Genomic DNA, 144,179 nt, shown 5'->3' on the forward strand with positions numbered 1-144,179 from the left:
ATCAATAACCTGTCCAGTTATAAACATGTTTTGAAAAGCACTACATAAATATTAACATCAACAAAAAATAAGAAAAAGACATGCTGCTAAGACAACGAAAAGCTGTTAAGACAATGAAACCTCCCTAAACACATGTGAATAGTATGAAGAGACTTATGTGAACAAAACTATAAAACACCACTAAAAGAGGACTTAAATAAATGGAGAGATAAACCATGATCTTAAATAGTGTACTAGACCATTATATTTTCAACTTGGTTAAGCTAGAGCTATGTTCCCAGATGCCTCATCTCTGTACGGTCGGTCCTGAGTTAGAATTGGCCAAAAGAAATATTTGAATGGGAATTGGGAGGTAGAAGTGAAGCAGCAGCTATTGCTAATAATGGTTATTTGCAGTGACAGATACAGAGGTTTAATGAGTTCCAGCTTGTCCTCCCTCTCTTTTGTTCCATGTCCAGCACTTCTTCCTGACTGCTGTCCATGCTAACCAACATGGGTTCCAGCTCATTACCAGACACCATCAAATTCTCCCCTCCCTGGATGTACATGTTGCCCTTTCCACCAAGAGGTGGAATTTGTTTCTCCTCCCCTTGAAACTAGGCTAGACTTGTGACTTGACTTGACTAATAGAATGCAGTGGAAGTGAAACTGTGCAGCCCTGAGCGCAGGTTTTAAGACACCTGTGGCTTCCACCTTTGCACTCTTAGAAGCATGCTGCCATGCTGGAAGGAAGTCCAAGCTATCTACCTGGAGAGAAAGGCGATGTGGAGAAGACCTGAGGCATCCAAGCAACAGTGAGCACTAAGTTTCCAAACATGTGAGAGACCTTCTCAGACTTTCTAGCCCAGTTGCAGCAGATCTCCTAGTTGAATAGGACAACATAAGCAACCTCAACCTATACTACATGGAGCAGAAGAACTGCCCAACTCAACCTAATCGACCTACCAAATTGTGAGAAATAATTAATTGTTCCTGTTTCAAAGCACTAAGTTTTATGGCGGCTTGTTGCACAGCAATAGGTAACTGAGACAGAGGGGGAAACTTACACTGCAAAGATGACAGTGTTATTCTTTTCTCTTCACCTCCTTCGGCCCTTAATAAAAGCATCTTAAGGTCATCTTTATGAATAGTCAGTGATAATAGCCAATAATTTTTTTAAAACTAAAATAATGAGGGAATACTTGCCCTACCAAACATTGAAGCATCCCTAAACTTTAGTAATCAGAAAAGAATAGCAGCTATCATTTACTGAAGGCTTACACTGTCTTAGGCATTGTTCGAAGTATTGTCATGACAAATAAATAATGCTATTATACTTCATGCTTCCAGATGAAAATCTGAAAGTAATTTTCTAAGCTTTTATAGTAATATTTATAGGCCATTAATGCTAAACCAGAATAATAGGAAAGATACACAATAAAGCTACACATGTATTAAGTTAGGCCAGGTCAGACTGTCTGAGGTCACTAAGTTGAATTACGTATATAAAAACATTGGGCCTGTCCATGAATTGTATTGAATAAATAATCATTGGAATTGAAAAGCCTTCAGCCTTCTGAAAATTCTCCTAAGGCATCTGAGACAACCATGACTCTCACCTAAGGGAAAACGGTCAGGAGAAAAGAATGTATACTCCATGATTTCAGGCACTCTGTCGTCTTGCTCTGTACAACTGGGTGTAACAGAGAAAGAATCATCAGGGGAGGGTCAAGTAAGGTCTCTGTTTAGCACATAAACTTTGCTTTGGGAGGAAAACCCATTACTTGGGGCAAAGAGCAGATCTCCTTCATTTACAAATTAAAGCTGAAAAAAGAAAAAAACAACCTTTGCGATCAAAGAGTAAATACCTTCATTTCACAGATGAAGGAACTGACACCCAGTGGCTAATATGATTTACTCAGGGTCATGTATTGGTGCCAAAGCTGTCTCCCAGACCCTAAGTCCTACTCTACTCCAGAGTAATTCTTTCCCTGTATCCTTTCCACACCAAACCCACTTGAGAAGCACCCTCTTCAGCTCCAATCCCTTCACTTTTATGAACTGACAGCAACTCAAAGAAGGAAGAGAGCCAAGGCAGTGTCTGTCTCGTTCCCCTGTGTCTCAGCATCTGGCACCATCCCTCTCCACAGAGCACACTCAAGGAGCACTGATCAAGGGAAGAAAGGGAAATGCATATTAGCCAACAGTTATCTCCACCTCTCCTTGGCAAAGGCAAGCTACAGTATTTATAAAAGTAATTCTGATGAATATATCAATCATCTATTAGCACACAAGTAGTGATTTCTACCTACTTTAATGAGCTCTAAGACAAAATAATTTTATCCTTTGAAACCAAAGATTTATTTTTCCAGCATAATTGTGTTTTGCTTTCATAATGAATATAGTCATTAAATAGGAAGAGTTGATTCTTTTCATTTATCACCAAGAGGGCAAGATGTTTACTTATAATTAATGACCAGGATGCTCTGAGGCGGGCAGCCTGCACTTTGCCTGAAGTGCCGTTTCATCCGCAGGAATGCGACTCTCAGTTCATGAAGCCACAATAAAACCATATGTTTCTTTATTTAAAGACAATTGTTCACCAAGGCCATGCCAGGATAAAACTGAAATTCAGAAGAGATCAGAATGTATGACTAATGAAAGAGTGCTTCAGGATCATGGGTTTTTACAACATCCTAAACAAAGAAAATTCTCCCTGAAGCCTTCAGACTGGTTGAAATACATACAATGTCATAATATTTTCTTCAAATAACTCTTGAGCTAAAGAGTTAATTGTATGCTGTTTGTGTTTTTAGAAATTGTTCTATCCTCACCATCCCAGTGTCCTTCCAGTAGAGAATCATGGATATTCCCTCACCTCCTCAGCATTCTTGGCAGAGATCATCCACCAGTATTTCTCCTCAGGGGCACTTGTACAAATTGGCTGGGAAGGTTCTTTGTTATTCAGGAACTTCCCATCAACTGCTGTCCACTAGATATCTACAGCCTCTCCAGTCATAGAAACAACTAAAAACATACTCATTTTTCTCAATTTAGTCCACCAGGTTACACCTGGGTTTCCCCTGCCAGCACACCACGGTCTGGGGGCTCTCTCAGTGCAGTCAGTTGGGGCCAACATAGGGCTCACCTCATTTATTCCTGTTTCTCAGGAATTAGTGTCCTTCATCATCTGATGTCTTGAAAACCATTGTTTCATATATTTTGTCCAGTTTTTTATTTGCTTCAGGCAAAGCAAAAGTCAGCACTCAGTTTTTTTAAGCTTAATGTGGAGGTGAATATGATTCCGACTTTTTTTTTTTTAACAAGATCCAAACTTTGATGGGGATAAGAAAGAAAGGCGACCTGAGGGAGTGTCTGAGGGGAAGACAGCATTGGTGGAAACCAAGAACAGGGAGGCATCAGACATTAATCTACTCTACCTTCCAATGTTTCCTAGGGATGGCCTGGGGAAAAGATTTCAAGAAACTCTAGACTCTAGGGCTATGTCTAGGCTTATATTTATGATTCAGCATTTATAACAATAAAAAAGCAACTCCTCACTCTGGCCTATGATAACACAACCTGGCCTATGATACACAAATAAGAAGCTTACATAAAGTCACTTTCCTTATGACTGGTGTTCTGTAAACTGTCCTTAGGTCTACACTTGCTGATGGGCAGCTCTTTGCAAGGCATCTGTACTCCAACACGGAGATAAGGCCATCAGCTCCCACAATATACAGAATCTATAGGCACCGCTGTGTTCTACATCCTGATCCCTACCATCCCCTCCACCAATCCTCCTCAGTCTCATTCAGGTCACAGAGCACATAATAGCTATCTGACTGACCAAAATCAATCCCTGAAGGGTGTCTGTCATTCTAACCTACACAGTCTTTTACATCTCTTGAAGAATGAAGCAGCTACGTGGATGAGTTTGGGCAAACCTAACAATTTTCAAAAAGATATTCTTCCTTTGCAGTGAGCAGAGAAGACACTTACTTAAGTTTTTAATTCTTGAGAGCAATTTCCCAGTAATAAGAAACATAGTATTATTTGCATGTCCAGTGATGTTTTCTTTATAAAGGTACCAGGACCCTGGCCTAAACACATGGTACGTTAGATGGAAAACCTGTGGTAAAATGATAGTCACCAATTCATTCCAATGAGATGTGAGTCTTCTCTAGTGCCTCCCCATGGTTAAAATGAACCAATCCTTATCTCTTTATTTGAATAAGAACTAGATTTCTGTCATCTGAATGTTAATCCATGCAAACCTCACAGATGTTATTTGAATGAATGGAAACCGTCAGGGTGGCTCCATTTAAACAGCATGTTGCTTGTACTTTTATGCATGACAGAGCAGGGCTGAAATGTGGCAGGTGTGGATATGCCAGATGACACACTGAGTCAGACTGTGCTCAGAGGGATGAGTCTGATGATGCACAACATTTGGAGGGAGGAAAGAATACCAAATAAGAGATATGTTCTCCTAAAAGCACAGCCTCAATTACTGACTTAGAAGAGAAAAAATAAAGTAATGGTTAAGAACTGGGTTGATACAGAAAGTCCACTAGGAAACAACATAATATAATGAGATCTAATCTGCTGTTCACCCAAGGACAATGTCAGTGCTTAAGATATCATTTCTATACGAAGGGGCTTTATGTGTGGTCTTGCATATAAAGGGTTAATGCTACTGCCATACCGTCTACATACTTCAGTCCAAGTTCATGCCCAGAATAAAATGTACAGGCATAGTTAACTCTTCACATTCTTAGCCATACCCAACTACAGTCTCTGATAGTGTTTACCCACAAGTTTGAGTTCAGAAATTCCTAAAACAATTATAACCAGGGCACGAAGTACAAAAAGAACCTCCTTGATGCTTGTAAATTTAGTTTGATGCTAAAGGTATGGTGTTTGGCAAACCAGTGGACCCTCCAAGTAGCATATACTCTCCAAATCCCTACTGGGTTAGCTAGTCCAAGCTACAAGATGTGCCTCAATTTCTCACTCAGTACTCTACTCTGTAAGGGCTGTTTTGTTTAATAAGGATTGTGATCCTGGTTAATTATTTGAAACTGCTCATTTATGGAGACATTGAGCCCTGTCCCCTGTAGTCTCAGCTGCAATCTGGAGTCTGATTTGGAATAATGTGATGATCTGGAGAATTTGATATGATGCCTCCCTAGCTTTGCATGTCAGCCTTGCCTAAATTCTCTTACTTCTATCTACCATCTTCCAGACTGGGCCACCATCCGGCCAAAGTTGACTCCGGGCATTATTGCTGATTATCCAACTTGAAGGCAAACTAAGAGAAAAGATTCCTATCACTATGTCCACAGAACTCTGGATAACACATGGATGGGTTTCTGACAATCTATGAACCCTCAACATTAATTTTATTACAGATAGTTTTGGATATATGCAAATGAATTTTCTTCCAAGTTTCAAAGGATCCATAGCCCAGAAGAAGCTTAAGATCCACCATCCAGAAGAGAGATCCATTCTTCCTGTTCTGGTCCCTCATAGTTTTAGTTTCTTGCTTCTCCCTACCGATAAGCACCACTGAAATCCTGAAAAGTACAATGAATGAGCCAGACAGAATTATAACTACATCAGAGCAGGTTTTACAGGCCAACTACGGCATTCCAAAATGTCCTCTTTACTCCAATTTTTTCTTCACATTTCCCAGTTGTGATTAAGAAAAATTAGCAACTTCTATTACTTAATGATACAATATTCTAAGACAGCTCCTTAATGGATATTTAACTGATTTTCATCCAATTAAAACATTCATTCAAATTGCACAGGATGCCAGTGGAGGGTATCAGTTTCCAAGAATATTCTCTGCCACAAGTTTTAAGTTTCTTTTCCTTCGCTTTACTGTTGCTACTGTTTTGATTAAGCTATCATAGTTTAAAGGGGTAAAATCCAAACTTAATCACAGCTGACATTGAAGAACTTAAACGCATGCTAATTAGCTTCTTTATTTGAATAGCCATTCTCATACTGAGTTTGTGATCTTCTGAAATAAAAGCTCTCCTATCAAATCACAATTCATGGCTTGTCTCATTTTTCACTGACTTCTTTTTTTTTTCCTGCCACGTTTTTTATTACAGTAAAATACACATAACTAAAATTTACTATCTTGACCATTTTTCAGTTCTTACTTGTTTCTATAGGGTATCATTCACAGGTACAAAAAAACACATTATTTTCCATTAGATTTCATTTTCACCTCAAATAATAAAGCTGTTGATTTATTTTTATCTGACATTTTTCTTCAGTCTGTGTCCAGCTCTCCCCCACTCCTCCCTGGAGATGAAGTTAACACAGCTCCTTGTTTGGTTGATTCTGCAGGGAAATTACCAAGAAAGAAGAAAAATTCTTCTTTTTAACTCCTTCTAAGTTTTTTTTTTCTTTCAGTTTTTGATTCTTTATAGCCAGAGAGTCAAACTATCCACAGAATTTACCAGTAAAATCCAGCAGCAAAAAGAAAATAGACTGCATTGCTAGTAATGAGGTTGAGGTTTGAAATTCCTTACAATAACACTTTTCTGTCTCATCAAAAATTATAGGCAATGCATTAAGGTAAGACATACGTATTTGAAATCCTAATTAATAAATATTGCCTTTTCATTTAAATTAAATTTAAAACTACAACTTTCAACAAATGAATTTCTTCTCAATTGAGCTATTTTTGCTGGAGAAAAAAAAATACAAAGGTCAGGGGTATGTGGTTGCGTGTATCAGAATTTTGCTCTATTTTGTTATTATTGGTTTTTCAAAAGAATAATAAATATATACACATACATTTATACTCCTGTAGGGAACTGTTCAGCATTTCAGCATGAACACTGTCAGTACAGAGCAAAACAGAGGCTTCTGTGTGAAACAAGGTAAACAGTGGCGGGGAATGCAAGTCTATGGGGCTAGCTTTAGAAATGAAGCTTTAAAAAAATTAAAAAGAAAACAAATAAAACACAGAGCTTCAGAGCAACCCATTCCCCTTCTCCCCAAGATCTGGCCATAAAAGGCCTCACCCTACATAAGTCCTGGGAAGAAGTAAGAACATACCTCCCCATACTCCATTTCCAGCTATGGAATTGTAATCAGGATCGTAAATGTCTTCAAGATTGGGCAACTACGTAAATAACTGAAGCTGTTGTGTATTTAGTAACAGGGAGGGGTGGAAACAGTGGCACACTAAAGACTCCACACCTGAAAGCCTTCAAATTTGAAGAAAAAAAGTGAAACACCATTTTGGCCAATGAAAATACATCAACAGAGTAAACTCAGCTGTGGTTCCATCAGTTGGCTCCCTAAGGTTCCTCTTCACACTCCCAAATCCCAGTTTCTGATGCAGTTATCATGGCCTGGGGAGGGGCTCCAACAGAATATAGTCTGATGGGGACTTGGGGAACTGGAGTCAGGGGTTCCTGGGAGTGAGGATAAATAAGGCCACCATCTTGACCAATGCCCAGTGAACAAAGAGTATCACCTGCCATATCAGTAAACAAAGGATATTGCGGCCATCAAGCCATTAGTCATTGCAGCCACCCTGACTATGTATGCACCCTGAGGGGATTCAGGATGGAGAAAAGCAGGATACTGGCCCTAGATATCAAAGGGTACATATCAAAGGAATGAATTCAATGAGCCCAGACTCTTGCATCTTCCCATATATAGATAGAAAAGCACTAAATTCATTAACTTGAGCGGTCTCTTTTCCTTTAATTAACAGAAATCTTTTGATGTTCCGACTAACTGGGTTTTTTTGCAAAAACTCCTATATATGGCTCCTCCCTTACCTCTTCAGAGCAGTCCCTCAGAGCTATCTGAGAGGCTGCCTCCAGGGCTTAAGTCCTCAGTAAGTCTGACAAATGACACATAAATCTCAACTTTTAGGTTGTGCTTTTTTTTTTTCAGTCAACAGCCCTGTCACCACCGTCCTTACCTCCTAAAAGCCTCAAGAATCAGCCAAGCTACTTCTATTTTAGTACCACATCTTTTGTGTCTGTCTAGGGCTCTTCTCTGGACAAATGAGAAACATAGTGATCTTACAGCATTTACCCTATTCTCTTGGCCTTAAGCAAGTATGGACCTATTTTTGTGGTTTTTCTCACAGTTCTACTTTTAAAGTTAAAGACAAAATGTTATTGAAAGATAAAATGTGACTTTCACAATGTATATGTATATCAAATCACCCTGAGGTACACTTTAAATGTCTTACAATTTTATCATTTATACATCAATAAAACTGAAAAAAAATGAATGAATAAAAATGTGACTTAAAAGATTGATTACTATGTATCTAGTTTTTTAATTCATCCTTCTGCTTCAATTCTGGTAGCAAAGATAGGTACCACCTCACACGGGTCAGAATGGCCATCATTAAAAAGTCTACAAATAACAAATCCTGGAGAGGGTGTGGCGAAAAGGGAACCCTCCTACACTGTTGGTGGGAATGTAAATTGGTGCAGCCACTACAGAAAACAGTATGGAGGTTCCTCAAAAAAATAAAAATAGAGTTGCCACATGATCCAGCAATCCCACTCCTGGGCATATATCCAGACGAAACTCTAATATGAAAAGATACATGCACCCCGATGCTCACTGCAGCACTATTTACAATAGCCAAGACATGGAAGCAACCTAGATGTCCATCGACAGATGAATGGATAAAGAAGATGTGCCATATATATATATGTGTGTGTGTATATATTATATATATAATATATATATAATATATATATTATATATATTATATATATATTATATATATATGAAATGGAATATTACTCAGCCATAAAAAAAGAATGAAATAGTGCCATTTGCAGCAACATGGATGGACCTAGAGATTATCATGCTAAGTGAAGTAAGTCAGAAAGAGAAAGAAAATACCATATGATGTCACTTATATGTGGAATCGAAAATATGACACAAATGAACTTATCTACAAAACAGAAACAGATTCACAGACATAGAGAACAGACTTGTGGTTACCAAGGGGTGGGAGGCAGGGGATGGACTGGGAGTTTAGGACTAGCAGATGCAAACTATTATATATAAAATGGATAAACAAGGTCCTACTGTATAGCACAGGGAACTATATTCAATATCCTGTGATAAACCACAATGGAGAAGAATATGAAAAAGAATGTGTGTGTGTGTGTGTGTGTGTGTATATATATATCTGAATCACTTTGCTGTACAGTAAAAATTAACACAACACTGTAAAGCAACTATACTTCAATAAAATACATTTTAAAAAGAAAAGATAAAGATGACATAAGTGATAGGGCAGGTTTATGTAGTAAAATTGGCCTTGTGTTCAGAAGAATCCTGAAGCATTTCATAAGAGTACATGGGGCACAGTCTCTTAGTAGGAAGCTGAACAGGGAAAGGGGTATGTTTGGGGAAATGGTGGAAAATATTCAAACAATCTGAGATTAGCCCTGAGGCTGAGAGAGGACAAGGGTAGAAAAGAGAACAGCAGCTGCCTCTGTGGCTTATAGCCTTATTCTCCCCACCTCTCTTCAACCTTTACCCTCCTGTTTCTGTAGAATCTATATTAAAAGATAGTGGGAGAATGAGCAGTGGATGAGACAGTTTTGAGGTAGCAAGAGGAAAGGAAACACACAAGGGTGAGAAGATCCTAGGCTGAAGTAGATAGAAGGAAGGGTGCAGCCTGAGGCCGGGGGACTATGTCTGCGTGGCCATTCTGATGAATGGGAGATCCATCATCTGTTTGGGCCAAATGTCAGCCAAGCAAGCCTTTCACCTGTATTCATGGTGCGTGCTCTGTAAACATCATAGCAGTGATGTGAACTAAGCATTTCCAAAGAAATATCCATGGTTAGCCACTATTTTACCGACAGTTTCATCCTACTTCCTGCCTTAATAGCATAATTTCAGTGTCATATAATACTAAACTCAAACAACTGAGAAAAATATTTTAAATATTCACTTGGTTTCAAATAAAAGGCTGTGTGTGTGTGTGTGTATGTGTGTGTGTGTGTGTGTGTGATTTCTGGCTGGTTTATGTTACTGAAGTCAAGAAGAAAACTTTTCTGTATTCTTTAAAAAAAAAACCAATTAAATAATGAAATTAACTGAAAGGCAAAAACTCTGTTAACCAATGAACAAATGAATCCAGAAAAAAAGAAGAGAAAGGGAGGGCAGAAGTTGGTCCTAGTATCCATTTTTGTAAAACTAACCAAAACATATTAACTGGAACCTGTGACCTTCACTATTTCAATAGGGGAAAAAGAAGTCAACATCTCAAATTGACAATTTTGTTTGGAAACCTCTCAGCAATTTTTAACTTGGTTGGTACAAATGTTTTCTGCCGATTAAAATTGTGCAATATTCTCACAGATTAAAATATTCTCAGCAATTACATCTTCTTGGAAAAAAATAAAGAGTTGGGTTTTTTTAAGTTCTTAATTTAATAATGTTTTAAGTAGGCCTAATCACTAAATATTCACTTTTTAAATATCATAAACATTTTCTAAATTACTATTTGGGGACATTGAGAATGAAGAAATTTCTCCATTATCAAAGAGTAAAACATATTAAAGAGTTCCTAATATTTTGCTACATAATACTTTTATAAGCCTGAGAATTTCTAAAAATCATTAGAGCTATTCCTGTTGATCTACTACAAGTTGGTCTTTCGATCTGCTACAAGTCCGAGGCAGTGGAAACAATCAAGAAGTATCAATCGGATTTAGGTAATAAAATTGCATCAAGTCGCTGTGTAAATAAAACAAAGTAAAAGGTATGTGTAGATTACTCACATAAGAAGAAATGCAGATGGACAATAAACATACGGAAAAAAGATAGCATAACTCATAGCCCTTATGAGCATGGGGCTCTAGACTCAGGTTATCTACATTCAAGTCTAGGCTGTTATTCCAAGCTGTGACCTTGGACAAGTCACTGATCTATGCCTTAGTTTCACCTGTAAATATAATCAGATATCATGCCTTATAGGGATACTGTCAGGAGTGAAGGAGACAATCCACTTAAGGGATTTAGCAAATAATCACTGTGGTATATGCACTTAATAAGTGTTGGCTATTATTACTATTATAAGGAAATAGACTCAACCTCATTAGTAATCAGGAAACCACAAATTAAAATAAGATTTCATTGTACCATACTAGAGTGGCAAAATTTTGTAAAGGGATTGGTAGTACACAGTGTTGGCAAGAGAGTCAAGAAAGTGGTACACATATACCCAGTTAGTGGGAATACATACTGGTTCTTCCTCTCTGGAAAGCAACTGAAGGTGAAGGCAGAAGTGGGCTGTAGGAGAAAAGAGAGGCAAAATATGTATATGCAGTGTTCCAAAACCACCTTACTAGGGGATATTTTAAATCATCCTCTTCACTTGTTACACTCTACTCTTTGCAAGGCGTTTTCTGGAAGTTGTTCATTTAGGTATTGTATTTGACAAACCAAGATAAAATCAAAATAAACTGAATACAGGGACTTCCCTGGTGGTGCAGTGGTTACGAATCCGCCTGCCAATGCAGGGGATACGGGTTTGAGCCCTGGTCTGGGAAGATCCCACATGCAGCGGAGCAACTAAGCCCGTGCGCCACAACTACTGAGCCTGCGCTCTAGAGCCCACGAGCCACAACTACTGAAGCCCGTGAGCCTAGAGCCCGTGCACTGCAACAAGAGAAGCCACAGCAATGAGAGGCCCGAGCACCACAACGAAGAGTAACCCCCGCTCGCTGCAACTAGAGAAAGCCCACGCGCAGCAACAAAGACCCAATGCAGCCAAAAATAAATAAATAAATAAATTTATTTATTTTAATAAATAAACTGAATACAAAAAGCCACTGCATATTTGTGGAACTGTTCTTTTCTAATCCAATGACGGACAACACTTTTCTTTCAGTAAATCCCTGTAGATCTTTAAATTGAACCTATATTTAATAAAACAACCATGTGGTATCTATTGACTATTGTAAATAGTCTTTCATATATAATACTTAATCTGCATTTTTTTTCTTCCTCTCAATTTTCTTTTTCTGTTGGGAAATGTTCCCAAGATTTCTTTCTTTTAACCTGAATCAGACTAACTTCATAAATTATGGTGGGGAAATTCCCTTAGCCACAACCTTTTAAGAGAATAAATAAAGCATAAAATAATAAACTGTTAAGTAGTCACCATGGCGTAGTGGAAAGAGAACTAGTCCAGTCAGGAAGGCTGAGCTCTGCCATTTTGAGACCTCAGGCAAGTCTCTTAACCTGGCTGAGCCTCAATTTTCTCATATGTAACATAAGACTACTATGATTTGCTGAAATCATAATATGGGGAAAATATATCACCCCCAAATTGCTGTTTCAATTTTTGAAACAACTTTCTCCTCTCATTTTCTATGGCAATAGAGATATGGCCTTGCCGAGGCCTCCCTTGATGTCTTCTAAGTCTAAGAAGGGGAAGGACCTTCTCTGGATCAGTGCTCAAACCAGATCCTCCAGTATTCAATATTGTCATCATCATGGGGAAGGGCTGGGAGGGAAGAGAGGGTTGAGAGAGGGAAAAGGGTATGATTTTTAAAGGGGATCAAAGTTCTTTCTCTCCATTTGATCTTTACAAGGAGAAACAAAGGGATTACAAATCAAGCCAGAGGAATCAGGTCTCTCTTTACTCCTCCTGGAAGAACAAAATCAAGAGAGACAATGGGAAGCTTGGGAGTGGGAGATGGAGGAAAGCTCAGGCCTAAATCCATCCTTCACCTTAATCTAGCATAAAAATAAGCCCTCAGATCTTGGATATGGGGAAACAGGAATGAAGTATGAGGAGGTGCAGGGGTTGAAGACGTGCCATGACTTGTTCTTGATGTTCTAAGCATGGTCCCAAGTGACTCAAAGGGCATTTGAGATTTTTAGGTTGAAGATTTGGCTCTAATTTGCTCAGTAAAAAGGTTCAAGCTTTGAAGTCACGCAAGATCTGGAATTGGCTCCCTTCTTTCTTCCTTCCTCACTTCTTCTTCCAAAACATACACACACATAATACTATATTTCCACATACACTTCCTGTGATAATCTTGAACTCCTTCAGTCTTAATGTAAGTTAGGACTTCGGGGGCAATGCCCAGGAGCCTGGTCTTTCATTCCTTGGGGCCTCTAGCTGTGGGACAACCTGATCTAACAAGAGTTTGGGGCTTTAAGAACAGAGCTCTAAGGATTATTTTTACCTCCATGATCAATACCACCTCTTTGGTGCACTTTGAGTCCCCAAAAGGATACTCCCTTCTAGAATTGTTGCTTCAGTTGGGGCACTAAAAGTGTTTATAAAAATTATTAAGTTTCTAAAGGCTTATTTCTCAAACCAAGGAGTCCTATGAGCAACTTAAAGTAAGGGTTCCATAGAATCTCTGCATTCCCAAGTACTGATTCTGAATAACTCTGGGAATGGTATGGGAGGGACAGGGAGTGCTCATCTGGATCATTAAAAGTGATAAATGCCCACCATTACTTGCTGTAATGGGTTGATGCAATCTGAGAAAGTAATCCCAAAATAATAAATGGTGTTATTTAAAAATTAATTAGCTAATACATAACATTTTGAAAGTTTTCTTTGGCACCCTCCAAATATCATTTACTCTGCACTCTCTCTTTACGAAGCCCCCTCAGCACTCAAATTCCCCTTAGTGTCTCCCAGTGGGCTGGGTACTCCCATGTAGTATCCTCTGACTGGCCCATCCCAAGCAGGGCCTCATTAACTAGGCCCTTACTTCATACTAGCTTCTAATCAAAACTTAACTTGTCATATAGTCTATTCTTACTATACTCTTCTTTTTTTAGCTTTAAAAACTGTTTATTACCAAGAAGTTAAAGTCCATTAAGCATTATTAGTCATTGGTTCTAATTACATTATTAAATATTAATATATTAAGAATAAATTCATAAGATCCACAGTAATTTTTCCACAAAACCTTTTGCCAGAATGAGTGACAAAGCAATCTTCAGCAGTATCCCCACTTCGAATGCCTCAAAGCTTCTGGCTTCATGGCACAATGCCTTGGTAACGGCACACAGTAAGGCCACCATGGAATGATGCCTTGAATTCACCCTTTTTTCCCAGTATAAGCAGATGTAACATTTTATGGATGGAATTAAAGGATCACAGAAATATAATATTACATTCTGCCTTTTTTTCTTCTCTTTTTGAAAACTTCTGGTGATCTAGACTTTTGTTTCAGGATACCTCTGACTATAGTTATCTAAGGGGACCAGGGTTCTACCCTAAAGACAGAGAAGACTAATCTGGATGCCCAGACTTGGGTCTTGTAGTAATTTTAAAGGATTCTCATAAAAGAGATATCTATATCTAATTCATCTAGGGAGAAAAGTGGGAAAAGATTCAGGATGGAAGCCCTGTCTAAGAATAAAGAGTGAATTCAACCGGAATTGTTTTCATTATTGTATCTCTTGAGAATCTAATTACAGCAATAGTGACTAGAAGGTATGTGGATTTGATGGAAGCAAAAAGGTTTTTGAGTGAATTACCCAGTCTTTTTTTTCCCCTAACTATAAATTACAGTGTTCTGTAACTGTTTCTTTCTCCTTTCTTATTTTGTTGCTTCCACACACAATACCTAAGCAAGAAATCAGTCTCTCTTTTTACCCCAGTTCACAAATTGAATTTCTCCTTGTTTTAGTTTTAGATAAGCTAAAAAATCCTTTCTACTTCTCTTCTTTTTGCAACCAGAATTCTGCCCCCCAAACCTGTTTGACCACGGGAAATAAGATCACTGGAAATCCAGAGGTTTCAGTACCAAATAATCTTCACAAAATAAATTTATAACTGTTGAAACATCCAGACCTTGTCAGTGGAGACCTTTCAGCTTGTGCCATTTCACATAATGGTAAAAGACTAGACCCTTCCCCCTAAGATCAGGAATTAGACAAAAATGGCCTCTTTCAGTACATTTGAGATTGTAGTAGAGGTTCAAGCCTGGACAATTAGGCAAGAAAAAGAAATAAAAGACATCCAGATTGAAAAGGAAGAAGTAAAACTATCTCTATTCACAGATGACATGATACTGTATACAGGAAATCCTAAGGAATCCACTAAAAAACTATTAGAACTGAAGAATAAATTCAGCAAGATTGCAGGATACAAGGTCAATACATTAAAATCAATTGTATTTCTATACACTAGCAATAAACAGTCTGAAAATTAAAAATACTACTCCACTCACAATAGCATTAAAAAGAATAAAATACTTAGGAATAAATTTAATAAAAGAAGTGCAAAACTTACATTTTTGGAACCTACAAAACATTATTGAAAGAAATTAAAGAAGATCTAAATAAATGGAAAAAAATCCATGATCATGGATTGGAAGACTTAATATTGTTAAGAGGCAATACTCCCCAAACTGATCTACAGATTCAACACAATGCCTATAAGAATCTCAACTGACTTTATTGGGGAAATTGACAGACTGAGTCTAATATTTATATGGAATTGCATGGGGCCCAGAATAGACAAAACAATCTTGAAAAAAAAAGCAAAGTAAGAGGACTTATACTTCCCTATTTTGAAACTTACTACAAAGCAGAAGTAATGAAGATTGTGTGGTACTGGCAAAAAGATAGATATAAAGGTGAAGGGAATAGTCTTGAGAGTCAAGAAATAAAATCACATGTTTATGGCTAACTGCTTTTGCATAAGGGTGCCAAGACCATTTAATGGGGAGTCTTTCAACAGATGGTGTTGAAATTACTGGATAGACAAATGCAAAAGATTGAGGCTGAACTCTTTCTCCACACCATATTAAAAAATTAACTCAAAATAAATCAAAGACATAATTATAGGAGCTAAAACTATAAAACTCTTAGAAGAAACGAAAGGGTAAGTCTCATGACCTTGGATTTGACAAAAAATTCTCAGATATGATAATAAAAGCACAAGCAGCAAAAGGAAAAATAGATAAATTGAAATTCAACAGAATCAGAAACATTTGTGCTTCAAAGGATACCACTGAGAAAATAAAAAGACAAGCCACAAAATGGGGAAAAATATTTGCAAATCATATATCTGATAAGGGACTTGTATCCCAAATACAAAAAGAACTTTTACAACTCAATAATAAAAAGGAAAGTACCCAATTTTTTTTAAATAGGCAAAAGATTTGAATAGATATTTCTCCAAGGAAGATATACAAATGTCCAATAAACACATAAAAAGATGCTCAACACCATTAGTCATCAGAGAAATGTAAATTAAAACCACAGTGAGATACCACTTCATACCTACTAAGAGTTTAAAATCAAAAGTCAGATAATAACAAGTATTGACAAGGATGTGGAGAAATTAGAACCCTCATACACTTCTGGTAAGGATGCAAAATAGTGCAGCCACTTTGGAAAAGAGTCTAGCAGTTCCTCAAACATTTAAACATAGAGTTACCATATGACCCAGCAATTCCACTTCTTCTATATACCCAAAAGAATTGAAAATAGGTATTCAAATAAATAGTTATACACAAATATTTAAGCAACAATGTTCACAATAGGCAAAAGGCAGAAATAATCCACACGTCCATCAACAGATGAATATAGAAAGACAGAATTTGATATATCCATACAGTTGATATATTATTCAACCACAACAAATGATGAACTACAGATACATGCTACAATATGGATGACCTTGAATACATTATGCTGAGTAACATCTAGCACTCCAACTTTTAAAACTCCCAGCTGAGGGACGAGCCCCTAAAACACCTAGCTCTGAAAGCCAATAAGGCTTGCATCCATGAGACCCACAAGACTATAGCAAACAAAGAAGCAGTTCGTACCTGGCTATTCCCCAGGGATCAGCACAGAGGGAGCAGGCAAAAAATGCCCATCTCCCATTCTTTCCCTGGAAGGGGTTTACCTGCATACTTTAAAAAGCTGTTGCCTGACAGCCAGCCTTCTAATTTATCATGAATCTAGGGGCTGGCTGTGATCATCTCCAGAGACTGGGAAAGCTGGCAGACAGCTCTCCCACCTTCTCTCTCCAGTCTGCTCCAAGTCACCAGTATCTCCCTGGAAGAAGCTTGTACATATGTCTGCATTCCAGCTTTTACAGATGCCACTTGAGGGATGGGTTCCCAGATCACCTGGCACTCAAAGCCAATGGGGCTTCCATTCACAAGTTCCACAGAACTGTAGCAAACAAAGAAGAGTTTTTAACCAGCTATCCCCCTAGAGCTCATCTCATCTCCCAGTCTTTCCCTGAAAGAGATTTACACACCTTATTTAAAAGCAGATGCCTGAGGGTCAGGCTTCTAACTTTAGTATAGATCTTAGGCCTGGCTGATCTTAGGTCTTCCCTCAGAGACTGGGGAAGCTGGCAGACATCTCCTGCCTTCTCCCTACATCCTGCTCCAACAATAAAACCAAGTAGCTAGTATCTCCCTGGAAAGAGCTTATACACACATATGGCACCCAAGCTTTTTCGTCTGCTGCCAGGGAGATGGGCCTCCAGATTGCTTGGCTCTGATAGCCAATGGGGTTTGCATTCACAAGTCCCACAGTAGCAAACAAAGAAACAGTTCTTAATGGGCACAGGACCACCCCGTCTCCTTGACTATACAACCAGGCCCAGCACAGACAGAGCAGACAAAAACACCTATTTCCCAGTTTCTCCCTGGAAGGGACATAAGTACATACTTTCCCAGCTGCTGCCTGAGGGTCCAGGTTCTAATCAGCCTACATCTAGGTGCCAACTGTGATCCTCCCCTTTGAGACACTGATGGGTCCTGGCACATTTTCAACTATGGGGAGGCAACAAGAATAAAGAAGGCAGCTTGGATAATCAAAATGGTGTGAGAGAAAAACAAGAGCTTGGCTGGACTGATTAATAAGGTTGATCTCCAAGGCCACTACATCAAGACTGGAAGAAAAAGCTATTTTATCTAGTGTACAGAAACCAACACAGAGAGTCAAGGAAAATGAAGAAACAGAGGAATATGTTCCAAACAAAAGAACATGATAAAACTCCAGAAACAGATCTTAATAAAATGGAGATAAATGATTAACCAGATAAAGAGTTCAAAACACTGGTCATAAAGCTGCTCCCTAAGGTCAGAAGAACAATTCAGTGAGAATTCAGTAAGTAGATTAAAAATATAATAGAGTACCAATAAGAAATCACAGAGCTGAAGAATATAATAATTGAATTGAAAATTTCAATAGAGAAGCTCAATGGCAGACTAGATGAAGCAGAAGAAAGGATCAGCAAAGTCAAAGACAGGGCAGTGGAATTCATCCAATTAGAGGAGCAAACAGATAAAAGAATGTAAAAAAGTGACAATAGCTTAAGGGACTTATGTGACACCATCAAGTGGACCAATATTCACATTATAGTGGTCACAGAAGGAGAAGAGGGAGAGATAAAGGGGCAGAAAGCTTATTCAAAGAAATAATGGCCAAAAACTTCCCTAATCTGGGAAAAGAAACAGACATTCAGATCTAGGAAGCTCAGAGAGTTCAAAATAAGAAGAATCCAAAGAGATCCACACTGAGACACATTAGAATTAAAATGTCAAAAGTTAAACAGAAGGAGAGAATCTTAAAAGCAGCAAGAGAAAAGTAAATTGTTATGTACAGGGGACTCCCCCCACCCCGACCATAAGACAATCGGCAGATTTTTCAGCAGAAACTTTGCAGGTCAGAACAGAGTGAGATGATATATTCAAAGTACTGGAAAAGAAAAAGAAACTGCCAACCAAGAATACTCTACCTGGCAAAGTTGTCCTGTAGAATTGAAGGAGAGATAATGAGTTCCCCAGACTAACAAAAGATGACAGAGTTTATCATCACTAGACCAGCCTTACAAGAAATGCTAAAGTGACTTCCTCAAGCTGAAACAAACAGATGCTAATTAGTTACACGAAAACATGAAAGATTAAACTCAATGGTAAGGATACTATTTAGTTATTACAATATTCTAATATTGTAATAGGTAGGTAACTCATTTATAAATCTAGTATGAAGGTTACAGGACAAAAGTATTTAAAAATAACTGCAACTACAATAATTTGTTCATGGATACAGAATATAAAAAGATCAAAAACATAAAATGGGTGGGTGTAAAAATGTAGAGCTTTCATATGCATTCGAAGCTAAGCTGTTATCAGCTTAAAATAGACTGCTACAAATATAATATTTTAATGTAAGCCTGATGGTAACCACAAAGCAAAAGTCATAGTAAATACACAAAAGAGAAAGAGAAAGAAATCAAAGCATACCATTAGAGAAAATCATCAAGCCACAAAGGAAGAGAGTAAGAGAGGAAGAAAAAAACAAAGGATTTACAAAACAACCAGAAAACAACAACATGGCAATAGTAAGCCCATACCTGTCAACAATTACTTTAAATAAAAATGGACTAACATTCTCCAAGAAAAATATATAGAGTGGCTGAATGAATGGAAAAAAAAAAATAAGATCCAACTATACGCTGTCTACAAGAGATTCACTTCAGGTTTATGGACATTCAGAGCCTGAAACTGAAAGGATGGAAAAAGATATTTCAAAAGAAAGCAGGGGTAGCTATTCTCATATCAGACAAACTAGACTTTAAGCCAAAGACTGCAACAAGAGACAAAGAAGGTCATCATATACAGATAAAGGGGTCAATTCATTAGTAAGTATTTATGCACCCAACATAGAAGCATCTAAATATATTAAGCATATATTAACAGATATTAAGGGAGAAATAGACAGTAATACAATAATAGCAAGGGACTTCAATACTCTACTTTCTAAAATGAATAGATCATCCAAACAAAAAATCAACAAGTAAACATTAGAGTTAAACTACACATTAGATCAGATGAACCTAACACACATACACAGAACATTCCAACCACTAACAGTACAATACACCTTCTCTCAAGCACATTTGGAATATTACCCAGGATGGATCATAGGTTAGGCCTATCTAAAAGGTAGACTTACCAAGAAAAAAAGAAAGAGTATTCAAATACATACAATTAGAAATGAAAGAGGACAAATCACAACCAATAACCACAGAAATACAAAGTATCAGAGGAGTATCAGAAGAGACTACTATGAAAAATTATACACCAACAAATTAGACAACACATTGGAAATGGATTAACTCCAGTATTTACAACCTACCAAGACTGAATCATGAAGAAATAGAAAATCTGACTAAACTGATTACCAGGAAGAAGACTGGATCAGTAATCAAAAACCTCCCAACAAAGACAAATCCAGCACCAGGTGGCTTCACTGGGTGAACTCTACCACATATTTAAAGAACAGCAACGAAGACCCAACACAGCCAAAAATGAATAAATAAATATATATATATATATATATAAAAGAAACAAAAGAGACATGACAACTGAAAGCAATGTGTGATCTAGGATTTCCTTTTGCCACTGAGGACTCATAAATTGGCAAAATTTGCCTAAGATCTGTAGTTTAGGTCATAGTATTCCGTCAGTGTTAATTTCCTGATTTTAACTGTGTTGTGGTTATGTAAGAGAATGTCTTTGCTTTTAGAAAATAAATGCTAAAGTATTTAAAGGTAAGGAGACATTTTTACAGCTTCCTTACAATCTCGTATGTGTGTATATGTGTGTATATATATATATATACACACACACACACTCATGTATGAGAGTGGATATGTGGGGGGGGGAATTGAGGGGGAGGAAGAGAGAGACAGAGAAAGCGAGAGAAAGAGAATGATAAAGCAGATGTGGTAAAATGTCAAATTCAGGAAATCTTGCTTAAGGATATAAGAATTCATTGTGTATTCTTATAATTTTCCTGTAAGCCTGAAAGTGTATTTACTTAAAATTAAAGTAAAATAAAATAAAATTTCAGAATCCATAAATAGCAATAATGAAGATGTTTCTATTAAAATATTCAATTTGCTTAAAATGCATATGTCATTTTTTAGCTACTGCTTCAAGGTTTAATTATTATTTTTGGAATGCATGATTTGATATCTTATAAATATGTGCATGTAAGAAGAATATCAACTATTTAAAATACAAATGCTCTTTTTTTTTCTCAGGAAGCCAGAAAAACAGATACATAGACACAGTCCTAGAGTGTGAAAAGTGAAAATTTTGTGCTCAATTCATGAAATCTGAGGTTTTTAAAGATCCCACGCATACTTCCAGAAAATCAACTGAAAGCTTTTTAGAGATAATGTTGACAATTTTAAGAAACCAATCCATTAAAAAAAAAATGCAAATTTGCTAGGACCTAGGGCCCTGCAAATGTGCAAGAGTTTCACCCAGAGCATATTTCCTGGAGGAAATAGAAAGTACAGGGGGGAAAAAAAAAACCCAAAAAACTTGAGACATCGTTTCACATTCAGGAGAGAAGAATCTCTTTTGTTGAAGAGAAAAAAGGAACATTTGTTTAGTAATTTTCCTTATACAGTGTCCTAATTTTGTAACTAGTTGGCCATTTTTAGTTAGCACTGGAGTGGAATGGTGCCAGCTACTGTTTTAGGTGGTTGTAGTGAACACTGTTGATAACTTGACCATATCCCCTAGTCTCTGCAGAGGTTACCTGCAGTTTGATGGACACTTCCCCTAATGGCTCTCTAGCATAAGGATTCTTTGCCTGAAAACTTTCTCTGGCTGCAGGAGCAAGCTTGGCTGGAACGCCAGGCTGGCCAGAAGTCAACTCCCCCAGGAGCAGCTCCCAGTCAACGAAGGACCACTGTCCTGTTAGGGGCAATTCCTAGGTATGCTCTCCATGCTGTCCAATATGGCTACTAGCAAATGTAACTATTGAGCACCTGAAAGTAGCTGGTCCAAACAGATACGCACCTTAAGTGAAAAATACACATTGCACTTCAAAAACATAGTATGAAAAAAAGGATAAACTATCTCATTAATATTTTTATTGATTATGTATTGAAATTATAATATTTTAGACATATTTTGTTAAGTAAAATATAACATCAAAATTAATTTTACTTAATTTTTAAAATTTTACTTATTAGAAAGTTTAAAATTACATATGTGGCTTGCATTACATTTCTGTGGGACAACATTGTATATAGTTTATTAAAGGATCTCCAGCAGAAATGAGCTGCAATTGCCCACACGAACAGCCTGATCATTTTGATTCAGTATTTTCCTTACTTTCCTCCATCCTAAAAACATTAATTTAGGAACTGTGAGAGAGATTCTAAAGAGGTTTTTTTGGATGGAATTTGGTGAAGGTAAAATCAGATTGAAATTTGTGCCTGTTGTTCTAGGGGTGGCAGAAAATTTATATTTGGGAAAAGGCAGCCCTTTGGTAAAATACGTTTTTATGGACCTTTGGGTTGTACAAAGCAAAGGAGAAAGTGGAAACGGAGATACTTGAGACAACGAGAAAGGAAGTGCTCTGTTTTCTTTGTGGGCATATTGTTCTCTCTGCAGAGATTATGATGTGTTGGCTGGTTTTTGCTTTCTCTTGAGAAAGCTAGAGATAGAGTGGGCATAGGCCCTGGACCCTGAGAAGAAGGGCAGGATTAAGGGGATATCCACCTGGAGAAAATGAGTCAAGCCCCAGATCATGGTAGCAAGGCAGAGTAAAGGACAGAGTCAGCTTGCCAAGGAGCCCCTTTGGAAGGGCATGACTAACAGATTCCAGGAGAAATGGCACTCAATGCTTTGTCTTAGGTTTTCCTTTTCTAATTGTATTATCTACCCATATATGCGTCAGTGAAGTTTTACAAAATGCCACAGCTGTGCTTTGAACAATTAAGGATTAGGAGCCATGTCTGTCTTTGGGGCATAACTAGAATGGGAAGAAAATAGCAACTAGATGAAGTGCTTATAAAATGGCAATAGCCAGTGAGTAGAAAAGCCTGAAGCAGTCATTTCATGGAGAAAAGTGAACAACAACCACCTAGTAAGAATATGCTCATGTTTATTGAGCCAGACACACTTGGACTAACATGTTCTAAGTATTTTCGCAGATTATCTCATTTTGTTCTCACGATAACCATATGACATGAGTCACATTATTACTGCTTTATAGGTAGGAAAACTGAGGTACAGAGATGCTTAAGTAACTTGATTGAGATCACACAGCTACCAAGTGGCAGAGCCAAGGTACAAATTCTGGCAGTCACCTTTGCTTCAGGGCCAGTCACCTTAACCACTATGATATCCTGTCTCTTGTGACAGGTTTATGGAACAAGGACCTATTCTCTGGGGATTTCCGAAAGTCAGATGGGAAACCTGATAAAAGACACTGTATGTCAGGCCTTTTGCAGAGGCTCTCAACTAGATTTTAAAAAATCAGCTTTGACGAAAGCTCTCAACTAGATAGAAAATTTGAAAGTAGAGAAAATATTTCACAAACTTCATATTTCTCACAGTACCTCTTACTGTAACCTGTGCTTGGTAATAATTCCTATTTATTGATCAAACATACCAATATGAGAAATGTCCTTTATTTCTTTTTATCCCTAAACGTCTCAATATATTGAACACTGACTTTTAAGCCATCCAGACAGTCAGCATTTTTCTTAGCACAAGTTTGATTGTATGATAGAATATTTATAGTATTCAAAAATAGTGTTAACTAATTTGCTGACTACAGATATGCAACTTTTAAAATACTGCCAAGTGGTATTAAATACTAACTCAGTCTAAACCTAAACTCCAGGCAGTGAAATCCCCCTTATTGCTTTTTCAGGGTACTGTCATTTTATTTAATCCAAAGATTACAGAACACTTGCTGCAGGATTCAATAAGATTGTAGAGACCTTCCCTCTGCATAATATAGGCTGGTCATTTTCCTTCACTGAATTGCTTATTCAAATGTCCATAATTTTCATCAGATTGCTTATTCAAAGAATTAGAAAACAAAGACCTTTCTATCGATAACATGTGATGCCTGATTGAAGAAAGAGAAAGCTCAGCACTCGCTCCACTCTTCCTTCCCGGGACCTGCTCTTTCCCTAATGATTTTCCCAGCTATTTGGTCTCCATCCCAAACCTTCTGTTTCCACAAGGTTCTAGGCTTTTGGAAACCAAATTGGGAAGACCAGCAGGCCTCAGCTTCCCATGTGGCCGTATCTCCCTCTGGAGGAATGAGCAATTACTTGCACGGGAGAAAGGAAAAGGAAATCCCTAGGAGGAAAAATGGTCACTATTTCAAAAGTAAGTGTGTAAGGCACCACATTTGGCATCTTACATACATTATCTTTGTCCATTCTCAAACAACGTAGGCCAAAAAAATGTTCTTTATTGTGTTGTTTAATGTTGTAAACGTTATCATTCATCCTCATTTTAGAGTAAAGGAAACTGAAGGTAGGTTGGGTTACTTAGCGGTATGATAAACCAGCCTCTCAGATGACCTCCTGGTCTTCATGTCCTTGGGTCATCCCCTCCCCCTGAGTGTGGAATGATCCTAGTGACTTGATTCTAACAAAAGGAATAGACAAAATGATGAGATGTCACTTTCAAGATTAGACTGTGCCCTCTCTGATGCCTTCTCACTTGTTCGCTCTGATGGAAGCCAGGTGCCATATTGTGAGCTGCCCTATGGAGAGGTCCACATCAGTGGCAAGGAACTGATGTCTCCGGCCAATGGACAGCAAGGACCTGAGGCCACCAACAGCCATGTGAGTGAGCATGGAAGTGGATCCTCTCCCAGTTGGCCTCTGAGATGACTGAAGCCCTGACCAGCACCTTGACTGAAACCTTGTGAGGGACCCTGAACCCCAGGACTAGGCTAAGCTGCCCTTGATTCCTAACTCCCAGAAAATGTGAGATAATAAGTGTACTTTTTAAGCACTAAGCTTTAGAGTAATTTGTTATGTGACAATAAATAATACATCTGGTAAATTTAAACTTGGACGATCTGGCTCTGGTCATCATGTTTTAGCCAGTATGCTCTACTGCTCCCTGGTACTTGGGATTGGTTCTCTCAGCTTCCCTCTCAGAGGCCAGCATTTGCAGCCAGGCTCAGTGTGCTCCTTCCTGCTTCCCAATGGCCCCCAGGTAGTGCTGAGATTCCAGCACAGAGCACAGGCCATGATCAACTCCTTCTCTTATACTAAAGAAGAGTCTGTGTCCTCTCGCTTGCACCACAAGGTCATTATCGATCAGTCCTGTTGGATTATGACTCAAAAATACCCACTCTTATTGCCATTTCATGTATTTCTCTGCGTTTCTCTACTTTCTCTTTTTTCACTGCTTCTATGCTTCTTTTTGTTCTTCTTTACTCTTAGAACCAATTTTCCTCTGTATCTCCACTTTCTCCTGTAAACAGTTTTCTCCTGCCTCTGCTTTCACTTACAGAAAAAGGCACTATTTGCCTTCTGGAAACTTTAACATTTGTCTAAAGAGGACAGCTTTCTGGAAACATCATCAGAAAGAAAAACACAGGTTGGGGGGTGTGGGCAAGGGAACCCTCTTCTTTAGTGGGTTTTTGTTCCCATCCACTTCCCATATCAAAACATCCCCTGTGGCAGTTAAAAGCTGTTGGCCACCCCAATTAAAGTGTTTTTGTAGAAACTGTCAGAAATAGTTCCAAGAGCACTTTTAAGTTATTACATGTGGGTTACATAAGCACAAGAGGCTTGTTAAAACTTTCAGAATATGATATGAATTGAGTCACACAACAATGGGTCAAAGCTTTGGCTTTTTAGTGTGACTAACACGATCATCTGAGAATTAGGCACTCTGGACAAAATCATATCTTAAAGAAAATCAATTAAAGAATATCTTTTGTTCCTTTCATGAATCTATACTCTTACCTTTTAAAAATATGGCTATAATTACTTTGCATTTGGATTAACTCTGTTTTAAGTATAGCTGTAACAGGACCAATCACATTACAAATACGGGAAGGAAAAGTAATTCTTTATTTGCTTCAAACTAATCCTAACTTCCTCAAGAGCTCTCCCCACTGGATTGTGTGGAGAAACCAAACCAAACAAAACTGTTAAGCCACTCCTCTAAACCCAAACGGATAGTATGATTTAAACACCCCCTCTCTGTGTTTCTCATGATAACTCAAGTGGTATGCTGGGGAGACAGTTCTTCCTAGAGCTCTGCAGACATTTAGCACCCCTGCCCCTCCTCATCCCTACTTCCTTCTTCTACAAAATGCCAAAGCAGACTTTCCTGGCATGATGACAAACTTCACCACCCTTACACATTTCCAAACAGCCCCTTGCAGGTAAGTATGGCCCACGTCCCTAAAAAAAAAAAAGAAAGAGAAAAAAAGAAACCTAAGTAATGGTAGTGTATTTAGGTAAATCTTTTAGCATGCCAGATCCATCCCTCCCCCACCTCCTCTCCAAGGTGGCATCTGGTCTTTATAGGAAAAAGGATTAGTGAGGATCCTTAGATTAGTGCAATGTTCCCAGGTCCTCTGGTCTCCAAGGCAATGGTCATTACTCAGCTGGCTGGCCTTCACAGCTAAAGTCAACAGCTGGTGTCATTCATGAGCTGATCTTGACATGTAAAGTTAACCCTGGTTGATACACAATTAAATGAGAATTATTCTCAAATGTGACACTTCAGGTGTGACTCTTGCACCACTGATTTGTCCAATTACACCCTGGTAAAAAGGAGAAAATATTCTTATTGAAAAAAAGTTCTGAAAGTAAGGAGACTCAGTGAAAATATCTGTTTCTCAATGTTTATGTATCAGTAAGAATCAGATCCCAAAGGCAGAGTTTATTAAATTGAAGATTTGAAATAGCTTCAGAAGAAAAGGAAAAGGCTCTTTCATATATCTACAAAAAACACAACATTAAAATAATACCAAAAATATTCTGAATAAATTACCACATTAAAATTTCCCTTAATAGTTTATTAAGTCCATTGAAATTAATTCGTATTTCATTGGGCCTTGGATCAAGTAGTTAGTTTTGTTGAAGTATTTCTGCTTTTGGACAGAAAAGAGTCCTGGGAATCCTGACTTGGTACACTGTACAGTCTAAAAGTTTCCTAAGCAATTTTACCTTGGAAGATTGCACCCAAGACTCTGTTCTTTGGAATAACCATAGTTCAGAGTACCTAGTGCAATCTTGAGGGCTCTGAGACAGTTTTTTTGTTAATGACACAATCACTAGCCTGTTGCCTAAACTGGAGTCTCAGGCAAGCTTCAGAGAGAAGCAGAAACCTGTTTAATAATGAGACTGAATTGCTGTGGTCAGTTTAGTACAGTACCAATAATATCAAAATGAAGGACAGTAAAATTCTCTATTAGCTATTTTGTAAGGATTTAATCAATGTTTCCCATGAACTAAGAACCTATTATGGACAGTGAGGGCAAATTTCCAGGTCTTTCCCTTAAAACCTACAATCTCTGAAATTCTTATATGAACTTAACTCAGGGAAGGCTGAGATCTCTTCTGATTTGTCAGTTCCTCCAATGCAATTCTTATAATAGCAGTGAGCTAATTAAGAAATACAGAACATACCAAACAAACCTAATTATTTCTAGTGCTAGTACCTATTGTGGCAGATACAGAAATGCAACCTTCAGATGTTCAGATCCTTCTTCAAGAAAGGACTTGTGGCCTCCAGCTATTAACTCCTTCAGGTTTGGCCTCAGCTTCTGAGTCCAGGTCATGCTCTTCTTGGGGTGGCCTCAGCCAAAGACCAAGCAAGATGTGCTACAAGGGTCTAGACTTTCATCCAATGCAAGACTCTTCTAAGAGCTAATCCTCACTCTGGGCCTCTCTGTTGGGCTTTCAGGTACTTTGTCAGATCTGCATTATGGTCTGTTGACTCTTCCTGCTCAATCTTTTTTCCTGCCCTTTCCTTTCACAGGTGTTACTCCCCAACAAACCTTTATTCTCCTGTCTCCATCTCAAAGGCCACTTCTCAGAGGACCCAACTGACACAGTGGTTCCAGGAAAGACCCAAAAAAGCAAGTGATAAGTTGGGAGCTTGAAACTGGATCCCTCACTTCCTGACTGGCAAAGAAAAGCCCATCTCAGGTGGTATATGGGGAACAATTAGTACGTGGCACAATATGGGAGTGTGATTGCTAAAACTTTTCACTGATAGAGAGCACGGGCATATAATACTGCATAGGGAGAGTTTATTGACTTTGGGGCACTCTCTTGGAATATAGAATTAAACACTCTGGAAAGAATCTGAGTAGGTAGAGCGAATGTGCTGGTAGGGTAATTCCCAGACATCTGGAGAAAGTAATGGCTCATGGCGAGAAAAATGAAATGCCTGAATTGCCATAGCTGACCCTGGAGAGAAGACACAAAAAGCTCAGGAAAGTGGACATGCTGGAGTAAATATATTATGTGAGGCCAGAAAACCTACCACAAATTTATTTTGCACAGGAGGACCCAGAGGACATATCATTCCTCAAGGCCAACAGGAATGTGCTAGTAAGAGGGGCACCAGCATCACAAAGAAAGACATCCAATGCTGACTCCTCAAGGGCTGACTATGGGAGAGCCTCCCATGGAGCTTGGTTTATTAGTAGCAGTGAGGATAATGGGGCCCTGAAGCAATAGAGGATGAGCAACACTTAACCCCCAGAAGCTAGGAGGTCATAATTATAGTGACCAGAATATAGGAGCAGTAGCCAAGAGGGAGTTGTGAAGATGGCTGACAGAACAGGGTGTCACTAGGGGCAAAATATATGGGCAGCCAATGAGACTGTTGCTCACTATACATGATTGAAAGAAGAAGGAATGGATGAGCAGGAGGCTGAAGGTGGTTGCCCCAAGAAAAAGTCATAATCTCTTGCCCAGTGCCTGAACCTGTACCAGTTTTCAAACCATTGGCTGAAGACTTAGCTGGGTCTCAGGAAGAAGCACCCTGCAACACCATATCAAGTATATATTGTAGAGATTCCCCTGACCCTTTCCCAAAGGGACCCACTTGTACTTATCTGAATGACTGTACACAGGGAAAGGGGAGTATCCACATATTTGAGCACTATTAGATGCAAGTCAGAGCTGACATTGATACCTGAAGATCTGAAGCAACATCATGGCTCTGCTATCGGAACGGAGGTACATGGAGGCCAGGTAATAAATGGAGTTATGGCCAGAGTCTGGCCCACAGTGGTCCCCTGGATTCACAGATTAACTTGGTAGTCCTCTACCCAGTCCCAAGTGTATAATTGGGATTGACATACTTCACAGTTGGAGCCATTTCCATATATTGTCCTTGGCCTGTGGAGTGAGAGGTATCATAGTGGGGGAAAGTCAAGCAGAAGTCTTTGAACCTGTCTCTCCCAGACAAGAGAGCAAATCTAAAGCATTAAAGCACAATGCCTGGGGTATGGTGAAGATAAAGGATACAGGAGTAATAGTTCCCATCGTATCTCCATTTAATTTGACAGTCTGGCACTTGCAGAAACCAGATGAATTAGCAGAATGACTGTAGACTACTGCAAGTTCAACCAAGAAGCAGCCCCAGTTGCAGCTGCCATGCCAAGCATAGTATCATGGCTAAAGCAGGATAATAGGACTTCAGGTACATGGTATGTAGCCACTGATTTGGAGTAAGCATACTTTTCTATCCCAGTCAAGAAAGACAATTAGAAATAGTTAATGTCCACATGAAATAAACTGACAACAACTTGCACTGACACTCTAGCCCCAGGGCTATGTTAACTCTCCTCTTTCATAATACAGTCCAGAGAGATCTAGATCATCTGGAAATTTTGTCGCAGGTCATATAGATCCATTATAACAATGACATCATGCTGATCAAACAGGTTGAGCAAGAGGTGGATAGCATGCTGGAGGAAATGAACCCTATAAAAGATCAGGGACCTGTCCCTTCAGTAAAGGTTTTAGAGTGCGGTGTTCTGGGAAGTGATAGAACATCCTCTTCAAAGTAAAAGGCAAATTGCTGCCTCTTGCATCCCCTGCAAGAAGGAAGAAAGCACACGGCCAAGAGGATGCTTTGGGTTCTGTAAACAACGTACTCCAGACCTAGGAATATATTTCTGGCCTATAATACCAGGTGCAACCTGGCACAAGAAAGGGTTCTGCACCAGGTATGAGCTATAGTGCAAGCAGCCTTGATACTTGGGCTAAAGGATCTGGCAGATCCTGTGGTGTTAGAGTTGTCAGTTTTGGGGAAAGACGCAGTATGGAGTTTATGGAAATCTTAGTAGGAGAATCACAGTTCAGCTTCCTAGAGTTCTGGATCAAGGTTGTACAACTTTTGAAAAATAGCTCTTGGCATGCTACTGCTAAAAAGGGAATGCTTGATCACGAGACACTTAGTGGTACAAAATGAAACGTGTCTTACTGAACCTACCATGTCATAAATTCTGGGGGCCCAGTCACAAGATGAAAGTATTATATTTGGGATAAAGCATGAAGAAGACCAGACATAGTGCAGACCTTGACATCACCCATCACAGTTGTATCGATACTCTTCTCTCAGCTCATATTGATGGCCATGTGGGGTAGGAGGTGGGGTCTTGAACAACAAGCTGAAGGAAGAAAAAATGGCCAAACATAGTTCACAGGTGGGTTGGCTAAGTATGTGGATGAAGGCTTAAACTGGACAACAGCTACATTAAAGCCTTAGTCAGGAAGGGCCTTGAAGACAGAGGAGAGGGAAAATCTTCCTAATGGGCAGAGCTTCGGGTGGTACACATGGTATGGAGGGAAAAGTGGCCTGACTTTCGAATATTATCTAATAGGCAGTGGCAAATAGCCTGGCTGGCTGGTCAGAGGTCTGAAAAGAAAGAGATTTAGAAGGTTGCAGACAAGGAGGTCTTAGAGGCTTAGAGATATGTGGATATAAATACTGGTGTGGGCAAAAAGTGTGAAGATCTTTTTGTCGCATGTCAATGTCCACCAGAAAGTATACATTATAGAAGAAGAACTAAACAGCCAAGTAGACAAAACTACTCAGCTAGTTGATGTTAGCCTGTCTTTGTTAGTGGCCACCCCAGTGCTGGCATAATGGACACATGAATGAAATGGCCAGGGTGACAAGAATGGAGTCTATGAAATGGGCCTATCAGCATGGAGCCCACTTACCAGAGCTGACCTGCCTACTGCCTCATCTGAAAATTCAACCTGCCAGCAGGAGAGACCAATGTTGAGCTCCTAATATGTCATCACTCCTACAGGAGATCAAGTAGCCCTTGGCAGCAAGTTGACTACATTGAGATCATTCCATCCTGGAAGGTGCAGCATAGGAATAGATTACTTATTTTGGGTATGCATTTGCAGCCCACCAATCTTCACCTAGCACAACCATCTGGGGACTTACACAATGCCTGAGCCACAGGGACGGAATACAATATAGCATCCAACCAGGGAAATCAGTTTACAGGAACTGATTTACAGTTTTCAGGTGCAGGAAGGGGCCTGTGGCCATGGGTTCCACTGTTTGCACCACATGCTGCACGTCCCAGAATCTGGTGGCCTAGTATAGCACTGGAATGGTCTGCTCAGGGTGAAGTTCAAGTACTTTCTAAGAGACAATACTCTGCAAGAATGAGGTACTGTTCCCCAGGATGCAGTAGACCTTGATATGGCTCAGGATCCCAGATAGAAACAATAGGTGGGGCCATAAACAATGGCTTAAAACAGGAATAGCCCCATTTACCATCATTCCCAATGACCCACTAAGGGACCTAGTACTTCCCATTCCTGCAACTCTGAACTTTGTGGAATTAGAGGTTCTAGTCCCCAGAGGTGGTATATTCTTGCTAGGGCACACAGGAAGGGTCCCACCGAACTAAGCTTCATCTGCTGCCTAGGAACTTTGGAATTCTTGAGTTCAGGGACAAGTAGGCAAGGAGTCAACACCCTGTCAGGGAAGCTAATTCTGATCATCAGGAGGAGGCAGGCCTGATGTTATTCGATGGAGGCAAGTAGGAATACATGTGGTACTCAGGTGATCCACTTGTACACCTCTACCTTCTCCAATAGTGACTGTAAATGGACAAGGGCAGCAACACCTGCCTGAGAAGGGGACTGTTACCAGGGGCTCAAATTGCTCAAGAATCAGGGTTTTCACACCACGCGTTTAATTACTGAGACCAGCAGAAGTGGTAGCGGAGAGAGAGAGGAAAATTTAGGATGAATAGTGGAGGAGAGAGTCAATGAGTTCAGTTGTGGCTCAAGACCAACTGCAAAGATGGGGACCATATTTTGTCCCACTAACTTCTGTCTTTGAAGTGTCTCTACAGGAAGACAACAGTTCCCTGAATGTGTATGGAGAGTGAATCTACCTGGTGCAATGGGTGGGCTGGGACAAACACAGAGATGTGCTGCTCAGATACCTCCTCAATAAATGGCTTTTTGCCTGGTTACAAGGAGTGTGGTTAGGTGACAGCCTTTAACTGTTACCACTTTCAAGTTCACCTCAGGTTTTGAGTTGAGGCCACACGCTTCTTGGGGAGGCTCTGGCCAATGACTGAGCAAGACAGTGTTGTAAAGGCCTCGCCATTGTATCCCAGGGAGGGACTCTTCATCTTTGCTCTGGAGCTACCCCTACCCCGTCTAGTTTTCTCCCTTTTCCTTTCATCTTTTTTTACATTCTTAATTTTATCACTGTTTACTTCCTCGAGGACCCAAATGACAAACCTAGTCTCTCCCAGTTCCACCCAGTTCCCCTAGGTTCAACTCCAACTTTCCTATTTCTGTTGATAAATGTAGAGGTGGTATTGTGCTTTTTTCAGATATGGATACAAATGGTTGCCAGATTCATCTCCTATTATTACAACTAAAATCTATCCACTTAAATATTTTAAGACACCAAAATGCACCTTAAGCTATGGCCAAATATCTTACATATGAAAAAGGATAGATAATACTATCATATGGTAGGAATTATCACAAATGCATCAAGGGTATCAAAACTAATTCAGTCTTAAAACTATTCTGTGGGGTGGGTACTATTATCAGTCCTATCTAACGGATCAGGAAATGGGCACACAGTGTGAAGTAACCTGCCTAAGGTCAATCGTCCATATCAATAGATTCATGATTTAAACATAAGTTGTTGTGCTCCAGTGTCTTTACCCGTAATCACTTTACTCTTCTGCCTCTAGGAAGGGTTTAGCAGTACCCTAACATTGTAATAAATCAGTGTTTGGAGAAACCAGGACTGGTTTATACACTTGTTTTGAGGAACATAAAGATACAGTTTTAGGAAAAGATAGTTTCAAAACAGTAACAAGCAGTTAACTTTTAGGTTTTGTTACTGTTGAAAAGTAATGTTTAAGAAAATACTTCGATTGATTACCTCTGATTTGCGTACAGACTGCGATTTCCAAGTCGGTCAGGCAATCTCCTTCTCCTCAGCATGTCTCGCCAGCTGGTACCTTAACCTAAAATAGAGGCACCATCTTCTCTACAGAATTAGTTTCTCCTCATTACTTCACTCTGTGGTCCAATATTCTCCCATTCACTTGGGCTGGAAATCTTGGAATTTAGTAGGCACTTAACCTTTGGTAACATTTTTGCTTTTTTTGGTTCCTGGTTTAACTATCATAAAAAGTCTGAAGAAGGCGTCTGCTCTCCTTAAGATTTTCACGGAAAAGTGACTACACTAAGGTCTACTTTTTTGCCAACTGCAGAGAAATAATTACAGATTAAAGTAAATTTTAAAAACTCTTAAACACAACCAGGTTTCTGGCGGGCCTACAGCACGCACTCTCTGGCGCTTATCCAGAAGAACTACAATTCCCGTCGTGCGTTGCTGCCTTCTCACCCTACAATTGCTCGCGTCATTTCCGTCCTCACTGGCGGTAGGTTCTGGATTTTGTAGTTTGTGTCAACTTCTCTTTTGTCGGCGTCTTGGGAAGGGAAAAATGTGGCCGGATCGACAGCTCTGTATCTGGTATTACAAGATGGTATTTTAAACAAATTAATAGGATAACGTATCAAAGTCAGTTTAGCGTCAGGTTTTTATGTATTTCACGTTCCGCCTTCCTCTTACCGCCGGGGCGGGAAGGGGAAGTGACGTACGTCCGGTGTAATGGCGGCGCGGTGGAGCGCCAGGTAATTACTGAACTCCGTAGACTCGCTACAGGCAGGGAACTGAAGTGGGGGTGGTGGGTTGCCAGACCGGGTGGGAAGTGAAGGGGAACCGGGAGTGGGTGCGGGCTCGCTGGTACGGCCGTGGGCGACTCGGGTGCACTTGGTTCTCCCGCCGCGCGCTGGCCCGCGAGGTTGGGCCGTGAGTGTCGGTCGGGCCGAGGAGTCCCAGCGGTTGGGGTGGGGAGGGGGCAGCGGTGAACTCCCGTCCCGCCTGCGCGGACAGAGTAGCTTCCTCGAGAGGTTCCTGGGCCTGTCTCTCCGCAGTGGCTTTATTGTGGAATCCAGCATCAGTGCTGGTACTCTCGCCTTTCGTGTGCGTGTGTTTTGGGCGCGGATTATTTACTTACTCGTTTGGGCTTCCCAAGGCCCTTTTCTTATGCCCCGGCCCCGGGCCACGGTTGCGGGATCAATGAATGGTAGTTAATTAAAAAATAGTGGAAGTTTCACTCTCATTCCTCTTTGCGGCGTAATGTGACTGATTCTTTAAAATTTCATTAGTCGTTTCTTTTTCATTCATTTGCCACGTAATTTCTGACGCTTACTAGTGTTTATTCCTGGGGACTGTTGTTACTCATTACAAGTGTTCTTCCTCTGTCATCCTTTATCCTTGCATAACCTGAACTATCACCAATAAGATGATAACTCCCAAACTTGGGTCTCCAGTCTCCACATCTCTATCGAGCTCCAATCCTACAGTACATTTGCACGTAACGGTAATATAATATCATAGTTAATTTTACTGACTCCAACTGCAATCACCAGTTTACCGTTTTTCGCTTAATTCTTAAAACAATTCTTTCAGATAAATGGAGAACGAAAAAAATGGGGAAAGCCTATTCCAGATGCAAGAATTAAGTGATTGAAAGTGGGGTAAGAGTATGCTTTTTTAGGTTTCCACAGACTGGGAATAGCAGATAGATAAACAAGCAAACTTGGGCTTCAGAAAACCAGTTAACCTGCCTCTTCCTTATCTGTATTTAAACTTGTTTTAGGATTGCCAGTTCACCTCAGTTAACATCCTAATGTGGAAAAGTGGATTTAGAATTGGCATTAAAAGTGTGATCTTGATTACAAGAAGCGTTTAGTGTCTGTAGGAGGAGGAGGCCTACTTGAATTGGTACTGGATGAAGGACTAGTAAACCAAAGATTCCAGTCTTGGTCCAGAACTTATAAGGTCTGTCACTTGGGGCAGATTACCTAACATCTCTAGTCTCAGCTTCCTCATCTAAAAATTACAGGTTGTTTTGAAGTTGAAGAAAAATAATGCATGTAAGGCACTGAGACTTAAGAGGCCAAGAACCTTTAATATCCTGCCTGACCCAGTGGTTCTGAAAATGTGGTGTCCTGAATCAGTAGAATCAATAGCATCAATATCTCCATGGAACTTGTTAGAAATGTAAACTATTGAGCTTCACCGCAATCCTGTTGAATCAGAAGCTGGGGAATGAGGGACCCTTCACTCTCTTTTTTGCCAGAGCATTCCCGAGATTCTCATGCCAGTTAGTTTGAGAGCCACTGTTCTAGCCCATCTCCTAGGTATCGGCTGTGGTTCACCCCTACCCCCAGAATCAGGTTTGCTGCCTTCTTTGCTCCAAAGTGTTTGATCTGTGGCCAGCCAGTATTTTACTTATTATGCCGTCACATCCTTCCTCATGTTGCATAGCTTAGTTCCAATCACTTCTGGAGTTCTGACACTTCCTAGATTGCTCAACTGTCTTTCCTAAACCAGTCTTCTTAGCTCTGTCCTTTTTCCCAGCTGCTGAATTGTTAGAGGTTAAGTCTCCTCCCTGATGATTGTGCATTGCCAAGAGTTCTGCAGTAGCTTGTTGTATCTGAGACCACCTAAGAGAGTACACAGTGATACATTGTTTATTTATAATGCCCATGCCTTAACTTGAACATTATTTTCTGTTTATGGTTCACTTGTATTTGGACTGAATCTTGTACTACCTAGTATATCCCTAACTTGATATAAGTCATGGCTGGCCTAGAGCTAGTTCAAGAAAGAAGTGGCTATTGGTAATATAGCTGATCCCACTAATGACTTGGAGGGCTTTCTTGCTGCAGTTCTCTACTTCTCTGTTTAAATCTGAGAATCCTAGTGTGGGAGGATAATGGAACAAAAAGGCCTCTGGCATGTTAGCTTTAGCAAACTTCCAGACGTAATAAACCTGTAGCCTGAATATTTTATCTCAGTATATACATTTCCCAAGTGGACATTGGAAGAGACATTTCAAGGCCTACAACAGAATACAAACTTTCAAAGCATTTTCTTCAGAAATAATATATCTGGAGAGGAAGCAATGATTAAAGCAAGCCTTTGCTATTTGTAGCTAAGTTAATAAATCTTTCCCAGTGAACAGATACCAAAAAGATGGTGTGGGCTGCCTTGGCCAGGGGACATAAGGGCTCCTGGAATTATCGAATAGTTTGGCTAATGGGAGGGAGAGACCCAGTGGAGGTTCATGTTTAACTTGACTTTGATCCTGACTCATAAATGGATTCAGTACTTCCATCTCAGAAGCTACTCTGTGAGTCCTTTCCTGAATTAGTTTACCAGGACAGCTTTATTCTAAACCTGGGGACAGGAGCCTCTGGAGTAGAACGTAGTGCTGTGTGTCGAGGGGATAGTTCATAAACTTCTCTGTGGAGGACACGGCATCCAAGTTTTCTTTAAAACTTAGAATGTGATTTACTGAATGGCGCTTTCATTAAATCTTCAGCAAGCCCACTTTCAAAGCTGTGCTGTGAGAGTTGGTGGAACATATCCGGCCCATATACTTAATTAGGCAAGCTGATGAACAGATTTGGGGTGAGGGGAGACAAAGTGGTATGAATGTTTGAAAGCATGCAGCATCCTCAATAATTAGACTTGTTTTGGTAAGTTGAAGTAACTGCACCTCCAGGATCAGATTTCCTCTTGCAATGCCTTCAGAAGAACTGTTTGTTTTTGTTTTGTTTTGTTTTGTTTGTTTTTGTTCTTGTTTCTTTTTTTCACGGCAATAGGGAGGTATATTCAAGCTGCTCTCCAGGTTAACGTGGGATGAAGACAGATAAGGAATGGCACCTGATAGGACTGTCATGATACAATTGATGACATATAGCTTGGCGGTTCCTAGAAATAGGGGTTGATATGTAGGACAAGGCTGCTGTGGTATTCCTTGGTAAAGAAGTTGTCTAAATATCATTATAGGGAGTTAAGAAATAGGAGCAATAATCAAAAGTCCACACACCTCTTTTTATATTTGATTTTAGAATTGGAACCTATTAAGTAGCAGGCACTGTCCTAAGTTCTGGATATATAACAGTGACCAAGAGCTTCAAGGATCCAGTGTTCTTCTATAAGGTCTTTCATCTCTCTGAGTGCTTACTGATGCTATCTCATTGCTGGAATGACCTTTTCCCCCTTTCCTACTTGTCCTTCAAAATTCAGCTTCTAAACCCATTTCTTTCTATATGCCCCAGACCCACTTCCTTTTTTCCAGTAGTATTGAGTTTATAACCTTGCTATAGCACTTGGACTTCTCTGCTCTGCCTGATGATAGGAACTCTCATCTCTCAGACCTCAATGCCTCCTGTGCAGCTTAACATATATCTCTCCTCACTATACACAGACACTGCCTTTAACCCTCTATTCTTAATTTGTTTCCGAAGAATAAGAGGTAAGGTAAGAAAGTAGAAAAAGACCATCTGGCTTTTTCTCTTAACCTTATACTTCCTCATTTTCTCTGCAAGTGCTTTTCTGAACCACTTTTTTTTTTTTTAGGAGTTTGTAAGCTCTTTTTCTTTTTTAACTTTTATTGGAGCATAGTTGATTTACAGTGTTGTTTCTGCTGTACAGCAAAGTGAATCAGTTATACATATATCCACTCTTTTTTAGATTCTGTTCCCATATAGGTCATTACACAGTGAACCACTTTTTAATATAATTATCAATTATGGCACCAGCCTCGTTATTATTATTTTTTTTTTAGTTCTGTTTTCTCATTTGTCCTGTACAAAATTTTTCAGTTTTTATGACCTCACAAAGGAGACTCCCCTGCACAAATACAAACTTTAAGACAAAATGAAAAAGGAGCTATTCAGTGGGTGATTAGAAGCACTAGAGCTACTTCTTTGCCATAAGATATATATTAAGTAAAGTGGTGAGGGTTGTGGTATAGGTTTGAAATGTAAGGTTTTGTCTCTTTGTTATCTTGAAAATGGGTATAAATTTAGCTTAATCGCAGACCAGTAAAACCCATAATGGTAATATTTGTCCAGTGAATGAGGTGCTGGGGTTAATGAGGAAAGTTAAATTCTGTTGCCAGCCAGTTGAGCTGTGAACCAAGTGAAGTGTGGGGAAACTGAGGGGAGACGAGGTGGGCTTGTGGAGGTGTGGTTAAGTACAAGTGATTGAGGGTACAGTAGCAGTAACGATGTCCCTTAGGGTTTATTTTATTCAGCAAGTAGAGGGACTGCTACCCCAAGAACTCTTTTCTATCAAAGAGTAATATAAGGAGATAGATTGTTGATACATTGAGACAGAATTTTCATTTTTGAAATTTAGAAGGAAATTTAGAAAGTGTGGAATGATTGAATATATCAGTGAGATCTTTTTCATTTCTTTTTTAACATCTTGATTGGAGTATAATTGCTTTACAGTGTTGTATTATTTCTGCTGTATAACAAAGTGAATCAGCTATATGCATACGTATATCGCCATATCCCCTCCCGCTTGCGTCTCCCTCCCACCCTCCCTATCCCACCCCTCTAGGTGGTCAAAAAGCACCAAACTGATCTCCCTGTGCTATGCAGCTGCTTCACACTAGCTATCTATTTTACCTTTGGTAGTGTTTATATGTCAGTGCTACTCTCTTACTTCATCCCAGCTTACCCTTCCCCTTCCCCGTGTCCTCAAGTCCATTCTCTATGTCTGTGTCTTTATTCCTGTCCTGCCCCAGGTTCATCAGACGCTTTTTTTTTTTTTTTAGATTCTATATATATGTGTTACCCTACAGTATTTGTTTTTCTCTTTCTGACTTACTTCACTCTGTAAGACAGACTCTAGGTCCATCCACCTCACTACAAGTACCTCAATTTCATTTCTTTTGATGGCTGAGTAATATTCCATTGTATATATGTGCCACATCTTCTTTATCCATTCATCTGTCGATGGACACTTAGGTTCCTTCCATGTCCTGGCTATTGTAAAGAGAGCTGCAGTGAACATTGTGGTACATGACTCTTTTTTTTTTTTTTTTTTTCTCTTTTTGAATTATGGTTTTCTTAGGGTATATGCCCAGTAGTGGGATTGCTGGGTCATATGGTAGTTCTATTTTTAGTTTTTTAAGGAACCTCCATACTGTTCTCCATAGTGGCTGTATCAATTTACATTCCCACCAACAGGACAAGAGGGTTCCCTTTTCTCCACACCCTCTCCAGCATTTATTGTTTGTAGATTTTTTGATGATGGCCATTCTGACCGGGGTGAGGTGATACCTCATTGTGGTTTTGATTTGCATTTCTCTAATGATTGGTGAGGTTGAGCATCTTTTCATGTGTTTGTTGGCAATCTGTATATCTTCTTTGGAGAAATGTCTATTTAGGTCTTCTGCCCATTTTTGGATTGGGTTGTTTGTTTTTTTGATATTGAGCTGCATGAGCTGCTTGTATATTTTGGAGATTAATCCTTCATCAGTTGCTTCATTTGCAAATATTTTCTCCCATTCTGAGGGTTGTCTTTTCATCTTGTTTATGGTTACCTTTGTTGTTCAAAAGCTTTGAAGTTTCATTAGGTCCATTTGTTTATTTTTGTTTTTATTTCCATTTCTCTAGGAGGTGGGTCAAAAAAGATCTTGCTGTGATTTATGTCATAGAGTGTTCTGCTTATGTTTTCCCCTAAGAGTTTTATAGTGTCTGGCCTTACATTTAGGTCTTTAATCCATTTTGAGTTTATTTTTGTGTATGGTGTTAAGGAGTGTTCTAATTTCATTCTTTTACATGTAGCTGTCCAGTTTTCTCAGCACCACTTATTGAAGAGGCTGTCTTTTCTCCATTGTATACTTTTGCCTCCTTTATCAAAGATAAGGTGACCATATGTGCATGGGTTTATCTCTGGGCTTTCTGTCCTGTTCCATTGATCTATATTTCTGTTTTTGTGCCAGTTCCATACTATCCTGATTACTGTAGCTTTGTAGTATAGTCTGAAGTCTGGGAGCCTGATTCCTACAGTTCCGTTTTTCTTTCTCAAGATTGCTTTGGCTATTCGGGGTCTTTTGTGTTTCCATACAAATTGTGCAATTTTTTTGTTCTAGTTCTGTGAAAAATGCCGTTGGTAGTTTGATAGGGATTGCACTGAATCTGTAGATTGCTTTGGGTAGTACAGTCATTTTCACAAAGTTGATTCTTCCAGTCCAAAAACATAGTATATCTCTCCATCTGTTTGTATCATCTTTAATTTCTTTCATCAGTGTCTTATAATTTTCTGCATGCGGGTCTTTTGTTTCCTTAGGTAGGTTTATTCCTAGGTATTTTATTCTTTTTGTTGCAGTGGTAAATGGGAGTGTTTCCTTGATTTCTCTTTCAGATTTTTCATCATTAGAGTATAGGAATGCAAGAGATTTCTGTGCATTAATTTTGTATCCTGCTACTTTACCAGATTCATTGATTAGCTCTAGTAGTTTTCTGATAGCATCTTTAGGATTCTCTATGTATGGTATCATGTCATCTGCAAACAGTGACAGTTTTACTTCTTGTTTTCTGATTTGGATTCCTTTTGTTTCTTTTTCTTCTCTGATTGCCATGGCTAAAACTTACAAAACTATGTTGAATAATAGTGGTGAGAGTGGGCAACCTTGTTCATGATCTTAGGGGAAATGGTTTCAGTTTTTCACCGTTGAGAATGATGTTGGCTGTGGGTTTTTGATATTATGTTGAGGTAGGTTCCCTCTATGCCTACTTTCTGAGAGAGTTTTTATCATAAATGGGTGTTGAACTTTGTCAAAAGCTTTTTCTGCATCTGTTGAAATTATCATATGGTTTTTCTCATGCTGTTTGTTAATATGGTGTATCACATGGATTGATTTGCATATATTGAAGAATCCTTGCATTCCTGGGATAAACCCCGCTTGATCATGGTGTATGATTCTTTTAATGTGCTGTTGGATTCTGTTTGCTAGTATTTTGTTGAGGATTTTTGCATCTATGTTCATCAGAGATATTGGCCTATAGTTTTCTTTTTTTGTGACATCTTTGTCTGGTTTTGGTATCAAGGTGATGGTGGCCTCGTAGAATGAGTTAGGGAATGTTCCTCCTTCTGCTATATTTTGGAAGAGTTTGAGAAGGATAGGTGTTAGCTCTTCTCTAGATGTTTGATAGTATTTGCTTGTGAAGCCATCTGGTCCTGGGCTTTTGTTTGTTGGAAGATTTTTAATCACAGTTTCAATTTCAGTGCTTATGATTGGTCTATTTATATTTTCTATTTCTTCCTGGTTCAGTCTCGGAAGATTGTGCTTTTCTAATAATTTTTCCATTTTTTCCAGGTTGTCCATTTTATTGGCATAGAGTTGCTTGTAGTAATCTCTCATGATCCTTTGTATTTCTGCAGTGTCAGTTGTTACTTCACCTTTTTCATTTCTAATTCTGTTGATATGAGTCTTCTCCCTTTTTCTCTTGATGAGTCTGGCTAATGGTTTATCAATTTTGTTTATCTTCTCAAAGAACCAGCTTTTAGTTTTATTGATCTTTGCTATTGTTTCTTTCATTTCTTTTTCAATTTCTGATCTGATCTTTATGATTTCTTTCCTTCTGCTAACTTTGGGGTTTTTTTGTTCTTCTTTCTCTAATTGCTTTAGGTGTAAGGTTAGGTTGTTTATTTGAGATGTTTCTTGTTTCTTGAGGTAGGATTGTATTGCTATAAACTTACGTCTTAGAACTGCTTTTGCTGCATCCCATAGGTTTTGGGTCATCATGTTTTCATTGTCATTTGTTCCTAGGTATTTTTTGGTTTCCTCTTTGATTTCTTCAGTGAGCTCTTGGTTATTTAGTAGTGTATTGTTTAGCCCTCATGTGTTTGTATTTTTTACAGTTTTTATCATAGTGGGATGTGCTTTTAATTTAAGGCCTGGTTTCTCTGTGGGTAGCTTTGCAGATATTTAAAGGATCTTTTTACCCTGCATGGGTAGAATGCAGTGGAACCCGACAGGTTAGTAGTATGCATATATTTTTAGAGGCAAGTTGGGGAAGTTCTTATAGCCAAGAGATGAAGACCTTGTGAGAAATTTTGTTAGAGAGGTCAAAACCAACTTGCCTTCTTCTAAAATGAAACGAGGGTTATCTTATTATGGGATCTTCCCTAAATGGAGCCTTCCCCCTACTTTCTCCTGTGTACAATGGCAGAGAGAATGGGCAGATTTGATTTTATCTCCTATTAACTGAGAAAGCAAAATCAGTGGGATTTGATGACTGACTGGGAGTGAGGAAAAGGAAACTGTCACTTGGCTAGCTTTACAGGTAATATCTTAGAGGAAGTGCTGGTTTGAGGAGAGGAGGAAATGAGTTCCAGTTTGGACTCCCCTAGTTCAGAGGGCCTTTGGGACATCCACATGGAGGTTTCTGTAGGCATTTGGCGATAAAGCTTTGGAACACTGTAGAAAAGACTGGGCTGGAATAAAGTCATTCTTATGAATATGAGTTGAAGATGTGAGGGTGGAGATGGTCTTCCAGAGAGAATATGGAGAAAGAAAAGATAAGCACTATTCATCTGTTCATTTAACAAATATTGAGAGACTTCTATTTTGGGATTACAGCAATGAACAAAACAGATAAAAATCCATGAGCAAAGATTAAACTCTATGGGATAGTAAAATGTTAGAGGGGTGGACAGAAGAAGAGACAAGAGCAACACCAGATGAACTTGGCACCCGGTAAGTTAAGAAGTGAGAACTTCAAGAAGGGGGTTAGCAGTACTAAGTGCTAGAAACAACGTCATAAAATAAGGCAGTGGCTCCTGGATTTAGCAACAAGGAGGTCATTATGTAACCTTGACAAGTACTATGTAATAGTGGGAGTGGAAACCAAATTGTGGTGCGTAAGAGGGCTTAATGGGAGATTAAGAATTAGCAGCAGCCAGTGTGGACTCATCTACCAAAGAAAACCTGGTTGTGTAGAGAAAGATACTGGAAGTAGAAAGGGGGTAGGATCCAGGGAATTTGCCCCATAAATGACATAATGTATATTTAAATGAATCAGTCAAGAAGTTCAACATATAGAATTTTTCTTTAAAACCAACTCATGTGGAAATGAATACTATAAATCCAGAAATAGCTGATAGAAATTTGGAAACAAACAAAAATTGACAACTTCCCTGCTCTCATAGAGCCTGCATTCTGGTGAAAAGGAGCACATTACAGTATGGATCTTCCTATGTACCAACAAAAGAATGCTACTTAAAAAATGTTTAAGTAGCATATCCAAATGATCATACCACTAATTCCTTTGGTAACTTAAACACAGACTAATTTGGACTGGTTTCATCGTGTATGAAATGAATGGGGGGTTAATACCTCCTCCCAGTTTATAGTGAGTAATTTTCGGTATGAATATTGGTATCACCGATTCCTTAAAATGATAAGAACTTTTAGATTTTTGTCATTTTTTTACTCATCTGAGTCTTACTGTCTTAAGATGTCCCCCAGTTGGTCCTGTCTCCCCTACATAGGGTCAGAGACCAGTCAAAGGTTTTTATATTGTTTATTCCTCATCACTTAAGAACGCAAACAATATCCAATACTGTCTGCACAGTTTTTAACCCTGTACTTCAACAGGGTAACCTTCAGTTATTCAAACGGTTATGTATCAGAGCGCACACCTGATGTACAGTGGTGTACCAGGAATCAAACAGGGAGGACAGGTCTGCAGTTCTTTATTTGTAATTCTGATTTGACATTCAGAATTTTGTTCAGATTTTAGAGAAGAAATACAGTGCAGATATATTTATTAAGTATTTCCCCTTTGGGGATCCAGGGCAACATCCTCTAATCAAATACATGTAATATTTCCACAGTGCATCAAGTGAAGAATCACATTAAGTCTCAAGTTAGTGCATGTCAAATTTTGCTGCCAAATGAGTTTGCCACAAGCTAAAGAAAAATCTGAATTTCAAGGCTTTTCAGATTTCAGAATTGCAGATAAGGGATTGTCACCCTGGTGACTTTTCCTAAAAAGTTTTGGCCCTTTTATTTTCTTGGAATTGTGAACCTGTGCTGAATTCAAATTACAGTATCACTTTTTTCTTATGTGGCATATCATGGGGCAAATTTCTCACTAATATGTATATATCCAAAAAAAACAGCAAGAAAAAATAAGGAAGCAGTTTTCTTAAACAATGGAGTTTTCCTTCAGTACAGATAGGGAAAAGCCATAGCAATTTTGTCATTAATGCTTAAGAACTGTGGCCAGGGAATTCCCTGGCGGTCCAGTGATTAGGACTCTGCACTTTCACTGTGGAGGGCGTGGGTTCAATCCCTGGTCGGGAAACTAAGATCCCGCAAGCCATGCTGTGCGGCCAAAAAAACAAAAAACAAAGAACTGTGGCGCATCTGTTACTCCTATCTGTTCCCTGAACAGGAAAATCACTATTTGGAAGGGTCAGGGGCTTGGGTCCTATTTGTTTTTCCCAAGGATACCATCACCTTTTTGTATTAAGAACAGATTTAAACTAGCTTTTATTTTGAATACTATTTAATATTCCATTTTCCCCACTGGGCAGCTGAAGTTTGTTTTTAACTCTGTTATAATGTTTGGAGTTTCCCACACCTACGGTTACTATTTAGAATGCAGAAGAGCAAACTAAAGGAAATCCACTTATTTGACTTTTTTTTAAATTTATTTTTGGCTGCAGTAGGTCTTCGTTACTGCGCGTGGGCTTTCTCTAGTTGTGGCGAGTGGGGGCTACTCTTTGTTGTGGTGCGTGGGCTTCTCATTGCAGTGGCTTCTCTTGTTGCAGAACACGGGCTCTAGGTGCACAGGCTTCAGTAGTTGTGGCTCACGGGCTCTAGAGCACAGGCTCAGTAGTTGTGGCACACGGGCTTAGTTGCTACCAGGCATGTGGGATCTTCCTGGACCAGGGCTCGAACCCGTGTCCCCTGCACTGGCAGGCAGATTCTTAACCACTGCGCCACCAGGGAAGTCCTTCTTTGACTTCTTTTAACAATTTTAGGACAGTATGCTTCCACAAGTTCCTCCAGCATGGGTTGAGGACACCTAAGGGACAATGATAGATGTGTTATACTGAAATGATTGAGAAAGCATTGCATTTCAGCCATTAGTTGAATATTTTCTCATTTTCTGAATTTTTGAGATAACTGTGGAATTTATAATTTCATAGTTTCCAGTTAACAGTCTAAAGCACTTCTTACAAATCTTATTGAATATTTTGCTCTCTGATGCTTGCTGAAACTACATCTCCTTATTATAAAATATCCTCCTTGCTCAGGAGAGCAGGTGTGGTTTTGCTGAGTTGCTTACTTGTGACAAGGAGAGAGAAATTTAATAATTCATCATAAAATCCACACAGCGACGCTAAGAAGAGCAGTGAGAGCTGTAAACTCTGGATAAATCGCTCTCATTGCAGGAATTTCCAGTTAGTCTAAGTATCAAGCATGCACATGTTGAACTCTCCTTATTTCCCTACAGGCATATTCTTTATAAATCTGGATGATGATAGTACTTCATGCATTTTTTGTTAGAACTGCGGTAGCAGTCTGCAGTATTGTCAATTTCACACTTACGTTTTGGGAGGTAGAAATGTAACAGGTTGTACTTGATTGCCAGAAAAATGTTTGATGATGATGGTTAAAGGGTAGAAAGGTGAAAGATGACAACGATCAGAAAGAAAAGTCATTAAATTTAAATGGATGAGATAATTTGAAATAAAAGGCATTAAAAATTTCCCTTTGTCTGTGTGTAGGTAGGTTGAGAAGAGAAACCAGGTTTAAGACCCAAGAGGGATAGTCAAGGAAAATACTAGGTCTTGCACAATAGAGTCAAGTGATTTATTTTTTCATATTGTACCTGGTCACAGTGAATTCTAGGTATGCAAATTAAATAAGGGAATCCTTAAAATTATTCATGTTTAAAAAGAAGTAGTGCCTCATTATATTAACATCAAAACCTTTACTATCTGGAACTTTAGGAGAATGGATCAGTTTAGAATAGAAAAATTTTCTGGATAATAGAGATCATATCTGTTTACATTTTATAATTTACCAATTTGGCATCAGTTTATTAATGTTGGCATTTTCATTGGGATGCAATATCAGATGGTTTTAGCATCAGATAAACTTTTTTGAATTTTAATGCTGTTTACTAACTGTGATTTACTTGTACACATTGCTTCAACTCTCTGTACCTCAATACTCTCACTGAAAAATAAGACTTAAAACATCACAAAAGCAGGGTAATCATGAAGGTTGAATTAAGAATATATAAATGAAGTGCCTGGCATAGTGTCTTTGTGGCTATAATAATGTATTATTATTTGTTATTGTTGCTGTTGTTATCTTACTCTAAATTACATGTTTCTGACTTCTAACACAGGAAATGTAATTTGTTCATCTCTGGATATCTCAGAAACATCACTGTAATGTGCTATAGAATCTGTTAGTGTGGATGGCAAATTCGTTTGTTGGGAGCTACTGTATACATTGGCATTTCTTCCATTGGCTGGTTTTGAACGGTGTTGGGCTGCCTGCGTACACCATTGCACCATTCCTATCAGCTTTGGGACACTGATCATCATATTATTTTAAATATTTATTTATTTATTTATTTATTTATTTATTTATTTATTTATTTATTTATTCATTCATTTATTTGGCTGCACCGGGTCTTAGTTGCAGCACGCAGGATCTTCATTGCGGCATGCGGGCTCTTAGTTGTGGCATGTGGGCTCTTAGTTGTGGCATGTGGGATCTAGTTCCCCAACCAGGGATTGAACCCAGGCCCTCTGCACTGGGAACACGGAGTCTTAACCGCTGGACCACCAGGGCAGTCCCATCATCGTATTATTTTAAAATGACTTGTCTCATTGGAGAACTGTAATATAGTTGAGGAAAATGCTGTTTTAAAGTTTGTATATTATTGGCACTAAAGCTTAAACTATCTCCTTTATTATCAATTTGGGCACACTATATAGGTAACAGCTGATTTTGAAATGAGTCTTATTTCGGGTACATGCTAAGATAAGTTCTCTTGGGTAGAAAATATGTATCTAAGGATTTAAGTAATTCTGAGAGTCCAGATCCCACCCTCTTCTCATTCTTCTACCCAGAAAACCATGATGTGAATATAATAATTGTCAGCAAGTTCACAGTCTTACTGGACTAGAAAGTGTTCTCTTCCATTATTTTGTCTCCCATGAAGAGAAAAGACCTTCAGTCCATCTCCTTTTTTAGAAGAAAGGCTCCATAGAGGAGTTAGTGCTGAATTCAAGTTAGCATGAGTCCTGCTATATAAACACATCCTATTTTAGAGTAGGGCAAATTGTTCAACTTCGGATCTAAGCAAGGTCTACATATTACATATGTTAAGTCTGTTAGGCCTCTTTTATTCTGTAACAGCTGTGCCATTCGTTTCTTTTTTTGTCCCCCATGCTATTGAATTGTTGGAGAAAGTGCTTCAGTTGTCTTGTATGTTAAAGCCCATCAATGAAAAATCCCCAGTAACGTACCTAGTAGTCATCAGATGGTCTTGGCAGGAATTTGTAGACTAGAGAAAATTTGTAAACTAAAGAGTTGCTGGAACAGTAAGTGGTCGTATCTTTAGAACACGCGAGTCCATGCGGACACCGTTTTGTGTGGGTCAGATGGGTCTGGACTAACTAGAAATAAGAATTTGACCCTAAATAATCCATGTTGTATATCATGACTTAGATTGGTTTAATTTTTCTCTTTTGAAAATTAGTGGAAATCCATTTTACAAATTGTGGTTTCTGTGTCAGTTGTCAATTCTTGGCTGTCATCAAGGCTCTTTTTTTGTTTTGTTTTTTTCATTTTATTACTACCCCTTCTGGTTACTCAGCCTAAGCTGAAGGATAGACCATTATCTTCTGGAGATGTGATCAATCCCTATCTGCACTGTTATTCAGTGGGTCATGATTGTATATCAAGTTTGTGATGGTAGTAGTATCTCTGGTGCCAGGTTTTTCTTGTTGTTTATGTAAAATGATCATTTGGCATCATAGTAGCTTCAGAGCAGCATTTAAGACTCTGGAGATCACACATTGATGATTGCAACATAGACAAACTCTAGGATGAGCATTATTATATTATCCCTTATTTCCCATAATCTGAATCTGCCATGGAAAATAACCAAACAACTCTTCCCATTAATTTGGATATGAGTTTTTTTTTTTAACTTTGACAGTATCTGAAGAATTAATTAGTATCCTATCTGGAGATTGTCAAAAACAAGGATCTTGGGAGTACCATGACTAAAAGGCCCCAGTGTCTGCTAATTATTTAGAATTGTGTTGTTCAGTATGGTAACCAGTAGCCACATGTGGCTATTCATGTTTAAATATAAACTTAATTAAAATCAAATAAAATTAATTTTCTCAGTCCCACTAGGTACATTTGAAGTGCTCAGTAGCCACACGTGGGCAGTGACTATTGTATTGGTATGGTGGCTACTGACAGGGCAGAATGTAAACCTTTCCGTCAGTGCAGAAAGTTCTGTTATACAGTGCTGATTTAGAAGTGTCAGCCAGCAGAGAGGGAAAAGAACAACCAAGAGGATCACGGACAAAAATATGCAAAGAAGTGCATGGCAGTCACTGCTGTCTAGCATCAGGGGAAGGAGGCCCTTGTTCTGTCTTCAGTGTTTTCTCCTTCAGGATTAGAAAAGTCCTGGAAATCAGTCACAGGTGATGATGGCAGCAGTATCCATCAGCATATTCCCTGAAAAAAGTAAAGAGTACTAGGTAGAGGCTTTTACTTGGATTCTTTTGAGGTTCCTTCTGGACGATTCAATTCCTGAGGCTCATTCATAGAGGAGTGAATGTAAGGAACGAGCAAAAACTATTAATTTATATAACAACATTATTAGAGGAGAGAGGAATCCTTTATTGAGGTATAATACAGTATCATCCTGGGAGTAAGAACAAATTATGGATAGTAAGGACATTGACAGTTGTCTAGGCTTTTAATTTTTACATAAAGTATGTTCTAGATCTCACCAGTTAACAAGCATATTTAAGCCTACAGGCAAAATAAAATTTATAGAGTTTATTTCAGTCTATGTATATGAATTTTTTTTAACTTGAGAAGTACATAATCATTGAAACATTTATTGTTATCAGATACATATCTCGTTTATATAGGAAGGCTGAACTCAATGCAGGATTTTTTCCTCTTTTCCTTTCTCAATTTTTCATGTTTTGTTTTCATTTTAAGGATAATAAAAGTGTTTTATGAACATATTTTATCATCTGGATGACTGCATTTCGGTGCTTAAATTTGTGTTTGTGATCATGTTATAGTAGATAGTGTTACTTTAATTATCATGGCTGATTTTTTTTTTTTGGGTCTGCATTGGGTCTTCGTTGCTGCGCGCCGGCTTTCTCTAGTTGTGGTGAGCGGGGGCTACGCTTTGTTGCGGTGCACGGGCTTCTCATTGCGGTGGCTTCTCTTGTTGTGGAGCACGGGCTCTAGGCACGCAGGCTCAGTAGTTGTGGCTCACGGGCTCTAGAGCACAGGCTCAGTAGTTGTGGCACACGGGCTTAGTTGCTCCGAGGCATGTGGGATCTTCCCAGACCAGGGATCGAACCCGTGTCCCCAGCATTGGCAGGCAGATTCTCAACCACTGCACCACCAGGGAAGTCCCATGGCTGATACCTTAAGCTCCAGAAAACCTGCGCTGTGGCCGTCAGTGCATTACGAGTGAGAATTTTCTCCCTATAAATTGTGCCCAGAATTTCTCAGATTTAAAAGCACTGATACTGATTTTTTTTTTTACACGCATGAATGTGCTTCTTACCAGTGAGTTAAGGATTAATATTTGGAATTTATGTTTCCCTTTCCAAATGATTTATGACTAAGTTCTTCATTATAAAGTAGGTAAGCTGTGGAGTCTCTCTATATTTTACCTTAAGTGGCTCATGGTTTAAGACAAATTGAGAACCAGTTTCTCATCCAGAATTTGAAAGCTGAGCAGTCTTGAGGAAGAGTTAAATGTTGGAATTACCTTGGGGATGCTTTCATAAAACCAGCGTGCCTAGGTATTCCCCCCACCCCCACATACGTATCTTCTGCTGTAGTAAGTCAGGTGGGCCCCAATAGATGTACAGGTAATTTTCTGATCATGCAAGTTTTCTTATTTCAAATTATTTTTAATTTATTAATTAATTTATTAATTTATTAATAAATAATTTATTAATTTAATTTATTAATTTATTATTTAAATAGTGACTTAGGGATCAGGTTTTACAATATTAAGTAATGATCTGAAACTGGCGTGTGTGAAAAAAGCCCAACCAGCCACTTTGCTTTATTAGTAGCTTAGTGCTTTGCTTATCATTATAGATTTACTTTTTATAAGCAGAACATAAGCTCCATGTGGGCAGGGGATTTTGTTATGGTTGTTCATTGCTGTCTGCCCAGTTCCTAGAAAAATGCCTGGCAAAATAATACAAGTGCAATAAATATTTGTTGTTGTTGAACAAGTGTATGTATAAATAATACTAGGTGATAAGGATATGCTAGAATATAACAATTGTGCTAGTAGAAGTAAAAAACAAAAATACCATTGCCTTTGAGCAAAAGTTAGTTGAGTAAAATTCTGAGTTTTATAGCTCTATACATTTATAGCCATAAAAACAGGATCTTTGAAAAGAATCATGTGATTTGTGTATGGCACATACACATTGTGTAAGTCATATTGAGGTAACTGGGGCATAAAATCCATCCAAGACAAGGTTGTGCCTTCAGGGTTGTATCACCTGAGGTGAGGGAGGAGTAGCTTCTGTTTTTTAATTAGAAATGTTTGTGCATTAATATTTGATATAATTAATAGAGTTAGATTTAGGTTTGCCATCTTATTTTATTTCATTTTGTCCCCTTTGTTTTTTGTTCTTCTGTTCCTTCTCTCCTGCCTTTATAAGTTAAATATTTTTTTAAATTCAATTTTAATTTGTCTGTAGACTTTTTAGCTACATTTATTTATGTTATTTTTTTGGTCATTGCTCTAGAGAACACATTATATAGCCTTAACTTTTCACAGGCCTCTTAGAGTTCGTATTGTTCTGCTTCAGAAAAAAATACAGAAACCTTGCCTCATGTAGGTCCATTTTAGTCCATATATATCCCATCTGCATACACTATGCCCTCTCTAGACGTTGTAGTTTTTGCTTTAAAACAAACCTGTGTATTTTAGATAAAGGAAAAAGTTGTCATTTATATTTCTCGAGAAAGTTACCATTTCCAGTGTTATTCATTCCTTTTTGAAAATCCAGACTTCCATCTCATATCATTTCCGATAAGCCTGAGGAGCTTCCTTTAGGATTTCTTATAGTGCAGGTCTGCTGGTGATACATTCTCTTAGTTTCTCTTCGTTGTTTTTGTTTGCTTTGTTCAATCAGTAAATGTCTTTATTTCATTTTCATTCTTAAGATTATTTTTGCTGGAATTCTAGATTAATTCAGTTTCTTACTCTTTCAGTACTTTAAAAATTATTCTGCTGTCTTCTGGTCTCCTTAGTTTCTGATAAGAAGTCATCAGTAATTTGAATTATTTCCTTTTACATAATACGTTGTTTTTTTCCTCTTGCTGCTTTCAGGATTTTCTCTTTATCTTTGATTTTCAGCAACATTGTTTCACACATACATCAAACAGGCCAAAAAAAATAAATAACAACTTCATAGATGAAAAAAGGAAAAAAAAGAAACCTTTTATCTTTGGCCTTTTTAACCATCTCATACAAACGAACTTCTTACAGTACAGCTAAGTACATACACAAAAAGGTTACTGGAATGCTCGGAATAAGATTTTTTGTTGTGGTGGTTTTTGTTTTTTTTACAAGGTTTTTTTTCTCCTTTGAGATTATAATGAACATGGTCACACCACAAGTAAAGTCAGAAGTAGGACAGAGAACGCTCTGAAGGCTGGTTTGGTCATCCGAGATCATTAAAAATGGCTGACCCCCTAACAATATGTTCAAAAATATAAAATGTAAATAAAAAATACAAACAAATTTTCCTTTTTAAGTACTTTAAGAAAAAAGTCAGGGCCTTGGAAGTTTTGGTTCTTTTTTCTCCCCTGTTGCAAATTCGCATTGTGGTTGACTACTGACTACTATATATGACTATGTGTGTAAGTGTGGTTTTCTTTACGTGTATCCTGCCGGGGATTCTCCAAGCTTTGTGAATCTGTGAATTTGTGCCTTTCATCAAATTTGGGGAAATTTTGGCTGTAATTTCCTGAAATATTTTTTCTATCCCATTCTTTCTCTCTTTCCTTCTTGGACTTTAATTACACATGCACTAGGTCTTTTGATAATTGTCCCACATGTCCCTGATACTGTTCATTAAAATTTTTTATCTGTTCTTTAGATTGGATAATTTCTAATGATCTTACATCAAGCTTTCTGGCTTTCCTTTATCTCCATTTTGAATTTTTTGCTTCATATATTTTTCAGTCCTAGGATTTCAGTTTGGTTCATTTTTTGTTTTGTGTTTGGGGTTTTTTCCTGAAATTTTCTATATTTTTATTCCTTGCAAGCATGTTTTCCTTTGCACTTTTGAGTATGCTTTAAAAACCTCGTATACTAGTTTCAGCATTTGGGTTGGTGTCTCAGTGTTGGTTTCCTTTGTCTTTTTTCTTAAGATTGGGCCACAGCTTTCTGATAAGTTGAGTTATTTTTTAATTGTATCCTGGACATTTTACTATTATGTTAAGGCTTTGGATTCTGGTATATTCCTCTGAGGAATGGTGACCCTTCAGGCAATTAATTTGATTAGGCTTAAATTGCAAATTCTGTCTCTTAAGCAGTTGTTCACATCTCAGTTCAGTCCTGTGATCCTGAGTAGGACACTATTTTTTTTTTTTTTTTAAAGATAAAATTAATTTATTTGCCCTCGCAACTCCGTGGGGTGGTCGTGGGCCAGGGCCACACTGGGGCCCCAGAGTCCTATGCGCATGCCCTGCAGCAGTGGGCTGGGGAATCGTGTCCGGAGTGCCTGCTCCCTCATCCAGAGCTGCCTTGAGCTGGGTCCCTCCTGACCCCATCATCCTGCTCCCATACGCAAGGGGTACACAGGTCCACCTGCAACAAACTCGGGCCTGCCTCCGGCAGCAAGGAGAGGACCCTGGGGACGGCTGAGTGGGAAGGCAGGCAGGAGGGTGTGGTTCAGTGCAGAGAGCTGCTATTCTGCTCTTCAAAGGCCATCTTGCCCAGGAGCTGGCTGTCCAACTCCACCCCACTCACAGGTAGCTGGAAGAAGTTCATTTCGGCTGCTAAGGCTGCCATGGCAGAAGGGTCTTGGCCAAACTGAGCTCGCAACATCATGTCCATTTTCTCCAGCCTCCTCTTAAGCCGCTTGGCCTCCCGCTCCCGGATGAGCCGGGCCTGCCGCTTCTCCGGGGTTTCATTGGCCCGCTTCAGCCTCATGGCCTCCCGATCTCGCTGCAGCCGGCATGCCCGCTGCTCGTCTGTCTCCTGAATGCGCTGCAGGCGCTTGGCTTCTCAGTCCCTCATGCGCCTTACCTCCCGCTCCTCGGGGGTCTCATTGTCCCGCCGGCTCTTCTTGGCTGTGCGCTCTCGTTCCAGCCGCTGCAGCCGGACTTCCAAAGAGGCTCGTTCTGTCGACGCAGGGCCCCACTTGCGTACACTGGGGGTTTGGGCTTCTAGCAGTCTCCGGTAGGCAGCACAGTTGTTGCACACAAGCAGAATTCCAGCAGGGTACACTGGAGGACTAAAGGCAATGCCCTTCCCCTCAGCACTGGAGGGGCCCTCACTGTGGGCTGGCGGTAGGGATTCCATATTAAGGACTTCAGAAATTTCTCACTGTTAAACGTGGCATGGCTAGTAAAACGGGCTCCACACACGGCACAGTTAGACTGCTGGTCCTCCGAGTGGATTAGGAGGTGGCGACCCAATGACCCGGGGGAGCTAAGGGCCCGGCCACAGACAGGACACATGTAGCTCTTGGCGCTCACCACTGCTGCAGTGTGCTGGTACACATGCGCAATCAGCTGCCGCCGACTCCCACGGTCTAGCTGGCAGAGGGGACACTGGCAGAGTCCAAGTAAGGGGTCAGAATTCAAATTCTCCGTGACCTCATGCTCTACCACATTGTTCCCACCAACAGGCTGTTCTGCATTTTCTAACTTTTTCCACTTTGACCACCCCTCCGTCTTCCTCTGATGTGTGGGAAGAGACTTCATCTTGTGTGGTCTCCTCTTCATCACCCTCACTGTCACTGCTACTGGAGTCCTGATCTCTTAGTTGTTGGATAGCTTGTCGCTGACTGCCAAGGTCTCCAGGAAAATCAGTTTTCATCATCGCCTGGCGGGCTTGCTCTTCTAGCCCAGCAAATACTCGATCCCAGTGAACTTTATTTGGATTTGTCTGTTTCCGACGGGACATGTTTCCCTGATCCAAGAGCTCTGGCTTTTCCCAGTTTCACGACTGGATGTTACTACCTCCTTGCAAGGTGCTGACCAAAGAAGAAAGAAACCGCAAATGGCAAAGACTAGGCCTCCACAGGAAGTGGCAAAGGAAGCAGCTTTCAGGCAGCCTTCTATCATATCTCCAGCTCTGGTGCGGTTCCCACGGAGCAAAGTAAACTCGCCTGAATCCCAGGTATCCGGCGCCTCGGCGCTCCGGGTCCCTGGGCCCCGCCTCCGGACAGACGGACCGGCGGACAATGGGCCCTCGGCCGCAGCTCGGGCCGGCCGGGCCAGGGCTCTCCGGGACTTGGCCCCGGCGGGCAGAGGGCAGCTCCGGAGGACACTATTTAGTACATGTATTGGTTCAGCGGTGGTCAGAGATTTGGGAGAGTATATCTAGCCCGTGGGGCTTCCTTTCTTTGGCTCTCTCCACTTTGGGAGTCCCTGAGCAATAATGTGCTTTACATTGCAGTTATATTTTATAGATTGACAAGTTAATCTGGTGTATATTATTTTTACTAACCTAGATAGCATGCTAACCATTGTAACGGAAATCTTTCTTGACTTAGTGATTTGTGTACATCCCCATCTGCATTAGCACCTTATATTTCCATGTGGTGTATATTTCTGAATGATCATTACTACAAGAACACTGGCTATTTCATTCTTAGTTTAAATCGAAACATTGGATGTTTTGTATTAGAATACTTTATGGTGTTTAATAAGCCTTTGTTATTGCTCTTTTGTTCGGAGTCTTTTCTACTAATACATGTTTTTTATACGTTGTTAAATGGAACTATTTAAAGAGTTTTTGAACTTACATTTAATTATTGATTATATCTTTGCCTATTAAGAAAAATAAGGTGGTCAAATGTCCATTGTGTGGAAATAATATGTTGTTATTTTACACACATTTTATAAGTGTTCACAAAGGTTTGTTTGGCATATTTTATAGGTGTCATTTGCAGACAGTAAAACTAAACTGTCAAGGAATTCATACCGTTCAGTACTTGTTATTTGGACCAGCTTAAGGAGTCTTTGACATATCAGGTCAACTGGCAACAGAAAATGAAAAGTAGCGTGGCACAAATAAAGGTAAGTGTTTGAAACTTATAATAAAGAACATAAACTTGTAGTCAGTTATCTACCCTTTAAACAAAAATGCATTTATATGATTAAGACATTAGAACCAGACAGTAGAATTGCGTCATACGCACATTTAACTTAACACAATGTCAAATGTAGATACTTGGCCAGATGTGCAAGTGGGCAGTTGAGAGAACATACAGGGTGTGTGTGTGTGTGAATCAAGAAAGTGCATGTGAGTGAGCACCTGCAAAAGAAAAATAAACAGCAGGAAATTCCACCATTCTTCTCAAAGAGCATTGTTTCCTGCGTGAGCATGAAATGGAAGATGAGTATCTTCTTCCGCAGTTGGTCACAGTTCCTACATGTCTGTCTACAAGTGAACCCTTTGTTGCATATTGCCTATGCGTAAATGAGCTCCTTATTCTGTGCTGTGCTTTACTTTAGACATTGTACATTCATTTATTCATCAGCTATTCACTGAATTCTTACTGTGTCCCAGTGATTATTCTAAGCACTTTGGGTAAAATGGTGAATAAAACAGGAATCTTACGGGGTTTGCATTCTAGTGGGAGAGAAAGCAAAATCATAAACTTAAATATGTAAGTGAATTATATAGTATATTAGAGTGTTAAATGCTAGACTTGCGCTATGGAGAAAACAAGTAGGGTGGTAAGGTTGATGAGTAGCGTTGGAATGATGTAATTTTTCATAGGGAGGGCCAGTGAAAAGGGGCCTTTTTGAGCACACACTTGAAGGAGATGAGGGAGTTAGCCGCATAGATACCTGGGAGAAGAGTGTGCCAAGCAGAGGGGACAACAGAGGCAAAGGTGAAGAGTCCAGCGTGGCTGGAGCAGGTTCTGAGAAAAGTAGAATAGCAGAGGAGGTCAGAGCAGTCACAGGAACCAGTAACTCCATCTGCTTCAGAACTGCTCCTCTGCCTGTGAGCAGACTTGGCAGGAAAGCAAACCACTCTACTTCCTTTTCTTTCCAGCTGCACAGATCTGCCAGCCAATCTATGTAGTCCACAGATCTGCTCATACAAGCAGGCACATCACTTCCTGGGTCTTGGAGTCAGTAAAGGGAAAGGTGGATTTTTATTTGATTGTAAAGACCGGCACTTGTCCCTTCCCCTCCTCCACCACCTCTGCACCCCTAAACCTACTTTAAAGAGTGTGAGTAGATGGCAGCTCCTTAACAGCAGGCACCAGGTACCAGGCCTGGGGTGTGGTAAATGCTTAATAAACTGAATCGATATGCTTACAGGCCGAGGCAGGCTCTGCTGCCATCTCTTTGAACTTCTTTTGAGTGTGAGAAGCCACTCTCCAGCCTCCCTCCTGGGTAGACATCCAGGCTGTGCTTGCATAGCGCCTTTGGCAGGGGGCTCACTGTCCCTGAAGCTGGCCCCATCTGTCAGTAGATACTTTCATATAGTGTTCTGAAATCCGCCTCTTTGGGACTTGTACTGATTGGTCCAATGACAGTTAATTAAACAATTAATTGTGGGCCGAGTAGGTGGCAGACTGTGTTAGGAGCTGGGGACATAAGGAGAAAGGAGAGCTTGTGCGGAACTGGCTCTCAACTGAGCCGTGTTAGGCAAGAGCACAGAGATTTAGACTCTGTAACATTTACACCAAAGGAGAAGTGTTTAGTCTTTCTCAGAATCCTCGTCCTGTTTCTCCTAGACTTTGCTTCTCCACGTTTCCCTCTTGTGGTCCTCTGGGGCATTCCCCCAGCTTAGGAAGGGATGTCCTCAATCAGCAAGCCCTTCACACTTAGTGGCTCAGCCCTCCAGCCAGTTTAGTTTGTCTCCTTCTCTCCATCTTGTTGGCTATAAGCAGGTCCACTGGCTGGTTTGGGCCCATTCTTACCTCAGGTGAAGCTCAGATCCTCTCTTGACATTCTGAGACCTCATCTGTAAGGTTCAGGAGGCTTTAGCTGAGGATCCCTTATTTTTCTATTGAGCCTTCCCGTAGCTTCCTTAGCCAGCTGGAAGCAAGCTCCCTAACTCTTCCAGCCCCTCCTCCCTCTGGCTCTTGAAGACTTGTTCCCTGAGCCTAACGGATGCTCAGAGCCTCTGAACACAGGCTGTCTGCTCCACTCACCTCCTCATATTGCTCTCTCTACATCGTCAGAGACTACAGGTGACTGCACTGTGTACCATATTTGCTTCGCTTAATGAACAATTTAGAGAATTTTTAAAGGTAATTTCAACAATATGTTACTTTCAACTACTGCTCTTAGAATCTAAACTCTGTGATAAGGGAAATAGGGAAATTAGGTTATTATTATTTGGATCACACTTCGAAATTATTTTGCACTTAGTAAAACCTACCGAAGCCCAGTTCAGGTTCCCCTTTACTCACTGTCACCCTCAGTACTCTGTACCACAGTGCTTGTTCCTACTCAAGATCTCCTGTTAGCACTGACTAGTGATTTCGTTACCTTATACCATACCATAAACTATAAACTATTTAGATATGTAATTCCAATAAAATACTTGAATGGCAGTTGTGTGTGAACATAACTATCAGTTATGCCAGTCATTTTATCAGTGTGCCAGTCATTTGTTAACTTGATCATATTTACAAAATCCTGATTCACGACCTCAGTATTTTTGGTTTCTCCCTCTTACCCACAACAGATACTGCGTAGACGTGTTAAAAATCATTAGCACAGAATTGAGGCCTGCTCCCTAATGTAGTTAAAATAATTGCCATGCCTTGTACAAGAAAAAGTAGACAGTGCAATTTTATTGTTCTTTCTCTCTCCCCTCCCTTCCCTCCTTCCCCTTCTCTGTCTCATATATAATCTGATGTGTTTAATTGTAGAAATCTTTATAACCGTCTCTCTCCCATAAGATCTTAAGTTCCTTGAAGGTTTTTCCTATCTTTTGTATCCGCCAGAGTGTCTAGACAGGAAGGGCTGTGTCTTATAATAAATAAGTAAATATCGTGTTCAGTGTTACCATGAATTGAATGAATCTTGTGCTCTATATTTGGTTTAGGATCTAGATGTCAAGTGTTATGGAAACCTATTATCATATATATTGAACAGTTCTATTTAATTAAGCTGCCCAGTGAAATAATTCTTAAAAGTTATACACATTGGAAACAGGATTTTAAGATGTTTGCATTCAGTGTGAAGTACAGCCAGACTGGCTACTTTAAATTATAAATTTGATCACATGTTTATTCACCAACATGCATTAGTCTAATTAGTGTATGCCATTCAAAAAATGCAATACTTAAGAAGATTATATTGGCAGTTTACTTGTGATAATGTTATACTCACACTGCTGGTAATTAGATAGTCATAACATAAGAGGAAGTTGGAGCTTGTTTACATTTCTTTGCAGTATAATTTTCAATTTTTAAATGTATTTTTTTCCCATTAAGGAGGGAAGCATGTAAGTATGTGGAACAAGTTACTCATTATTTGAATTATTTTTCCTTAGATTTCAAGATTAAGATACTTTGAAAACATACTGTTTTTCCTTTCTTACAGTTCAGTTAATTAAAATTACTTTAATTCTTAAAAATAAGCTTGTCAATATGAATGTTTTTATACCAGTGGTTTAAAAAATTTACCTATTTATAGAGATAAATATTTTGGCTTCTTAACTATATTTGGACTTTTAAATTAGGATATGTTCTTAAACTGGATGGTTCATATCTCTGTCTCAGTGTGACATATCTTCAATCTCATGTTACACTGAAGTTACTTATTTGTATGTCTGTTATTTTTCAGAGGATTTGGCTTAGGAGCTATATTTTACAAGTCATATTTTTTAAATCCTTACAGCCTACCATATTGCCATACATGCCATATCAGACACTCAAATATTGTTTGCTGAAAACAAAAATGAATTTTCATAAATACATTAGAGTCAGTTTCTTCTAGCTATTTATTTTATCCAGATTTAGTAACCTGGACTAATGTTGTGGTTTCTATAAGCTAATGGAGATAAGAAAGTAAGTGCAATGTTATAGAAGACTTGGGCATAACTACAGAAGTGACCTCTTGCTAGAAAATCTCTGGCCCTTGGTCATGTTTTTCACCAAAGGAAAGCTTTGGTCTTGTTTTTCACCAGGAAAGGCCTTTATAAAAATGATGTTCTAGGGACTTCCCTGGTGGTGCAGTGGTTAAGAATCCGCCTGCCAGTGCAGGGGACACGGGTTCGAGCCCTGGTCCGCGAAGATCCCACATGCCATGGAGCAACTAAGCCCGTGTGCCACAACTACTGAGCCTGCAGTCTAAAGCCTGTGAGCCACAACTACTGAAGCCCGCGCACCTAGAGCCCATGCTCCGCAGCAAGAGAAGCCACCGCAATGAGAAGCCCCTGCACCACAACAAAGAGTAGTCCCCGCTCACCGCAGCTAGAGAAAGCCCGCGCACAGCAACGAAGACCCAACGCAGCCAAAAATAAATAAATAAAATAAATTAATAAAAAAAAAATGATGTTCTGTAAATTTATATCTTATTACACAGGAATAAAATATTAACTAAGTGGCATCAAAAATTAGAGAATTTTCTTCTACCTTGAGTTTTTTTGTTAAAAACAGTATTTGATCTATAGTGAAAACCACAAACATTTACCTTGGATGACCTGAAAATTTTGTTTTATCTTATATACTATTTAGGTAATACAAATTATTCTTATGGTTAAAAAAATATTTTGAAATAATTTTTTAAAGCACTTCCAACTTTCCAAGATACATTTGTCATTGTCTATATGTTTTTTAACAGAATTTTTAAATGCCCCCTCCCCCTCTTTTGTTCCTTTGAAAGCATTCTTCTAGTCATGACAGAAGGGAAAACTATAATTCATATCAGAGGACCTCCTCTCCAGAAGACAGGTAAACAGTTTTATGTGTTCCAAATACCATTTAAATTTTTTATAATGAGTTTAAGAAATTATCTAGCGCTTAGATTTCTAATTTTAGGGTTAACAACTTCTTTTTGATGGTTTTACAGGCAATATTATTGAGTGAGCTTGAGAACAGATCATCCTTGAATGGCTGTTCTAGGAATTTCTAGTAAATCTAGATTTTATGAAATTTTTTAGGTGAAAGGGAATAATTTTAATATCTCAGATACTAAATAGAATGAAAGTTTATAAAATGGAAAGGTGAGTTGAAATCACATTATTTTGAAGTGCTTTTACTGTTAATACTATCCTTTATATTTACATAGCTCTTTCTATAAGTTTTCAAAATGTTTTTATATATATCTTACCATAATTGTGTTAAGATCAAAGGTCCAGAAATATTACCATTAATGTTCATCATGCATTCATAGTAGGACTTTAGTTATTTCACTTAGTAAGCTATAACCATTAAAAATAACTTATGAAAGCAGAAGCACCCTCTAAACTTTGTTTCATTTGTCTAATTTCTTATTCCCTATGTACTTTGTTCATATTCCACTCTGCTGTCTCTAAAAACCTTTGCTTTATGGGCATCACGTTAATCACTGTGGTATGCATCTACGATCACCTCCTCCCTATATATATTTTTTTTTAAATCTCTCTACAGACGTACACACATGTATGTGTGTGTGTGTATAAATTAATTGTAGATATGTATATAAAACATGGATTATGTTACTGTGTCTATTTATCGTGTGTGTATGTATTTAACTTCTCTTAAGGTTCTCTGATTTTATTACTTCTAAGATTCAAATAGCAGATTTATACTCTCTATCCCTGTTTGCTAATAATTTCAATCCATTCTTACAGATATCTAATAATATAATTTCAAGAATAGCAGCTGATAAAAATAGTCTTTTGGAGTAGAGTTAAACTGGTCTTTATGGAGGCCAGCCAATGACACTGATGTCATTTGTTCAGTACTTTGGTAAAATGAGCCAACTCAGCAAAAGGAATCATTTGGAGGATAGCCTTTTTCATGTTAAACTATGTATGATATGCAGATATATATCTTTTACTAAGGACAGTATGAATCAGGGTGTCAGGTTTGGTTAAGTGAATTCCAGGAGTTGTTTTGTTGCACACCAGCTGAAAGCTTTTATAATCATTATGACTAAATGAATAGGTGTCAACAAAATAAGCTGTTTGTTAAAATCCACTTGATAAGACTTTGTTCAGTCATAGAGTTATGTTGCCATTACCAATATATGACTTTCCTAAGTATAACATCATTATTTTCAACTTAAAACTTCGGTTTTCTTCTTTTATGTGTTAGATACACGGAACAAGAAAGATCCCCTCGGGATAGAGATTACTTTGATTACAGCAGGTCAGACTACGAGCATTCAAGAAGAGGACGTTCTTATGATGATAGCATGGAGTCACGGTTAGTACTGGATATTTTAACTATAGAAACATATATTTGTTTAAATTTTCTTTATGCTTAATAATAATCGCAGCTAGCATTAAATGGATGTTTTTAGGTGCCAGGCTTTCTAATAAGGACTTAATGTGAATTAACTCCTAATTGCAGTAAATATATGTCTCTTATAGATGAAGAAAATGAGCCTTAGAGAAGTTAAGTCATTTGTTTGTGTTTTAGAAGTGTATCAGTGGCAAGTCCTGGTCTCTCTGACTCTAGAGCCCAAGCTTTTATTCATTATACTGTACTACATGAGAAATTGGCTTATGTGAGTTTTTGAGACTGTTTACTGAATGAAAGCCATTTATATTATATGACATAGAGTGATCTTAATATACTTTCCTACATAATGGCAGAGGGACATTGAGAATGAAGTTACCAGTCTGCAGTTTTTATCTAAGTATAAATTATTCTTACTTGAGTCTTGAAGAACTTGATTTCCCACCTTATTAGTCAAACAGTTTCAAAAACTTGCCTACCATGTTTTATTGTTCACCTAGTTCTATATCCTTTTTGATGTCTCTCTCACATTATCCACTCCATGACTACTGAGACTATAACCCACTAGAATTTTGATCAAATTTCTCCGCAGTTTGGAATAGAGAAATAATGTCTCCAGTTTGGAGATGTCAAACACATTATTTGATATCTGCAGCCAAAATTTCCTTCTCACTACTTACTTTCTAATATGTAACCAATCCTTAAATGTCAGATTAACCTCAAAAGCCAGGTTCATCTGCTGTTGCCCTAATGACACCTTAATAAGAGCAGCTACTACCACCATAATTGGTGAGCTAGGTATTCCTATACCTTCTCAAATACTGTCAGAACTCTTACACACTAGGTACTGTATCTCACAATTTAACATGTAAGGGATTGGGGTCTGAACTGATTAACTAACCTGAGGTTGCCATTACCCATCTAGTAGATGATGAAACTGAGATTTGAGCTCAATTCTGGCTCCAAAGCCCACGTTTATTTCCACATGCCCTAACTGTATTACTTCACTCTAACTCTGTGTTTGGTCCACTGTATGTATATAAAGTCTCATTTGATCCACACAGTCACACTGTGAAGTAAGCAGGTTGTGTATTATGTAGAATATAAAGGCTGTAGTACAAAAACACTTGAAGAGAAATACTTCTGTTTAGACTCAGAAGGATATTACTTCTGCACTCTAAAGGAACAAACACTATAATCATGTGAGGACATGATTTTACCAGCCAGTGAGCAGTCTTACCTGGCGTGTCTCAGAAGAATCATAACCAGTGTCAGTAAATCCCTTCTGTTGCTCTTCTCTTGGAACATTTTATATCTACAGTAAGAAGCAACTAAATTACAAATCTCTGGCTAGATTTCAGAGCACTTGCTTTTGACTAATTGGGGTTTCTGTTTGGAACCACTTTTTTCCCCCACTGTTCACACTGTCTTAGTAGGTACAGACTCTGTCTTCATGGGGCAATCACTCAGGTCTCTTTATACTTCGGTTTTAAAGAGTTCCTCCACAGCTGCCTGGGTAGGTGACTGCTTCTGTCTCTCCATTTATTAAGACATATTATCTCAAATATACCCTCTAGATTTAGCTAAATTCTATTGAGTGGTTTCCTGGTAGTGCAGTGATAATATGAAACTTGTTTTTATTTATTGTATTCATATAACTCATGGTTGCACAAAGCATGAGCAGAATAATCTGAGTTTCCAGGCAGTATAAGTAAAAAACAGCCAAGTGGACAGACTCTTCTCTGGGGAAAGATAGCAAAAAGCAAGGCAAAGCATTATTTCTTGCTCATTCTTGATAGTTCGGGAACATTAAATACCCTAATCATTTTAAAAGTGCTAACTTAAAAGAGGATAGTCACCTGCATTAGTAGGGAAAAGTTATTGTGCTAGAAAATGGTTTATTTTTTCACATTGTCTCAACCAGAAGCTTCTGATATTTTGAGATTTATAGTGAATTACGAGTTCTATCAAGAAACAATTTCAAATGTTACAGTTTGTTATAACATTCTTACTCCTAAATTGCCATTATTGGAGATAAACTCTGGTTTCTCCTTTATACAACTTATCATGTACATCACAAGCCAGTTGGTCATCTTAAAACACTATTTTCACGTCACTCTTCCACTCAGAAACTAACATTAAAGATTCCTCATCAGTTCCAGGATAAACAACTTAAAGTCTTTGCTTGTCTTTTAAGATTTCATAGTCTGACTTGAACTTATCTTTCCAACTACTGTTATATATGATTCTTTATTGTTTCTACTTATTCTGGCCCAAATACTCTTGCTCAGCTTTTCAGTAGTTATTCTGTCTTCTACTAGTTGCAGAACGCCATCCTCCATTCCCCCTCCCACCTTCCTACCTTGCCCCCAATGTAAATCCTGTTAAGCCTTGTTGACCTAGTTTGTTACATTTTCTCTGTGAGGCACTTCCTTAACCACTTTTCCTTGTCTGAATTTGTGGCCCCCAAATGGTCTCACTCATTTGGTATGCAGTTCAGTTAAGAATGTAATTTGTATTGTCTTTTCTCCATTAACAAAATATATTACAGAAGCAGAGACCGAGAAAAACGCAGAGAAAGAGATGTGGATCGGAAAAGGTCCCGGAAATCTCCATCTCCTGGGAGAAGAAGCCCAGAACCATTGGTAACCCAGAGTTCCTCTGCTCAGGATGAACCTACTGCAAAGAAGAAGAAAGAGGAGCTGGATCCTCTTCTTACTCGCACTGGTGGAGCATATATTCCTCCTGCAAAGCTCAGGATGATGCAAGAACAGATTACAGATAAAAACAGGCATGTCAATATCACTAAGTATACACGGCAGTGATACCCTCATTTAAAAAAAATCATCTGTGCTCTAATTAACCTTGGCTGCTGAGAATTTGCATGAGTCCACAATGATAGAGACCTCAAATTAGACTTCTTTCCTTCCTACCTTCAGAAGCTCCACTGGAGCTCTGCTTACTATTTTCCCTGACATTAGCTCATAAGCTCTTTACTTTTTGCATGAATGAATGGAAAAGTTTGAGGAAAGATCGCTTATCTTTTTTTTCTTTCCTGTTTTCAAGCTATTCCTTTTGTAGTTGCATGCATGCCTATTAGTAATATCCATTTTTTGTCGATAATCAAGAGTAATATTGATACTTCAGAACTAAAATGGATCTTTCCAGTTGTACCAAACCAGGAGTCGGCAAACTTTTCCATAAAAGGCCAGATAATATCAATAAGTATTTTAGGCTTTGTGTGTAAGGCCAGATAGTAAATATTTTAGGCTTTGTGCATTATTCTGTCTGTTATAGCTACTCCCCTTCGCCGTTGTAGTGAATACAGTCATAGATAAAATATGTAAACAAATGAGAATGGCTTTGTTCCAATAAAGCTTTATTTGCAAAAAACAGGCTGTAGGCTAAATGTGGCTCATGGGTGTACTTTGCCAACACCTGTACTAACCTCTGAAACAGTTGACAGTTTTCTCTTTTCCCTCCTTTTCTTAGACCATAACATCTTAGACTATAGTTTTTTGCTACACTAAGGCAAACAATCAAAATTCATATATGACCATTCAACCTTTAAGTACCTTTTCTTCCCTTTGCAAAATAATTGGGATGAAGAGGAACTATGTAGGAAAGTGCAGCTAAGTTTTCAAGGCCTTTTCCTGTAGTGGAATGAGATAACCAGGAAAACTGTGGTCCAAGATTGAAGTGATCATTCAATTGCCAGGTAGTCAGGAAAAAGATTGGGATAGAAGATAGCTGTGCTTTAAGAAAAACAGATTCCAGGTGAGTCAAGAAAGTCTTCCCACATCTTTCTTGGGTATTTTCATGGCAACTTGAAAGTACTTGAGAACCTTATATAAATGAAATCTAAATTTGTTGCAAGAATTAGCTTGAAGTAGAAATGTCATTTATATAAAATAAAGTATAAATATTTGAAATAAATTAAAGTTTAAAAAATTTATGAGCAGGGCTTCCCTGGTGGCGCAGTGGTTGAGAATCTGCCTGCTAATGCAGGGGACACGGGTTCGAGCCCTGGCCTGGGAAGATCCCACATGCCGCGGAGCAACTAGGCCCGTGAGCCACAACTACTGAGCCTGCGCGTCTGGAGCCTGTGCTCCGCAACAAGACAGGCCGCAATAGTGAGAGGCCCGTGCACCGCGATGAAGAGTGGCCCCCGCTTGCCACAACTAGAGAAAGCCCTCGCACAGAAACGAAGACCCAACACAGCCAAAAATAAATAAATTAATTAATTAATTTTTAAAAAAATTTATGAGCTAGAAGGGGGACATTTAAATGACATTAAATTTAAAACTAATAAGTAAGTTTTTCTCTATGCGTCATATTCTGGCACTTGGTAGTGATGCCTGGAGTGATATGTTGAGAAGGGATTGGGAAATGCCTTCTGTGGTTTGTGGGAGTTTCATGATCATGTCGGAATTCTGCTCTTACTGGAGGCAGTAGTGGCGGCATTAGTGAGAAGTGTTCACTGTCTCCAATCCAGTCCAAAGCAATCCTAATTGTAAAAGACCGGATACATTGTTGTTAATCCCGAAGTCTGACTTCCTTATGAAGTGGGCAGAGAAGAGTCCACAGTATATGCAATTTTAAACAGATTCTTGGAAGATAATTTTATATACAGTTGAACTCTGCTTATAGGCTCTAAAAGGGACAGGAGAAGTAGAAGTGTAGTCGTTGCTTTCAGCAGATACTAAATCAGGTTAAGTGTAGGTTTCCTAATTAAGAAGTACAAGTGTACTTGATTATCATCTGTTGACCAAAGTTTAATAGGAGAGTTTGTGATTATGTATCAGCAATATCTTATTGATCAGGCTAATTGTTAAGCCATAGATCTTATTACTCTAGACAGCAGCATACTAAACGGTTGGGGTTAGGGGGCCGGAGGAGTCTTCCACCTTGGATGCAGGCAGTAAGGGAGTGTGTAATCTATAGAGAATTTAGAAACAGTAATGAAATTAACTGCAAGTCAGTCTGCTTTTTATCTTCAGTGCCTGCTGAGGACAATGTCAGTGATAAAATACTCTTCCTCGCCACCCCTCCTTGGTATACATGGTATACCACTCCAGAACAGGGATTCTGTATTTTTTTTCTTTTTTTTTTTTTTTCCATTGAAGTATGGTTGATTAAATATAAATTGTGTTAGTTTCAGGTATACAGCAAAGTCATTCAGTTATATATTCTTTTTCAGATTCTTCTCCATTATGTATTACAAGTTATTGAATATAGTTCCCTGTGCTATACAGTAAATCCTTGTTTATCTATTTAGTATACAGTAGTGTGTATCTGTTAATCCCATAATCCTAATTTATCCGTTTCCCGCCTTCCCCTTGGTAACCATAAGTGTGTTTTCCATGTCTGTGAATCTGTTTCTGTTTTGTAGATAAGTTTATTTGCATTATTTTTTAGATTCCATGTGTAAGTGATATAATATTATGATAATAATATCTTATTTGTCTTTCTCAGTCTGACTTACTTCACTTAGTATGATAATCTCTAGGTCCATCCATGTTGTTGGAAATGGCAATGTTTCATTCTTTTTTATGGCTGAGTAATATTCCATGGTATAGATATACTACATCTTTTTTATACATTCATCTGTGGATGGACACTTAAGTTGCTTCCATGTCTTGACTATTGTAAATAGTGCTGCTATGAACATTGGGGTGCATGTATCTTTTCGAATTAGAGTTTTCGTCTTTTCTGTATATATGTCCAGGAGTGGGATTGCTGGATCATATGGTAACTCCATTTTTAGTTTTTTAAGGAACCTCCATACTGTTCTCCATAGTGGCTGTACCAGTTTACATTACCACCAACAGTGTAGGAGGGTTCAGAACAGGGATTCTTAACCTACAAACTTTCAAGAGGTCCATGGATAGAATTCAGACAGTCCATGAATGTGAATGGGAAGAAAATTGCATCTTTAAAAATTGATCTAATTTAACATTTCTTTCTATCAGGAATGTAGGCAACAGACCATAGTATTAATAGACTATTTGTTGCAAATACCTCAAAATACTGTTTATGCTACTTGCAAATTAAAGAAGTTATCATGCCTACCACCACTTCTTGTTATTAATGTGTTAAGAAGCACGTAGAATACTATATCAAACTTCTGTCCTTTTCATGCTTTGAAAACTCTGTTTCAATATGATTGGTATCCTTTGTAATCCTATGTATTTATATATATTATTCTAAGAAGTTCATTACCTTCACCAGACTGCCAGAGAAGTATAAGGAAAAGGAAAAGTTAAGACTTTCTTAAGTTGAAATCATATTCCACAGAGAAATAATTATAAAAACCATAGAATTTTAGAGCTTTGAAAGACATTAGATATTACCAAGTTCATCGTAAAGAAACCCAGTTAGACTAAATAATTTACCTAAGCTCTAAGTTAAAAAACAGTGTAGCCATCTAAGATTCAGCTGATAAACCTGTACGTACTGCCTAAATATAGAGATGTTCTTTAAGATACTTTGAACAGTCTTTCAGCCCCATGATTTCGTATGACTCTCCCTTTTCCTGTAATTAATTCTATTTCTTTATGGTTTAAAACACTTAATTTTGTTTTCTTGTCATGCTTTTGAGAAGGGACATAATAATAATTTCTTTTTCATGGCTTATATTTAGGTATTTCATATTGTAATTTAAAATAAAAAATAGTTGCTTTTATTTTAAAACATTTCCTTTGAAGACAAGTTTAAGTAAATTGTTATAATGTAAAATAAGCATGTACTGAGTCTAACTAATAAATATTATAAACTGCAATATTCATGGACATAAGAACAAAATGTTATCCTTACATATCCTTGTATTACTTTATTATGTTATTAAAAGAAATTAGTCTGTACCTGAGTATCACATGTACAGAGAGTAAAATATGGTTTAGGATATAATCTGTGTATCCACATGGTCATATACTTTACTGCACTTTGGGGTCACTTTGTGAAAAGGTTGAAAGTAAAGGAACACTAAATAAGTATTTTTTATGTTATTATAACCTCTTGTTATTGTAATTGTTGAGTAAGTTTTCCTCTTTATTAAAATCAATTCTTTTTAGCTTAGCATACCAGAGGATGAGCTGGGAAGCCCTAAAGAAGTCCATCAATGGTCTGATCAACAAAGTCAACATTTCCAATATTGGTATTATTATTCAAGAACTTCTTCAAGAAAATATAGTTAGAGGAAGGTAAGCATCAGCTGTTTTATTTGTAGAATTTCATAGCACTTTTTCAAAGGAACATAATATCTACATGAATAATAATCATTGATTTATTATGCTACTTCATTTCAAAGGAAGTTTCAAGGAATATTTAAAATACAGTTCCTGTAAAAATGTAAGCTACTAGCAAATAACTTATACTCCACTGTTATAGATTATGTGGAATTTTTACTTTTTGAGAAGCTTTGATGTCACATAATAATTTTTACACATATATTTGTTTACTGAATACTTCCAATAAAATTTTAAACTCATGAGGAATAATAAACATTTGATTTTTTTTATATATACGTAAAGTGCTACCTCAGACCAGTTTAATTTCTAATGAAAGCAAAGTGGGAATGTGAACGAAATGAGAAAGATTAGTAATAAATTTTAGAAAAGCAGAAGGGAATAACAACCATTTTCTGTGTGGTTTTTAAGTAGTTGTGATATTTTAAAGGGTCAGGAAATAGACATATTCTATATTCTATTTATTATTTTAAAATCTGAGGGCTGTTTTCCCATGTCATTTCATATGACCTTGATTCATCATCTCAAAACATTGGGGATATAAAGTAAGGTGTAGCAGGTTGTGAGAGTTAGTTAGGTGGCCAGGAGGCAGCCACTGTCCTCCGAGGTAGGGAAGAGCTCTCACATTTTACTCAGAAAGAACAGACTCAGAGAAGGGTAGATTAAGATCTTACAGTTTATAAGCTGAATTCTCTTTCCTCATTTTCTACTCTAGTGATTCAGATGCCATACCTAAACCTGATAACTATAAAGACATTGTTTTTGTGCCTTTTGACAATCCAATAATTAATTATTTGTCATTACATTTCTAAAAATAACTCTTCATTTAGCCCACTTTGTATCTCTCCTCTTATCAAATATATGTAGAAACATGCCCATTTCAAAATGAGTTAGAAGGTAGAACCTTTTATTTTCCTGTCCTTGTTTTAGCGTTATTTTTGCAGTGCTTTGATTATGTCTTTATCTCTCTTAGGAGAATTCCATATTTCCACTTTTATTTTCAAGAACAATAGACTTACACCTATCTTTAAAGATGGAAACCGCCCAGATTTGTCTTTAATCCCAGAATTAACTTATATGAATGATGGGCCCATAGTGGAAATTTTACTTTAAGTTCAGTACTTTTGACGCAGGTTTTTTTCTCCCTTCATTTTTTTGATAAAGTTAAGCAAATTAATACAAGAAGTTAAAAACTCAAATTCATGATTAGGTGTAATGAACAGGAGCTGGAAAAGAGAAATTATACTTAGAAAATTTTTTGAAAAAAATACTGTATTAAATCTGTCTATTTTATATATGTACAAATTGAAAATTGTTTCCTCAAAACCAGTTTTTATTTATTAGTAAGACAAACTCTTCCCCTAGATAAGAGTGGTGAAAATTTAGTCCTGATTTAGCTTTTATGATGATTTACAGAGGAGTAATATAGCTGGATTTTAACTGAGTTTTTTTTCCTTCTAATTAAACTGGTGATTATTATTGACTCCTTTTCTTTTCTCTTTTAATCAGAGGCCTGCTATCCAGATCCGTTTTGCAAGCACAGAGTGCTTCTCCAATCTTCACCCATGTTTATGCAGCATTAGTGGCAATTATCAACTCAAAATTTCCACAAATTGGAGAATTAATCCTCAAAAGGCTAATTCTTAATTTTCGAAAAGGCTATCGGAGAAATGATAAGGTATATATAATGGACTTGTAAGTAGACTGCTACACATGGCAGACTAATAAACCAGTATCAACTGTAGTGAGCAATGTTGATTTCTATGTAGGAATTCTTTTTAAAATTGAGTGTTTCGTGAGAACTTTTTTCTAGTAAATATTCCTGGCCTCTGATAATGAGCAGCAAAAATGATGGCATTTAACTGTTGAATTGTAACTGTTGATCCAGAAATGGCACTTTTTCATATGTATTAGTTTTTATTTTATAACTTTCTTACAAGTTAAAATTACCTTGCGTGTTACATATTTTAAGGAGAGTATGTAAGTGAACTGTAGACTCTGTAGATAAATGAAAATTGGTTTTAGTTTATAGATTAACTTTGTCCCTACTTTCTCTTTTCAGCCACTTTGTCTGACGGCTTCAAAATTTGTGGCACATCTTATTAACCAAAATGTGGTAAGTAATTATTTTCAAAATTTGGTTCCATTCAGTGGCATTAGACCGCAGGCTTGATGCCACTTCAGTGACACCTTTGTTTTGATTTATAGTCCTTTGGAAAAGTATGTTGAATATTTTAATTTTAGAACTATAATAAGTACATTTTTTAATATAAAGAGGAACCCAGAACAAGTGTTGTATCAAATTTATCTAACTCTTAATACTGTACATGGTTACTTTACTACACATTTTTCCTTCAAAAAGTGTAATGTGTTTTTTTTGTTTTTTGTTTTTTTAAATTTTTATTTATTTACTTATTTATTTTTGGCTGCATTGGGTCTTTGTTGCTGCATGTGGGCTTTCCCTAGTTGCGGCAAGTGCGGGCTACTCTTTGTTGTGGTGCGCGGGCTTCTCACTGCAGTGTCTTTTTCTTGTTGCGGAGCACGGTCTCTAGGTGCACAGGCTTTAGTAGTTGTGGCTCGCAGGCTCTAGAGCACAGGCTCAGTAGTTGTGGCGCACGGGCTTAGTTGCTCTGTGGCGTGTGGGATCTTCCCGGACCAGGGATTGAACCTGTGTCCCCTGCATTCTCAGGCAGATTCTTGTCCACTGTGCCACCAGGGAAGGCCGTGTAATGTGTTTTTATTTAAAAAGTTGCTATTTCTTCTTTTCCCTGTACCTAAGTGTTCATGAAAACCTAACAGCTGATATTCTTTAAAAAGAATGCTATTCCCCAGAACTGCATAGTATATGTGTATATTCATATATATAACTACATAGTATATGCATATATTCATATATTCTTAGAATCAGTTTATAAAATATTGTAGATTAAATAATTTTAATCTGTTTTAAATGCAGAAATTTATCATTTTATTATTTAGTTTTTGTGTTTATTTTGTATTCTTCCACTGTTTGAGAGTTTTGATTTAGCTTCATTTTAAACGTGAAAATAGTAAAATTGCTCTTGTTCATACTCACAGTTTTCCTTCAGATATATACTGTTGTTTTTTGTTGTTTTTTTTTTAATTTTTTTTTTTAATTTATTTTTGGCTGTGTTGGGTCTTCGTTTCTGTGCGAGGGCTTTCTCCAGTTGCGGCAAGCGGGGGCCACTCTTCATCGCGGTGCGCGGGCCTCTCACCATCACGGCCTCTCTTGTTGCAGAGCACAGGCTCCAGACGCGCAGGCTCAGCAACTGTGGCTCACGGGCCTAGTTGCTCCGCGGCATGTGGGATCCTCCCAGACCAGGGCTCGAACCCGCATCCCCTGCACTGGCAGGCAGACTCTCAACCACTGGGCCACCAGGGAAGCCCCTATACTGTTGTTTTTTAAATTATATCTATACATAAGGAAGAATTTTGAAGTCACACTTAATCTTATTTCTCTAACATTTAATAATATTTTAATTTTTTCCTATATGAAATTCTTTCCACTATTCACTTTAAGAAACCTTTTAGATTTTAACCTAGTCATATTATTACAGTGATAATTTTCTACTTAAGACCATGGAAACTTAATTTCACATGTCTGTAAACCTAATTTCATAATCTATAACAGCACAGATATTATGTTTCAGTTTTTGAGTATATATTACACTTATATTGGAGATATTTTTGGAATTGACATAAACCAGTTAAAATGATAAATATTTTACATCTTCCAAACTGTGGTACTGGGCAATGTTTTCTTGTCCCTAACGTAAGACTTCAGCCTCGCCTGCCTTCCCAAAATAAAAGCAGTATGTATTTTTGATGTTGTGCTAAATGTAAGAGGATATTTTCCTGAGTTGAGATTTGGACTTTGTCTCTCTCCATCTCAAATAAGAGTCTAGTTTTAAAAAGGCATATATGTGGTCTTTTGAACATGCCTCCTAAGTCCATTTTCTTTTACAGCAAAGCTTGTCAGTAGAACTTTATTCCCTCTCTACCTGGCATTGTTTATAAAATTCTAAATTTTGACCATGGCCAGTGTAGAGTTTGATTTAATTAAAAATAGAAGTGTTCAAAACTGTTGTTGTATGCTATAAATTACTGGAAAGATATTTTCTGAGGAAATTAGTATTCATTCATGTAGCTTAAGAACTATTTGCCAACAGAGTTGCTGAGAGAATGAATTGGGAAATGGATACAGAGTTGTGGTCATGGAGAAGGATATAAAAAGAATCATGTTACTGTTCTTCATATAGTAATTATGAAAATATCTCAGATTAAAAATTAGTAAATGACTTTTTAACTTATATTTTGAAGTTAATTATGGCATTTCCTATAGCTAATATATATTTCCTATATAGAGAGTATAAGAAGAATATTTCTTCTGGAGATAAATCATATAATTGTATTCAGTGTAGTAAATTAAGACTTTTGGAAAAATCAGAAAGTTCTTAACAGATGCATAATGGAAGTGAAAGAAAAATTGTATCCCATATTTGGAGTATTTTTATGTACATTATAAATCTTTGCTCATCATATGTACAATATTATCACTGCAAAAGCTAGATTTACTAATTTTTAAAATGACCATCGGTAGTAGATTAATATATGTAAAAGCATTTTCTCTGTTCTATGTGTCTTCATTCTGTTCAAGGCTCATGAAGTTTTATGCTTAGAAATGCTCACTTTGCTCCTGGAAAGACCAACAGATGATAGTGTTGAAGTAGCTATTGGTTTTCTTAAGGAATGTGGTCTCAAATTAACACAAGTGTCACCAAGAGGAATCAATGGTAAGTCTATATCCTTGGTTTGATATTGAGCTTTTATTTGAGTATTGTAATATGTATTGCTTATTTTCTTTTCTTTCTGCTTAACTTAGCTATATTTGAACGCCTTCGAAACATTCTCCATGAGTCTGAAATTGACAAAAGAGTTCAGTATATGATTGAAGTGATGTTTGCTGTAAGGAAGGATGGATTCAAGGACCACCCTGTTGTCCTAGAAGGACTTGACTTAGTTGAAGAAGATGATCAGTTCACCCATATGCTCCCTCTGGAAGATGACTACAATCCAGAAGATGTTCTTAGTAAGTCAGGGGTGGGCGTTGGGAAGTGGAGTACAAACAAATGTAAATATAGAAAATAAGCACTAACTTAACTTTTAATTTTTTTTTTTGAGATGTTTTCAAGATGGATCCTAATTTTATGGAGAATGAAGAGAAGTACAAAACTATTAAGAAGGGTATGTAGAATTTTACAAAATAATTTCCTTTGGATAAGTAGAAGCAATTCATGTAACGATATAGTACTGATAGAATGGTATAGATCACTGACCGCCACCTATTGAAATCTTTGCTCTATGAAGCCATTCTCTTCACTGTTTGCCCATGCATTATTTTTCTCTCTAGTGCTTATCCATGGTATTAGTTCATTCTAAGTTATTTAACTCATTTTCCCTCTCCTCTTTCTATTTAATTATGCAGCTCGTAAGCTTCATCCCTCTTAAGAAGTATTCATGTATTACCAATGGCCTTTATTTAACTTAAATTGCCACCCAATTTAATATTCAATTCAGTGCTGTACTTTATTATAAATTTCTATACTTCATTATTTGTTGAGGGCAGGTTGATATTTTTCTGATAAAATCAGTCACAGTGCTGGATGTGGTATTGGTATTTAATATACTTAATAAATGGATAAATTGATTATTTTATCATTTGTACATCATTAGTATATTGTAAGCACTAACTTTGTACAGATACTGGTTTGTATTTTGTTTTTGCCATTACTAGCTTAGTCACCTAGAACAAATTACTTGTTTGATGTAAGAGTAAATGTTACTTGTTTGTGTAAGGATAAATAAAACACAGTGTTTTATATTGCCACAGAGCATGTATTTAGACACTGGTACTGGGGGGTTTTTTTGGGGTTTTTTTCATGTGTGTCATCATTTTTCTTCTAAAGCTAATATCCAGAGTTACTTATATCATTCTATTATATTCTGTTACATAATTATATATATTATTTTATATATTATATAATAATTTCGTGGGTTTATTTCCCTTGAGTTGTGATTTTACCTGACAAATACTTGCAGCTGTGAAAGCTCCTAGGAAGAGAGAGCAGCGACGTAGAACTCTGTCATTGCTGCGATCTATGCTTTAGTCACGCTTAGAAGTGAAATGTTGAAGGGTAAAGGTGTTAAGAAGCTTCCAATTTTATACGTTATCCTAAAAATCTGGTACAGCAAATAGGATTCTCTCTTTAGTTGCTGTTTTCCTAGGGGGGTTTCACTGCAACAGCCAGATTCCTTTTTCTCTAATAAATTTAGTTTCCAAACATGGAGAAACCCCTTAAACCCATTTTCTTCTTTTCTTATGAACTTCTTTTTCTACTGTCTCCCTAAAAGACGGCAAATGATTTTGTGGAATTCTTATTATACCTGGTATGGTTTTGTTTATTTATTTATTTTTTTTGAACTTGGGAATTCCCCATCCATTTCTTTAGGTTCTTGGCAGTTGGCCAAGAAAGTTGTACTTTATTACAACATTTCTTAAACTCTGTGGTCTCAGGATCCCTTTACACTCTTAAAAATTATTGAGGACTCCAAAGAGCTTTTGTTTATGTGAGTTGTATCTATTGACATTTACTTATTAGAAATTAAAACTGAGACTATAAAAAATATTAGATCATTTCAAAATAATAATAAACCTAGTACATATTTGCATAAGTTACATGTTTTTATGAAAATAACTACAAAAAGAAATTTAAGAAAAAGAATGGCATGTTTTATATATTTTGTGCAGTTTAAAGTCTGGCCTAATAGGAAACAGTTGGATTCTCATATTGTTTCTGATTTCAGTCTGTTGCAGTAGGTTGTTTTGATTGAAATATATGATGGAAATTTAGCCTAACCACAGATACGTCGTTGGAGAGGGAGGAGTATTTTAATAGCCATTTCAGAATTATAATTGTGTATATTTCTGTTTAATACTATTCCAATTAATATTTAATAGCTAGTAGCTTCTTAATGATTTAATTGCATTGTGAAACCTGAAACAATATCCACGAATTTTCATACTTTGTTAACATTAAAATCCATTGGCCTGTCACTTTGAACGGATCTTTTACTCGTGTGTGATTTCATAACATGTTGCATTGGTCATTTGGAAAATACTGATTCACTGAATTATTCACATCTTCCAAGTATTAACATGTTAACATTTTCAAAATTAAATTGACACATTAATACAATGTCAAGAAATCACATTTATTCATATTACCACCTATCTTATCAGAAAAGTCTAAGTATTGGGAAGCTGTCAAGCTCACAGGGATGGATACAAGTTTTCCAAAATTCTAATTTCCTCTTGAAAACTCTTAATTTGATCATGGTGGCAAATACCTGAAAATACCTGTGTTCATTTTCCTTGAAATGCTAGTCTCACTTTGTTTATATTTGAGAAAATGTCTGGTAAATACCTAACAACTCTAGTTTGTCTGCCATTCTTTCAAGTAAAAATGAAAAATATGGCTAATTCATCTTGCAACTCAGTCACACAAGTGCTTTTCCTCGAGATAGCCACCACCATTGTACATTTGTCTTTAACAGAAGTGCTATGTATGAACTCCATATTTTCTTACTCAGACTATTATAAATGCCAATACTCAAGGGCTAAGATTTAACAGAATTAATAATTTTATATTTTTTCTTCAAGGGCATTCTTAAATGAAACTCTGTGTGTGTGTGTGTGTGTTTTTTCCCCTACTACAATAGTGTGGCAGTAAAGAGTACAATGACTGCTAGTGCAGTTCGATACCTTGATTTTGCTCAGGATGCAGCAAGTTTTAACCCCTCTTGCTTTTGCATCATCATTTCAGATGTCAGCACAGTGAAAAGGCAGATAATACCTTGGTATTATTATGAAAATAGTTTGACCTCACAGACTACCTGACAGGTCTCAGTGATTCCCCCCAGGACTCACAGACCATGCTTGGAAACCACTGCTTTATTCAGTTAATAAAATCCAGTTGTCATGGCCTAAGTGATTTCAGTAAGTAGATCTTAAAGTGAAGAGATAAGGAGAGGATGATGTAAATGACTAGGCAATCCATTTGACCTTAATTCTTTCAGAAAATGTTCTAGAGCTGGCATTAAAAAATAGCTGCAGGAGGAAGTGGGCACAGCTTTAGTAATTAGCACCTTAGAGTGACCCAGGTGTACTTGTGTTTTAGGTCTTACAGCATTTGGGAAAACAGCAGGAGTGCCTGTCTTCCTACTATTGAATACTAAACAGTTTCCTCTTTTAAAGGTCTGTCTAAGCCACATTATGTCATAATAAACTAGACACTTCAGATCATTTCTTGAAGTCACAATTTATTAGAAATATTCTCAAGGAGACTTGTGTGCCAGCTAAGGGCTGAATGACAACTCTCCATTTTTATAAAATGATTTGTTTCTCACAGTAGGAAGTTCTCTGCTAACATTAAGTATTACATGTGGCTCCTGATGTGTACTACTTGGTTAAATATAAGGAAATTAGAATTTTCCTAAAACTTAGTTGACCCCAAAACTATATGAAGTCCTGTCTGATTATAATAAAAATGCAAAAGTGAATTGTTGTCTAGGTTTGTAAAATCTTTGTCAGACAGATAGAGCACATACCATTGGGCAAAATACGATTCTAGTTTTCGTCATTTATTACCATTAACATGATGACTGGCCTTATGTAGTCTCTTATTTACATCACTGTTTTCGCCCAGTTCTTAATGTGACATGTATTTTAAGAAATGATATTCCAATGAAGTGCTCATCTTACCAGTTTTTCTTAAAGGCCTTTAAACTTCCGTTTCTGTTGTACATATGGAAAGTCTATGGATTGATTGTAATGTTCTATTTAATAAGTATACATTTTAATAAAAATCTCACCACTATTTATGTAAAGTGAATGCTAAATTACACGATTTTTTCTTCTCCCTTCTTTGTCTTTCAAAAAACACTCTTAGCCTAAATTCTTGTTTTCTATAGCTAGCCTTAGCTTCTTATGATAGATTATCTTCTTTCTGATGATGAACTAATAATATTTTGACTCCAATATGCTAACTTCTCTGCCTAGTTTATTGTTCCAGTGCTCTTGCTCTTTTGGAAAACCTTCATCTGCTTTTTCTTTGTTCTTCTCATCCCTTGCTTGTTTCATGGCCACTTTGTATCTGGCAGAAGAATTACACATACGGCTTTCTCTAGTCAAATTAGTTACAATGCTCTCTGAATACTCAGGGAATAACATGAGGCCTGTGTGATCATCTTCGCTGGTTGATAAACTGTTAACACCACTATGGGTTGCAGTGAACTGAGAATTATCTTCTTGGAATGAGATGCATTTGTATCCCTTGCTCATTCATATTTTCCTAAACCTATCTTTGTTCTTTTAGAAATTCTTGATGAAGGAGATAGTGACTCAAACACAGACCAGGATGCTGGGAGTAGTGAAGAGGAGGAGGAAGAAGAGGAGGAAGAGGGAGAAGAAGATGAAGAAGGTAAAAGTATAGCTTATTCAAATAAGACTGTAAAATACTCCCAAGGTAATCTACTGTAGTCCTCTAAAACAGTGGCTCTTAATTAATCTGTGGAGGGTTGCAAGCAATGCTGCTGGCATCTAATGGGTGAAGGCTGGAGATGCTGTGAGTCATAAGACTGCCCCCCACAGCAAAGTACCAGTATTGGCAAGGTTGGAAGACCCTGCTCGGAAAGCATTAAACAAGGAAATTCATTTTTTAATATTAACATAATTTTAACTTGACACTTTATGACTTTGATTATAAACTCTGAAAAAGGTACATTCATGTTGAGGGCATGTGATTTATGCTACCCTGGCATGAATGTAACAGATGAGAGTGACTAGATATTTGCTCTTTATGTTGGAAAAATAGAGTGGAGAGGCCCAAAGCTATATTTGAACAGAAGCAGGCATGATGTTCTTCCTCCTCAGGTTTGATTATATTATTTCACAGGAAAATAAGCTCAGAACTTTACTTTGGTTAAGTCTCAGTTAAAACATCAGCACATACACTGGTCAATATTTACTTACGTTACATATTTGAAAATATTAAAAGTATATCTTTCCCTTTTAGGGCGTAATGTTCTGTCTTAGAGTATAGTAGCTCTTCTACAACATGGTTTATAAAAATGAGTTTGATTTTTTCCATTGTCTTCCTCATTTAAAACATCTCCTAACCATGTACTACATTTAACTTTAGCATTTCTTTGATTTAATGTGAAAATACTATTCAAATAAAAACTATTAAATGTCTATAAGGAAAGTTTTCATGCATTAGGTAAGAGAAAATTTTAACAAATATTCATATTTCTATTGGACCCATTAAACCTGTCATGATGATCCAGTGTTCTCTGAAACTGAATTTCTACCCATAAGTTACAGTTCTTTCAAATTATCAAGATAACGGTTTATAAATATGGAAATAATGTTTTACCAAACAACAGCATGAGTGCAGCCTTTTATAATGTCTAAATGAGCAGGTGACACAGAAACAAAAATAGTTTTCCTGGCTTGGTTCTGGACTTCTTTGAGCTGAATAAACTTATTAAAATACTCTAAGATATGGCAAAAGACTAGAAATAGTTACTTTGAATTCTGTAAATACTAACTTATACTGTAGAAGAGAGTGTTATTATTATTAAACTCATAGATTCTAAATAGATTATGAAAATATTATTATACAGGGATACATTTTCAGTTCACATTTATTTGTGTAGTTTTATAATTTGGTTATGTTTAATTTCAGGACAAACGGTGACTATTCATGACAAAACAGAAATTAATCTAGTCTCATTTCGTCGTACAATTTATCTTGCTATTCAGTCAAGGTAAGACACTGTAGATCAGTTGATCCTTATTTTTGACAGGGGATGGGCAAGCAGACGGGATTTTTAGAATCTGATAACAGAAAACTAGATACTATTGCAGGGATTCTCAAACTACTTGCCTCTACCCCCATCCCAAGCCCCAGTTAATAGATTCCTACTGTTGGTTCTTCACCTCAAGAGTAAATTGTCTTTACTTATCTGTTACGTAATTAAATGTTTTTCTTTTTAAAGCTATGTCATTTCTTATATTTAAATATCACTAATAACCTGAAAACAATTCTACATTACAGAGTTAGCAGAGTATTTAATTGTGTAGTGGAAGTTTAATGTTTTATTTTTTTTTTAATTTGGTTTCTAACTCTGGCTCTAAGCAGAGAAACACTGTTATGATGACGTTTGGACACTGATTTGTTGTGCAGATGGAAATGAATATGAACGGAAGTAGGCATTAGGAAGGTTTTAAGGACCCTTTGAAGTAATGTTAAGCAAGAACTACTATGATGTCATGAAAACAACCATTCCCTTTGAAGGCAGTGACTTTGGTTTTAAAGAGAAATAAATGGAAATATTAAATGCTTAGTACATCTGTTGTTTCGAATGGTAATCAGCCTATTGATTTAGTGGGCACCGTGTATATTTTACAGTGGAGAAGGAATATTTTCTCTGTTTTGTTTTGTTACTAGGTTTTGTATATTTCCATTTAGTATGATGTAATAGCAAAAATGATTCATAAGTAGGAGTCGTCTTGTTTTCAGTCTGTCTGAAAACTTTTTGGCTTAGATTCGTCTTCAAAAAGAGAAAGTCGTCTTTAAACAGCAAAACATTGCTAAGAAATTTTTTTGGTTTACCCTTACATGTTTCTTTGCCTTTCACATGAAAGGAAAAACTATTAAATGTTTTTTTTATACAAACTTAAAAGTGAGAAATTTTTGTTTTAAGTAGCTATTCTTAGAGTTTGACCTTTTATTTGTTTGTCCTTTTTTTTTAGGAATTCAATAGTAATCAGTTGTAAAGAGCAGATACCCTGCTTTAATATTGCTATTAACACTAACTTTGGAGAGTCACAGTGGAGCTCTTTGAATTATTATTTAAAAGAAACTTTGTTTTTTAAGCGATCTAACCTTGATAACCTCTGAATCACACAAAAAGATTTGAAAAACTAAAACATTAGACAAGTGACAGCCACTATTATATAGCGGCACCAATTCTAGTAACAGTACAATAAGTACTGTCTTATGTGTTATTTGTTAAGAGTCTCAGCCCCTAAATGCCTGGTAAAAATAATTTTAGGAAATAAACACAACTTTGATAAAAAGGTGTTTAGAGGACTTGGTTGGGAGACTCATGTAATGGGATTATAAAATGTAAAAACGTTACCAAACAAATATTATTCTAGATGAATAAGTAATGTTGGTCATTAAAACAGCTAAAGTGGTTTACTTTATCTTTTTAAAGCAACAGTACTCAGTAGTAATGATGAGTTCAGTTAGATACACGGAAAGATTACTAGTGGAAATTTAAATTGGTGCATTCTTTATGGAAAGCCTTTTGGTAGCATGAATCAATGGCTTAGTTTGATTGCCATTTGACCCTTCTTTTTCATTATATTTCTTAAAGAAATACATATTGACAGAGAATTATACACAGACTTGTTCAAAGCAAAAAGAGAGGGGGAGAGAGAGAGAGAGAGAATCTTATTGCCCAGTATGAATAATCAAAATGTTCAATTTATGCCACCATTGAAAATTAAGTTAATGGATCATTGGTACTGATGTGTGCAAGTGGTCTGATGTATTGTTAGGTGGGGATAAAAACTAATAATATAGACTATATAATACCATGCTGGTAGCATTATCTTAAGTATACAAATAGGTAGGCAGATTCTAGAAATAATACATTAACATAACACCAGTGTTTATCTTGAGAGGTTGGATTATTTATATAAACTGTTCACTTTTGGGAATCTTCTGAACAAAACCAAGTTCTGGCAACTGAACTATTTGGGGATTTTATTTTTTTACTTTCTTTCCTTTTAGACTAGTTGACTGACCTCAATAGTACTCTGATCTTCTTCTTAATGTTCTGGCTCCTTAAACAGTCTTCTTTTATTTATGGAAACATAAAACAACACAACTAGCTTTGCTATTAAAAATTAGACTTTCCTGGTGGTTCTTGCTTTTAAGTGATGTTGAAGCTGTAGCATCAGAGGGAGGTGGGACTATAATGTCCTCAACAATTTGAAGTTCCTTACATTAGAGACATCAACAAACCATTTGTAAGCATGGCTTGAAAACTGGCATTGTGTAAAGTCTTTTTTCTTTCCCCTTCCCTCAGTCACTATTAATTGTGTTAAACCTGGAATTCATTTGGTTTAAAATATCAAGCAAATTTAATTCATTTAATATTTACATTTAGTGCAACTTCAAAACAGTCATGCTAAGGAGTCACCAAATACTTTTAAAGTAAAACAGGAACAAGGGAAATAGACTGTCATACCTTCTCCCTTATTCTTCACTTACTATATAAAAGGAAAGTTGCAAAATTTTTCCATGACCTACTTGACTTGTTTTTCAGAAATTACAGGATTTTCTTCCTGAGTACTAATTCTGTTTTTAAAAAAATAAAAACTAGAAAATGTCACATCTTTTAAAATACTTTTTGGTATTGCTATATTATTGAAGTTTATCAACTACAGTGAACTATTTTAATCTTAGGGCTAGATATTGTTTAATATTATCTGTTATGAAAGCTCTTTCTTGATAGATTTCTTTTTTTCTTTTCAGTTTTTTTGAAATTCCATTCTACCATCTTGAATTATTACCCCTTTTGTGTTTATGAAACCCAATAAGTAACAGAAGCTGAGGAATAGAGATGAACTATAAAACTAAATTCATAATCATTATATTTCAGTGGGTGATTATTTTATACTGCTGTTATCAAAAGATATTAGCATTTTTCCTGAATCAAGTTCACACTGAGTTTGATAATTCTCTTAAGTGAAGCATATTGAAATATTTTTCATGTAATTTATATAAGTGTTGTATAAAAACAAATTTTTTTCTTTGTAAGTGATTTTGGTTATTTACTATTTTTATACTTAGTTTTTATATAATGTACAATAGAAGCCCTGTGTTTGGGTATGAATCAAGATAACTTGTAAAGGTGGTGATTAAGCACTGGATGTCATGCTGGGCTCCTGGAACATCTTTTACCTCTTCCTGACTTGGATCAGGAGAAGTGGAAATATTTAGCAGTGTAATAAAAATTTGCTTGCTTTCTGTGTCTATGGATTTGCACATTCTGGACATTGTATATAAATGGAATTATACTGTATGTGGTCTTTATGTCTGACTTCTTTCACTTAGCATAGGTCAAAGTCCATCCATTTTATACTATAGTATGTATCAGTACTTCATTCTTTGCAGAGTTAAGAACTATGTCTTTTTTATATATACAATACAGTAATATGAAATTATAGTAAAAAAAATATTTAAAACAATTATTAAGGTAAGATTCTTACATATGAAAGAGTGCTACAGTTTAAATATGCTGCAGGTTTTTAACCTAACTATTGTGACCATTTTATCTCTACAGTTTAGATTTTGAAGAGTGTGCTCACAAGTTGCTGAAAATGGAGTTTCCTGAAGGTCAAACAGTAAGTTAATACTTTTTTTTCTATTAGGAAATACATACTGGTTATAAAAATGGTTAAGACAGTTAATAGGTTTCATGAATTGGAACAGTAACTCAGTACTGAATACTCATTTTTTAAAATGTAGGTTTTCTAAAATTTTAAAGTAACTCAAAACTTAGGAGTTCCGAGGTGCTTCATATATGCTACTCATTCCAGTAACTTAAATTGGCTGTTTGATTTGGCTTTGGGAAAAGGAGGAAGTATCTCTGAACCACCACACTTTACACAAATTTCTGAGTGGTTGCCTATAAATCAAGTGGTGACTTAAATACAATAGGAAGTTTGTTCTCTAATGAATTACCTGGTCCGTCTACTTTATGCACTAAAACATTCTTTTGTCGTAGAAGTTGTGAAGATCACCATACATGTTGTTACATTTCTTTAATTGCATACAGAAGAATCTGTACCATTTTTTTCATTCATTAATTCATTTAACAAAATGTATTCAGCATATACTGTATGTCAGGGATTCAGCTGGCCGTAAAGTACATTTTAGCCCCCTCTTAGCCCATTAGTCTTATAACTAGTTAGTCTTATAACTCAGTATACTTCACTATTCAAAGTATCATGGAACCCTAATACCAAGGATAATAAAGACTAGATGGGTGTTTTTTTCTAGTTGTATTCTTATGTATATTATTCCCGGTCCATCTGGATTTTAGATCCTTGGAACCTGAGCCAAGGCTTTCAGGGTTTTGTTTTTCACACCTTCCTTTACATGTAGTAGACAGGTGCAGAGTGAATGTGTCAGCTCTACTAGGCTGTTTGGTTTCTAGTTCTTCTAAAAGATCTTCTTGACTATCTGAGCTAAGTTAACGTTAAGTGGAAGTCCTTCGTCTTAAGGCTTTAAATATGTTCTATTACAGGGATGGGCACACTGTGGCCCAGGCTCACTGCCCATTTTTTGTAAATAAAGTTTTATTGGAGTACAGCCGTGCCCATTGGTTGATGTATTGTGTGTGGCTGCTTTTGCCCTATAGCAGCAGAATTGACTAGTTGCAACAGAGACTATATGGCTACTAAAGCCTAAAATATTTACTGTCTGGCTTTTTACAGAAAAAGTTTCCCAGCCTTTGTTCAAGACTATAGATTAGTTCTTGAAATGCCATGGTATGGAATTTTGAGAAGAGATTATTCTTTTCAAATTAAAAAATTATTTTTTCCCTCTTAAAGTTTATTTATTGGTATATTAATAATAGTGTACCTATTTGTATTATGGGGCGCTTGATGTGTTGTCATTGGAAGAGAATAAATTAGTGAATTAACCTTTAAAATTATAATTGAAACTGAAGTTATAGTATGATCTTGTCACATTATTTGACGAATACAATTAAGTCATTATAAATTTTATTAATATTAATCTAGAGGATAGTTGTTCTAGAACTTAACTTCAACATATTTTGATAACATTTGGAAGAGTGTCTTAGTGCATCTATTTTCATGCACTCAAAAGACTCTCCTAAAATCACTATGATATTTAATTAAAATGTTAAAATATTTAATTATTTTATGCCACAGGGAATAACTCTTGTAATTGCACTTAGTCTAGGGAAGAAAGTAATTTGTTTTTCAGGTAGTGCTGACTTTATTAGCAATGCTATCAGCATATTACCATGTTATATTGTTTAAAACCTGATTACCTGTTATGTTATTGTAAAATACAGTGTTGGTAGAAGAAGTTGAAAATGCATTTTAATATACCAAATTAACATTATATGGCAGAACTCAGAAAAGCCTCATTTAAGTTTTTAGTACTATATTAAATTTTGACAAAGTACATCTCTTCAGAACTTAGACATTTATAAACATTTTAATTGAGGCAACTCGTGACTAATCTTTAAAAAAATAATAATAATCTAGCTATATAATTACATCTAAAAATAATCTTATATTGTGAAGGGAGGCCTTTGAGTAGATAGTTTTATAAGTGAATTATCAGCTTCTAGAACAGCACTGTCCAATACAACTTTCTGCAGTGATGAAAATATTCATATTCTGCACTGTTTAGTACAGTGGCCACTATACTCATCACATGTCACTTTTGAGGACTTAAAATGTGACTAGTGTGACTGAGAAACTAAAATTTGAATTTTATGTAATGTTAAGCAATTTAAATTTAAATAGCTATGTGTTGCTAGGACCTACCATACTGGACAGCACAGTTCTAGAGTGTCTGTTCTGTGCTTCAGGGTCCCCTTGCTTCCTCTTGCACATAGATATTTGCAGTAAATGCATATTGACCTCATTTTAAAAATTATTTACAATAATTGCTTAGGTTGTATCTTAGTAATTATTATATCAAGTGACAAAATGCTACAAAATGTTATCAAGTGACAAAAGTGTCAAAATTCCTAATTGAAGATATAAAGGTAAAATTAAATAAAAGTAAAAATGAACTGAAATGTATACATTATATTTTATAGTCTTGCTTTCTGTTTATAGAAAGCAAATACATTGCAGTTACTGTATTTAAAAAAACTAATTTTAAACTTTCTGATAAGAAATGTTTTGTTGAGAAATATATTTAGTTAATTCCACAGCAGTGCTCAGGGTTAGGGGTAGGGTTATGTCTGTTTTCATTTTGTCTCCATTGATTTGTCCATATTTCCTGAGTTTCTTCATTTATGAAATTTCTGTAATCAACACATATTTCATTAAGGTTATTTCAGGAATTAGTAAATAATATTTATTTGTTATAAGTCATTTGTGATGATGGTATTTCCTGATCCTAGATTTATTCTTGCATTTCTTAGTTCAACAGAATTTTCGCAAAGGAGTTTTCAAGGCACATAAATAACTGATCGGACAGTGTGTTGTTTGTTATAGCAGTTATGAAATGATTCCATCTATTTATAGAGATTCATCTATTGACAGATCTATATGTATAACATTTATTTTGAGGCTAAAAAACTTAGCCACAAATGTCTTTTTTTGTTGTTGCTCTTTTAAATATATTTTCTTCTTTATCAGCCAGAGGGTCATTTACATTAACATTGAAGCTGTGCCCATGTATGCTTCTGTCAAGACTCACCATGTTCTGCCTTTTCCATACTAACAAAATATATTCCTTGATAATTGGGTTTAAATCTTTGGAAGATGGATAACTGAATTGTTATATGTCATATTGGTGATCTATATTTAAAAGACTTCTGTGTAGAATCTTTTTAGAATACAGTATATTCAGTCTCTTTTTGATGTATCTGTTTCCTATACTAGGTTTTCATGAAGTGGTTCACACTTACATGAATTTAGAATTTTATAATCAATCTAATTAGCATAAATGACTATGGAATTTCTGTCAGGCAAACAGAAGACTTTAAAAAACTATAGGCTTGAATAGATTGAATTTTTTGTTTCGTCTTCACAACTAAAGTTCACAGAGTTTTGTGTTTTTAAAACCTTATTTAAAAATTCAGGCTGTCTCTATCATATTGATAAATTATCGTATAGCATGGATTCACTGTGTTTTGAATCATTAATGTAATTGTTTTCCAAATAGAAAGAACTCTGCAACATGATACTTGACTGCTGTGCCCAACAAAGGACATATGAGAAATTTTTTGGCTTATTAGCTGGGGTGAGTTCCAACCTCATTTTTCTTGTTGGATTTTGATGAAATCACAAGGGTAATTCTTAACATGAGTATTGTGAATTAATGTGTCTGCTTTGTTGCCTGGTCTAATATAATAACATATCTTTGCTGGAAGCAAATTGTTCTTCCCTTCCACAGGTTTCCCACTCTCTGCAGCTTCCTCCTTTCCCACTTCATTTTTGTAGTGCCTTAACGTTACGTATTACTCTTCCAGAACTTTGAGAAGTTCCACATGCTTTGTAAAATTTCCCAAAGAGGACAGTTAAATGCTGTCTTTTCAAAATTTCACAGCAGTTTCTGAAGTCAAATACATGCTCAGGCAGCACAAATAAAGCATGAGCTAAAATAATTTTTTGAGTCCAAACTCAACCCACAGAGAAGTATATTTATCTTATACAAATGTGTGTGTCTGTGGTCAGCTACATGTATAACTTTGTTTTAGCATATAAATCCCAGGTAGATAGGGGTGATATATATTAACTTCTTTTTTGAGCATCCCATTATACAGCACAAGAAGATTCAGTGATATGATATACAAATATTTATTAACTTTTGATTGAATAAAATTAGTATTTAATATGCTCATAATGGTATTGACATTTTTATTTTTAATTTATTAGCGATTTTGCATGCTAAAAAAAGAATACATGGAATCCTTTGAAAGTATATTCAAAGAACAATATGATACCATCCATCGCTTGGAAACAAACAAATTGAGAAATGTTGCTAAGATGTTTGCTCACCTCTTATACACCGATTCACTTCCATGGAGCGTAAGTAGATGGGTCAATATTTGTACTTCTTTCCTAATCCCCTGTTATTATGAAATAGATACTAAGTATAACATAGCCATACTTTTCCTATGTAGGAAATGTACTTTAAAATGAAATGTGGAGCAAACTTTTACTATAATGGCAATCTTTGAGGGTGTGTTCATATAACATGGGATCAAAAAACTAAGTAGGGACTCCCCTGGTGCTGCAGTGGTTAAGAATCCGCCTGCCAATGCAGGGGACACAGGTTTGATCCCTGGTCCAGGAAGGTCCCACATGCCGCTGAGCAATCAAGCCTGTGCTCCACAGCTGCTGAGCCCGCACGCCACAACTGCTGAAGCCCGCACGCCTAGAGCCCGTGCTCCGCAACAAGAGAAGCCACCGCAATGAGAAGCCCGCGCACCGCAACAAAGAGTAGCCCCCGCTCGCCGCAACTAGAGAAAGCCCGCACACAAGAACGAAGACCCAATGCAGCCGAAGATAAATAAATTGATTAATTAATTTTTTTAAAAAAAGAAAACCTAAGTAAATAATGTGTCAGTGTAAGAAATGCCATCCTGGATGATATTAACAGTCCAAACATTACAGTTGCTTTTTGATAGTGATGGCTAGGAGTGTTTTCAGAGAAGATACAGATTTTCATCTTCTCTGTGTACACACGTGTGTGCACGCTCATATTCACGTACACCAATAGTTTGGTGGCACCTAAGCCTCTGAGTTACTGCCTGTTTCCTGACGGAGTAACTCAATAGTTCCTCTGGTAAGGACATGAGAGAAATGACTGTTCGGGCAAGATGTATTTTTCTTAGCAGGCATTGAAGTTGGGTAAGTGATAGGGAGGAGCTTCTGTAGTCATAGTTAGAGCAAGGAAAGATATTCTCGATGGGGAAATGTACACTGGGTTGGAATTTGAACTGCATTCATTAAGCTGGCACTTAATTGTACAGTTACTGTTCACTCAACAGCCATTTGTTTAGTCACCGACTCTGTGCCCAGAAAGAGACACTGGGCATCCGAAATGAATTGTATATGGTCCCTGCTTTCAAGAAGCTTAGTACCATATAACAGAAGAGGTAGGATGCCCAAGGTAATAATGCAAAATACAAAGTGGCAGGTTAGGCTGAAGGAACTGGAAAGTCGGAAAGAAATCATATCCAAGAAGGAAGAAAAAAGAGGGTCATGTTGTAGAATACCACAACCCAGTGGTAGAATGAAGCAGCATCATTGAGCTTATAAATGTTGGATAGATGTTTGTAATACTTTAAATACTAAGTGTGTCCAGCTACTTCAACAGGCATTTATAAGCTAATAACCCAGCAGGCTAATCATAACTTGTACTTTGTTTTTACTCCCTTCTCCGGGAAAATGAAATCAAAGTTTTAAACAATTGAAATAAGTGAGCTCCTGGAACACACCCCAAAAAAACTGGAGGTTGCTTTTATTTTTATTTACCCCAAGATTTCTCTCTGTGAGCTTCAGTAAGCTCACTATCACAATCTTAACTATGCAGAACAAGCCACCACTCTTCGTCTTTACTCTTCTTGTGTACTCTAGTGCTGGACAGAACTGTAGCTTGATGCTTTAAGTGGCATTTTGCCCCCAACCCTCATAACACCCATGTTTTGATGAGTGAGTTTTAGGAGCTAGTACTCTTAGCATTATATGCTCAAGACAGTATTCCTCCCTGCTATAAAAAGCACATTACTCAGGAAAGAGAATGAACTCTATTTCTGTAGCATCTTAACATTTTGGAAATTTGTATAGAGAAGCAGTCTTAAACTTTCCCAAGTAATAATGCGTATCAGCCAGCATAAGGGAAGATATTTAGAGATAGTTCTAACTGCAGATGAGAACAATCGTTAATTTCAAGGGGCACTAAAAGGTACAGATATTGGTCACTTTGTCTCATCTTTTGAACACCAAAATAAAATTATCGTTTTCTAATTTTAATTTTCAGGTTCTTGAATGCATAAAGCTGAGTGAAGAAACCACTACGTCCTCCAGTAGAATTTTTGTGAAAATATTTTTCCAAGAACTGTGTGAATACATGGGTCTTCCTAAACTGAATGGAAGATTAAAGGATGAGTAAGTTTATTATTAAGCACTTTTTATTCTTACTGCCCTCGGAGGTTTTCCCCTACTTCAGCAGCCGTAAGTTCACCCTTAGTTGTAAAAATACAAGTTAAGTCCTTAGGACATTCTTTGTCCGTTACACCGCTCTGACTCTGATGTTCTGCGTGGCACAGGACAATGTGAAGCTTTTAACGATCGTTTAGTTCAAGTAGAGAAAATGCAGAATTAACGCCTCTTTTAGTTTAGTTAGGACATACAAAATTTTTTTGCATGCTCACTGGAGTTTCCCAGTAATGAGTATTTGTAGTTTTATTTTCATTTTTACCCTAATATTGAGCCAAAGAATGATAATTTTTTGTATTATCAGTGGATGATTGAGAACATATACCAGTGAATATCAGTCCTGTAACTGTTGAAATTATTACACTGAACTAGGGCTTTGTTCCAGGACTATTCTGGAATCCCTGTCCCAGCTTCCTTACTTCCTGTGTATTCAGATTGCCCATTGCCACGCACATTGGCTTCTACTCCATTCACACTCCTGAAATCCTTCCAGATTTTTTTCAGTGACCACCTGCAGAGTCCCGCAGTCGTTCTCAGTCCTCATGCCTCTTGACCTCTTGGTCTCACTTAAACCGTTGCCCACTTGCTCATGGGCTCCTCACTTTCTTCTCATTCTGCCTTGCTCCTCCCAACCTCTCTCTCCCCTTCAACCTGCCTCTCCGGTGTTCGCTAAAGGTCTGTCCTGGATTCTGCATGCTCTGGGCTGATTCATCCGCTTCTCTTAGCTTCGTATACTTACTTATTGGTCCTTATCCACTTGGCCAGGCTCACGCACTCCCTCTCCAGCAAGCCGCACTGCGGCTGCACTGCACCAACGCTGCCCAGCTTGTTAAGCAAGTCTGGCTCGTTCATACCTCCTTACCTCTGTTTCCAGAGCTGGGAATTCCTTCTCTTGTTGTATCCAGCAAACTCGTATTAATCGTTCCTCTTACATTAAGTTACCTTTTTCTATGAAGAATGGTTTTTCCTAACTCTGCAGCTTAGTGCATTGAATGTAGCACTCAAAACCACATGTCCGAAACCACATTATATTGTTAATGTTTCTCTGTTTTTCCCCCTCCTTAGAAACAGTGATTCCTACAGTCTTCATCCTTGATTTCTCTTTTGTTGACTGCTCTTCCCCTCCTCCAGTACCTTCCACAGTGCTGTGTATACATGCGTGTTTGCGTGTACAACAGAGGAGGCTTGTTTTGTTTTTTACTCTTCTGTACATACACTCACATATAATAAATATACATATGTATGTGTAGGTTTATGTGTGTTATATACGTATATCTATTCTGAGTGCTGTGTGTGTATAAGAAAGTTTTTAAAAAACCTCCTCTTGTATAATTCTAGAAATCAATTTAATTTTTTTTTTTTTTTTTTTTTTTTTGACCTCTCCTCGCGGCTTGTGGGATCTTAGTTCCCCCACCAGGGCCCATCCATGGCAGTGAAAGCGCTGAGTCCTAACCACTGAACTGCCAGAGAAATCCCTAGAAATTAATTTTAGTAAATTACGACTTGACCCTACTCATTTAGATAGCATGCAGCCTGACCAGATAAATGATTTTTAAATCACTTGCTTGTATTTCATTTACTAATTTAATATATAGAAAATCTGAAAAGTGACTGTATAAGGATTTTGCCTTTTTATATTTAAGCAATCTGTCCTCTTTTGTTCATTTTCTTTTTCTTTTTTAGAACTCTACAGCCATTCTTTGAAGGATTATTACCCCGAGATAACCCAAGAAACACTCGGTTTGCCATCAACTTCTTTACTTCTATAGGTCTTGGAGGTTTAACGTAAGAATTATTATCAGAATTTTATTCAACCTACAGAATTCTCTCACAGTTGCCTTCAAGGCAGAATCTAACAGAGATTATGTTTCTAATTAGGGATGAATTGCGTGAGCATCTCAAAAATACACCAAAGGTCATCGTGGCACAAAAACCAGATGTTGAACCAAATAAGTCCTCCCCCTCCTCTTCCTCCTCTGCGTCCTCCTCCTCAGAGTCTGACTCCTCTGCCTCTGGTTCGGACAGCAGTGACAGCAGTTCAGAGTCTTCTAGTGAAGAAAGCGATTCTTCATCCACAGGCAGTCAGAGCTCAGCCTCAGGTATTGAAACTCATTTATAATTCATCGTGCTCTTTTCTAACAAGTATATTGCTGGTGTTGTTTACAAGGGAAGAGAATAATTTGATTGCTTATTTATTTTAGAGTTCAGTTGTTTAAAAGCCACAGTTAATAATATAAATGATCACCTATCACTGTTGCAGTCTCTACTGAATTCAGCATTTATAATGCTAAGGTGATCTTTTGGAATCCTCTTCAACGAAATGAAGATATTCCATTGGCAAATATTTATTTGAGTGCTGACTGAAATGCCATTCATAATGTCTGTAATCTAGTTTACAGGAGCTTTCCTGATGGTTATATTTTAAAGAAATTTTAATTTTTTACTTATAATAGTGAAGCTTTATATTAGTAACTGACGCATACCACACATTCAGTGCACACATTTTAAGTGAGCAGCTGTATAAATTTTCATAAACAGACCACATCCGTGTAGCCAGGACCCAGAACGAGAACGACCAGTACCCCAGAAATCTTCCTTTTTCCCTCTTGTACTTACTACCACTCCTCCCATCCACTGCCTCATGGCAGCTCCTGTTCTGATTTGTAATTCTATAAATTAGTTTTGCCTGCTTTTAACTTCAGAATTACGTATTATGAATTCCTTTATGTTTGGTTTATCTTTCAACTTTACGTTTGTGAGATACGTTCGCGCTATTGCATTTAGTTATAGTTCATTCATTCTCATTGCTGTATAGTTTTTTCACTATGCAGATATTCCACAGTATATTTAACATTTATCCCTTTTACTCAGTGGAAATTTAAGTTTATAAATAGTGTTGCCATGAAAGCTCTTGTACATATCTTTGGGCGACATACATATATATATATATGCACATTTCTGTTGGATATATACCTAGAGGTGGAATCACTGGGTTGTAGGGTGTGTGTAGATACTGCCAAACAGCTTTCCAAGTGGTTATTCTAGTTTACACTCCCACCAGCCATGTATGAGAGTTCCCGTAGCTCCCATCTTCACTAACACTTTAACTGACTATCTTTTTCATTTTAGCCATTTTGGTGGGTGTGTAATGGTACTGCATTGTGGCTTTAATTTGCATTTCCTTGATCAGTAGTGAAGGTGAGCATCGTTTTGTGTATTATTGGCCATTTGGATATTTTCTTTTTGTTAAGTGGCTGTTCAGATTTTTTGCCTCCTCCCCCCCTTTTCATTAAGTTGGCTTATCTGTTGATTTGTAAGTGCCTTTATGTATTTCAGATATGTATCTTTTGTCACATGTATGTATTGCAAATAACTAGTCCTGTTCTTATCTCTCGAGCCCTGCAAGGCTGCCAGAGCTCTGCTGGTCTATGTCCCTCAGCAGCAGCCCTGAATCAGCAGATACTCGCAGGGAGAAAGTGACATTACCTTACCTCTCTGTGGTTCTGCCTTCTCTTGAATCTTGGCCCTTCTAGTCCTCATTTTTTTTTTTTTTCTGCCAGCTCTCTGGTGTCTTTATTTTTTACTTTTTATCTTGAACTAATTTTTGACTTATAAGAAAGTTGCAAAAATAGTACAGAGAATTTCCATGTAGCCTTCACCCAACTTCCCCTGGAAGGAATGTTAGCATCTTCCATAACTGTAGTTCACTTATCAAAACCAGGAGATTAACATCGGGAAAATGCTATTCACCAAACAACAGGTCTTATTTGAATTTCACCAGTTTTCCCACTAATGTTCTTTTTCTTTTTCCAGGGTCCTCCTTGCCTTTAATTGTATTTCTCTTTAATCTTCTACAACCTGTGGTAGTTCTTCTCAGGCTTTCCTTGTTTTGAATGGCTTTGACCCTTTTTAAGTCCTCTGGTCACTTATTCTGCAGAATGTCCCGCAGTATGGAGATCTGTCTGATGTTTTCTCATGATTAGAATGAGGTTATTCATTTTTGGCCAGAATACCGTAGAAACGATGTGTTGTTCTTACTGTGCCTTATTGAGGAGTTGATGATATTGATATTGGTGACGTTAAGTTTGATCACTTGGTTAAGGTGGTATCTATTGGGTTTTCTCATGGAAACTGTTTTTCTTTATAAATTAATATCTTGTAGGGGGATAATTCAATACTATGCAAATCTCCTCTTTCAGTCTTCTATTTTCACATCCATCTTTGGATCTTATCTGCAACACTTATTACTGTAGTGTTTGCCAAGTGGTGGTTTTCCTGTTTGTCTCTTTTTTTCCACATTTGGTAATTGAATTTCTCCTGTAAGAAAGAGTTGTGCCCTCCTCCATTTATTTATTAATTCAACTATATATTTATATCAGTGTGGACTCATGGATATTTATCTTATTCTATGGGTTAAAGTCCAATGCTATCATTTATTTTCTTGTTCAGATCATTTCAACTTTGGCAATTAGGAGTTCCTTCAAGTTGACTCCTGTGTTCTTTTGACATACTCCCATCCCTTTTTTTGAGCACTTCCTTCCTTATAGCATCTTAAGTTGCTCCAGATCTTTAGTGCCTTTCAACAGAAGATGTTAAAATTTTATCTGGCATTTCTAGTTGTTTTCAGCAGCATTACTAGTCTTTCACAATTTTCTCTGTCCTCCTTGGGAAGGGGAAGTGCTATAGTAAAGGATTTTTTCAAATATGCCATTTTCTGAAAAGGTCTATGTTGTTTTCCCCAGGGCCAATTCTGCTTTCTTTCATCATAGTATCTTAGTTTGAATAAGAGATAGTGTGATTGTCTAAAATGCATGTCATTTCTTGTATCTTTTAATGCGTATTTCAGAGAGGCAGCGCTTTTCCCCACAGCCTTATTAGTAGGTTGGAAGGCTAGTCTTTACACGCTTGTTTCACTGTTTTACACACTAAGTGGCATGCAGAATTAGGGGACTTTCAGTGTTTTATATTATTAGAGCAAGATTCCACTTGCTCACAGGAAATTTTATTCTTGAATTGAAATACACTAACATTGTTCATTTACCATTCACCTCTAAAGAATTTGTTATTTCATGGTATCTGTTTTGAGAACAGATGATAACACAGCATGAACTGCTGCAATAAGGAAGCTTGCTGATTCAAAATTAATTTGCCTCATCATACTATTTCAGTAGAGAGCTTTCAGTTTTATCAGTGAAATATTAAATAGCATAAAAGCAATATGAACTTACCCCAAATCAGAAAATTTTAAAGCAAACACCAAAGAGAGAGAAGAGTGCATATTATTATAGGGCTCAGGTTTTAGTGTCAAGAAGCACCAAGAGTGGCATACACCAGAGTCAGAGAGACATCGATTCTGCACAGAGCCATATGGTTTCTGCTTGGGTAGCTGCAGCTCAGCTGAGCTGCTTGATAGGAACCAGAGAAATAGGTCCTTAGTGGCAAACCAACTGACTGTGCCAGGGGTAGGCATTTGGCAGGAGAAACAGAGGCTGGTACACTGAGGTTTGGGTGGAGGTAGGACAAGGGTAGGCAACTTTCCGCCATATTTTCTTCTTTTTGGATTCATATGAATTTGACAGAAATTGCGGTCATCTCAGTACCTTTGATTATGTACCCAAACTAAGTAACACAGATATAGTGATTAAATGTGTTTTATAGCTTAAAATGGTAAGATATTTCATTGTAATTAATACTTATATTTGCGATCATATCAATAAAATTAAAAGTTTCAAGGCCTTCTTAGAAGAGTTTTCTCAGAAATCAAGCCTTTGTGGCTCTCATAAAGCCTATGATTATATCTCAATATAGCTTCTCTTTGCTAGTACAGTTAGTCCTTCTCTAATAGCAGAACTATCGTTTCTGTAGGCAGAGGTTTTCACTTGAAAAATACATATTCATATCATTACACAAACCCAGTCATCCTGCTCAACCCACCTTTTAGGAAGTGATGTTGCTGGCATGTATGATCATTGCATTTTAATTATGTACGAGATCTGACATAATATTTCATGTGACATAATGCATGTGGGCTGGAATTTATGTTTTGGATAAAATTTGTGAGTGGAAATGTACCACTTTAGTCACTTCATTAAAACTTTTACATTTGCTATAGTTTATTTAAAGTTCTTGTTTACTCTTTTGAGTTAAGGGTCAAAGCAGTACTTCAGTTAATATATTGTATATTCTTAAAAATTACACTATTTGTATAATGTTCTGTCATCAGACTTTGCATTCGATCAATTTGGCTCTGCATCCAGTTTGTCTGAATTAGTAAACCTATAATGCGTCAATAAGTGTGATTTTTCAGTTGTGAAATTAAGACTAAGATGAAAGCTAACTATATTTCATTTTACACGTGCAGATAAAGATGTAAGAAAGAAGGGGCAAGGGAACCACAGAAGGAAAGAAGTAAATAAATTGATCAGGAAACAACACACGAATGATGGGAAACAAGAAGAAAGGAGACCAGAGCAACGGCACCAGGAAACGAGGACCGAGAGAGAAAGGAGGTCAGAGAAACCCAGAGACAGAGATTCAAGAGATCCCGTAACAAAGTACACTTCAGACAGAGGGCTTCCTTCTGAGCGAAACAGCTACAGCAGAGCCATGAAGGACAGAGAGCAAGAAATGTACATGGATTTGGAACATAATCTTGGGGATCCCAAAAAGAAAAGAGGAGAGAGAAGAAATTCTTTCTCTGAAAATGAGCGCAAATACCGAAATAAGGACAGTGAGAATTTTAGAAGAAAGGATAGGTCCAAGTCAAGAGAAAAGGATAAAAAACATTCAGCCTCTAGAAGTGATGAAGATAGGTATCAGAATGGTGCTGAGAGGCGATGGGAAAAATCTAGCCAATACTCTGAACAATCCAGAGAATCAAAGAAAAATCAGGACCGGCGAAGAGAAAAGTCTCCAACAAAGCAAAAAAAATAATTCTGCAAAATTACAGAAACTGAACATGCCTTATATATTCAGTTGAAACAAATTATTTTTTACATTGATTGACAAATTTTGTAGAGAATTCTTGTATAAAGTACTGGTTTGTATTTGTACATTTAAAAAATGTTTTCATTTAAAAAAATGTTTTGTAATTGATGCATCTCAAGGCCCTCCACATAAAATTATTTGAAAAGTTTCACCAGAGAGGGATGTAATTCTTGCCAATATTTTGTTAATAAAATGATCAAATGCTCATTGAATCAGTGATTTTTTTCATTGACAAAATTTTTTTTCTGATAATGTTTCCAATTGTTTATAGAATTATTATAATAAATTGTTAGTGACTTTTTATTTGTAACTGAAGACCAAAATAGATGAACCATTTCAGGTTAACATTTTTGCTTTGTTAATAAGATGCTATGAACCTTTCTTAGGAGTCATGCTTTTTTTAAAGTAGAGGAATTATTTTAAGTTTCATATTATGTCTTGAACAAAATAGGTATGTGTAGTTTTTTCCGGAAGTGTTTTGGTGAAGCTAGGTGTATGTTAGTCTTTAAACAGATACACAGCTATCTGATTTATAATTAGGACTTCTCTCGATAACATCTCTTTCTGGACTGTTAGATGAACGTTTAATTGAAATTCTTTGTGATTAGTGCTTTTTCTCAGCCTTGAAGTTATATCACTGTTGGTAAGTTAATATGTATTTAATTTTTAATTTGGATTAATAGATCACCGGAAGACATACAGTCATGAGAAATGTGGGCAAGACTAACTGTGAAATAATTCTAGTTTTTTTTTATAAGAATTTTAAGGGTTTCTATCATTGTAACTCTCACCATTTAACATGTGACTGTATTATTTATTACTTTTGAAATAAAATATTGCCTCTGAAATTTTAGATCTGCTGACAGACATTTAACCTTATTTACTAAATAGACTACTTGTACTTGTTCACCTTAAAAGTACATAAAATCCATTTTAGCCAGTATCCAGGTTCAAGAGTAATGGGACCACCATTTTAATGTTTCGCTTTGAGACGTACTCTTGATTCAAAATGTCTTCTATTTTTGTTATTTAAAAACTTGAGTATAAGTAACAATAAAGTCCATGTCAGTAAAGAAATATGATGCTGCCCTCCTCCTCTCCCTCTGTCCCCCAAAGTATTAAATCGAATATGGCAGCTTGGAAAAATTCTTTTCAACACTTTCTCCATCTGTGGTGGTTAGAAGGTGGTGGGTTGTGATTACAATGGACCATCACAGACATAGTACATTTCACAGAACTGTGAAGCTCAGCAAATTGGATTTAAGGAACACATAGGCTGTAAGCCCTAAAGGAAATAAATAAGTTAATTTTTTTTTTTTAACTAAACATTGATCTTTAGAGGTGGTAACAAGGAAAAAACAGTGGACTAGAAATTTTATTTTCTTCACTTTAACCTTAGTTCATAATTTCTTTTCTAAATGTAAAAATGGGAAACCATTCTTTTTACTGAGTACTTAAGACCTTAAAGAGTTATTAAAGTAGATTATTTTTTTTAATGTAACTTTTATGAGCTTCTATGTGCCCAAGTCTGTTCTAGGAATTAGAGGTAAAACAATGAAAGAAACGAAGTCTCAACTCTTATATTTGGGAGAGAGAATGGTGAAAGACAATGAACAAAGAAATGTAAGTGTACCCAGTGGTAATAAATGATGTGAAGAAGAGAGAGTGTGTGATAATGGAGGGGGGCGGGGGGTGATGATTTTACATAGGAAGGACAGAGAAGATATCTCATAAGGTGGTGTTTGCTGTGGGAAGAACCAAGGCAGAAGGAACTGCTGAGGCGTAGATATTTATTTATAATAAATATTGCCTGGAAAGTTTTGTTAACATTTCCTGTTGTACTTTTTTTTTTAATTGTTAAAATTATTTATTTTTTTCTCTATAAATATAGTTAAGTCTCTTTAATTGGGATCCCAATAAACTGATAACATAATAATTATCAACAGATGATAATAGATATCATTCAACATGGACTGGATACGTTCCTGTATTTTAAAACAGGAAAGGAACTGCTAAGTGAATTAATAATATAAATAAAGTTGTAAGGAGGTTGCTTAATATTCTTAAAATAACATACCATTGTTGCATACTGTTAACTGTTTCCTGTTGTACTTAATTCAGCTTTTTTTACTCTTCACGATTTTATTTACTCTTACAAAAGCAGTTAACGGAACACCTAAGTACCTACAAGCAGAAGTATTTAAAGTGTAAGGGAGTCATATCAGGACATAATAAATAAGAGCCTGGGTGGGAAATTGCACTGTTTGCCTTCTCGATGCATTTCTATAGCATCAAATATGTGTTCCCGTCCACTGCCTGCCACTCAGGCAGGTTTCTCACTTTCATCCTTTTTAATATGCAGACAAGAAATATGTTTGCTATGTCTAATTTTTTACTTTTCAGGATTAGCATTTTGTAAGGATCACCTGAGTTCTAGATACTTTGCATGCGTTGCTCATTGTTTTTCAGTTTCGCAACTTCCTTGCCTCCAAGGTTCTCTTCCCCCATCCCTACCTTTCACATCCTTAGCCACCCACTCCTGTGGTCATCTCCTTCATGTTGACATCAAAATCCATACAACCTCTGAAAACTCTCCTTCACGCACTATACTTTGACCCCTGCCCATCCAGCTCATCTGCTTTAATGCTGCTATTCTAGCAATCTTTTCTACTTCATCACAGCTTTAGAGCTATTGACTTTGTTCTAATGTTACCCCCTCCCTCATTTCTTCACTTCCTTGTTCTGTGGTCCATCATTTGATAGATGAACAAATGAATAAACTAATTTCCACAAAATAACCCTTTGAGACTTGGTTTTGTCTTCCTGTATTGCAGAAGAAAAGAGTGAAATCCAGAGAGGTTAATTAGGTTCAGGCCACAAAGCTGGTATGTAGCAGGACCAGATTTTAACCCAGATAAGCTTTATTCCAGCTTGAGAGAAGTAATATTTGAGGACCAGCTCTGCCACCTACCAGCTGTGTGGACTTGGGCAAATTATTTCATCTCTCCAACCTTCACATTCATCTTTAAAATGTTTATTGTGCCCACAGGGAACTATATTCAATATCCTGGGATAAACCATAATGAAAATATATAAAAAAGAATGTATATATGTGTAAAACTGAGTCACTTTGCTGTACAGCAGAGATAACACAACATTGTAAATCAACTATACCTCAAAAAAAATTTTTTTTAAGTTTACTGTGCCCACCTTACACAGTTATAGTGATGATTAAATGAAATAAAGCAGTCAAAGGCCTGTAGTAATACATAGCACAAAGTGGGCATTTAACAAATACTGGTTTTCTTTTTCCCCAGCATCTAGCAAAGACTTAGGAGAAAATTGAGGTTCATTGACTGACTCATGATTGCTCTGTTATATGTCATCTGTGATACAGCGTTAAAAAAGGATTGTGTTAAAATAGCTACACAGAAAATTAATGGATTTTTCTAGAGTCAATGTGTGACAAAGAGTAATTCTCTATCATTTCTCTCCTATTATAGTACTTCTTTTCCAGATGTATATATTCTTTTAATTTAAGCGACCAGCTTCTTATACCCCTGATTTCACATTTCCCAAATGTGTTGTCAGAAAGGGGAAAAAAAGTTTTCGTTATCTCTGATAGTTATGAGTGAATTTTTTTTATGAGGGAATTTTTTGTTCTTGTTTTTAATACTTTGTTTATGCCACTGTCATTTTGACTCAACTGGTGTGTTTTTATTTCCCCTAATTCATGTCTACCTTATAATTATATGCTTTCATTCATCAAGATCTTTTAGAACCCTGATCCTTTTTTCCTAATCCTTTTCTCACTTTTTCCAATGCAGTCAGATGTCCTTTCTGACCTTTCAAATTCTTTCATTCTGTTCCATGTTTATTCCACTGGATGTTTCTACAGTCAAGCAAACTTTAATGTCCGCTGATATTTTAGGAGAGAACCCAGAGTGCCTGGTGTGACCTTTAGGAAACCTCTGTTCCCTTCATGTGGACATCTTCGTGTGCACACTTCCAAACCCTAACTGAAACACTTGCAAGTGGTTTTCCTGGCTCTCCTTATTCTGATCTCTTGTGTCCCCTCAGCCTTTCAGCCTTGGATATGTTCTACAACTTCTATTTATACCCACCCACATGTTTCTTTTTAAATGTCCTTTAAAACTTTTGAGCATGTTGCGTATCTCCAGTTAGAACATATGTTTCTTGAAGTTAGTCCTATCTATGCATTGTATGTTTTCTAGAGAGAAATGTGTGGACATCTCCTTACCACTATGAATCACCCTCCTCACCACACAAGACCATGCTTTGTGGGGAGGGATGAAACTGTTGAGTTCACCTTAGGCCAACTTTGCACAGGTAGAAGAAGAAAGGAGATACTCAGCTAGCCAAAGTCACATAGGGTGTGCATGTCTGTGTGTACATACAGAAGAGCACAGGCTTTCTTTTAGAAAAAGACTCAGGTTCATATAGAGTAATTTATGACCATTTAAATTGAATACTATTTGGCTAACTGCACATGTAAGTCTGACTTTTTACCACTTGCTGGTTGTTGACCTTCATTCAGGCAGTCCTTTTTTTTTTTTTTAACTTTTCAGACAGGTCCTTTAACCTCTATGTCTCAGTTTTCTCATCTGTAATATGGTTTAATAATTGCAACTCCCTCAAATAGTAAATGATCTCTGTGGCATGCTTCAATCAGTGCCTGGCACTAAGTGCTCATCGTTACAGTTTGTACTATCAGTGTACTGACATGGTACCACTAGACCAAGAACTGCAAACTCAAATACCTACAGGGGCCAGGTGGATCACACAGCTGAAACAATCAAATGCAGCGGTAAACTGGAGTCATTTAAAGGCAGCAATAGGTGCCCAGCTCCACCCAATTGTGCCGTAGGCTGAGGTTGACAAATCTGCCTGGTTTTCAAGAGGATTAAAGAATAAGAATTTGTATGTAGCTTTTGATTGGTTAATGTTGACAATGACTTTAAGTTTAAAACAGCCCAAAGTTTATTGAAGGTCCAAAGAAAGCAGTCTGTACAGGTAAATTAGCTTTCGAGTAGCTGGTTTGTGATTCCACTCTAAACCCTCAAAAACGATCTTTCACTTAATTTTGAAATAGCGCTTTTATTATACAAAGAAGATCTTAGCTTTAGTTTCTGCTCTCATAATAGTGGGAGAATAGGCCCTTCATCCTTCTTGAGAAACCTCATTTACTTTGCTAATCTCAGCAATCCCCTCTAGCTAAATTACTCCAAAACTTGTGTCAAGTTTCAGTTCTGCATTTCACTGGCCTATTCCCCATAATGTCATGGATCCAAAATACAATTCATTTTTCCTCATATCTGCATCTTTTCCAACTTAACTCTGAAATGCTTCCACCAATCTCCTGTCACTTTTGCATTTTCAGAGCTGTTCCCCTATCCTCAAATTGCCAAATTCTATCCATATTGCTTTTGCAAGTCTTTACGAATGTCCCTGTCTTCCCACTCTGACACCACCATAGTCTTGGCCCTTTTTACTTATGGCTGGACTTGGACAATAGCTTATTGGTCATCTACTGTGTGCCAGGTACTGTTCTGAGGATATAGCAAAGAGGACACAAACAGGGGACCTGTTTTCAATTGAGCCTAAATTTTTGTGGGAAAACCAGATCAAGTTTAAAAAATAAAAACTTATACTTTGAAAAATGTTAGCTATCCAGAAAAATCAGTGCAGTGACCACCTATATACCATCTACCTAGATTCAGGTTAATCTAAAGCATTATTTTCGTCCAGTCCTCACCTTATCCACTGAAGTCCAATGACTCCTCTAGCATTTCTTTAAAGTTCAAGTTCCATTTGTCTTTCTTAATGTTGGTTCTAGCAGCTGACCATCCTTTGAGCACTACCTTGTGGCAGACATTTTAGAGTACCTAATTTTTACAACGACAACCAAAAAGTAAGAGCTATCCCAATTTTACAGCTCACACGCTCATGTCTGCCCAGCTAAGACATGGCAAAGCCAGAACTCTATCCACCACGTGATCACACATGACAGGTGAAATCGGTTTTTTCTTAAGGTTACCCTGTCACACAAACACTGCTATAGCTGAGCTGGTTATTTACTGCCCTGGAAAGATACTACCCTTTCTCCTCTCTGGATTTCTGCCTCCCTCCTACCCTCCTCCTAAAATATCCTTTTCTGTTTGCCCATCCAAATCTTTCAAGATTCAACACACATCCACCTTGCTACTAACTTGAAGGTTGCTCTGCTGTAGAGCCCAACAATGGCTTTTCCTTCTATAGCGCTTGATGCAATTCAAGGCACACATAGTAAACGCCTTGTAATTAGCACTTGCATATCATACAATGAGATCGTTTTTATTTTTTGTCTTACCCCACCTAAGTAGATTATACATTTGTCAGTGGCAGGAGTTTGGTCTTAAACATTGCCTTTCTGTCTGTACCTTGCTATAGACCAGGGTTTCTCAACCTCAGCACTATTGATATTTTGGGTTAGTTAATTCTTTGGTTTGGGGGCCTATCCTGTACATCGTAGAATGTTCAGCAGAATTCCTGGCCTTACCTATTAGATGCCAGTAGTACCAGCCTCCCAGTCCTGAAAATGAAAAATGTCTCCAGACATTGCCAAATAGGCCCTTGGAGGCAAAATCATCTTTAGTTGATGACCACGGCCATAGATGTAGCACGTAGGAAATGCTCTTCAGTGGATCACAATGATAGTGTTTATTGTGGGAACTTCACTGTCTTCCACTCATATAAAGCTGTGTCTACTTATACAGCCCTCTTGTTTTTGTGAAGGCGAGATTTGTTTTAAATGAGAAACTCACCATTTAATAGAGAACAGAACACATTCTGGTTGATATTTTAAAAGGTAGATTTTCTGCAAATGGAAGCATGATTAGCCTGTTAAAATGATTGTCTCATATAGGTTCTGGTTTCCTGTCGTAGCTGTTTATTATAACCAACACATTTTAGGAATGGAAAACAACCAGCTGTGACTATTGTATTATTTTTAATCCCATATTAGAGAATTCGATTATCCAATATCCAAATACCTTAATTTTTGATCAAACACTTCAGTGACAGTCAAATGGTTGTTAAAGTGAATTAACTAGTCATTTAATCAGTAATTTCGTGCATTACAAGACCTAAATGATTGGGCAAATGGGATTGAATCTCCTGTGAGTCGGTTTCCCTCCTAGAAAAAATCCTGGAACAGTATCTGGTATGAATTAGGAGTCCTTATGAGTCCCATACTTTATATAGCACCCATTTTGCTTAATCAGAGAGCTACCCTTCTCTAACACTTTTTTTAAAATATAAATTTAATTTATTTTATTTTTGGCTGTGTTGGGTCTTTATTGCTGCGCACGGGCTTTCTCTAGTTGTGGTGAGCGGGGGCTACTCTTCGTTGCGGTGTGCAGGCTTCTCATTGCAGTGGCGTCTCTTATTGTGGAGCACGGGCTCTAGGTGCACAGGCTTCAGTAGTTGTGGCACGTGGGCTCGGTAGTTGTCGCTCGCGGGCTCTAGAGCGCAGGCTCAGTAGTTGTGGCGCACGGGCTTAGTTGCTCCGCGTCATGTGAGATCTTCCTGGACCAGGGCTCGAACCCGTGTCCCCTGCATTGGCAGGCAGATTCATAACCACTGCGCCACCAGGGGAGGCCCTCTAACACTGTTTTTACGACCGATATATGGTCATAAAAGCCTTATGAGGGCTGTACTGAACATTCACTGTTTTTGTATGAGGATTATTCCTTCTCTCTGATGAGATAATTCTGGTAAACCTGCCAAAGAAAGAACTCCCTGGCCTGGCCATACAAAGTACCTGATCCCCCTGGGCAATGCCATTGGTTCATGAGTGAGCATGTGATCTAAGCTGGGCCACTCAGAGCCTCTCCAATAGTTTTTCAGTTTGGAACATGAAACACAGGGCCATAATCTAAGGGCACACAGAGCAAGGAAGGTGTTTATTGAAGCTAGAGCATCCACGGCCCCATGGAAAAAGCCAATCTGCAGTACAGAGGATGAGTACAACTCAAAAGCAAGCAGTGCCCAGGTAGAGGAGGAGTCCTAACAATTTTGAGTCCCTAAATAAATTTAAGTGTGGCTGGCGCTAGACTTCCAATTTATATGAGCCAATGAATTCGCTTTTCTATTTAAGCTACTTTGCTTTGGATTTGTACCACTTGCCCTAAAAGCATCTGTATTAATTCAGGGTGATTCCTGTTGTTCGGCAGTTTTGGGTGACAAGGACAGCTCTTCCCACCACACTACGCTTTTGCTTACATACTTCTGCATGTAGCCTTTCCTTTTGAGTATAGATGAAAATAAATATATACTCCATAAAGATAACCTGTGAAAAATATAAAAAAGGACCTTTGGGCGGTTCTTAATACTTCACAGAAATATCTAAATGAGTGATTTTAGATGAGGTTAATTTTATTACTAGCGCTCTATTTTTATAACAGAACCTCACTTTTCCTACAGCACTCTTCCTGGGCTTTGAAATGTATTGCACAGATGTAACAAGTCAGTTCACAAACAAAAATTGGTTTCATATTACCAGTGAAAAGGACTAACTGCAGCTATTTTGGGAGCTGTAATGCCTCCTTTAAACCACAAAGATACTTGAGCTCATTACCTTTACAACTAATGTATTCTCCTGATCATTTTACAGTATGAAATACTAAACAGTAAGAAGACTTCGAACATCTGCAATCTTCTTACAGAATATAAATGCAGCCTGAAAACCCCATGATACACAGAGATGCTTCCTCAAAATACAGAAAAAACGCAGAAAGTAAATATTGCCATTCCTCAAGTTTTGAGAACAATTTTCCTTATGTCCTTAATATTATTTTCTGTCCAAAAAGGAAGAAACAAAATTCTTAATTATAGTTGTCCAAAGAGGGAAAAGAGAGAGGAGGGAAAGTTGTGTTTGTGGTTAATGAAAGATGCTGCATTTCTCTCCTAGGCTGGAGGCAAGTATTGGAGAATCGATAGGAGAGACGGGAGGCACTGGAGAGGAACAAGCAGTACTAATGAAAAAGAGTCTTCTACTACTGTAGACACTCCTTGGAGGTCAGATGTTCAATTTTACATTCCTTTGTGTCCCCAGGTTCAAATCTATCTCTTATAGGTAGTCAATAAGCATTTGATGAGTGAATGGGCAAACAGATTATTTTGGTTTATTGCTAGGCAGAATGATTTGATACACTTTGGGATCCTCTGGGTTTTATGAAATTTTAAATGCAGGATCAATTATTGTTAACCTAATTGGAGTCCAAATGTAAGTATTTTGTAGTAGAGCAAGAGAAAATAGAAGGTAAGAATGCCTTAGCTTCAAACCTAGGACACCAAAATGAAGATAAAGATGTATGCATAAAAGTGTGTTAAAGGGAAAAAAAGTGCAGAAGTGATGGGAGTGTAAATGAGTAAAGTCAGTTTTGAAAATTGTTTGACAATATCAGCTAAATTTGAGCATACATGTTCCCTATGAGCCAGTAATTTCACTCCTAAGTGCTCAACAGGGCAGTGGAATACTGCATGTTGAATAGGGGGAGGGTGGTAAAAGGGTACAAACTTTCAATTATAAGATGAATAAGGTCTAAGAACCGAATGTATAACATGGTGGCTATAGTTGATAACATTGTATTATATAAATAAAATTTGCTAAGAGAACAGAACTTAAATGTTCTCACCAAAAAAAACAAACCAAACAAACAAACAAAAATGATAAATATGTGAGGTAAGAGATAACTCCATGGGGGGATATTCTTATACAATGTAAACATATATCAGATCATCACTTTGTACACTTTAAATGTCTTACAATTTTATTTGTCAATTATACCTCAGTAAAGCTGTTAAAAAAAAACCAAAACACTACATGTTATGTACTTAGGTACTTGAACAGTAAGAACACTACAAACATTTCAATCTCCTTTCTTCTCAACAGAAATGTGTACAAATATGCACCAAAAGACGAGTACAAGAATATTCAGAATATCATTATTCATAATAGCCAAAAATTGGAAACAACCCAACATTCATCAACAATAGAATGGATAAATAAACTTGTGATGTATTCATGCAGTGGAATGCTATACAGAAATGAAAATGATAAAACCACAGCTGTGTTCAACAACATGGATAAATGTAAAGAACATAAATGTTGATGAAAGAACTCAGAGGAACACATGCTATATGATCCCAACTATATGAAATAGGAAAACAGTAAAACTGACCTAATCAGGATAGTGGTTACCTTTGGGGAGGAGAGTGGGATGATGTTGGGAGAAGAGACAAGTGGGACTATTGGGGTACTGGTATTGTTCTATTTCCAGACATTAGTTATTAGTTACAAAACTAATTTTGTAACTAGTTACTAAAACTATTTACTAAAACTAATACATTCCAGGTATTAGTTACAAAATTGTCTTCATTTTGAGCTAATGCATTGACTTGTAAATGCTTTGGATTTGTACACTTTCTGTTCAGTAGCAAAGCAAAAAAACGATACAGATGTGTAAAATCTATAGGTGCTTTTGACCTTCTTTCCAACTCAAATACAGCTGGAATTATTGCCTCATGATAACTATTAAAAAAGATGCACGATGAAGGAGATTCATGGCCACAAATTTATCTAATCTCTCTCTGCACACCCCTTATCACTGAGTTATACTCTATCACTCCACTGTTGGGACCCACAGAGATACCCAATACTGAATCTGAGTATTTATCTGAACCCCAGTTAGAATTTCAGCCTTTTTACAACAAGAATATATAATTTACACCTCTGTGAGAGGTTTAAATCTAGGTATGTGACTGGCTTTGGCCGATGGACTATTAGCAAACGTGCACAGGGAGGCTTGAGTAGTCTTGTCATTGGGGCATGGCATATCGTGATGCTGGAAATCCTTTTCCCACCAAGTGCATGAGCCCAGGCTAGCTTGCTGGGTGATGATTAGTTTTGTAATTACAAAACCAATTACAAAATTAGTTTTGTAACTAATAACTAATGTCTGGAAATAGAACAATACCAGTACCCCAATAGTCCCATTTGAACAATACCAGTACCCCAATAGTCCCATTTGACCAATACCAGTACCCCAATAGTCCCATTTCCCTAGCCTGCACTGAGACAACTGCCACACATATAAATGAGGCCCCCAGACCAACCAGCCTGCCAAGCACCAAACATGAGTGAGCCGTGACCTGGCTGTCACAGACCAGAAGAACCACCCAGTCAGCCCTCAGAACTTTAAGAACTAATAAATGTTTGCTCTTTTCAACCACTGATTTAAGAGTATTTTGCTATACAACAAAACCTAACAGATACATACAACAATGATCTCTGAACTTTTTGCACAGCAACTAGTATAATACCTTTCACATACTATTACACAGTTAACAAATGTTTTAATAATGATGGAGATTTCTCCTTGTTCTTCTAGTCTTTTCTCCTAAATGGTCAGTTTTACAACATAAACCTCCAATATTTAGCTTTACAAATATTAAAATATTTAAAATATCTATTGCATTGTTTTTATCATTATTTTGTTTTACTATACCAGCCTCTTTGAAAACTCCAGGAATGACCTACAGATATAGTAAGGTTTTCCCCACAAACCATGCTGATCACTGTTTCCTATCTGTTTAGAAACTAATGGTCAAAACTGCTCTTTAGCAACTACATGACTTTTTTTTTTAAAGGGATATGTTTCCTGTCAGAGAAATGTTGAACAAATTTACCATGGAGGGTTGTGGAATCTACTTTAAGCTTTCAAAAGAAAGACTTCTCTCCTTTTTGGACATATCTAAAAGTAATCTTTTGATCCCTACCAAACCCATGATTTTAGTTTATGCCACAAATGCAACATGAAGCAAGCTCAGGAAAAGTTGGCATTCGTCTCTTTGCAGTGTGGTAGGACAGCCAGTAATTTTTATAATTTTCCTCACTCTGAGAGACTTGTGGCTTGTAATTTGAGTTTTTAGGAGACTTCTATATAATAAATCAGTTCTCTTAGCTGTGCATGGTAGTCCCTATCTCTTAGCCACTGTCTTTCTGATGTGTATTACTAATCAGAGGTGCAGGATGAGGGAGACTGGTGAATAATTAACACAACTGTGTGGCCACAATAAGAAAACCTCCCCAAGTATATGCTCTACTGATAGGGGCTCAATAACACCATCATTAAACGACTGTTCAGGAGTATGGCAGAGAATGCTATCTCTATTCTTGCTATTTCTACTTTCTATTACCCTTTTCAGCATTTAAATCATTAGGCAGGTGACTTATTGTCCTCAATGGGAGTTGCCCCAGTAGAATCAGAGAACAAAGATGTCTTTGCCTTTGAATTTCAAAAGAGTAAGGCAGAGATATTTGGAAGAATATGTGATGAGGAGGACTTCGTTTTTTATCACTCCCATCTAAGATAAAGATTCTCTGAATCCGAAGGGAGAAGAGATGACCCGGTATAAATTTGAAATTCTCAGAGTTAAAGAGTCCTGTAACCTGCTGCCCTTTTGGGTTTCCTGGGAAGGTGACAAGCCCTGAAGAATTCTTTATATCATCATAGCACTGGAGAATACATTAGAAATGTCTAAATACAATAAATAGGCAAAAGAATCTTAGGAAGACTTACAGATTCCTCAAAAAACTCAACTAGGAGAGGGAACTAGCCAAAAGACTTTCTTGTGAATATGACACTGAGAACCTGTGGATTTGTGGTTTGGGGCATCGTAAGAGGGAGAAGGCACAGCAGCAGATACACTGTGAAACCCACAACTGTTTCACACTGTGGGTTCATGAGCACTCAGACATCACAGGATTTGCCAGTGTAGAAGAGTGGTGATAACCACAATGTTCCAAGATGGACCCAAACACTAAAGAATGAGAGGCCCAATCTAGGGGAAAAAAGAGGGAACAAGGAAACCATGGCTTCACTGGATTTACCCCAGATTGGCTAGATTAACTTTACTGTCACTAAATAGAGTTCAAAACAGAGGGTTGTTGGATGAAACTAAAACCACATATCTTGTGATCTAAAATGAAGAGGCTGTAGATTTGATGCAGGGCCAGATCAAAAGGAGCATTGTAAGCTGTGCTGTGGGGAACCATTGAAGGGCTTCAAAACTGGCTACAGGACCACTTCTGTGTGTTAGGAATTATCTCTCAGCAGTGTACAGAGTGCACATGAGAACAAGCAAGATTAGAGGAGGGAGCCTTGGTGACAAAGAAGGATGGTGGAGAGGCACCAATAAGAGGAGACACCATAGTTGAGGGACTTGCTTAGGGTAAGATTCACTTATATTAGATATAATCTCTGTGATGGTACATGAAACTTCTATTATATTGAAAGTAACATCATCAAGAAAAGATTGAGGACCCCTGCTATCAAGTCTAGGTTAATGTAATCATGGTCCTGCTTGGGGAAAGGAGAAGTAACAAACTAATCTGAAGAACTTAATATTGTATAGGCTTTAAGAGAGAGAGTCTTATGCTATTTAAATACTTATGTTGGCCCTTTTGCATCCAGTTATGGTGTAGGCTATAGAAAGTCACAAGAAAGCATTGTTCCTACCTAAACAACAAGAACAATCTGGATAATGTACAAATTCATAGTTTTGTTTTGTTTTTGGGGAGCACAGAAGAGAGCTGAGGATGCAAAAAAACCTAATAAACTACAATTCAGAAAGTGAGAGAGGAGATCCGCACATGCTCCATTCTTGGTGAAACAGCTGGAGGAAGAGGAAGATGCCACAAAAGTGGGTAAGAAGAAAATGGCTGGGCTTTTTAAACACATTTTGAAAATCTGGGTAAAGGCTAGTGTGATGTTTCAGAAATCCTGAGATCCTCATACTGAAAGACAATTTGCTCTCACTCATCAGAGTGAGACTCTTTAAAATATCAGACTCTTCAAGACAAAGAATATTCCTAGATGGAAGAGGGACATTTCATAATAATAAAACAGAAAACAATATGTATGCATCTAATAAAGCTCTTAAATGCTTGAAGTTATTAGTATGAAATAGACAAACCTAGTGGGAGATTTTAGCACCTCAGTAAATGATACAGCAAGTAGACAATAAAAATCAGTAAAGATATAGAAGACTGGAAAAACTGGATCAACTAACTTGATCTAATTGTCCCTTTCAAAACAGTACAGCCCAAAACAAGAGAATATAAATTCTTCTCAATTACACATGGAAAATTTATCAAGGTAGACTGTATATTGGGCCATAAAACAAGTCTCAATAAATTCCAAAGGTTGAAATCTTTGGATTATGTTTTCTGACCACAATAGTATTTTTCTTAATTGAAGGATAGTTGATTTACAATATTGTATTAGTTTCAGGTGTACAATATAGTGATTCAATATTTTTATAGATTATACTCCATTTAAAGTTATTACAAAATAATAACTATATTTCCCTGTACTGTATAATATATCCTTTTTGCTCATTTATTTTACACATAGTAGTTTGCATCTCTTAATCTCCTACCCTGTCTTGCCCTTCTCCCCATGCCTCTCCCCACTGGTAACCACTAGTTTGTTCGCTATATCTGTAAATTTGTTTACCTTTTGTTATATTCATTTGTTTGTTCATTTTTTAGATTCCACATATTAGTGATAAGATACAGTATTTGACTTTCTCTTTCTGACTTATTTCACTTAGCATAACACCCTCTAGATCCATCCATGTTGTTGCAAATGGCCAAATATAACTTTTTATGGCTGGGTAATATTCCATTTTGTATATATACCACATATTCTTTATCCATTCATCTGTTGTTGGACACTTAGTTGCTTCCATAATTTGGCTATTGTAAATAATGCTGCTATGAACATTGGGGTGCATGTATCTTTTTGAATTAGTGTTTTCATTTTTTTCACATATATACCCAGGAGTGGAATTGCTGGATTATATGGTAGTTCTATTGTTAGTTTTTTGAGGAACCTCCATACTAATTTCCATAGTGGCTACACCAATTTATATTTCCATCAACATTTCAAGGGTTCCCTTTTCTCCATATCCTCACCAACATTTGTTATTTCACACTAGAATTAAATTAGAAATTAATAACATTAAGATGTCTAGAAAATCCCCAAATATTTGGAAAATAAACAACACATTTCTAAACAACTCATGGACCAAGGAAGAAATCACAAGAGAAATTTAAAATATTTAGAACTGAATAACAATTAAAACACAGCATTTCAAAATGTGTGGCATGCAGCTAAAGCTGTGCCTAGAGGTAAATTTATATTTCAAATATAAATTCTTATACTAGAAAATAATATAAACTTGTAAAATATATTTTTTATATTATAAGCTTACATTTTTTCTTAATTTTTTATAGTTTATTTTTATATTTTTATAATATAAGCTTCAATATAAGCTTATATTAGGAAAGAAAGCTGTAGATTAAATGACCTAGGTTTCTAACTTATGAAGCTTGAAAAATCCGAGCAAATTAAGCCAAATATAAGTAAAAGAAATGATCTAATAAAACAGGAGTTGAAATCAGTGAAATGGAAAATGGACAAAAACCAAAAAATGAATGATGTCAAAATTTGGTTCTTTTAAAAGATTAATAAAATTGTTAAATATCTAACAGAACTGATCAAGAAAGAGATAAAGCACAAATAGCCAATACTAGGAATGATAGATGGGATATCATTACAAATTCTGCAGATATTAAAGGGATATTATAAACAATCTTACACCAATAAGGTAAAACTTAGATGAAATAGGCAAATTCAATGTAGATACAAATTACAAAAACTAACATGACAAGTTGAAGAAAATCTTGATAGACTTATATCTGGTAAAGAACTCAAAACCATCATATAAAGCTTCCCAAAATTTCAGAAAATACAGAAAGAGGAAACGCTTCCCAGCTTGTTTTATGAGGCCAGATTTCCCTGAAATCAATCAAGATCAGACAAGAATATTCAAGAAGAGAACATTATAGTCCACTACACACCCACTAGAATGGCTAAAATGAAGGTGGCTGGCCATACCAAAGTTGGCAAGGAGTGGATCAACCAAAACTCTCATACATTCATGGTGGGAGTATAATGTGGGATAACTACTTTGGAGAGTGCTTTGGCAGTTAAAGAAAAAAGCAACATATATTTACTGTATAATCCGGCAGTCCCACACCTAAGTATTTAATCCAAAATTTAAAACATATTGTTCACCAATGCCTTATACAAAAATATTCATAGCAGCTTTATTTGTAATAGCTAAAATCTGGAAACAACCCAGGTGGCCATCAGCAGGAAAATGGATAAACAGATTGTGGTATACAATAGAACAAAAAGCATGAAACAATTTTAAAAACATTATGCTGAACAAAAGAAGCCAGACACAAAAGAGTGAATACTACATGATTCTTGAAAAATCAAATCCAGTCAGTGGTAATAGATATCAGGGAAGTGGTTGCATGGGGTTATAAGTTGATAGGGTATAGGCACAAGGAAAAGTTCTGGGGTGATGGTAGTAGTCTATATAGGTGTTTGGGTTACTCAGGTGTATTCATTTGTTAAATTGGATTGAACTATACATTTAATATCTGTGCATTTCACTGTATATGATTATACTTCAATAAATATGGCTGGAAATTAAAAGAGAACTAAAAACAATTTAGGCCACTTAAAATAAAAATTGCAGGCAAAGCTATGCTTTTCAAATAGGAAACAGTATTCACCCTTAAGCATAAGTTAGCGTTTTTTTTTTTATGTTAGAAAAACTGAAGCAGCTTCCATTGAGATTTTTAAAATCTCATTTTCTCCCTTACATGATTTTGCAAACTGTAATTTCTATAGTAAGTTGAATTCAGCACATTAAAAAAAGTCTTTTTCTCTTTAGGATTTGATTATTCAACTAGTTATTAAAAATGCTTTGAAGCCTAAGCAAATTCTCTATCTAAAAACCTACCGGTGTCAGTGCTTCTCTTTACCAATGGGCCTTATTCTAACATTTTCTTTCTATAAACACATTAAGTCAAAATTAAATCAATCTTATCTTTGTCACAGACTGTTTGAAACAAGTTTAATTCTCAGCAGTCATAATTTTATCAGTCCCAGATCTCTAATTAATTTGTCGTTAAATATAATCAAGAAACTGAAGTAATTCAGTTTAAAAACCTTCATAAGTTCCAAAGAATAATAAAGCTTCCTTAATTCACTGGAAACTTGATATTATGTTTTTACTCAGAAAAAACAGAACCCAAAGGAGCCTTCCCACTCTATAGTATTTTAGAAATTTGTCTATTTATCTATAAATAAAAGACAAGATTCTAGATAATAGGATTATCTGAGCTTGGCATTGTATGCAAAGAGATTTATCATGTTGTGAAACCATATGCTTCTTTTTTTGTATTAAGTGTGTTCATCATTATATTTTTATTATAAATTTAATACAGTTTCAAGAAAAAAAAAATGAAAGTATCAGAAAAGGTGGGAAAATAAAAATACCCATAGTTGCATGATTCAAATGCAATTATAGTTAACAACATGGGGTATTTCCTTTTAGGCTATTTAAAAATAGCTTAATAAAATATTTGTACGAAATATTGGCAACATAAAAAAGAGCACTTATAATGTATTTTCAGGCATAAAGAATAACAATAAAAAGGAACACCTGTGTATCCACTGCTAATCTTAAGAAATAGAATGTTGCTAGTACAATTAACCCTTGAACAATGTGGATTTGAACTGCATGGGGTCCACTTATACAAAAATATTTTTCAGTAGTAAATACTACAGTACTACACAGTCGGTGGTTGGTTGACCCTAGATGTAGAAGAACCCTGGATATGGAGGGCAGACTATAATTCATATGTGAATTAACCCCCTGTTGTTCAAGGGTCAATTGTATTTTTAAAGCCCTATGTACCCCACATGAGCCAATGCTTCACTCCATCCCACAGGTAACTGTTATCCTGAATTTAATATTTATTATTCCCCTGCCTTTATTTATGGACTTACCACATGTGTGTCTCCCCGTCCCCATCATTCTACCACATTGTTTAACCTCTCTTACATATTTGTCACTTCTTTGACACTTCTTGCTGCATTCTGGATACTTTCTTTAGATCTGCCTTTTGATTTTTCTAATGTTTTATTCAGCTCTAACATTCTGTTTAACTTGTTCACTGGGTTTTTGATTTCCATTACTTGATTTTTTTTATTTCTAGAAGTTCTATTTGTTTCTTTCTTCTATTTTAATAGACTTTTTCTTTCTTCTATTTTAATAGGCTCTCACTCGGTTCTCATCTTTACAATTCTCTGTTTAATTTCTTTAAAATGTTAAACTTGTTTTCTATTTTGTGCCTAGCTTACATATTTTAAATTTTTGCAGATCTGATTTTGCTCTCTGTTGTTTCTTTCTGCCTTATTTTCTTGGGTGTTTAAAATTGTGGGCTAATATTTTTTTCTTGTGCTAATTTTTGAGACTTAGTTGTAAGTGTATTCCTACAGAAAGGGTTTGTATTTGTATCAACCAGAAGCCTGGGTATCCTACCAACTGGGACCACTTTTGAATTTTGGTTCAAAATAGGTAGTACGAGTTTCAGGCCCTAAAATTTTTGTGAGGGTAAGCTTATGGTTAAATTTTCAGGGAAGATATTTTATCCCCCACCTAGCATCAAGTTTGTTTTCTTGATGATTCCTTCTGTGGAATAGGCTTATTTCTACTTCTCTTTTATGCTAAATATGCTGTTCTTTGGGATCCCAGCTTTACGTGGGGTCTACAATTGGATTCCCTAAGTTCTCTAGACGCTAGGATTTGTCTCCTGAACTTTATGCTCAGTGATGTGTTGGTAAATGCTTAAGGACTGGCTTTCTGGAAAAAAGTTCCCTGATGTGTAGCATTTGCTAGTTTCTGTGTTATAAATACTCACATGGCCGATTTCAAGATACCAAGGTGGTATCATTGAATTGAAGTTGGGAAGAGGTGTATACAGTCAGCTCTCTGGGCTGGTGGTAGGTAGCTATGTCACACCACTGCTACATGGCTCTGAAAACAAGCTCAATTCACCAGAGTTTGGCATATCCCTCAAAGTGAAAGACATTTGAGTAATTGCTTACCTCCTTGGAGTTCCTCTTTGACTTTGTTTTAGGCTTCTGTGTATCTCTACCAGCTTGGCAATATGTTTTAAAAGGAGGGGTTTTATTTGTTTGTTTTATTTTTATTTTAACCCAGAATTTCTTGTTTTCAATAAAAGTGCTATTTAGGGTACCTGGTCAGCTTTATTGCCCAAAATAGAATTCCTTCTCTTTGTTTTCTTCCTTTTAAAAAATACAATGTATTATTTTTATCCTGGAATTGTAAAGATAGCACATGTTAATTATAGAGAATTTGAAAAGTATACAAAAGTACCAAGAAAAATATTAAAACCATCCACAAGTTCATGACCCAGAGCTCAGTACTGATAACATTTTGGTGCTTGTCTTTCCCGTCTTTATATTATGTATGGGCATGTGTATATCTGTGTGTTTTTATCTAATTTCCATCATGCTGTACCTACCATTTTGTAATCTGGTTTTTATTTCTTTATAATATTTAATGAATTTTTCTCATGTCTTTTTTTTTTTTTTTAATTTATTTATTATTTATTTATTATTTATTTTTGGCTGTGTTGGGTCTTCGTTTCTGTGCGAGGGCTTTCTCTAGTTGCGGCGAGCGGGGGCCACTCTTCATCGCGGTGCGCGGGCCTCTCACTATCGCGGCCTCTCTTGTTGCGGAGCACAGGCTCCAGACGCGCAGGCTCAGTAGTTGTGGCTCACGGGCCCAGCCGCTCCGTGGCATGTGGGATCCTCCCAGACCAGGGCTCGAACCCGTGTCCCCTGCATTGGCAAGCGGATTCTCAACCAGTGTGCCACCAGGGAAGCCCCTCATGTCTTTAAATATACCTCTGAAATCTATTTTTATGGCTGCATAGTGTTCTCTCACTTGAGAGTGAGCCATAATGGTGGATCATTTATGTTGTTTCTAAATCTTCACCATTATAAATAATGCTGAAGTGAACATAGAGGTGTGCTTCTGGTTAGTTCTCCTGGGCAATGAATTTGTTTTTTCCATCTTGGAATTGAGACAATCTTCCTCTCAATGTTGGTGATGTTAAGCCATTTTTCTCTTTTTTTAATTTCTGCCTCCCTCAGGTGTACCTCATTCTGCAGTAACTCACTTTTTCCTAGTGTATCTCTAATTCTTCATCATTAATAATTCTTTAAAGATCTATATTTTTGCTTGGTCATCCAACATATTAAGCATTGAAAAAATAGTACCATGAAGGGATATATAGTTAAATGCAGTTTTTAAGAAGGCTGAAGGAAAACTCTGCTAGATCTTTTTTCTATTTCTGTATTCACTAAAATCAATTTTGCTCCTGGATATTGATGATGCTGTTAACTATTGATATGGCTACTTTATCAACTATCAAAAGTATTACTTTCCAGCAAATAAAGATATTGTCAGTCTATTATGGCCATCTTTGGCAAAGGTATAGAGACAGCAGAGCAGAAGCAATCAGTGAAGCCAGTGTTCGCAAAAGAAGTGAGTCATCACTTTATGAGAAATTACAATGGAGGTCAGTGCTTGCTTGCTGAACACACTTTGTCTCTCCTGCTTCCCTGATACTGGTTTTAACTGACTCTCTTTCTGGATGAATCATCCATCGGGAAAGGACAAAAGCAAGAGGAAGTGAAGGAACGACTCCAGACTGACCCCTGCTAAGAAAATAAAATAGTTAACATAACACAAACTTGAAGTAGGAAAAGCAGGTGATGTTTCCCAAGAGATTTGTGGTGAAAGGAGAATATTCGAGATTGTTTTCTTTAATAATGCAATAACAATGGACTGTGGGATATCTCTTATATTAAAGCTAATTTGTCTCAAAAAGTCAAGTTGTGGAAATAAAATAAAAGTAGATTTACTTCTCCGATAGAAATAGTTGGCAATCTCACATGAAATCAGAAGCTATTTAAATGTCACGCTTTAGTTCTAGAAGGATTACAGATAATATTTTTGACTAAATTCAATTTTCTGTCCCCCAAGTGAGTGAGATATCTAGAAATGCTCTCTTTCTACCCACCTCCTTCTCCCTTTTTCCATAGTAAGTATTAAATTATCAGTCATATCGCTGATATTCAGTCCCATCTACTCAGACACATAATATGTAAAAATGATGTATATTGTCTATTTGATCAATTCTTGTTCACCCTGTACCCAGAAGCAAAAATAGTTTTGTTAATATCACTTTCCCTAGCCAAGTCCTAATGTAACAGTGTAGTAGATGATAAGAATATAGATTTTTTTTTTTAGATGCTTTGGATTTGAATCCCACACTACCACTAGTTATCTTTGTGACCATGGCCAAATTATTTAATATTTCTTCCATTTCTTTATTTGTAAAGTGGGCATGATGAAGCCTACTTTCCAGGTTACCTCTAGGATTCAATGAGATAATATATGTAAAGTACCTAGTACAATACTAAGATAAATGTGCTAAATACCTTATTAACCATCAATACCTACTTTAAATAGTCACACTCAAATTCATCTAGTACTTATTTAGTGCTTATTTGGTAAATTGGAAGAGTATAGGGCACATTTTTAATATAATTATTTTTAATAAAAGTTGTATACATTTAAGGTGTACAACATGATGCTGAACATATACATAGTGAAATGATTACCACAGTCAAGCTAATTAACATATCCCCTTACATAGTTACTCTTTGTGTGTGTTGAGAGTGCCTGAAATCTACTGTCTTAGAAATTTCTATTTTCAATACATTATTATTAACTATACTCATCATTCTGTACATTAGATTTCTAAACGTATCCATCCTAAATAATTGCAACTTTGTACTCACTGACTAGCATCCCCCTATTTCTCCATCCCACCGTCCCTGGTAAACACCATCCTATTCACTGCTTCTATGTATTTGACTTTTTAAGATTGCATATGAGTAAATCCCTGCCTTATTTCACTTAGTATAACATTTTCCAGGTTCATTACAAATGGTAGGCTCTCTTTCTTTTTTTAAAGCTGAATAATATCCATTAGGTAAGTAGGATAGATAATCTCAATTTCTTTATCCATTCATTCATCGACACTTAGGTTGTTTCCATATCTTGCCTATTGTGAATTATGCTGCAGTGAACATGGGAATGCAGATATCTCTTTGAGGTGTCAATTTCATTTCCTTTGGGTGTATATCCAAAGGAGGGATTGCTGGATCATATGACAGTTCTAATTTTAGTTTCTTAAGGAACTACCATACTGTTCCTTAATAGCTTTACCCATTTACATACCCACCAACAGTGTACAAGGGTTCTCTTCTCTCCACATCCTCATCAACACTTGTTGTCTTTTGTTTTCTGATAGTAGTATGGCACATACTAGACATAAGCCTACCTTCATGAAGTTTACAGTCTAGTTGAAGAACAAATTTTACACACTTTAAACATGTACATAACAATATAAAGCAGCATATAATCAAAACATGGTATACATGGAAAAAAGTTTGACTTAGAAAAGGGAGTGAAATTTGTGTGGGCTGGAGAAGCAGCAGGTCTTTTGAAGGAGATTTAACATTCTTAATCACTCTCATAGTAGAATGATAAGAGCTCAGGCTTTGGAGTCAAAGAGATACGATTTGAATTCTGGCTCTACCACCTCTAACTGTGTGAACTAGGACAAATTACTTAACTTCTTTGTGCCTCGGTTTCCCCTTCTGTGCCATGTTGAGTAATTAGCCATAGGATTGTCTGGAATGGTAAGCGAGATTGTGCATTACAGTGATGAGTTCAGTACTTGACCTGTGGTGGGTACCTAATAAATGTTGTGGTGGTATAGAAAATGCTGTAAATAAAAACAGGAGAATGCACATAGAAGCTGCACGAAGATCAATTTTTAATGAGCCCCTATTTTTTTATTTATGTACTGGATATTATTTTAAAGGAAGAAGACAGGAGCTTAATAAATACCACTTGAAGATTGTGATGATCATACTTTATTTGTTATTCTTTATTGAACTTTTAAATAAAATACCAAGGGTTTTTCAGGCTAAATTATTAAATTTAAATAAGTTTCAGAGCCAAAAGCCATCCATGAATCATCTTAATTCTTTGTAGGGTATACAAATTTTTAAAAACCTTTTCTGTACCATAATGTTAATTTTAAAATCAATTTATTTCCTAAAGCTCCGTTTCTATTAATTTTTACTTTATTCCATTCCCTTTAGATACCATTCTACTTTATATAATTTTGTGTCTTTTCTCAAATTATTGTTCTCATAATAACAAATATACAGTTGAATACAGAACACAAAAGCCATCAACAGTACAGTTATTAATATACTTAAAAGATAAACATGATTGAATTAGAGGCATTTACATCTCTGATGGATTATCCAGAGGCAAACATGTTGAATAATAAAAACCTGCTTTGCTGTTCCATTAAATTATTGAAAATCCAAATGGTAAATGTTAGTGTATTAAAAGACTTGAATATTCATTATATTCCTTCCACTTTTGTATTTTCCTCTCACTTGACAAAAATGTTATCATTTCCATAACCCTAGATATATCAAATATCATAAAGAAGTAGTTTTGAAGAATAATTTCATCATCAGAATTTTGGCTCCTTTCTTTTAAAAAGAACAGTGGTAAGTAAAGCTACATTTATCTCAAAAAAAAAATCAGTGAATTCCTCTTTTGAAAGTGTGGGTAATATCCACATTTACTTTCCTACTAATAAAACTCCTACTTTGGAAACTGAGAAGGAATTAATTAATCACAAGTTCATTAGTGATACTTAAATGGATGAAAGGAAATTCATCCAGGAGACATAAACCAGTCAGTCAGGGTTAAGACACAGCATGGGTAAAGGAAAATGAAGAGAATTAAGCCAGTCATGGGCAGGGCTGGAGCTAAGAGGTTTGTATCCTAGAGGGTAAAGGTGACACTCTTCACGTGACACTCTTCACGTCAGTGTGCAGACAGGGAACATCATGAGCAAGATGCATGGAGCCGTCTTGGGGAGCAGAGTCAGCACTGGCCATCAAGCAGACTGTAGCTGGACCTTGTAGGTGTTGCTTCGACAGGAATTCACAGTGGAGAGCTCCCCTTTCACTGTGGCAGTCCAGATATTTTTTAGGTAGCCTCATCATCTTTTTTTTTTAACATCTTGATTGGAGTATAATTGCTTTACAATGGTATGTTAGTTACTGCTGTATAATAAAGTGAATCAGCTGTACATAGACATATATCCCCAAATGTCCTCCCTCTTGTGTCTCCCTCCCACCCTCCCTATCCCACCGCTCTAGGTGGTCACAAAGCACCAAGCTGATCTCCCTGTGCTATGTGGCTGCTTCCCACTAGTTATCCATTTTATATTTGGTAGTATATATAAGTCCATGCCATCCTCTCACTTCATCCCAGCTTACCCTTCCCCTTCCCTGTGTCCTCAAGTCCATTCTCTACATCTGCGTTTTTATTTCTGCCCTGCCCTTAGGTTCTTCAGAAACATTTCTTTTCCCCCATATATATGTGTTAGCATACGGTATTTGTTTTTCTCTTTCTGACTTACTTCGCTCTGTATGACAGACTCTAGGTCCATCCACCTCACTACAAATAACTCAATTTCGTTTCTTTTGATGGCTGAGTAATATTCCATTGTATATATGTGCCACATCTTCTTTATCCATTCATCTGTCGATGGACACTTAGGTTGCTTCCATGTCCTGGCTATTGTAAATAGAGCTGCAATGAACATTGTGGTACATGACTCTTTTTGAATTATGGTTTTCTCGGAGTATATGCCCAGTAGTGGGATTGCTGGGTTGTATGGTAGTTCTATTTTTAGTTTTTTAAGGAACCTCCATACTGTTCTCCATAGTGGCTGTATCACTTTTCATTCCCACCAGCAGGGCAAGAGGGTTCCCCTTTCTCCACACCCTCTCCAACATTTATTGTTTGTAGATTTTTTGATGATGGCCATTCTGACTGGTGTGAGGTGATACCTGATTGTAGTTTTGCTATTCATTTCTCTAATGATTAGTGATGTTGAGCATCCTTTCATGTGTTTGTTGGCAATCTGTATATCTTCTGTGGAGAAATGTCTATTTAGGTCTTCTGCCCATTTTTGGATTAGGTTGTTTGTTTTTTTTTTGATATTGACCTGCATGGGCTGCTTGTATATTTTCGAGATTAATCCTTTGTCAGTTACTTTGTTGGCAAATCTTTTCTCCCATTCTGAGGGTTGTGTTTTCATCTTGTTTATGGTTTCCTTTGTTGTGCAAAAGCTTTTAAGTTTCATTAGGTCCCATTTGTTTATTTTTGTTTTTATTTCCATTTCTCTAGGAGGTGGGTCAAAAAGGATCTTGCTGTGATTTAAGTCATAGAGTGTTCTGCCTATGTTTTCCTCTAAGAGTTTCATAGTGTCTGGTCTTACATTTAGGTCTTTAATCCATTTTGAGTTTATTTTTGTGTATGGTGTTAGGGAGTGTTCTAATTTCATTCTTTTACCTGTAGCTGTCCAGTTTTCCCAGCACCACTTATTGAAGAGGCTGTCTTTTCTCCATTGTATATTCTTGCCTCCTTTATCAAACATAAGGTGACCATATGTGCGTGGATCTATCTCTGGGCTTTCTGTCCTGTTCCATTGATCTATATTTCTGTTTTTGTGCCAGTACCATACTGTCTCGATTACTGTAACTTGGTAGTATAGTCTGAAGTCAGGGAGTCTGATTCCCCCAGCTCCGTTTTTTCCCTCAAGACTGCTTTGCCTATTCCGGGTCTTTGTGTTTCCATACAAATTGCGAAATTTTTTGTTCTAGTTCTGTGAAAAATGGCATTGGTAGTTTGATAGGGATTGCATTGAATCCGTAGATTGCTTTGGGTAGTATAGTCATTTTCACAATGTTGATTCTTCCAATCCAAGAACATGGTGTATCTCTCCATCTGTTTGTACCATCTTTAATTTCTTTCATCAGTGTCTTATAGTTTTCCGCATACAGGTCTTTTGTCTCCTTAGGTAGGTTTATTCCTAGGTATTTTATTCTTTTGTTGCAATGGTAAACGGGAGTGTTTCCTTAATTTCTCTTTCAGATTTTTCATCATTAATGTATAGGAATGCAAGATATTTCTGTGCATTAATTTTATATCTTGCTACTTTATCAAATTCATTGATTACCTCTAGTAGTTTTCTGGTATCATCTTTGGGATTCTCTATGTATAGTATCATGTCATCTGCAAACAGTGACAGTTTTACTTGTTGTCTTCTGATTTGGATTCCTTTTATTTCTTTTTCTTCTCTGATTGATGTGGCTAAAACTTCCAAAACTATGTTGAATAATAGTGGTGAGAGTGGGCAACCTTGTCTTGTTCCTGATCTTACAGGAAATGGTTTCAGTTTTTCACCACTGAGAACGAAGTTGGCTGTGGGTTTGTCATATATGGCCTTTATTATGTTGAGGTAAGTTCCCTCTATGCCTACTCTCTGGAGAGTTTTTATCAAAAATGAGTGTTGAATTTTGTCAAAAGCTTTTTCTGCATCTATTGAGATGATCATATGGTTTTTCTCCTTCAATTTGTTAATATGGTGTATCACATTGATTGATTTGCGTATGTTGAAGAATCCTTGCATTCCTGGGATAAACCCCACTTGATCATGGTGTATGATCCTTTTAATGTGCTGTTGCATTCTGTTTGCTAGTATTTCGCTGAGGATTTTTGCATCTATGTTCATCAGTGATATTGGCCTGTAGTTTTCTATTTTTGTGACATCTTTGTCTGGTTTTGGTATCAGGTGATGGTGGCCTCGTTTGGGAGTTTTCCTCCCTCTGCTATATTTTGGAAGAGTTTGAGAAGGATAGGTGTTAACTCTTCTCTAAATGTTTGATAGAATTTGCCTGTGAAGCCATCTGGTCCTGGGCTTTTGTTTGATGGAAGACTTTTAATCCAGTTTCAATTTCAGTGAATGTTTATATTTTCTATTTCTCCTGGTTCAGTCTCGGGAGGTTGTGTTTTTCTAAGAATTTGTCCATTTCTTCCAGGTTGTCCATTTTATTGGCATAGAGTTGCTTGTAGTAATCTCTCATGATCCTTTGTATTTCTGCAGTGTCAATTGTTACTTCTCCTTTTTATTTCTAATTCTGTTGACTTGAGTCTTCTCTCTTTTTTTCTTGATGAGTCTGGCTAGTGGTTTATCAATTTTGTTTATCTTCTCAAGGAACCAGCTTTTAGTTTTATTGATCTTAGCTCTTGTTTCCTTTATTTCTTTTTCATTTATTTCTGATCTGATCTTTATGATTTCTTTCCTTCTGCTAACTTTGGGGTTTTTTTGTTCTTCTTTCTCTAATTGCTTTAGGTATAAGGTCAGGTTGTTTATTTGAAATGTTTCTTGTTTCTTGAGGTAGGATTTTATTGCTGTAAACTTCCCTCTTAGAACTGCTTTTGCTGCATTCCCTAGGTTTTGGGTCATCATGTTTTCATTGTCATTTGTTTCTAGGTAGTTTTTGATTTCCTCTTTGATTTCTTCAGTGATCTCTTTGTTATTTAGTAGTGTATTGTTTAGCCTCCATGTGTTTGTATGTTTTACAGATTTTTTCCAGTAATTGATATCTAGTCTCATAGCGTTGTGGTCGGAAAAGATACTTGATACGATTTCAATTTTCTTAAATTTACCAAGGCTTGATTTGTGACCCAAGATATGATCTATGCTGGAGAATGTTCCATGAGCACTTGAGAAGAAAGTGTATTCTGTTGTTTCTGGATGGAATGTCCTATAAATATCAATTAAGTCCATCTTGTTTAATGTATCATTTAAAGCTTGTGTTTCCTTATTTATTTTCATTTTGGATGATCTGTCTATTGGTGAAAGTGGGATGTTAAAGTCCCCTACTATGATTGTGTTACTGTTGAATTCCCCTTTTATGGCTGTTAACATTTGCCTTATGTATTGAGGTGCTCCTGTGTTGGATGCATAAATATTTACAGTTGTTATACCTTCTTCTTGGTTTGATCCCGTGGTCATTAGTAGTGTTCTTCTTTGTCTCTTGTAATAGTCTTTATTTTAAAGTCTATTTTGTCTGATATGAGAATTGCTACTCCAGCTTTCCTTTGATTTCCATTTGCATGGAATATCTTTTTCCACCCCCTGACTTTCAGTCTGTATGTGTCCCTAGGTCTGAAGTGGGTCTCTTGTAGACCGCATATATATGGGTTTTGTTTTCGTATCCATTCAGCCAGTCTATGTCTTTTGGTTGGATCATTTAATCCATTTACATTTAAGGTAATTATCGATATGTATGTTCTTCTTACCATTTTCTTAATTGTTTTGGATTTGTTATTGTAGGTGTTTTCCTTCTGTTGTGTTTCCTGCCTAGAGAAGTTCCTTTAGCATTTGTTGTAAAGCTGGTTTGGTGGTGCTGAATTCTCTTAGCTTTTGCTTGTCTGTAAAGGTTTTAATTTCTCCGTCAAATCTGAATGAGATCCTTGCTGGGTAGAGTAATCTTGGTTGTAGGTTTTTCCCTTTCATCACTTTAAATATGTCCTGCTGCTCCCTTCTGGCTTGCAGAGTTTCTGCTGAAAGATCCGCTGTTAACCTTATGGGGACTCCCTTGTATGTTATTTGTTGTTTTTCCCTTACTGCTTTTAATATTTTTTCTTTGTATTTAATTTTTGATAGTTTGATTAATATGTGTCTTGGCGTGTTTCTCCTTGGATTTATCCTGTATGGAACTCTCTGTTCTTCCTGGACTTAATTGACTATTTCCCTGACATATTAAGGAAGTTTTCAACTATAATCTCTTCAAATATTTTCTCAGTCCCTTTCTTCTCCTCTTCTTCTTCTGGGACCCCTATACTTCGAATGTTGGTGCGTTTAATGTTGTCCCAGAAGTCTCTGAGACTGTCCTCAATTCTTTTCATTCTTTTTTCTTTATTCTGCTCTGCAGTAGTTATTTCCACTATTTTACCTTCCAGGTCACTTATCCGTTCTTCTGCCTCAGTTATTCTGCTATTGATTCCTTCCAGAGAATTTTTAATTTCATTGATTGTGTTGTTCATCATTGTTTGTTTGTTCTTTAGTTCTTCCAGGTCCTCGTTAAACGTTTCTTATATTTTCTGCATTCTGTTTCCAAGATTTTGGATCATTTTGACTCTCATTACCCTGAATTCTTTTTCAGGTATACTGTCTATTTCGTCTTCATTTGTTTGGTTTGGTGGGTTTTTACCTTGCTCCTTCATCTGCTGTATGTTTCTCTGTCTTCTCATTTTCTTAACTTACTGTGTTTGTGGTCTCCTTTTCACAGGCTGCAGGTTCGTAGTTCCCGTTGTTTTTGGTGCCTGCTCCCAGTGGCTAATGTTGGCTCAGTGGGTTGTGTAGGCTTCCTGGTAGAGTGGACTGGTGCCTGTGTTCTGGTGGATGAGGCTGGATCTTGTCTTTTTGGTGGGCAGGACTGCATCCGGTGGTGTGTTTTGGGGTGTCTGTGACCTTATTATGATTTTAGGCAACCTCTCTGCTAATGGGTGGTGTTGTGTTCTTGTCTTGCTAGTTGTTTGGCATAGGGTGTCCAGCACTGTAGGTTGCTGGTCGTTGAGTGGAGCTGGGTCTTCGCCTTGAGATGGAGATCTCTGAGAGAGCTTTTGCTGTTTGATATTACATGGGGCCGGGAGGTCTCTGGTGGACCAATGTCCTGAACTCTGCTCTCCCACCTCAGAGGCTCAGGCCTGACACCTGGCTGGAGCACCAAGACCCTGTCAGCCACACAGCTCAGAAGAAAAGGGAGAAAAGAAAAGAAAGAAAAAAAAAAGTTATTAAAATAAAAAATATATTATTAAAAATAAAAAAGTAATAAGAAAAAAGATAGAAAGAAAGAAGAGAGCAACCAAACCAAAAAACAAATCCACCAATGATAACAAGTGCTAAAAACTGTACTAGAAAACAACAATAACAACAACAAAAATGGACCAACAGAACCCTAGGACAAATGGTAAAAGCAAAGCTATACAGACAAAAATCACACAAAGAAGCATACACATACACACTCACAAAAGGAGAAACAGGAAAAATATATATATTAAAAAAAAAAAGGAAGAGAGCAACCAAATCAATAAACAAATCTACCAATGATAATAAGCTCTAAATACTAAACTAAGATAAACATAAAACCAGAAACAAATTAGATGCAGAAAGCAAACCCCAAGTCTACAGTTGCTCCCAAAGTCCACTGCCTCAATTTTGGGATGATTCGTTGTCTCTTCAGGTATGCCACAGATGCAGGGTACATCAAGTTGATTATGGAGATTTAATCCACTACTCCTGAGGCTGCTGGGAGAGATTTCCCTTTGTCTTCTTTGTTCACACAGCTCCTGGGGTTCAGCTTTGGATTTGGCCCCACCTCTGCGTGTAGGTTGCCTGAGGGTGTCTTTTGGGAAGACTGAGGTCTTCTGCCAGCGTTCAGTAGGTGTTCTGTAGGAGCTATTCCTCATGTAGTTGTATTTTTGATGTATTTGTGGGGAGGAAGGTGATCTCCATGTCTTACTCCTCCACCATCTTGAAGCTCAAAAACCCTCATCATTAATGTTGACTTCTAGGCTCACCTAGGATGGCATATTCACTCTCCTCAAAGGAAATCTTTGATTTCTGTGTGGGTGTATAGGTCAGAGGGAGTCTTTTTTTTTTTTTTTTTTGAAAAAAGCAAATATCGTATATTAATGCATATTTGTGGAATCTAGAAAAATGGTACAGATGAACCTATTTGCAGGGCAGGAATAGAGACACAGACATAGAGAACGGACAGTGTGCACGGGGCAGGGGAAGGGAGGGTGGGACAAATTGGGAGACTAGGATTGTCATATATACACTACCATGCATAAAATAGCTAGCAGGAATATGCTATAAAGCACAGGAAGCTCAGCTCAGTGCTCTGTGATGACCTAGATGGGTAGGATGGGGGTGGGTTGGGAGGGAGGTCCAAGAGGGAGGAGACATAGGTATACATATAGCTGATTCACTTCATTGTATGGCAGAAACATACAATGTATCTTTATTTGACATCTTTTCCAATATGCATAATCTCCTGGTTGCAGGTCATGGGGTATCTGATCCATTTCAGCAGTATGATCTGAAAGCTATCAGAGACCTGTACTTGTCAAAAAGTCCTTTCTATGAATCTTCTTGAAGATGAAGCATTTTTGCAAAGGTATCAGAGTAAAGCAACTGTCGGAACATCTGAGGAGTACCGAGAAGTCAGTGGGGCTCAAACGGCCCATGCTGGTACCAAACACTGGTTCAGGGTAGAATCCAGGTGTCCTCTGGTGGGTATCTCTGATATCCTGCCAACTATGTTATGCAAATGTTGATGAAAAAATAAGCAATCTGTTTTGATTTAGTTCCTTCTTTATATGTTCAGTTGAGGAATATCTTTTCTGCTAGTCTTCAGGTCGTTCTCATCAATAGTTCCTCAAAATTAAAAATATACACATCTAATTTCTGAGTTTCAAGATATATAAAGCAAAGTTCTGGTCCAAGATGGCAACATAGGAGGTTCCTGAATTCACCTCTTTCAGTGGACACACTGAATCTACAGCTACACCCAGAACACTTCCCTCGAAAGCTCGGCCTCTCTGTATACCGGTGCCAAATTAAATCCCAGAGACAGAGTTTTGGGTGAAGTAGAAAAGGATGGCTTTATTGCTTTGCCAGGCAAAGGGAGACACACCGGGCTTCTGCCTCGAAAAACTATGTGTCTCCCAGAGGGAGTCTTTTACATCTAAGGAATCTAAGTTTTTATGGACCAAGTACAGGCTGATTTCTTAAGCTCTTTATTATTCTTTGGGAATTATCTTTCTCTGAGGCAGACCATTTCAGGTGATAGTTGTGTCCTTGAGTTTGGCATTGACAATTATTTCTAAAATCCTAGTTCTAAGATACTCCTTGGTAATCCATTAGACACACAAGGAGAAACATCACTCTTTCAGGTCATTGGTACTACATTTATTGAATTTCTGTTTTAAGGTATTAAATGCTTAGTCAACCTTTATTGAGCACACATTGTGTATCCAGCACTATATTAGATACTGTAGGCAGGCAGAAAAGATATCATAGATGAGGTTCATTCTCTGGTCTAATTTCAACAGGAAATGTAAAAGACAAAAGAGCTCTTGAAATGAAACATTAAAATGTAAAAATTAATGTAGCACATTTTGTGTATGTACCACATTCTATCATTCATTTAACAAATATTTGTTGTACACATATGATGTATAAGACCATAGACTAGTGCTATGATGTTGTAATTGCTCATAATCTAGGAATAATTGTGACAAATAGACAAGTAATTGTAATACCTGAAATGTATCAAATAATTGGAACAGATCTGAGATTGATATAACTAAGAAAAGCATTAGAATAGGTGATATTTGTGCTGTGCCTTAAAATGTAAGGGAGCTACAATGGGAGAACATATACAGAGGGAGTCTGTCTACACAGAAGGAAAGCTCATAACAAAAGACAAAATTATAGCCTATCTGTATTAGTTATCTAATGCTGTGTAACAAATTTCCCCCAAACTTACTTGCTTATATGTCTCATGGTATTTATGGGTGAGGAATTTGGGACTGGCTTGGCTGGCTGGTTCTGGTTTGGGGTCTCTCATGAGGTTGTAATCACATCCTGGCCAGGGTTGCACTCACCTGCAGGTTTTACTAGGGCTAAAGTATATTTGCTTGCAATGTGGTCAAATCATGTGACTGGTAGGTTGATGCTAGCTATGGCCAGGGTTCTTAATTCCTCTTCGAGTAGTCTTTCCATGGGCCACTTTATATGTGGCTGTCTAGTGAGCAATCCAAGAGACCAAGGTGGAAGCAGTAATACATTTTATAACCTCAGAAGTCACTTCTGATATATTGTATTGGTCACACAGACTGGCACTGATTTAATGTGGGAGGGGGCCTTATAAGAGGATAAAGATCAGGAGGTGAGGACACTGGAAGTCATCTTGGAGATTGATACAACACTACCCAAAATGAGGATGATTTTAAATATATAACAATTTGAAAAATCAGGTTTTACACAGATATGTGATTCAAAACATAATTTAAAAAATAATATACAATATAGTTGCGTTTGGACACATTTGCAGATGTCTATCAAGGATTTCTGTGTCTACCTTCCCAACTGAAATGTGGATACCTTTAAGGTAAAAATGGTGTCTTTTTTCTCTGTTGTCTTCCTCAGTGCCTAGAACACTGCTTGGTAAATTATAACCATTTCATACATGTTTTTGAAGAAGTGAATTAATAAATATGTGAATGAATATGATCCAAGAGATAAATTTAAAATATCCAAACCACAGGGTGAAGTCTTGGTTCAGGAGAATGTGAGAAGCTACATAAATGAGCCAGGGTCTGCATGGAATCTAGAAAAGAAGATAAGGCAGATAATTAGAATTGTAGGTGTCATCCAGGACTAGCCAAGGCTCCCTCTGGCATACATTATTATTCCAAAAGTCCCTCAAAAAGCCTACTTTGTGATGTAGATGAGGGAGTGGTTGGATCAGATAGTCTTCAGAAAAACCAGAGTGTTTAGATTATCAAGACAGATCTCTGAATTAGCCCTCAAATAAGCCTTGCCTCTAAATGTTTTCACAGGGGACACTGAACCAAGGTGTTTACTGAACAGATTGCTACTCTTCACCTTAGAATGTCTTTGGTGGAAATGCCAAAGAATTTGGAGTCAGTTATTTATCATATTATTTGTTCTTCACAGTCACGATAGGCCGTGGCCAGGCCAGTTGCACTGAAGTCCCAAGTAACCCTATGGCTTAACAGGGAGCAAAGGAGTGCATAGGTGATAATGCAGTTGCAATGCATCCAGAAACCCTGACCCTGGAGCCTGGACATGAGGCCTGGGTGATGTAGGCTGCTAGGCCCTGCAGCTGCCACGCAACCCACCCCCTTTTATTGAAAGTATGAAGGCAGTGAGCTCACCTATGGGAAATTCTGACCTGGAGGACTCCTCATTCTGCACGGCTCTCAGGACTCCAGATTTTGGGAACACGTCCTAAAGAACAAAGGAGCGCTGGGAGCCAAATCTACTCACACCATCGTGCGTCTTTCATCTTGCCCAGCCTGTTTGCTTGTTCCTAAATCAAGGGGAAAACAGCCTTAATGGGGCTGAGTCAGCATTCGCCCAGCCCTCAAACCTGGACCAGCTGTTGTGGTCTGCCCTCACTCCACCCCTGAGCACAGGACTAACTAAATTAAACCCATTTATGAACAAACAGAACTGTAAAGGTATCGGAAACACAGAAGGCTACATATCACGCTTTTGTTTCCTCTTAGTTTATCCGAAGGAAGTGTTTATCGTTCTAAATAACTCCATTAAAATACAAGAGGTGAAATACTTTCCTTCTACACACGAGCTGCTATTGGGAAGCTGGCAGGATGGCATTTGACAGGTGAAACCCCACTTCCCACTCATATGCTTCCTTCCTGAGGTGTGCTAAGGAACTACATCCTCTCAGAGATGCAGCATAACTGAGCAGAGGCAAGGCAGAGAGACCACAAATACAGCCGTTATGCTGGGGAGGAACGGGTCTAGGTTAGAGTAAATGGGTACAATAGCTAAAACTAAACCTGTGTTTTCTTTTATTGCTAACAAGATTACTGAAAACTTTTCAAATGAAAGGGCTGAAATTTGGTTTTGACAGTATTATTATCACTTTTAGAAAGAAGCGTGTCCAAAGACAGTGCTAAGTGAGTACATGCTCAGACTTGGGGACCAGGTCAGAAACGGCTGCCTCTGAGACTGAAATGAACAGAATCAGCATCTATTCACATACGCCCTCACCCCACAACCACGCACCTTTGCTCAACTCTTCCCTGCAGCCCACTCTGCACTGGAAATAGATCAATAGACTGCTCTGTCAGACTTATGCAAGGCTCACAGGCTCTCAGACCACTCTCAGACTGGTGGGCAGAGTGGGAGTTTACCCAAGGGGTTAAGAGTTGAGGTTTCACAGGGTTTCTCTGTACAGAAGAAAATCTATGAAGTTGAGATGTTAAAAAACAAAGCAGATCTGGGACTGTAACAGTCTCTGGGTTTTCCATTTCCTGAGTCCCCTGTCAGGTGTGTTCCCTTACTGCTTCCCCCCAACAAACTTTGTCCCACAGGTGGGACCCATTTTGTCCTATACAGAATGTTGGGAAGGAACCCCATTTAAATAATGCTGACTCAGCACCACGTCAGTTATGCTATTGGTCCTTATCTGAGTTCCGTGACCCAGGCTTGCAGTGACTGAGTTCCCGCCACGGAGTCTCAGCATCTCAGTCCTAGGTGTGAGTCTCTGTCCTGGGTCTCCCAGAGTTTCCTGCCCAGCCACTGACAAGTTGGTCTCTTCCATGACTTGCCTGACCTGCCTTAGCCTCTTGAACTTGGACATTGCTTATCCTGTTTCTCAACTCTGTTGCTTATCAGCATTGCCCAGGAAGGGTTTTTGTTTTTGTTCTTTTTGTATTTTTCCCCCTGTTTTATTGAGAAATAATTGACGTATATCACTGTATAAATTTAAGGTGTACAGCATGATGGCTTGATTTACATATATTGTGAAATGATTTACCACAATAGGTGTAATTAACATCCTTTTTTTTTTATGATGGCAATGTATATAACGTAAGATTTACCATTTTAGCCACTTTTAAGTGTACTATTCAGGGACATCAAATACGTTGTTGTGCAACCATCACCAGCACCTATCTCCAGAGTTTTTTCATCTTCCCGAACTGAAATTCTGTGCCCATTAAACACTAACTCTTCTTTTTCTCCTCTCCCCAGCCCCTGCAAACCACCATTTTACTTTCTGTCTCTATGAATTTGACTATTGTAGGTACCTCATATAAGTGGAATCATACAATATTTGTCCTTTTGTGTCTGGTGTTTTTTCACTTAGCATAATGTCTTCAAGGTCCATCCATGTTGTAGCACGTGTCAGAATTTCCTTTTTTAAGGCTGAGTAATATTCCATTCTATGTATCTACCACATTTTGTTTATCCACTGATGGACATTTGTATTGTTTCCCCTTTTTGGCTATTGTGAGTAATGCTGCTATGAACATAGGTGTACAGATATCTGTTTGAGTTCCAGCTTTCAATTCTTTTGTGTATGCAACTAGAAGTGGAATCACTGGATCATGTGGTAATTCTGTGTTGTAGTTTTAAGAAGTGCCATACTGTTTTGCACAGCAGCTGCATCATTTTACAGTCCCACGAGCAATGCACAAGGTTTCCAGTTTCTCCACATCCTTGCCAACACTTATTATTTTCTGGGGTTTTTTTTGACAATAGTTATGCTAGTGGGTGTAAAATGGTGCCCAGGGAGTTTAAAAAATTACCATTGCCCATGGCTCAATCCCAGAGATTCTGATTTAATTGAGGTGAGGCCTTGTAAACAATATTTTGTAGAACTTCCCCAGGTGATATTAACATGCAGCCAGGGTCGATAACCTCTAATACGTTCTTGGCTTATGCTACCTGACTTCTGTCTCATATCCTCAGGCTGCCTTCCTGATCTCACACGAAGAGACAAAAGCCTAGAGGGACTTGCCAAGTACACACAGCAGTAATTAACAAAGGTCTGTCCAACTCCAAACACTGTGTTCTGTCCACTGTTCCCCAACTGTGCCCTAAAGAGTGATTTTCACAGGATTCTCAATGCAATCTGCCAGAACAGATCACACTGACTCATTGGATCTGGATTGTGGGGTATATTAGTTTTCTAGGGCTGCCATATTCCTATGGTAATAACAAATTACCATAAACTGGATGGCTTAAAACAATAGAAATTTAGTCTCTCACATTTCTAGAGGACAGAAGTCTACAGTCAAGGCATTTGCAGGGTTGGCTCCTCCTGGATGCCCTGAGAATCCCTTCCGTGCCCCTCTCTTAGCTCCTGGTGGCAGCTGGCAACCCTTGGCCTTCCTTGGCTTGTAGATGCATCACTCCAGTCTCTGCACCCATCTTCACATGACCTTTCCCTCTGTGTCTTTGTGTCTTCTCTCCTTCTGTCTCCTATAAGGACACTGGTCATTTGATTTAGGACCTACCCTGAATCCAGGATGATTTCATCTTGAGAATCTTAACTTTATTATATCTGCAAAGACCCCTTTTTCAAATAAGGTCACATTCACAGGTACCTAGGGTTAGGAGTTGGACATATTTGGCAGGGGGTGGGGAGGCAGACGGGGGCACATACATCCCATTACAGGGAGTTTTCTGTTGGTCTTCCAAATTGTAATCAGTTCCACTGTGAGTTAAGAGTTCAGCATATACCAAAACTCAATTTGTTAGGATCAAGGCTAGAACTGGACTTGCACTGGAATCACATTACCAAAGTGGCCACATAAATCCTTGCCTCAGGCCAAAGAGATTGTCTGACTTTTTAGTCCATCTGTGATGGACTCTGGAACAAAGTCTAGTCCCTAAGATGGATTTGAGGCTGACTTGGAGCTAATGAAGTGGTGCCAAGGCCCTCCAAGATGCCACAGAGATGCCCAGAGTAGAGCACATGCATGTTTTCTCTCCCATGATAAAAGGATCTTCCAGAGCACAGGGCATTGAGGCTGCTCTAGGATGGAAGTGTCTGGGGCAAAAAGCTCCAATCATTGGAAGTAGTAACTCTACTGATAGTGCCTACTGCATCCCGGGTAGAGCTCCAAACTGACCATGCTTCCATGATGTGCTGTCTCCCTGTCTCCTTGCTTAAACTTACCTCATCTAATCTTTGGTCCACACTGCCGCATGGTGATTTCAAGTCTTCTTGGAAAGGAAACAACAACAAAATAAGCCTCCTTCTCATGGAAGAGGTTGTGCCTGGCTATGGTAAGATGAGAGGGCTCCTTACCAGGCTGTCTCATTCTTCAGCTAATTTACTGTCCTGTTTGTATCAAAAAGGTCCATCCCTAATGGTCAATCTCTCCAGACCCTGTATAATCTTTGGGCAGTTTGGGAGGAAGAAAGTTGCATTTTGTCTCATAAATACCGCCACTACGTGCCAGAATCAGGGCAGCCCCACTTTTCCAACTGCGCAGGCATCTGGGATGTTGAGTGTAAAATCCTGAGCTGAATTATTTTCAGTTTTGGCGCATTTGATAAGGTGTCTAAAGTGAAAGCATTATGTTTCTCGGCTTTGCAGAGAATTGCACTCATGGTTCTCACTCTCATTTTCTTTTAATATTTGGAATGATTTTATTACAAGCTGTGACTTCTTTATGAGTGAATGCCTCTGAGAAACCGAACGCAGTCTCCCAGTGGACGCAGCCATTTGTAAAACCGTAAGAGATTCTATAAGCAGAGGTTTTAAGAAGTGAGAGAGGTGATTCATCAACTCTTCATGCATATTCTCCTGACTGCCAAGGAAATTAAATTTGTTTTCACCTCCTGAAACCTCAGCACATTTTTATTATATAAATCTGTGTTTAATGCTAACGTGCAATTAATTTACCCATGATGGTGAAAACCTCGTCCTTTTTCTTCATTAGCAGTTTTGCCTTAATATATCCATTGATGATCTAATTTGTGGGTCTGTATCCTAAAGGTTTTTTTTATATGGAGTTACCAAACTGGTCATTTTTATATTTTAATTTCTCCTGTTAGGATGCTTAGTTAATTGTATAGAAACAGTACAAGTTCAGGGGCAGAATCATATTAATCTTTGCCTCACTGGAGTGCTTAGAGGAGTGCCTGCTTCATAGTAAGTATCCCGTAAATGTTTATTGAAATGCACATATGCAAAGTGGGTTTGTGCCTTATATAAAACACAGAAGTCCCAACATTTTATTTTATCCATTTTTAATAGTTCTATATGTGTTTTATTATAAGCCTTCTCAAATCTTAGTAGGGTATTTTTGTTATACATACACAAAACAACACAAATATAAAAGTTGCAGAGTACAAATGACCAATGAATACATGTAAAGATGTTCTATCTCACTGATAATTAAATAAATACAAATTAAAACTGCAAGATAATTTTATCTGGCATGCACGTAAAAGTCTGATAACATTTTGAGCATTTTGAGCTGATGAGAGCAATGCCATACATTGTTGATGAGAATTGAAATAGGTACATGAATTCAGGAATGAAAATGTTCATTTCACTTTAGAAAGTCATCTCAATATTGGGAATCTACCCTACAAAAATAATTGCACAAGTCTGTAAATATACATGTACAAAGGACTTTGTATTAATGAATAATTTTAACCAATCTCAATGCTATCTGTAGAAGCACGAATAAGGAAACTGTGGTTCAGACAATGGAATATAATTCAACCTTTAAAGAACAAGGTAGATCTACATAGCCCAGAAAGAATGGTCAGGGTATACTTCTATGTGAGAAAATTAATTATGAAGCAATATGTGTGTAGAACAATCCTGTTTTTTATTAGAAAAAAGAGGGTGTTCATGTATATGTATAAGTGTGTGTGTGTGTGTGTGTGTGTGTGTGTGTAAGTGTATAGGTATAAAGGTGAAAAGCAGTGGAAGATTGGGATAGTACAGCTCCTTTCAATTTTTATTTTGTTAGAGTACTCTATTTACACTTTTCAATTTCAATGTTAGAGAAATAGAAATAATTCAGAGCACATGGCTAATTTGATATAGTGATTATTAGAAGATCATATGTTTTCTTATACTTTTTCTCTTTCTTTTCTTTTTTTGGCTTTGTCAGGTCTTAGTGGCAGCACACGGGCTCTTTGTTGCGGCGCACGGGCTTCTCTCTAGTTGTGGCCTGCGGGTTTTTTTCTCTCTCTAGTTGTGGCGCACGGGCTCCAGGGTGTGTGGGCTCTGTAGTTTGTGGCACGCAGGCTCTCTAGTTGTGTCACGCAGGCTCAGTTGCCCTGTGACATGTGGGATCTTAGTTCCCTGACAAGGGATCGTACCCCGGTCCCCTGCGTTGGAAGGCGGATTCTTTACCAGTGGACCACCCGGGAAGTCCGTGTTTTCATATACTTTTAATGTAAGTTTCTAGTCACTTACTCTTTAAATCATCTTTAGAATCATTGAGATCTGGAAGGCTGGAAGTTATACAGTCATTAAGAAAGAGGGAAAAATGAGTATTTTAGGGAGGAAAGGACTTCTTGGGAAGTAGCTAGCCCTGAGAAGATAGGAGAGAAGAGCATTCTAGGCAGAAGGAAAAATGTAAGAGTCCTGAAATTGTTGTAGTTGGATGATATGGACTGAATTGTGCCCCCTCCCTCCCCCAAATTCATATTTGAAGCCCTAACCCTCAATGTGACTGAATTTGAAGCCAAGGCCTAGAAGGAGGTAATTACGGTTAAGTGAAGTCATAAGGGTGAGGCCCTGATAGGCTGGGGTTAGTGTCCTTATTAATGCTTTCCCTCTCTTTCCCAGCTATGTAAGAAGGTGGTTTTCTGTAAGCCAGGAAGAGAACTCTCACTAGAAACCAAAGTGGCCAGCACCTTGATCTTGGACTTCCCAGCCTCCAGGACTATGAAGAAATAAATTTCTGTCATTTAGTCCACTTAGTATATGGTATTTTGTTATGGTAGCCCAAGCTAAGACATCATGTTTAGGATAAGTTTAAATTGGAGCTTACAGGACTTCCTGACAAGTTGAATGCACAGAGTAGGGAAAAAAAATCAAAGATAATTTTGGGTCTCTTTGCCTGAGGGAGAATTTGTTAGGGGGAATGGTGATGCAATAGTTAAGATGAGAATTTGGAGTAGGGCCAGGCGATTATGTGAGGGGGAGGAAGCAGGACCAGGAGTTTCATTGTACACTTACTAATTTTAAGATCTCTGCCTGTTAGACATTGCGATGGAGTTGGGCATACAAGTTGGGGCTCAGGGATGGGAACACCAAGTTGGGCATCACCAGCATTTAGACTGGGTTTAAAGCTGTGGAACTGAGTGAGATGACCTAGCAAAATGTGTTAATAGGGAGCCTGGAGGCATTGCAACAGTTTGAGGGGATTTGGAGACAGAGAAACCAGTGAAATTAGTCTTCTAATTTCATGTGAGACAGGGAGAGCACCAGAAACCAAGGGTGGTCGCATTACTGTCAAGGTCAAGTGAGATGAGAACAGAGGTTGAAGGTTCGATTGGCAGATGGAGGCCATAGGGCATCTGGATGATAGGAGTTTCAGTGGAGTAGTGGGAAGCAAAGAGCTAAAAGGCTGAAAGAAGAGCATAGGAGGTAAAGAAGTAGAAATGAGTCTTATGTGGAATTTTGCTCCAATGGGGAGCAGAGGAATGAGAATGTACCTAAAAAGAGATGCAGGTTCAAGAGACAATTTTTAAAAATATTTTTATGATGGAAAATTTTAAACATATAAAAAGGTAGACCCAATAGTGCAATAGACCTCCTATACCTATCAACAGCTTTAAGAATTAACAATCTTGTTAATCTGTACTGCTGTGTATTTACCTACCCCTGTATTATTTGTAAGCAAATCCTAGATATCATTATTTCATCTATAATATTTGAGAGTGTATCTCTAAAAGATGAGGACTTTGCAAAGAAATGTAATCAGAATAGCTTTATGACACCTAAAAACAACTGATCATTATCCCTTAATATCAGATATCAAATATCCAGTGTTCCAAGTTCTAATTATGTCATGAATGTCATATTTTTGTATGATTTGTTTGAATTAGTTTCCAAACAAGATTCACACTTTACAATTTCTTTTGGTTCAGCATTGTTATGTTTTTCATATTTCTTTTAGTCTAAAGATTCTCTCTCCATCTTTTATCCCTCTTGCAATTTATTTTCAAAGAAACCGGGTTGTTTGTCTTGTAGAGTTTCCTACAGTTTGATTGAACTTCTGTGGTTTTGTTTAACATATTCTTCTTTTGTATTTTACAAAAATTGATAGTTAGATCCAAAAGCTTTATCAGATTCGGGTTTAAATTTTTTGGCAAGATTACTTTATAGTATGCTTATCCATCAAGAAGAATATAATGCCTGGTTGTCTCTTTTTGTGATGTTAGCAGCCATTTATGCTCTGTGCCTAGATTTGTTAATTCATTAGGGATTGCAAAATGGTGACATTCTAATTCTATCCTTGCTTCTGTATTTATTAGCTGGAATACTTCCCTCGTCCCTTATTTGGTTACCTACTGTTACAGTTTGTATAGGAAAGAGAATAAATGTTTGATTCTTTCTCTTTAACAGTTTTAAAAATAATAAGTTGTTTAGTATCCTCTAACAATGAATAATTTTTAAAATAATATGAACTCATGGATTTAAATATATTTAATGTGTTTTAATACATTGCAGTTATTATCCTTATTGATGCTCAAATTGTTCCCATTTGTACCCAAGGGGAGGTTCTTCAGTTGACCCCAGAATTCTTTTGCCATGCCCTGGTAGTTTTGTTTTTTTTAATAGTTTCGTTGCTATCTGGTATAACATGGTATTGTAGGCTCATCTTGTACAATTTCTATCTTACGTTGGAATCAGCAATTTCTCCAAGGAGAAGAAATTTTATTTTAAATGTGATACATTGAAGCGTATTCGTACATGAATGGGGATAACCTGGATGAGAGGAGATAACTGCAGGAGCACAATCTTTGATTAGGTAAGAAGGGATGGGGTAGGTGGAAAGCTTCGTCTTAGACTGGAACAGTTAATTCATTGTAATGGTACATTGGGCAAAGCAAAATGCTGTGGAAATATAGGAGCCACATGGATGATTAGGAAATAAAACTTTGCCTTTACAATTCTGGGTTAAGTGCCACATTTCCCACTTGTAAACTCTACACTTATAGGTATAAAATTCAGCTAGTAATTTCCTCAATCAGCAAATATGTTGAACACTTTTGTTTTTCTATAAATAACTTCCACAATCAAGAAATCACAAAATATATGACTAGCAAAACACTAAACTTTGGGGATTTTCCATAGATTGTTAAGAAAAGTACTCAACCTCATTATTTTTCTTTTAGTTTCCAAGCTGGGTATTTATTTACTCCTAATATATTTGAAAAAGTGAAAAATATTGATCTTGTGGTTTATTTGCTTTTGCTGCCAATAGGAGGGTCTCTTAAAAGGCACAAAGTTTCCAACTAATGAATGTCCCTGACATACAAATGGCCCTCCTATCTTGTCTGACTTGACTAAAGATTCCGCCCCACCTACCACCACCTTTTCCTTTATACTGATTGCTGCTGGTAGATCTATGCCATTCCTGTCTTTGCAGGGGCTGTAACATCATCTCTTCTCCCCATTTCCTTCTCATGCTTGTTTCACTATGTTATTAATGCTGTCAAGGAATGTCCAGATACTGTTTTAAAAAATGTGAACCCAATTCTGTCACCTTTAGGCCTGTTTTAGATGGGCTGCATGAGACTGGCACTCTCTCTCTCCTCCCCGTCAGGGTCCCTGCTCCCTACATTCTTGGTCCACCTGGATGGGGAGAACTTTGGATGAGATAAGATGGGTTTAAGTCATTTTGAAGCCTGAAATATACATTTTAATGCCATTCAAGCAAGAGGCTACAAAAAAAAAAAACCTTAGAGCAAGACCCTGAGGATAGAAATAGATAGGAAAGAAAAAGAAAATTAGAAGTGAAAGAATACCAATAGCAAAGCTTGCAGGTTTGAAATAGTGCTTTGAACAACCAGGACTGAAAGAGGAAACTCTTCTCCATTCTCTTCTTTCTTCCTATGACATCCAATGCTCTCTGGTCCCAGAATCCTGAAATTGAACTACTTATGAATGGTGCTAATGTGCTACAGGTCACCAGCATTAGAGTTAAAATGTATCGTTTTGGGGAATTTAACTAAAATGATTTGTTAAATAAATTTAAGATAAAATTTTATTCTAATTTTTCATTAATCAATTTTCACACTGTCTTTGAAACTATCAAACTGTCTTATGAGCTGTTTATGCAAAGTTGAATTTTCAAAGTACAAATTAGAATCCAATCACTCAGTTTTCAGAAGCATTCACCCTAGGATTCCTTTAAAACAGGAATTTCTTTACTGTTTGTTTCCAGACCATTAACTACTTGACAGAGAATCTATGGGTGGGTTAAGCAGCCTAATGTACAAAAGTTGGGAACTGTTAGACAAAGATGGATGAGAAATGAGTGTTAAATAAATTATGGGGAGATAGGAAAATAGAACTGATTTATTGATCTATACATCTTAGGAATAAATCTATTTTTGAAAGTGAGGTAGAGCCTTAATTGCTGCTCACCAGGCACATAGTATAATTTTGTTGTAGTTGTTACAAGGAGTAATCAAGTATGTCCTTCTTACAACATGAAATATTTACCATTATTTCCTTATTCCATCCTATTGATTTATCTGCATACTATTTGACACACTTAATTGAAATGTTTATATATCTGCATGTTGCTTGTGAAAGTGCAGTGTCACTGTCACATATATCCCAGAGAGTTATTAAAATTTAATGAGCATCAGTTAGTGATAAATCTTAGAGCGATAACGTAAAACAAGATGGTGAAGTAAGGCAATTATCTAGGTAATCTGGGAAAATGCAGACTTGCTTTGCTTGATATTTCTAGATATTTTTAAAATATCCCTCTATAATTTAATATTTACACCACTGAGTGATTTGAGTGGGGCAGAATTTTAGCTCTGTCCATGAGAGCCTTTGTTCTAAGCTGGCGATTAAATCACATGTATTGAAGGAAACCTATCTCCTTTTACATGACTCTTTGGCTAAAGGTTGAAAGCCAATAACTACTTCACAATGCTTATTCAATTCAACTCAAAAGTGTTGAGTTCTTAGCAACTATGCTAGATGCTGAGATTACCGAGTCTCTAGTCTCATGGGGTTTATGATCTAGTGAGGAACACTAAATAATAACATATTAAAACTTATAATGTGATATGCTCTGAAAGCCATGTCTAAACAAAATTCCACAGGTATAAAGCAAGTGGAGTGATTTGTTCTAACTGAGAAGTCTTTGTGGAAAGTGTAGCTTTTAAGGCTGGCCTTAAAGGATGAGGAAGTTTTTGATAGGCAAAAATGATGGAGGTTAATTTTCTGAAGGAAGAGGACAGAGCCAGGAAAACACAAGACATCTTTAGAGAATTGTGAAATGTCCTGTGGGACTAAAACCTAGGCTATGGGGATTTGCTGTGGTATTTGGAAATATGGTTTGAGACCAGGATTATGGGATTTGGCAAAATAAGACAAGACTGAACTTGCCTAACTGGCAATAGGTAGCTGGGGAAAGGTTTTGAGCATGGATTGTTCTGTTTAAGGAAGATAACTCTTATACCGGTTTGTAGGATTGGAAGGGGCAGAAACTGGAGTGTTGGAGATCAAACAGAAGACGTTTGCATTTGCCTAATGAGGAGGAAAGGAGGCCCTGAATTGTGTAGGGGAAATGGGAATGGAAAGAGGGGGTGGTTTCTAGATTTTACTAGGGTAGGATTGTGATAACCTAGTGACAGACTGGGTAGCATGGGAGTAGGGGCGATGCAGAAACCTCCTACATTTATGCAGAGGAAGAGAAAGACAAATATTAAGAAGGAGCAATTTTGGAGGAGAGCTCCACAATGTCTCAGAAACCAGATGAGGAGAGGCTTTCAAGAAGGAGGTCAACAGAAACAAACGATTCAGAGAAATACAGTAAGATGAGGACAAAGAAGAAATATGTAGATTTAACAATTAGAACGTTGCTGCTAGTTTTTAATAAGGTGATGAGATTGGAAGCCAGATTGCAGTGGGTTGTGGAGTAAAGAAGAGGTGTTACTTTGGAGGAAATAAGAGTAGAGAATTATTATTTGAAAAGTGGTGATGAAGTGTAAAGGAGAGAGGATTATAACTCTTTGAGGAGAATCAGGTTGGAAAGAAAATTATATTAGGATAAGGAAAGCTGATTCTAAGGAGAATCGGTGAGCCCCAATGAGATATATCTCTCAGTATTCATGTCCTTGTGTAGTCCCTTCTCCTCGAATCTGGGAGGGTCCTGTGACCAACTGAACGTGATGTCCTTTGACAGGCTTCCAAGTCAAGGCATTAAGAAGACCTGGCAGCTTCTGCTTTTATACTCTGGAGAAGCCAGACTGCCATGTAAGAGGTCTGAACCTGACACCATCCTGCTGTGGGGGAAACCCACGGTATCCACACGGAAATGTCACAGGGAGACAGAGAGAGAGAGATGTCCGGCCAGTTCCCGGCTGGTCTAGGCATCTCAGCTGAGGCACCAAACATGAGTATAGAAACCATTTTGGGCTTTCCTGCCCCAGAATATGCCACTTGGATCACTGAGGAGCCCTGTTCTACCCAAACTGCAGACTTGTGAGTGAGTAAATGACTTATTTTAAGCCACTAAAGTTTTTTGGTGCTTATTATGCAGCAATAGATGACTGGAACAGGTGTGGTTTTTTTGTTTGTTTTGTTTTTGTTTTTTTAATGTTAGACAGAGAGGTTTGAGGGATGGAATAAGGCCCTAAAGAAGATGAGGGGAGATGGGATCAAGTGGAAGAATTGGTCTTGGAAGTGAGTGAGGACACTGCTTTTTTGAGGCAGAAAGTTTTGAGGAAAGGACGGATAAAATTAGATTAAATTTCGACATGAACGGGAAGGAAATGGAACCAATTCAACTTAGACAGTAAGGTACCATGTTGAGAATGAGGGCTGCACAAGGGAGCTGAAAGCTAAAGAGGGGGAGAAAAAATTTGTAAGTGGGAAAGGGATTTATCCTGGG

At 37.4% G+C, this 144,179-nt stretch overlaps 1 protein-coding gene and 1 pseudogene across 3 annotated transcripts; one reads left to right on the forward strand and one right to left on the reverse strand.

The window, feature by feature from the left end:
• The first annotated feature begins 33,847 nt into the window (after positions 1-33,847).
• CWC22 (CWC22 spliceosome associated protein homolog) lies at positions 33,848-97,654 on the forward strand. 3 transcript variants are annotated; one of them, XM_068544838.1, is made up of 20 exons: positions 33,848-33,982; positions 55,622-55,761; positions 60,544-60,611; positions 61,959-62,069; positions 64,657-64,896; positions 69,179-69,307; positions 70,862-71,030; positions 71,415-71,468; positions 74,031-74,166; positions 74,256-74,462; positions 74,555-74,617; positions 78,808-78,912; positions 80,179-80,260; positions 83,855-83,915; positions 87,454-87,531; positions 88,167-88,319; positions 90,277-90,404; positions 92,139-92,240; positions 92,334-92,554; positions 96,817-97,654. In XM_068544838.1, exons 2-20 carry the CDS (start codon positions 55,735-55,737, stop codon positions 97,386-97,388), a joined length of 2,706 nt encoding a protein of 901 aa, XP_068400939.1. In that variant the 5' UTR covers positions 33,848-33,982; positions 55,622-55,734; the 3' UTR covers positions 97,389-97,654. The 3 variants fall into 3 exon arrangements, with proteins under 3 accessions (XP_068400939.1, XP_068400941.1, XP_068400940.1); XM_068544840.1 differs by lacking the exon at positions 33,848-33,982 and adding an exon at positions 42,909-42,927; XM_068544839.1 differs by lacking the exon at positions 33,848-33,982 and adding an exon at positions 54,700-54,859.
• Positions 53,405-54,716, reverse strand: LOC137765275 (zinc finger protein 821 pseudogene; annotated as a pseudogene).
• Positions 97,655-144,179: the final 46,525 nt, after the last annotated feature.

Source organism: Eschrichtius robustus, chromosome 5 (genome assembly GCF_028021215.1).
Source record: "Eschrichtius robustus isolate mEscRob2 chromosome 5, mEscRob2.pri, whole genome shotgun sequence".
Classification (NCBI taxonomy): Eukaryota; Metazoa; Chordata; class Mammalia; order Artiodactyla; family Eschrichtiidae; genus Eschrichtius; species Eschrichtius robustus.

Coding starts and splice junctions, on each gene's coding strand:
- CWC22 (XM_068544838.1), top strand. CDS start 55,735: ATGAAAAGTAGCGTGGCACAAATAAAG. Junction 80,261..83,854: donor TATCTTGCTATTCAGTCAAG/GTAAGACACTGT, acceptor TTATCTCTACAG/TTTAGATTTTGAAGAGTGTG. Junction 92,241..92,333: donor ATAGGTCTTGGAGGTTTAAC/GTAAGAATTATT, acceptor GTTTCTAATTAG/GGATGAATTGCGTGAGCATC.